This window comes from Eleutherodactylus coqui, chromosome 6 (assembly GCF_035609145.1).
Source record: "Eleutherodactylus coqui strain aEleCoq1 chromosome 6, aEleCoq1.hap1, whole genome shotgun sequence".
Taxonomy (NCBI): domain Eukaryota; kingdom Metazoa; phylum Chordata; class Amphibia; order Anura; family Eleutherodactylidae; genus Eleutherodactylus; species Eleutherodactylus coqui.
The window spans coordinates 30,851,988-30,973,883 of NC_089842.1; the positions used below are offsets into that span (position 1 = coordinate 30,851,988).

A 121,896-nucleotide genomic window follows, 5' to 3' on the forward strand; every position below is an offset into this window, starting at 1 on the left:
TTCAAGGCAATCCCTAAAAGAGACATCTGGACGAGAGCACATGTTCTAAAACCTCTATGTACTATCAGCATTGATAGTGCCTTTCAGGATGTGTGAGCTGCCCCTATGCCATAGGCACTAATACAACCCCATACCATACAGCTGGCACTCAATTCAATCACAGCACTCACTTTGCTGGATCCAAAGCCCCGTCACCAGAAAGAAACTGAGATGTCAGCGCGGAGGACGCTGCAGCTTGCCGCAGTGCCGCCGGAGACTATCATGAGGCATCAGGATGCCGCGGACCAGGCGAGTATTGATTTTTTTTTTAATGCAGGCTAGCTAGGGCTTATTTTTTGGGGAGGGCTTATATTTCAACCCTCCCCCGTAAAGCTTAAGTGTCCAGGCAGCTATACATGTAAAAAATAGAGATGAGCGAGCACCAAAATGCTCGGGTGCTCGTTACTCGGGACGAAATTATCGCGATGCTCGAGGGTTCGTTTCGAGTAACGAACCCCATTGAAGTCAATGGGCGACCCGAGCATTTTTGTATTTCGCCGATGCTCGCTAAGGTTTTCATGTGTGAAAATCTGGGCAATTCAAGAAAGTGATGGGAACGACACAGCAACGGATAGGGCAGGCGAGGGGCTACATGTTGGGCTGCATCTCAAGTTCACAGGTCCCACTATTAAGCCACAATACCGGCAAGAGTGCCCCCCCCTCCCAACAACTTTTACTTCTGAAAAGCCCTCATTAGCAAGGCATACCTTAGCTAAGCACCACACTACCTCCAACAAAGCACAATCACTGCCTGCATGACACTCCGCTGCCACTTCTCCTGGGTTACATGCTGCCCAACCCCCCCGCACGACCCAGTGTCCACAGCGCACACCAAATTGTCCCTGCGCAGCCTTCAGCTGCCCTCATGCCACACCACACTCATGTCTATTTATAAGTGCGTCTGCCATGAGGAGGAACCGCAGGCACACACTGCAGAGGGTTGGCACGGCTAGGCAGCGACCCTCTTTAAAAGGGGCGGGGCGATAGCCCACAATGCTGTATAGAAGCAATGAGAAATATAATCCTGTGCCACCGCCATCAGGAGCTGTACACGTGGGCATAGCAATGGGGAACCTATGTGCCACACACTATTCATTCTGTCAAGGTGTCTGCATGCCCCAGTCAGACCGGGCTTTTTAATTCATAGACACAGGCAGGTACAACTCCCTATTGTGAAGTCCCTGTGGACCGACAGCATGGGTGGCTCCCTGGAACCCACCGGCGGTACATAAAAATATCCCATTGCAGTGCCCATCACAGCTGAGGTAGTAATGTCGTGCTTAATGCAGGTGGGCTTCGGCCCACACTGCATGCCCCAGTCAGACTGGGGTTCTTTACAAGTGGAAACAGATGCATTTATAATTCCCTGTGGACCCACAGCATGGGTGGGTGCCAGGAAGCCACCGGCGGTACATAGAAATATCCCATTGCATTGCCCAACACAGCGGATGTAACGTCAGCTGTAATGCAGGTGGGCTAAAAATTCATTTGATTACACTGTAGGCGAGGGCCCACAAAAATTGCTGTACCAACAGTACTAATGTACATCCAAAAAATTGGCCATGGCCAACCAAGAGGGCAGGTGAAACCCATTAATCGCTTTGGTTAATGTGGCTTAAGTGGTAACTAGGCCTGGAGGCAGCCCAGTTTAACGAAAAATTGGTTCAAGTTAAAGTTTCAACGCTTTTAAGAGCATTGAAACATATAAAAATTGTTTAGAAAAATTATATGAGTGAGCCTTGTGGCCCTAAGAAAAATTGCCCGTTCAGCGTGATTACGTGAGGTTTCAGGAGGAGGAGCAGGAGGAGGAGGAGGAATATTAGACACAGATTGATGAAGCAGAAATGTCCCAGTTTTGGATGGTGATAGAGAACGATGCTTCCATCCACGGGTGCAGCCTACGTATTGCTTACGTATCGCTGCTGTCCGCTGGTGGAGAAGAGAAGTCTGGGGAAATCCAGGCTTTGTTCATCTTGATGAGTGTTAGCCTGTCGGCACTGTCGGTTGACAGGCGGGTACGCTTATCTGTGATGATTCCCCCAGCCGCACTAAACACCCTCTCCGACAAGACGCTAGCCGCAGGACAAGCAAGCACCTCCAGGGCATACAGCGCTAGTTCAGGCCACGTGTCCAGCTTCGACACCCAGTAGTTGTAGGGGGCAGAGGCGTCACGGAGGACGGTCGTGCGATCGGCTACGTACTCCCTCACCATCCTTTTACAGTGCTCCCGCCGACTAAGCCTTCATCCTAACATGAAGTCAGCCATGTGTGCCAGGGTACCTGTACGCAACACATGGCTGTCCGCACTAGGAAGATCACTTTCAGGATCCTCCTCCTCCTCCTCCTCCTCAGGCCATACACGCTGAAATGATGACAGGCAAGCAGCATGGGTACAGTCAGCAGTGGGCCAAGCTGTCTCTTCCCCCTCCTCCTCATCCTCCTCATGCTCCTCCTCCTCCTCCTGAACGCGCTGAGATATAGACAGGAGGGTGCTCTGACTATCCAGCGACATACTGTCTTCCCCCATCTCTGTTTCCGAGCACAAAGCGGCTGCCTTTATGGTTTGCAGGGAACTTCTCAAGATGCATAGCAGAGGAATGGTGACGCTAATGATTGCAGCATCGCCGCTCACCACCTGGGTAGACTGCTCAAAGTTTCCAAGGACCTGGCAGATGGCTGCCAACCAGGCCCACTCTTCTGAAAAGAATTGAGGAGGCTGACTCCCACTGTGCCGCCCATGTTGGAGTTGGTATTCCACTATAGCTCTACGCTGCTCATAGAGCCTAGCCAACATGTGGAGCGTAGAGTTCCACCATGTGGGCACGTCGCACAGCAGTCGGTGCACTGGCAGATTAAACCGATGTTGCAGGGTGCGCAGGGTGGCAGCGTCCGTGTGGGACTTGCGGAAATGTGCGCAGAGCCGGCACACCTTTACGAGCAGGTCTGACAAGCGTGGGTAGCTTTTCAGAAAGCGCTGAACCACCAAATTAAAGACGTGGGCCAGGCATGGCACGTGCGTGAGGCTGCCGAGCTGCAGAGCCGCCACCAGGTTACGGCCGTTGTCACACACAACCATGCCCGGTTGGAGGCTCAGCGGCGCAAGCCAACGGTGATTTGATTTCCCAGGCAGGAAAGAAATTGGCGCAAGGCTGCACTCAACCGTAGCTGGTTGCGTCTGATTTTTTTAGGTTCTCCGCGCAGCACACACGTACCCAGAGCCCTAAGGGCAAGCACCCACTGGCGTTTGCGTTTTCCGCGGGAAAAAAACGCAGCGTTTTTGCCGCGTTTTCGCGGCTTTTCCATTAATTTCCATTGACTTTCATGGGTGCATTAGGAGAAAAATAAGGACACATATGCAACTGACAGTTCCTATGTTAAAAACGCAAACGCAACACAAAAAAAACGCCAGTGGACAGGAACACATGTTATCTCTATGCCTGTGCAGGAAAAACGCAAAACGCAGGTAAAAAAACGCCAGTGGGTGCTCGCCCTTAGGACTGACAGAGGCAGGGCAAATATACTTTTTTCCCTTTTGTTTAAAAGGATAGGCCCACTGCGTCTATTCACTGAATAATAAGTTTAATAACTGACACTGTGTTGCGGCCCTGCAAAAGTGTCACAGAACTTTACTGTTGCAGAGTTATTAACTGTGGCAGAGCAGGTATTTCCCAGGCAGGAAAGAAATTGGCGCAAGGCTGCACTCAACCGTAGCTGGTTGCGTCTGATTTTTTTACGTTCTCCACGCAGCACACACGTACCCAGAGCCCTTAGGACTGACAGAGGCAGGGCAAATATACTTTTTTCCCTTTTGTTAAAAAAGAAAAGGCCCACTGCATCTATTCAATGACTAATAACTGTGTTGTGGCCCTGCCTACACAATTCTGTGCCTGTAGTATCAATGCAGGGTGCAATGCTCTGCACCGCCGATTTTGAGAAAAAAAAAAAAAAAAGCAACACAGCTAACAGCAGCCTGCACAGTACTCCACACAGTTAAATGTGGCCCTAGAAAGGACCGTTGAGGTTCTTGAAGGCTACACTCACTCCTAACACTCTCCCTGCCTAAGCACCACTTCTGTCCCTAATGCCAGGTGCAATGCTCTGCACTGCCGATTTTGAGAAAAAAAAAAAATTTCTCCACTGCTAACAGCAGCCTGCACACACGTAGATGTGGCCCTAAGAAGGACCGTTGGGGTTCTTGAAGCCTACACGCACTACAAACACTCTCCCTACAGCAGCTCCAGCACGATACCACTGTCCCTCAGCTAACTCACACGCCATCTGAGGCGAGCCGCGGGAGGGGCCGACTTTTATACTCGGGTGACACCTGATCTCGCCAGCCACTCACAGCAGGGGGGTGGTATAGGGCTTGAACGTCACAGGGGGAAGTTGTAATGCCTTCCCTGTCTTTCAATTGGCCAGAAAAGCGCGCTAACGTCTCAGAGAGGAAACTGAAAGTAACCGGAACACCGCGTGGTACTCGTTACGAGTAACGAGCATCCCGAACACCCTAATATTCGCACGAATATCAAGCTCGGACGAGTACGTTCGCTCATCTCTAGTAAAAAAGTTAAATATTTTGAGGCAAAAATTTATATAATACCCTATCTTATTTTCGGGAAACGGGTATATAACCTTGTAGATGTGATACCTTTTATGACTAAGAAAAAGAAATGATGTTATAGCGGTATATATATATATATATATATATATATATATATATGTTTCTTATGATGTTTTGCTATGCCTGGCGAAGAGGCCTAAGTAGCCTTGAAAGCTTGCTGCCGATATAACATCATTTCTTTTAGTCATTTAAAGGTATCACATCTACAAGATTATTTTGTTTCTCTTACTGAGAACAATAATAATTAGGTTTTTTTGGCACACTCAGGGTCATAACTTTTTTATGTTTTTGTCAAAGAACAGAAGTTGTATGATGCTTGTTTTTCTTTTGCAGCCATAGCATTGACTTGGCATGTCCTCGTAGATATCTACCAATAGTAGACCAGGGGCTTTTGTCAGTCCCCACCTGCTAAGGCAATCCATCAGAATGTCATGAGGTTACAGATAGGTGGACAGAGGGAGCTTAAGGGCTCATGTCCACGGGCAAAATGTGATTTAAAATCCGCAGCGGATCTCCCGCGCGCGGATCCGCACCCCATAGGGATGCATTGACCACCCGCGGGTAGATAAATACCCGCGGATCGTCAATAAAAGGCATTTAAAAAAAAATGGAGCATGAAAAAATCTGGACCATGCTCCATTTTCATGCGGGTCTCCCGCGGGGACGGCTCCCGCGGGCTTCTATTGAAGCCTATGGAAGCCGTCCGGATCCGCGGGAGACCTAAAATAGGAATTAAAAGCATTTACTCACCCGCAGCGGGCCGCGAAGCTCTGCTCTTCCTCACGGCCACATCTCCCCTGCTTCGGCTCGGCGGATGTGCCCGGCGCATGCGCGCGGCACGTCGATGACGTGCCGGCGACGTGCCGCCGGCGTCAGGAATTCATCCGCCGGCCGAAAATGAAGATCCGGCCGTGAGGAACAGCTGACCTTCGCCGCCCGCTACGGATAGGTAAATGCTTTTAAATTTCTATTTTCAGCGCTCATGTCCGCGGGGCAGGAGGGACCCGCTGCAGATTCTACATGTAGAATCTGCAGCGGATCTGATTTTCCCCGTGGACATGAGGCCTTATTCCTCTGTCAAACACCTTATGTGCCGTACCTTACAGGGCCCACACATTCACTGCATCCTAATAGTATGGCAGTTGCTAGTAACACCTCACTAACTGCCAAGAACTCTTAGGGCTCAGTCACTCGGCCGTTCATACTCCATTCGTACTGCATTCATCAAAAAAAAAATCGCACCTACAAAAGATAGAACATATGGGTGGCAATGGACATGGTTACGTGCTTTTTTATGTGCGTAAAAACGCCCGTGTGACTGAGCCCTTAGGCTGCAGGGTGGAAAAAGGTTAAACCTGGGCTGAGCTGTGAGAGACCTACATGTGCATGTAAACTATAGGCAAGTCCTGTAGCTTTTAACTCATTCCTTTCACAAATTTACAGAGAAGCTGGAACTGAGCCCGAAGGGCTGTAAGGGGAGGCAGACATGACAGGGTTAACGAGGAGGGAAAGGGTTAAGGATTTTAAAGTAAAGGCATGATGGGGAAAAGGGAGGGGGGATGAGGGGGATTCTGAAGTAAAAAAGCGCGCGAAAACAGGGGGAGGAGCCAGTCCGGGAGCAGAGGAAGAAGAAGAAGGACCTGGAGCTAAATAGAGAAGAGTGAAGACCGAAGAAACCTAAAGAAAAGTTGAAAAGAGCGTCTGGGAGAAGATTGTTAAAAGAGGAACCGGAGGGAGAAGGCCTGAGGGAGAAGATTGGAAGGAAGAGCCCGAAGAGGACTGTTACCTGAGGAAGAGGGAGGCTTGGATGGAAAGGATCCGGGCGGCGGCAGAGGAAAGAGGCATCGGGTGGCTTGAGAGGCTGGCACTGGACGGAGAGGAAGCAGCAGCGGTTGGTCTGGTGAGAGAGCGGGGGCCGTGTGGGGCGCGTGCATCGGAGAGGCTTAGCCCCGAGCACGCCCTGTGTGCAGGCGATGCACAAGGAGGCCAGCAATGGTCCCTCCGGTCAGGCTTTCCCCCACAACGGCAAACGGGGGGGGGGGGGGGGCTGGGAGGGAAGGATTGGAAGGTGGCTACCGCAGGCCCAGAGCTGTAGGTGAGGAGCAGTGTGGGCACCGTGGGGGAGCAAGGCAAGGGGCCAGAGAGGAGGGTGAAGAGCGGCGGGCAGAACAAAGGGGGGGGGGGCAGCGAGAGGCTGATCCAGGAGGAGATAACAGCGATGTCTTTCTAAGTTCCAGCGAGGCGGCTGTGCGCACTGCAGAGAGGCGGCAGTCTGTGGAGGAGACAGCGGGATTGAGCAAAAAGTGGACGAATCCAAGGACGAGACATCAGGAAGACGGATCGGCGGCTGGTGGGCTCAAAGCACCTATGCAGCCCGGTAAGTCATCAACTTTATCAAGTACCTTTAATGTAGTTAGCGGGTCTTTGCCCGCCGGGGGGAAATGTAAGGGAAGGGGATTTTGGCGACGGAGTGTCGGGGACCCGTGGGGGTAATAGCGATGTGAGGGCACTGGTAGGATGCATGCTAGAATTTTTATGGAGACAGGAAATAGGGCCTGCTCCTATGCCTGTTTCAGTGTATAATATACCGGCTAGTGCGTCATCCGGACACGAGAACTCAGTAGTGGGAGGCTCCGCCGGGGGAACTGGGGCAGAACAGGCAATGGGGATAGTGGGTGTTGGCCCAGGACTGTTGCCATTAGCGGCATGGACCTGCTCGTTGCCAGCTTCATCCAGTAGGGTTAGTACTCTGGGCGGAAGCTCGGCAGGGGCAGAGGAGGCGGCATTCGAGTGAAAGTAGCGGTGCAAACAGAGAAGGATGGAGATGGGGTTAGGTTAGATGACAGGGAAAAAGTTTGAGGAGCCCTTGGGGGCCTACTTAAAGAAGGAGGTTAAATAAATAAATAAATAAAAATAATAATATGGAGGGAGGAATATGTGGGAATATTGTCCCTCCTACCTCTGGAAATGTTCAATTTAGATAAAGGGAAAAGAACGGAGTTCAGGAAAGAGAAAGAGGATAAGCGTAGATGGCGTCTGATTCTTCAGACGTTTACCAACCGGTTGCAGGCGTTTGCCAATTTTGCAAGGGTAATTGGTGAAACGGCGCTGGAAAAACTGCTCTGGGCTCTTTTGTTACTTGGATTTGATAGGTGAGGCGTATCGGGTGTATGGAAGGCAAACCTGGCGGCGATATGACGAGCAGTTCAAGCAGCGAAAAGCAATAAGGCCTTCAATCCGATGGGACCAGAAGGACCTAGGCTTATGGTTAAGGGTCATGGCGCCAGTGCGTTACGGGCAGTCTTTTCATGGGGGAGCCAGGCCATCGGGCCCGGCCTTACCTCTCAGGAAAGAAGCCAAAGTGGAAAGTCAGGGAGTAATAGAATTGGTTGGTGTTGGCAATTCAATGAGGGCCAATGCAAATCTGGGGCAGGTTGCAAATTCAAGCATATCTGCTCCCATTGCAGTGCAGGGTCGCACGGAGCATCTAAATGCTTCAAGAAGGGAAAAGGAAAACCCCAGGGGGGGTTGAAAAGAGGGTCGACGCCAGTGAGACTGGCAGGGACGATCCCGTTTCTAAATAGATTCCATGATCGGGAAAAAAGCCAAGTTATTATGGGAAGGTTTTCGGAACATTTTTTCTTATTCCACCTCCGTTACATAAGGTTCCCTTTTTCGACAAAGAACTTGCTGTCGACTTTGAGGAATTAGAAAGTGGTATCAGAAAAACTGGCCAAGGAAGGTAGTTTGGGCAGAATGGCAGGTCCTTTCCAGGAGCCTCCTTTGCCGGAATTTGTGGTGCCCCACTGGGGTAATCCCGAAGAGGGACCTGAACAAGTATCAGTTATTCACCGTCTATCTTATCCAAAAGGGGCGTCAATAAACGATGGTATAGACCCCGAGCTTTGTTCGGTGGTGTACACTCTGTTTGACGCGGTGGTACATTGGGTTAGTAAGTATGGACAGGGGGCTTTGTTAGCGAAGGCTGACATTGAGTCAGCATTTCGCCGATTGTCAGTGGCTCCGGACAGTATTCGATTATTAGGCTGCTTTTGAGAGGGGAAATACTTGGATGACAGGTGCCTGCCTATGGGATGCTAAATCGCATGCGCATATTTTGAAGCCTTCAGCACATTTTGGAATGGGTAGTGAGGGACGCAGCAGATGTGCAGTCAGTCATTCACTACCTTGATGATTTCCTGTGTTACGACCCAGGGAGTCGCCAATGAGTGCGACTTTGTTGGGAACGTTACAGTGAGTCGCACATCACTTCGGGGTGCCATTGGCTCCTGATAAGACAGAGGGACTCACGACTTGTTTACAATTTTGGGGAATCACCATTGACACTACGGCAATGGTGTGTCAGTTACCAGAGGACAAGTTGCAGGATTTAAAAATGAGGTGGAGAGGGCCCGTGGTTTGCAAAGAATCACTTGAAGGAATTCCAGTCATTAGTGGGTAAGCGAAACTTTGCTTGCAGGATAATTCCTATGGGGCGAGTTTTTGTGTCAAAGAATGGCGTCGGCTACAGCAGGGGTTCGGGCCCCGCATCACTTTATAAGGCTTGGGAGAAGCCTCAAGGGGGACTTCGCAGTTTGGTCTTCATTTCTGAAGGAATATAATGGGAGGTCGATTATTTTATCGTAAGTAAGTGAGATCGTCGACTGAGAGTTTTTCACGGATGCGGCAGGGAGCGTGGGTTTCGGTGCATATTGCCAAGGGCAATGGTGCGCTGGGGTATGGCCAGAGAATTGGAAGACAGAGGGTTTGACAAAAAAATCTGGTGCTATTGGAATGGTTTCCAATAGTAGTGGCTATTGGGGTATGGGGCACTCGTCTTCAGAACAAGAAGGTGAGCTTCCATTGCGACAATATGGGGGTGGTGCAGGTCACTAATTCCTTGACCGCATCCCCCCCCCCAGTGGTGAATCTGTGATGCCACTTGGTATATGGAGGGTTTGACCTTAAATATCTGGCTAGTGGCGGTGCACGTCACAGGGGTGAAAAAACTCAATTGCGGATGCTCCCTCTCGGTTTCAGTGGGAGCAATGCAGGACGTAGGCCCCCGGAGGCTGAAGAACAAGGGATGACGTGGCCATCTCGGCTTTGGAGTGTGGCAAGCGAGCAGTGGGGCGCCCGATTGAGAGGTCACTGGCTCGGGGATGAGGGCTGCTTATATTGCGGCATGGCAGGAGTGAGAGCATTGGTTGGGACAATTCAGAATCGGCGAGTTAGAAAAGGATAAGGTGGGGGCGCTGTTGAATTGGTTGGGGAAGGTAGAGCGGGAAAAAGACTTCAGTTTCGCAGGCAAACTAAGAGGGTTGGGGGATATAACTAAGAATTTTCAAGTCAAGCAAGCGGAAAAAGGGATTAAGAAAGGGAGAGGGAGGATTGATTCACGTACACCAATCTTATTTGAGCTATTGGAAAAAATGGGTTGGGTTTAGACAGATTTGTGAAAAGGTATTTGAGAGGTTATTATTTAAGTTGGCTTTTTCGTTAGCCTTTTTTGGGACGTTAAAGGTGGGGGGGGGAGTTAGTTTCGCCCAGTAAAGTAGTTGGGGTTGGTTTACAAGTAGGAGATGCTAGGAAGGTTGGGGGAAAGTTAGAATTGGTGATTCGCCGATCTAAAACAGATCAGGCGGGTCGGGGACAAATAGTCAAGTTGGGTGGGGTTCAGAGGGCAGTAATGGGCCCTGTGATTTCGTGGGCAGATTATAATAGGGTAGCTATGGGGAGAGCAGGCCCTTTGCTCCAGCATGAGAATGGACAGTTTTATCACAATTTCAGTTTGCAGTGGTCTTGAGAAGGCGCTGACAAAGTTAGGTTGGACTGTTCACAACTTGGTACGCATTCGTTGAGAGTTGGGGCTGCTACAGAAGCGATGGTGCAAGAGTTGTCAGGTGAGTCGGTTTAAAAGCTAGGTAGATGGCAATCAGGGCAGTACTAATTGTATGTGCCTGCTGAGCTCCTTAGGGAGTATGTTGAAGTGTTAAAAGGGGTATTGTTCAATATTTTTCCTTTATTACAGGTCTATAATCGGCGTTAGTGTGGATCAGGGGGCACTCATATGTTTACTGGGGGGCGGAGAGAGCTAGCGTTAGGTGGGATGGGAGGCAGTTGAGGTTCACAAGGTGCGAGGCAGTGTTGCGAGGGATGGGGATAAGGGGGATGTCTTGGTGCAAAGTGCTGCACAAATTAGATAGAATGGTTAGCTTGGACAGGGTCCCGGATATCATTGTTTTACACGCTGGGGGTAAGGATTTGGGGAAGAGGCCTTTCTGGGACCTGCCCAGAGATATCAGGTATGATATCTTGAGACTGTTAGCATCGCATCAAAAAATGGATATGGTCGGGTACGAAACTGTTCCCAGGAAAATTTGGAAGTTTGTTTGTTCGGTGAAAGGTTTGGATAAGGCGGGAATAAAACTCAATAGAGAGGTCTCGCGTTTTGTTAGCAGAAACGAGGGAGTGCAATGCGGCACAAAAACTTGGAGGCTGGCACGGGGAACTACTGGAGACCTGATGGAGTCCACCGGAAGGAGATCGGGTTGGATTTGTCCTTGGAGGCTATACAGGAGGGAATAGAGCGCGCCTTAGTTTTGTGGAGGGCGGCGCAGGCTTGAGGTTTCAAGCCATGCTGGCTGTGGCGGTTAGGAAGGGGTCATTGGAGTCAACATAAAACTGTGGTGGGGGAGAAGGCAGGGGCGGGATAGTTACCTCCCCCCCCCCCCCCGGTTCTGATTAAGTAGTTGGTGGGTCTGTCGCCTCTTGGCTTTGACAGGGGGGTTCTCTGCAAAGATGGTTGATGTGGCTAGCCTGGGTATGGCTACATAGCCTCAGGGTCGGGAGGTAGGCGACTTGAGGCAAAGTGGTGAGTCTCCCGAGTCAGGTGATTAGAGACGGGAGCCGTGGTTTTGGAAAATAGGGTCTCCCGAGTCGGGCTTTATGAGACGGGAGACAGTTACACCTATTTTTCCTTGGTTGGTGAGGCGACAGATAGTTTCCTTTTGGGGCTCCAAGGATCTCTCCTAAAATAGTTTCAGAATAGGGTTGAACGTATATTTATGTGTATTGTTATGTTTATAATAAATTGGCTGCAGTGGCCAAAAAATTAATCCAAAGGAGAAATTGTCAGTGGTTATTTAAGATAAGATGGTGGGTTCAAAAGGTTGCAGCAGACGACTCCGTTATACCAGGTCATGTGCAGTGGGTGAGTAATTCCCCAAACCACTGTAAATATACAGCACAGTGATGATGACGGCTAAGGATACAGAAAAGAGCTTGCTTCAACAACTGGGACCAGAGATAGAAACATATAGTTCCAATTCTGGCCATTCAACTACTTTGATGCCACAGTCAATAGGAACCACTGCATTTTAAGGAGTTTGACAGAGGGACTTTCACATTCATCATTGTTCCCACAATGGGATTGCTGGATGACGGTGGGTTATCGTAGCAATTAGAGGCCAAATGAAGGTAATCAACTCTGCTATCTTTGCATACCTATGAGACTCTGCCAGTGGTATAATACACTGCAATACTATGCTGGATAATGAGATGTCTCTACTGAGAACAGTCTAATTTTAATAAGATGTCTCTATTGACTCCTTCCTCTAATAATAATGAGAGGTGTCTGATAACTTACCCTCTAATAATGATAACAAATAATCTTTATTTATATAGCGCTAACATATTCTGCAGTGCTTACAAAACAGGGGAGAACAGATACAAAAAACAAAGATACAAAAAGCACTGTTACATGTAGTAATTGATTGATGTAAACAGTAGGTGTGAGGGGCTCCAACAAGCTTACATACTACAGATAATGGGGGGAAACAAAAGGTAAAAGGGGTTGGAGATGTGCATGATATGGCGAGGTGGAGAGTGAGGGATGCTATACACATAGACAATGGTCATACCTAAGCTATGTGGTGGCTGAATTGGTATGACTGCAGAGGGCAGTTGATTGTGGCTAGCAGGGATTGTAATCAGTGGGACAAGGAGAATGTTATCAGGTGGGGTAAAGAGGGATTGGTTTAGAGGATATGGTATGTCTCCCTGAAGGGGTGCTTTTCTTAGAGCACACCTGAAGTTGTGTGAGTGCCCGGATAGTTTGGGGTAGTGCATTCCATAGGACTGGTGCTGCTCTGGAGAAGTCTTGGAGGCAGGAAAAAGAGGTTTGAATTAAAGGGACACAATCTCAATTCGTTAATGGAGCGAAGGGCGCTGGCTGGGTGGTGGATTGAAATGAGGGAGGCAATGTAGGGTGGCTTGGTGCTATGGAGAGCTTTATGGATGAAGGTAGTAAGTTTGAATTGTATTGTGTATTTGACAGGCAGTCAGTGCAGTGACTGGCACAGGGCAGAGGCGTCCGAGTAGCGGCTGGACAGGAAGATGAGCCTGGCTGCCGCATTCAGAATGGATTAGAGGGGATATTGGCTGGAGCTGGGGAGGCCGATTAGCAACAAGTTTCAATAATCGAGCCAAGAGTGGATAAGAACAACAGTGAGCATTTTTAGCGAGTCCACGGTGAGAAAGGGGCAAATTCTTGCAATGTTCTTGAGGTGCAGCTGACATCCAGAGATTGGATATAGGGGGTAAAGGACAGATCAGGGTTGAAAATAACCCCAAGGCAGTGGTCATGCTGTCTGGGAGTTATGGTGGCACAACACACTGAGATGTCAGGATGCGGTTGGTTAGTAGAGGGCGGAAACACCAGGAGGTCTGTTTTTGAGAGGTTCAGTTTTAGGTAGAGAGAGGACATGGTGTTAAAGACAGCAGACAGACAGCTGGTGGTGTTCTGGATGACTGGTGCAGTGATGTCATGGGAAAAGGTGTATAGCTGGGTGTCATCAGTAGAGAGATGGTACTAATAGCCAAATCTCCTGATGGTTTGTCCAATAGGGGCTGTGTAGATGGAGAAGAGGAGGGGGCCGAGGACCGAGCCTTGGGGGACCCCAACATCAAGGGGAAGAGGAGGGGAGGTAGAGCCAGCATAGGAGACGCTGAAGGACTGGTCAGATAGGTAGGAGTAGAACCAGAAGAGAGCAGTGTCCTTAAGGCCTCATGTCCACGGGTAAAAGAAGAATTAAAATCCGCAGCGGATTTTAACTCTTCTCCTGCCCGCGGATCCGCGCCCCATAGGGATGCATTGACCACCCGCGGGTAGAGAAATACCCGCGGATGGTCAATAAAAGTGATTTTTAAAAAAATTGAGCATGAAAAAATCTGGACCATGCTCCATTTCCGTGCGGGTCTCCCGCGGGCTTCTATTGAAGCCTATGGAAGCCGTCCTGATCCGCGGCAGACCAAAATAGGAATTTACTCACCTGCTCCGGATCTTCCCTTCTTCGCGGCTTCATCTTCTCTCCGTCGTGGCCGGATCTTTTTTCTTCGGGACGGCGCATGCGCGGGGCACGTAACTGACGTGCCCTGCGCATCCGCCGAGCCGAAGAAAGAAGATCCGGCCTCGACGGAGAGAAGATGAAGCCGCGGCGAACGGAAGATCCGGAGCGTGCGAGAGGTGAGTAAATTCTTATTTTTATGTCTCATGTCCGCGGGGCAGGAGGGACCCGCTACGGATTCTCAATGGAGCAAAGCATACTGTGGAGGAGCTTGTGGTCAACAGTGTCGAATAATGCAGAGAGATCGAGGAGGATCTGTAGGGCGTAGTCTCCTCTCGATTTGGCCATCAGGAGATTGTTTGACACTTTAGTCAGGGCGGTCTCTGTTGAGTGTAGGGGGTGGAAGTCAGACTGTAGGGGGTCAAGAAGAGAGTTTTCTGATAGATAGCTTATAAGGCAGGAGAAAACCATAACTAAATGACTTTCTATACTCTAATGACAATGAATGACTTGACTGACTGTTCTCTAGTGCTAATGACACGACTGTGATGACCGCACCCTCTAATGATGAAGGTGGAGACATCAGAGTCATGTCATTATCACTAGAGAACAGAGTCAGTCCATTATTTAATGATAATGCAATGACAATAAAAGCCGTTTTACACACAACGATTATCACTCAAAATTCACTCAAAAGTTATCTTTTGAGTGATAAGTGTGTGTAAATGTGCGCCCATCATGCACTTATTGTGCACTTTTCGTCCATCGCTGACCTGAGGTCCACATGAAATCCTTGTCCCTCAGGGACTGGGGGCATCCTAATCCTAAATGTACGCTCACTTATCATATAATAAACCTATCTTATAATAACCAATACTTACAACTTCTTGCTGAAAACGTGGGTTGGCCACAGCTTTATTAACATTTTAAAACATATATTATAACCTTTAATTTAACCTAATTTCCTCAGTCTAAATTCCTAACGCTTTCCCATGCCGTAAACTGTTGAACTTTTTATTATGCCGTAACGGCCACAGGACGTTCGTAAGATCCTTGTTACCTAGGGCTTGCAAACCCTCCTCTAAGCCGTAGCCCGCATGGGAAGCTCCTGGCACGCGGTATGCGCCGTATTCCTATGGCGCATCCCGCCCCACCACGCCAACCCTAGCCAACGCCATCTCCACACCGTCCTGAAGTCCTGACAAAAAAGTGTCCAAACCGACATCATTAAGGTGCACTCCATCATCCCTAAGTGCTCCTTTTTCCTTGTCCTCGAGTTCCCAATGGCGAACTGCCACTCCACCCAACGATTGCACGAATCTGGACATCCTCAGGTTTATCAATCTTCTTACTCGTTCAATCGCATCCCCGTCTCTGGCACCCCTCCAGCATCTCCTGGCCACGATATCCGACCATACAAGAACACAATCCTGGAAACAGTCTCGAAAACGCATCATGTCTTGTTTCATTAGCACTAGTTATTCGTTCATTTTAGTTCTTCCTAAGTCGTTCCCCCCGGCGTGAACGACCAGTATAACTCTCCGGGGGGTCCACCTGCTGATTTTTAGCACGAATTGTAAAATCCTGGGCCATTGAAGCCCCCGCACGCCAATCCAGTTTACCAGCGCGCCACTCAGACCCAGATTCCTTCCCATAGGTCGAGTGGCCGCTCTTCTCTCCGCCCAATAGATAAACGAGTGGCCGATGATCCAAACATGCCATGGGTCAGACGCTGAAACAAGATATACATAGCAAATACCCGCAAATTGTAAGAAAACACCTACGTAACACTAAGCTTTTCCGTACACATCAATCCTTCTCCAAAACGACTTCTACCGTACGGTACGGTCGTACGTACGACTTGTACGCTTGCGATTTCCATCGCCCCAACCGTTTCAAACCGTCCTCCGTCATACCGTGAGCTTCCGCCGTCGTTGCGGCCCCATTCCTAAAAGAATGTGTCCCGAATTCTACCGGCTCCAAACCGCACTTCTTTAATGCCGAACGTAAAACCGCCGAAAATTGGAAACGCGTGAGCGGGGAACCAGATGCATGCACTAAAAATTGCCCGCTCTGGGGGCGCTTTTTTATGAACTCGCTAGTTACCTCCACCGGACACCATTGTGCCCCTAATTGGTTAATGGTGAGCCAGTCACCTCTCCCATAAATATCCGTTTTCGACTTTCTTATACCTATCCGTATGGCCGATCCCGTAGCGATAACGTCGTTGGCCCGTAGGCCACCCGACTTGACTTTACTTGCCGGGACCATCTCTCCGATACGTAGGGCCGCGAAAAATGCTAATGAAAAAGCCGTTCTAAACAACAGTGTTTCGTATTCATCCGCACAAACCGCCTCCAAAACTGACAACAGGCTTGTCAATACTGAAAATGTGATTGGATGGCGCGTGTCCGTCTGGACCTTTTCTTTTTTCCACCCCCGAATTATCTGTTGGAACACGAAATCCTTAGTCACATCTAGCTTCCCGTGTAATTTTAACAAAAAAGCCACTCCCGCTAGATGCATTTTGGCCGCTCCTACCGACAACCGTTTTCTACGCAACTCCGTCAGCATATCCAAGGTCGCCGACCTTGCCCTTTCACCTCCTACCACTTTTCCACCAGCAAACTTTAACCATGATAACCAAACTGAATTGTAATTTCTCCACGTCGTAGCAGCCACCGATGACTCCACCAGCTTCAACAACTCTCCTCTGCCAGATTCCATAAGGAAGGCGGGCAGCGTAGCCCCTCGGCATCCGCCTGCGGGTACCGTTCCCTGAACAGCTCCATCTGTGAACGAGAGAGTGCGTCAGCTGCTCTGTTGTCAAAACCCGGGACATGTTTTGCACGCAAATACATATTGCCCTGTAAGCATCTTAGCACCACATGCCTCAACAAAGCCAAGACCGGCGGGGAGGCCGACGATTGTTTGTTTATCGTCTGTACCACCGCCGCATTATCCGACCAAAAGCATACTCTCCGATCTCGTAACTCTGCTCCCCATAACTCAATTGCTACCACCACCGGGACAAATTCCAGCAGCGTTACGTTCTTCGTCCACCGTTTTTCTCTCCATGACCTTGGCCAGGACTCCCTGCACCAATGGCTGTTGAAAATCACGCCAAAACCGCCCGAACCAGCCGCATCGGCAAACAAGCTGATGTCGGTTCCTTCCACATCTTCCCTAGGGCATACCACCTGCCCGTTGAAAGAATGCAGGAACACCGTCCATACATGCAAATCTGCCTTTATTCCCGCTGTCACACGTATGAAATGGTGTGGTTCGCGGACCCCCACAGTCGCCAATGATAATCTCCTGGCAAACGGCCGCCCCATGGGGATCACTTTGCAGGCGAAATTTAAAAGACCCAACAAAACTTGAACCTGTCGCAGCGTCGCCTTTTTACACTTAGCCACTTCGCCTACCGTTTGCCGCAACCTAGCCACTTTGTCCGCCGGCAACCTGAAAACCATATCCACCGAATCGATTTCTATCCCTAAAAACGTTAGGCATGTAACTGGGCCCATCGTCTTTTCTTCGGACAATGGGACCCCTGCTAATCGCATTAACCTCTTAAAATTCGTCATTAGGAACCCGCAATCACCCGATGTCTTTGAGCCGACGAACAAAAAATCGTCCAAATAATGGATCACCGATGTGATACCCGTCTCATACTTTAACATCCACTCAAGGAAGGAACTAAATAACTCGAAAAAATAGCATGAGTTCGAGCATCCCATCGGCAAGCACATGTCGACGAAAAACTGGTCCTCAATTCTACAACCCAAAAGATGAAAGCACTCCGGATGAACCGGAAGCAAACGGAACGCTGATTCGATATCAGTTTTTGCCAACTGCGCAAATCTACCCGCCGACCTTACTAACCGAACCGCACAATCGAACGACGTGTAGGCTACCGCTGCCTCCTCTTTTGAGATGCCATCATTGACCGATCTCCCAGTCGGAAAAGATAAATGATGTATCAATCGGAACTTCCCGGTTTCCTTCTTAGGTACCAGACCCAAAGGAGACACTCGCAAGTTCTCGAAAGGAGGATCACTGAAAGGGCCGGCCATCCGGCCCAACTCCACTTCTTTTTGAACCTTCTCTTTTACCAATTCGATATCGTCCCTTGCCGATTTCAAATTGGGGCATAACATAGTGGCAGGCTGATGCGCATACGGAATTCTGAAGCCTTCCCGAAATCCTGACCTAAGGATTTCTGCTTCCTGTTTCCTGTGGTACATGTTTAACCACGGATCCAGGTACTGACTTCTCACTGGAGTTCGCATTTCCGCCGGTGCTACCCACCGCAGGTACTGACCTCTGTTTCCGGAAACAGCGGATCGCCGAATGTTGCCCCCCGCATACCGAGCATTCGTGCCGGAACTTGCAGGTGGCGTAAAATCGACAATGGCCCTCATTGTACAACCAACAGGAGCCATTCGGCCTAGGAGATGCCGCGGGTGGTTGAGATGCCCCTCCCGCGGCTCCCCGGGGAAAGGAAGTCCTGGCTGGACGCTGCGCTAGGATCAGCTGAATCCATACATCAGTGGCCTTAGAGGCCCAACTCGTATGAGTTCCCGACACCCGACGCCGAAAATCTTCATCATAGCGCCACCACGCTGCACCTCCGTGCAACCGGTATGCGCTATAAATGGTATTTAGATATACCATCATCTCCGTCGCTTTGCGCGGCTGATACTGACACGTCACATGAACCAAAACCACAAAAGCCTGCAACCAATTTCCAAAAGTTTTTGCAATCTTCGGTTTTTTGTCAGCACCTTGCTCTGTTGACCGCTCTTTGTCAACCATCACGTGGTCCGCAGAAAGCAAGGACCATATATCAATATACAAGCCATTTTTAATCTTTTCAACCACATCATCGGGCAGACCCACCCCTAAAGGGGCAACACCACAAAACAATGAATCGGCATATTGCAAACTATCCGTTGGAACACTTTCTGTACCCGCTGCTGAGCAAGCACCGATATTACCCGCAGGCGGGCCTGCGCCCCCTGGAGCCACACAGGACACTGAAAGCCCCTTTTCTGGATCAACCTTGCTCAACAGCGACCTCAGAACCGACACTAAATCATCTTTCTCCGCACCCGCTGCGGGATCCGACACACTTTTAAAAACATTGTATAGGGTGGACTCACCAACTGGACGGACCTCCGGCGTTGCCAAGGGTGATGCCCTCGCTGTACCGCTCCCTTGGTTCCGTCCTAGATCATACGCAGGCTGCCGACCACTCGACTGCCGAGCCCTCCTTGCGTTATCCGACTGGGACGTGCCAGGCTGGTCCGGCCCTGAATGATCCTGCGCAAGCTCCTGCCACCTGCGGCGTTCCCGGACCTTCTGATAAAGGGATGACTGCGGGTCCGCCCTCCGTGGCTGCTCCTTTCGCAAGCAATATTCGTCCTGGTCGCTGCTAGGCACTTCTTCGCTTGACTCGCGCGCCCTGCTGCTAGTACTGCGCCCTACGCTTGCCTTCTCTAGCTGCGCTTGGAACTCTCTATCCTGCCTCTCCTGTCTGGCTCGCTCTTTCTGCCTCTGCCTGGCCCCCTGGCCCTGTTTCTTAGAGCTCCGGCGTGGGGCCTGGCTATGTGTGGGAAGATAAACTACGGGATCTGCTGGAGGGGGGCTGTAGTGGGGGTTAACATAGCAGTGCCTGTATTCACTGGTATGGGCTGGTGGGCGCTGGTACAAGGTGAAGGAGGGTGGGTGGGGGGGCGGGGGGGGGGGGGGGCTGGCGGGCCTGAAATGTGTCCATGTACTGAGGGGGATGGGGCAGTTGAATAGGCCATGTGTCTGTGTGTACCCTCCCCGTTCCCCCCTGGGGGCTGTGTGGGCTCCTAAATGGCCTGTTTCCCTCTGTGTGGCGTGCTGTCCCTGTACCCCGGGCTGCAAATGGAGGGTAACGTGACCTGCCTCCCCCCTCCCTGCTGCTGTCGGACCCGCTGGTGCTAACCGGGCTGTGTGTCAGGGGGGGGGGGGTTGCGTGGGCCCCTGTTACCCATTCTCCCCCTCTCGCTACCTATCCCCCCTCCCCCCTGCCAAGCGGGCTCCTTCTTTGTCGCGCCCCCGGCGCTGCCTGTGCCGCCACGTGCGCTGTGCCGCCATCTTGCGAGGACGTGCGGCCGGACCGCGCGCTCCCCTGCTCCTCTCCACTGCTCATCCCGCGCTCACCTCGCACGAGTCCTGTAGTCCTGCGCCCGGCTGCGCGATGCTGCATCTGTTCGGAGCCCGATGTAACTGCCGAACGCCGTCCTCCGAGCTCCGGACCCTCCATGGTTAGAGTCCTCTGTGCCTCCGCTGCCCGTCTCCCACCGTACCTCTCGGTACCGGCGCCGACTTCCGGTTTGCTCCTCCGTCCCTCCTCGGGCCTGCGCTGCCCTGGCTGACTCTTCCTCCTCCCCTCTTCGGCGCCGGGCTCGGACTAAGTCTCGCGGGGGGCTGTTTTCGCCGGCGCGGTCTCCCTCGCGGTGCCTCTTGCGTGCTGGCTGGCTCCTTTCCCGATCTCTGCTGCGGTCTCCCTCGCGGTGCCTCTTGCGTGCTGGCTGGCTCCTTTCCAGATCTCTGCTGCGGTCTCCCTCGCGGCGCCTCTTGCGTGCTGGCTGGCTCCTCTCCCGATCTCCGCTGCTGTCCTTCTTCTCCGACTGGCTCTCTGGCTTTGGCGATCGTCCTGCAGCTTGCCAGCACCTCTTCAAGCCATCCGGTGCCGTCTTGCATCACTGCTTCCTGGATCATGGCCCGTAAGTCGTCCATTTTCTCCTCTTCTTCCGCTGCTTCTATCTTCCACCCGACTCTTCTGACCTTCTTATCTTCTGACGGCTTCTTTTTTGCACGACTCCTGTCGTCTGTGCTCTGAGTCTTGCTTTGTTCTTTTGTTCTCTGCTGCTGCTCCTACTTTCTTCTTCTGCTCGTCTGCTTTTCTCCTACGTCCTTCTTCTTCCCCTTCTAGGCAGTTTGTGGATTTTCCCGTTCCTCTTCTTTCTACTTCCTGTTCTAGCTCCTCCCTCACCACTACCTTTGCTCGCTAATGTATAACCCCTCACCCTCCTGCCCCCAGTCCCACGCCGCATCGTTACCCACTTTGCGGCATACAAATAATAAGACGGACCGCATGCTGTGTTCTCCGTGGGCAGCGCTGATAACATTCTTTAACAGCTGTTAACAGCCGTTCTCCCCCTGGAGAACAATAGCAATGTATTTAGAGAACAGACCACCTGCTGTTCTCTAAGTACATGAAATGAAGTACTAAAGGGCTGATTAGCCCATTAGTAGCTAATGCAAAATGATCGCTCAGAACTGTCCGTTTCTGACGAATTTTGAGTCATCTGTGTGTGTAAATGCACCTTGAGGGCTCAGTCACACGGGCACATCGGCACCCGTAAACCGGCGCCGATGCGCCCGTGTGACTGACAGTTAGAAGACGGGCGTACCTGAAGACGGACGTCTCTCTCCAGCGCTGATGAAAGAACACATGACCGGCAATGGAGCCGGTCACATGTTCTTCCTCCCGGAGCTGCAGAGAGACGTCCGTCTTCAGGTACGGCCGTCTGCTGGCTGCAGTAACAGTATGATAACTATGGCTGATATGCTTTCTCATGTTACAAGCATGAGGCATCCCAGTTCAGAGCAGCTCACAGAAATTGCGTTAATTTAACTGATAATTCATATGTGGCCAAAATAAATCAAAACACAATGGTGGAAACCAAATTTTATTACACAACATGGACAAGGAGAAGACACGGCTCCGTGTACATTATAACATTGTACACTTATAACATGTATTGGTTCTTTAAAAGGACTGATATATGGACACTGATTGGTTACGAAGCTGTCACCATGCAATCACGTCCGCTAACCAGAAGCAGAACTCCGGGCCCCAGCGTAATAGATCTCCCACCTACTTGCGCCATTTATAATTCTGTTATGTGGCGGGGGCTTTTGGCCCCATCCGGACTGCATCCCCTATAGCTGCACTAAATGGAGACCCAGGCAAAGTCTTCCTGTTTCAGGTGTCACATGATCTCTACCTGGTGCTGCTAATTGGCTGAGAAGGATCATGTGGTCAGTTCATGGCTGTAAAGATGGAGTCCGCCAGATAACATTTGCCAGCCTCTACTGTTATACAACAGCGATGAGTTCACACAAGACTAAACCCTCCTAATATGTGGGTACATTAACCAGAGGAATAGCAAAACCCCTTTAATGTGCGTTGCAAAAGTTGAGGTTGCCAGATGCGAAGAGCTTCTGAGTTCGAGTCCCCATGACAACACCGACTGACCCTTTGCTCTGGCAATCTATGTTATCAAGTTCATTAGAACTCATTGTAACCAATCAGAATTATTTCCTTTACCTGAGCTGTAAAAAGTACGAAAATAAAGCCAGCGGCAGAATAATGCTCTTAATTCTGTACACTTAGGGCGGCTTCACACGGACATATTTATACGCGCAAATTTTGGACTACGCACTGAATAGAGCTCATTGATCTCAATAGGTTCGTTCAAATGTATGATTTTTTTAATGGTATTTTGGCCGCGCAAAAAAAGATAGAACATGATCTATTTCCTGCATATTTGCACACCAAACGTCCCCATGGAAGTCAACGGAGATATGCAAGGAGATGCGTGAAGCACTGCGTAATTGCGCTGGAAGAAGACCACATCTGGAACTCATTAGCCATTTCAATTGGTGCGTTTATTTACTGCGAATGAACTTGCCCTGCGGAAAAGATACAGTAAAATGCGCGGATACGTGCGCAAAAACCTCGTTTATAGTGCAAAAATGTTGCTCTAAGCTGCGCAATTGTGCTTATATACGTGTGATGCCCTTAAAGGGGCAATTCTATGCAAAACAGAGATTGAGGGCGCCCACCCACTGGCGTTTTTTTTTGCTTTGCGTTGCGATTTTTAACATAGGAACTGTCAGTTGCATATGTGTCCTTATTTTTCTCCTAATGCACCCATGAAAGTCAATGGAAATTAATGGAAAAGCCGCGAAAACGCCACAAAAACGCGGCAAAAAACGCCGCGAAAAACGCATGAAAATCGCAAACGCCAGTGGGTGGGCGCCCTAAAGGAGCATTTTATCCACAGGGTAACTTGCCAATCAGTAGGGTCCAACTGGTGAGACCCCCACCTATCCAGAGAAATCACCCCTGGCACGTCCCTGAGGTTTGATAGCGATGGCTGCGCCATTCACTTCAAAAGGGATTCCCAGGTATTGCCAAGCGCTTGAACTCTACTATCTCCAGCATTCCCATTGAAGTGAATGGCGCGGTGGCATGCGTGCCCAGGCACCACTGTCAAACATAAGGGGTGCACTAGGGGCAAATTCTCTGAATTGGTAGGTGACCCAACAGTCAGACCCTTACTGGCCAGCAAGTTATTCCTGTCGTGTGGTTTGCTGAGATGGGAATACCCCTCTAAGGGACCTTTCACACTGGACGGAATTACGCCGCAGCTCGCCGCCAAATCCGAAGCTGCAGAATTTCACACCAAAATCCGCACTGTAACTGCAGATTTTGACGCAGAACTTTAAGGCATTTTCAATTCTGCATCAAAATCCACCGGAGCCTGCGGGGTCCGAGGTCACATGACGCTGGTGCAAACAGCGCGTTACACCTGTTATGTTTGATGGCTTCTTCAGACGACTGTATTTGTGCGTGTTTTTTGCGCGTGTATACGCATGCAATGTGCAGAGAATAGAAGCCATTGATGTCAATGAAATGCTCTGAAAGCTCGCGCAAAAAATAGGTATTTTCCAGCATATTTGCGCACCAAGGGCTGCATAGAAGTCTATGGGAGGTGAGCGAATACGCACTGAATATGCACGCAAAAGTGCAATACACCGCGCAATTCCACAATAAAAATGAACATCCGGACCTCATTAGACTAAATAGTCTTTTAAATCACAGAAACGGCATATCACCGCATGTGAACTGACACCGCATGCGTAAAAGGTACAGTACTATGCGCTGATACGCGCTTGAATCTATCTCATCAAGCCGCGTTGACTGCGCAAATATGTTGCGCTGAGATGAGCATATTTGCGCATACGCTCATCTGAAGCCGCCCTAAAGGAGGATTCCGGTTTTAGCAAATAAATTTTATTTTTTCTAAAGTGATACAATTTACCGATATACTTTCCTTATCAGTTCCTCGTGTTTTCCAAGATCTCTGCTTGCTGTCATTCAAGAGGAATCTCAATCCCTTGGCTCATTACATCCGATCCTCAGAGCGCAGTCAGGCAGCTGCGTGTCTATCCCTGGACCACCGCTGATTTTTATTCCCGGGGAGCAAACAATAAATGTTCCTATTGAATGACAGCAAGCAGAGATCTTGAAAACTGTGAGGGAATAATAGGCCAAAAAATGCGTCTATTTTGGTACTTGCTACAAAGACTTCTCAGGGGTTAAGAAATGGCTTTCATAAGGAGAAGTGCCGCCAGCAGCAGGAGGGCCGGAGCGAGGGGGTCTTTCCCACTGGAGCATGTAAAAGTGATTTCAGTTGTCTGTGCTCCATATTGAAATTCTCGGTCCTTGTCGCACCATCCCGGCGTGCCGCAGCCACTCACTGAGGTTGTAGAAGAAGTTTTTCCTGTATAAAGAAAAAAAGGGTAACGCCACATTATCACGGAGGTTCAGGCGGATCGTGAACTTAAAGGGGTTTCTTATATTTGTATCAATCATGCTTAAAGGGAATGTATCATCTACACCATGCTGCCTAAAGTATGGGGGCGCACGTAGAAGGCGATGTTAGGCCACCATTGGCATCAGAGACTTCAGTCACCCTCCTCAGCCGCTTTTCACCAAATTCCCATAATGTGTGGAGGCAGAGGCGTTACTTGAAGCTGCTGAGCCCCAGGGCAAAATCTGGAACTGGGCCCCCAACTATATGACAGTATTGGTTTGCAATATGGGGAAGAGAGACCTTATGTGCCCCCTAGGGCTACTGGGCCCATGTGCGACCGCACCCCCTGCGCCCCCTATACCTACACCCCTGTATGGAGGGATTTGCCTCCGTTCCTCGAGGAGAGCTTCGCATAGTGATGTGTGGGATGATGGGCGTGTTGGGTGTGCACAGATAAGGCGTTGTAGTTCTTCCCAAAATGGTATTAAGATCCGGACGTTGGGCCAGCCAAGGAAGTTTGCAGACGTTCTGCTCCTCAAACCAAGCCTAAAACCCTGTGTGCCGTATGGCACGGAGCTCTACCAGAGAAATGCCACAGGGCAGGTAATGCCACATTGTCCGGGATATCTCTGTTCCCATTGGCGTTAAGGTGGACTTCACTATAACCAATGGTCCCAGTCCTTCCCAACAGAACCCCCCCAACACCATAACAGAATCTCCTCCAAACTTCACTGTTGAGGCGATGTAGTCGTATATAGTGATATGGAGTATGCTGGTATACCCTGGCCCAGGATATACTAACATGGTTGATATCACTATATACAGGATGTATAACTTATACCAGCTCTACATATATAGTTATATACAGGAGACAGTTAGGGTGGTTTCACATCTGCATTGGGGATTCTGCTATTCGGGAGCAAGAAAGGAGAATCCCCACGGCCGAACGGCTCCGTCTCTGGATGGAACTGAACAGCACCAGACGGACTCCGTTGACTATAATGGGGTTTGTCCGCTATCCGTCCAGCTGCCTGGCTGCAAGCAACGCTTTTTCATCTGGTATTTTGAGCCCGATCTGTGACAGAATCTCCAGATGAATTATGTACAATGAGGTTCTGCAGCAGCTGAGTTGATGTCTTATGTTCTACTAAGGTCTGTTCTGTGAGGTTCTGCAGTAGCTAAGCTGTGTATTGTGACGTTTTGCAGCTAAGGTGTGTACAATGGTTGGGGTGTGTAATTTGATGTTCTGCAGCAGCTGAGGCGTATAATGAGATTCTGTAGTAGGGGCGAAGCCTATTATGACGTTCTGCAGTAGCTGAGGCGTATTATGAGACTCTGTAGCAGGGGAGAAGCCTATTATGATATTCTGCAGCAGCTGAGGCATATTATGAGATTCTGTAGTAGGGGAGACCCCAATTATGATGTTCTGCAGCAGCTGAGGCGTATTATGAGACTCTGTAGTAGGGGAGAAGCCTATTATGATGTTCTGCAGCAGCTGAGGCATATTATGAGACTCTGTAGTAGGGGAGAAGCCTATTATGATGTTCTGCAGCAGCTGGGGCGTATTATGAGACTCTGTAGTAGGAGAGAAGCTTATTATGATGTTCTGCAGCAGCTGAGGTGTATTATGGGACTGCAGTAGGGGAGAAGCCTATTACGATGTTCAGCAGCAGCTGAGGCATATTATCAGACACTGTAGTATAGGAGAAGTCTATTATGATGTTCTGCAGCAGCTGTGGCGTATTATGAGATTATGTAGTAGGGGAGGAGCCTACTATGATGTTCTGCAGCAGCTGAGGCATATTATCAGACACCGTAGTATAGGAGAAGCCTATTATGATGTTCAGCAGCAGCTGAGGCGTATTATGAGATTATGTAGCAGGGGAGAAGCCTATTATGATGTTCTGCAGCAGCTGAGGGGTATTATGAAACTATGTAGTAGGGGAGAAGCCTATTATGATGTTCTGCATCAGCTGAGGTGTATTATGAGACTCTGTAGTAGGAGAGGAGTCTATTATGATGTTCTGCAGCAGCTGAAGTGTATTATTGGACTCTGTAGTACAGGAGAAGCCTATTATGATGTTCTGCCACAGCTGAGGCGTATTATGAGATTCTGTAGCAGGGGAGAAGCCTATTATGACGTTCTGCAGCAGCTAAGGTGTATTATGAGACTATGTAGTAGGGGAGACCCCAATTATGATGTTCTGCATCAGCTGAGGTGCATTATAAGATTATGAAGTAGGGGAGAAGCCTATTATGATGTTCTGCAGAAGCTGAGGCGTATTCTGAGACTCTGTAGTAGGGGAGAAGCTTATTATGATCTTCTGCAGCAGCTGAGGCGTATTATTAGACTCTGTAGTAGGGGAGGAGCCAATTATGATGTTCTGCAGCAGCTGAGGCATATTATCAGACACTGTAGTATAGGAGAAGCCTATTATGATGTTCTGCATCAGCTGAGGCGTATTATGAGATTCTGTAGTAGGGGAGACGCCTATTGTGATGTTCTGCAGCAGCTGGGGCATGTTATGTGATTCTGTACTAGGGGAGAATCCTATTATTATGTTCTGCAGCAGCTGACGCGTATTATGAGTCTCTGTGGTAGGGGGAAGCCTATTATGATGTTCTGCAGCAGCTGACGCATGTTATGAGTCTCTGTGGTAGGGGGAAGCCTATTATGATGTTCTGTAGCAGCTGAGGCGTATTATTGACTCTGTGGTAGGGGAGAAGCCTATTATGATGTTCTGCAGCAGCTGAGGTGTATTATAAGATTCTGTAGTAGGGAAAAAGCCTCTAATAATGTTCTGCAGCAGCTGAGGCATTTTATAAGACTCTATAGTAGGGGAGAAGCCTATAATGATGTTCTGCAGCAGCTGAGGTGTGAAGCTCTGGGACCTTGTACCTGCTTTGATGGTGCTGGTTATGGACACACACTTGTTCTCCTCCCCGGTGCACTCCACTGTTTTACACGCGGTCTCCGTCTCGTGGCTGCACACCTTACAGGACAGACCGTTCTTCTCCGGTTTTATTGTTGGGACTGAAGAAGAACAGAAGGTTTTGTGACTGCAGGGTTCATTCTGAACAGAAGGTACAGCCATAAAGGTGAGGTCAGTGCCCGCATCACCAGCCCTCGCTATTATACCAATGACATGGGTGTAGGTGCCAGTCTACTGGGCATCTCCAAAGCCCCTGCCTGCAGTCATGGATCTGCGTTCACCCCAGAGAATGCCGAAAATGTCTAAACAATGTATTACATCCGGATTATCGCGGGGCGGTCTGCCAACTGGAACAGAAAAAGGATTTACGCTAATTGGGCCCACAAAGCGGCATTTCTGTGTGGCTTGGGGCAATTTCTGCAGAGAGGCAGTAAAATGCCTTCCAAATTACTTCTTAAATGTAGGTGAGTAGCGCCCGCAGTGCCTCCATACGTACCCACCTTATAGTACCTTGGCACAAGCCCCACAGCCCATGAAGTTCATCACTTGGGACAATTCCATCAAATCTGGCACTGTTAGGGGGTCTTCCCTGAGTGGCCATAAATATCTAATGACCTCCGGGGCAGAGTATGAATATATATATATACACACAACTACACGGTTATTACAAATGATCTTCCTGATTTGAGACCCTCATATCTCCCGTTTAACGACATTCAGATACCAAAATTTGCTATCAATGGAAACCATAAAGCACAAGGGGACGTCTTACTGTTGCACAGTTTGCTGAGTGAGGTCTAAGAAGCTTTATTCTGCCGTATTCGTCACTAGGGGGATATAAGACTAAATGGCTGCCAGTGAAGACAGGAGAGCGTTTTTGTCCTCGATTTCCACGCCTGACAGTCTGTTATTAGGGCGCAACATCATTTTCGGACAAAGTTGGTGAAGATCCTCCCAGCGGGCGCACGATTCGTAAGTGCTACTCCAATTTTAAGGAAAAAGGTTGTATCTGTAAGCGAATCTGAATGTCATTAAACGGCAGTTATGGGATTTCAATTCTGGAAGATTATTTGTAATATCCTTGTATTGCACAATTAACCCCTGCGGATTTCTATAGATTTCCTTTCAGGAACTGCAGACTGGTCAGTTTTCTCTTCTGCTATCTCTCAGCAGTCATTTCTAGGTGGTCTGTTCCTTTAAGAGATCCTTACACTTTGGAGTCGGAGGGACACAGGAATTGGTGAAGCAGCAATTAGCGCCAACTTTCCTTCCCCCTTCGTAGGTGGTCTGAGTTCCAGTATAAGAGCACATACTCGTCTTCCCGCAGTATTGTTTGTACCATGTTACTTCCTTGCCACCTATAAGTAAAAGAAGAAGAAGAAAAAACACATTTACACTATTTTACAGAATTAGAGGAGGCTGCAAATATGTAACGGAAGGTCCTGGAACCCGATGTACAGTTTGCACCAGGCCACCCAGCTACCATTTGTTATACTGTGGTTCTGTTGTCTTATAAAGCAGAGGGGCCTTTAAGACGGCTGGCTCTGCACCCTTTATAACCACTCCCCTGAGGAGCTAAGAGGCACTTAGTACATCCAGGGCCCAGTGCCTGAGAGATGCTACATAAACATCCCACCCAACAGTCCTGGATTCAGCCAGGCAGTCCTAAATTTGAGAGGCTGTCCATCTCCATCTCTGGAGGCCTGCTGCATCTTTTGCCTCCCACTTCCGAGCCCCACTACCAGAAATGCTCTTCATCAGCCATTGCAGCAACCACCATGCACCTCGGACTCTGGCACCAGCCAATGACAGTGTGCCACTCCATACACAAGCTGAGACGTTCCCTGGCTCCTGTCTAGGTACAGTGTGTCCAGAGCTGGGGGAGTTGTCAGCTTACGTATAAAACAGCAGGCTGTCAGTGGCTGGCGCCAGAGTGTGATGTACGTAACGGTCACTGCAACAGCTGAAATCCGGGTCACTAAGGGAACAACACAGAGGGGGCACTAGGACTGTAGAGGGGAACTGAGAGGTTCACTGAGGATGGGGAAAGTGTACAGAGACAAGTTATGGATGGAAAGAATACCATGGCAATCTGGGCATGAATAGAGAAGAAAAACACACAATGCCAAGCAGAGGAGATCTCTGGAGGTAACTGCACTGTAATCACTATCACTGTATGTAGCTGGTATCTGGCCGTTACTTAGAGGTATACTATTATTGTGAGGGCTTCACTGAGGGGCATTATTACTGTGATGGGACACTAAGGGCGTGGCTTAGTATAAAAGAGGTGTGGTCTATTGTAAAAATTGTCACAGTGCTAAATGTGCCCTGAAGTTTTTTCATTTTTCATAGTCCAAAAGTTGGGAGGTATGTATAAAATGACACCAGTACTATAAAATGCTCATAATAGATCATCCTTGGCCACATGGTGCTCGGGGCCCCAGAGCTCCAAGTAATGTCTAGCATTGAGCCATGTTATATGCATCACGCTATATATGGCCACTGGATAAATGAGCTCTGCATACGTGTAAAGGAAGCCAGACACATTACATATAAGTAGGGTGATGGCTGAATGAGCAACAGTCTGGTGAGCGATCATGACGTAGATACAACCGTACGCACTCTAGTCCATACTGGCCGTACATGTTCAGTGACACTGAGCGAAGGACAAACGATCTTTCGTTATAGGGACGTAGGGATTATGGTCAAGCTCTCATGGAGCGATTGTGTAACGGCGGATGGCATGGTATACACTAGAAGGAAATTATAAACCCGTCTGACTTTGGATAAAGAGATGGGTGGAGCAAACCCAAACTGGTGCCTGAAGCAGGAAGTATGAGTAAAGATGAAATGGAGGCGCTCCCAACCCAGAGATCGCCTCACCCCGATTGGAGGGCGTAAAATAATAATGTAGAATGCTGGGTAAAAGAGCCTGGTGCCCGGCGCAACCATCCAATGAAAAGTCCTTTTAGCAAATTAATAAAGTTATGTAATCTTTAGTAATAAAGTACCAGCAATAAAACGTGTTTCGATAAGATCAGATAAGCTGGGAGATGGACAGCGTGACACTGCTCAGGGGATGATTATACAGGCCCCAATTATGGAAATGGAACTTAAGTACAGCTTAACTGATGAAGAGGCTCTCGGCTTCGAAACACATATTACTGCTAGTGTTATATTAACTGTTGATGCTGTGTGAGAGGGTGAGACAGCCTCCAATATGTGTACATTGTTCTTGTTACTGTATATAGTCCTCTGCTATGTTTTATTATTTGTCCACAAGAGGCCGCTGTTCTGCAAAAGGATTATGGTCAAGCTGGGTGGTGACAGGACCATGGTAGCCTGTGCTTGAAGCACCCGTTGCCTGGTTACAGCGTACACACAGGAGGAAAGAAAAATAAAAAGTGTGCGTACACTGTGAGGGGACAGTTGGTCTATCGAGCCATCTGAGTGGCGCTACGGAAGAGAGAAGGAGATCGTGTCCTGAGCGAGGGGAGTGTCCTGGAGGGACCGAAGCAGATTTAGATTCTCATCAGATGTCAGTCGGATGGGAGAAGACTTATTGCCGGGGATGTTGCTGAATAACCGGAGCGAGACGGGATATTGTGTGGGTAAGGGCGAGCACCCACTGGCGTTTTTTTACCTGCGTTTTGCGTTTTTCCTGCACAGGCATAGAGATAAAGTGTGCTCATGTCCACTGGCGTTTTTAAAATCACCCCGCCCCGCAAAATTGCATCGCAGCTGTCCTTACACTCTGGCTCCTTTTTTTAATCTAACTTCTCCCATGGTTTTCAATGCTCCCGGAAAAAACGCAACGCAACGCAATTCGCACGCGCCGCGTGGCGTTTTTGCAGACAACATTACTGAAGACTGTGGAAGGGCGGGCATTCTTCACAGGTGCTGTAGGGTGTGTTGGTATAGAAACGCTATGCAACGTTTTAGGATGAGACATTCTCCGCGTTTTGCGCAAAAAAAACGCAGCGAAAAACGCGCGAAAAACGCAAACGCGTAGATGCGAAATCGCTGCGTTTTTCACGCACTAACAACGCAAACGCCAGTGGGTGCTCGCCCTAATACTGGATGCCGCTGAGGAAGTGAGTAATGTCTCTCTGCGGTACCGCTCGCTTTTCTGGAGGGGCCCCTCATCCGTCTGGACTCTTTGGCTGATCATACAGCAGACAGGTCTACGTGCGCGCAAGACACCATATTTTGGCGCCAAGTTACTCGGGACTGCATTTTGGCCTGCAGTTAGACTAGGTAGGGTTATGGACCGTGTCAAGCCACACTTCAGCGGGATCGGCATAGTGGCTGGCAGGCCACATTTCAGCCGTCAGTAAGAAGCTTCTGGGGACCATTCACCTGGCTATAGAGTCGCTGTTCTTTATACATGTCCCCTCTTGTATTGGCTTTGGGGGGATAGAGTCAGTGTTGTTAAGTTTGTAAGCTATTGTGCTGCACCGCCGATACTCAGATCACTCTCCCTTCCTTTTGTTCCTTAGTAGCGGTATTCACTTTTTAAATGTCCCGATTAGAGTGTGGGGGTCCCAAATGGCCCTCGTCCTTGATGAGATCACATGGTGCCATTCAGTTGCCACGGTTGCCAGGAGCCTACTGAAGGCTGTTGCACATTGCCTATGAAGCCATGCCAATGGCGTAGTTTGACAGAATGCATGTCAGATTGCAGGATAATGTAACACTATGATATGACATTATGCTGCAGGCACGATCCCCTATGAGGAGTAAAAAAAAAAAAGTCAGAATAAGGGAAAAAAAGTTAATTCTTAAAAAAAAACAACTTTTTCCCATAATCAAAATTGAAGAAAAAAAAAACACATTTGGTATCGCCGTATCCATAAAAGTCTGATCTATCAAAGGTACAAATTTGTTTTTTATGCTGAACGGTGAACATTATCAGAAAAAAATACACAATGTCAGAATTGAGCTTTTTTTGATCATCCCATCACCAAGAATTTTTTTTTAAACAAACTATTAAAAAGTCATCTGTACTCCCATAGAAACTACAGGACATCCCACCAAAACAAGCCCTCACACAACTATGTCGATGGAAAGATACAAAGGTTATGGCTGTCAGAGAATGGCGGCAGAAAATATTTTACGCTTTTCCAAAGATACGTTATTTAAAAAAAAAAAAAAAGTAGTAGAGCAAAAAAAAAAACTATATGAATGTTAACTCATGGTAATCGTACTGGCCCACAGAATGAAGCTTCAGTGTCGTTTTTGCTGCAATGTGTATGCTGTAGAAACAAGCCCCTCCCCCCCCCCCACACACACACAATTAAAAATAAGAATTCATCCCGCAAAACAATCCAAGTCATCGGACAGCTATGTTTACAAGAGTTATCATTTTTTGAAAGTGGGAAGAAAAACCCAAAAATGGAAAAAGGGCCCGATCAGTCCAAATTTGCAGGCGAGACATTTACAGCAATATGCAGAACGCGCAAAGTGGCTGTAACTTCTTAGTGGCGCGGCCTCTTCTGGTTTTTTCACTTTTTCACAATAAACCCACGTTTTTTTTCTTTTGGAAATTTTTTTTGTGGAATCACTGTATTCAAGAACCCCTAACTTTTTTGTTTTTTGCAAGGACTTATTTTTTGTGTAAGGAACTGTAAATCTTATTCGGGCTTATTTTCACGAGCGTATATAGGCCGGCATTTTCACGGTCGGCCGATAATACACTTCCATCTGAGCAGTTCCCCCTTCCCTCCCCCTCATGCTCTTTACCTGTCACCTCCCCTCCAGCTCTTTGCAATGGGAGTGGGCAGGATGGGGCGGAGCTAAACTCCCGCCCCCTCCCTACAGCCAGCAATGGGAGTGGGTGGGGCAGAGCGGTGCTTGGCTCTGCTCCCATCCTGCCCCTCCCACTGCAAACGCCGGAGTGGAGGAGAGAGGCAGAGAGCCAGGGAGGGGGAGGAACTGCTCAGATGGAAGCGTATATCACATATATACTCTTGTGAAAATAATCCCTTAATGCCATTTTAGGGAGCATATGACTTTTTTTATCTTTTCTATTGCGTTATTTTGGGAGGCAAAATGCACAAAAACAACCATTTTCACTCTTTTTATTTAAATAGTGTTTGTCATGCAGGATAAAAAGTGTTACATTTATTGTACAGGTTGTTACTGATGCAACGATACGCAAAACATGTGGCTTTTTTATTAAAGGAAAACGGTGTGCAGAAAAGGTTTTGTTTTTTCCTTTTTATACATGTTTTCAGACTCTGACTTTTTAAGCATTTCCCTTTGATTTTAAGATCGCTGAAATAATACACTGCAGTGATTCTCTACTGCAGTGTATCACTATTTCTGCCTATGACAGGCCATCCCAGACCAGGACATCATTGACTGGCGTGTGGTTGCCAAAGCAACCCCATGTGCTCCCTGCAATTTCATGGTGGAGGGCAATGACATCAAAGTAGTATCACCCTTCTTCTGTTAACCCCTTACTTGCCAAGATCACTGTTGATCACAGTATGTAGGAGGTTAACAGCAGGGATCAATGTTCTCACCAATCCCCGCTGTTTCAGCAGGAGATTGACCATCAATCATAGTTTTCTCTTCCTGTGGATTGCAAAGGCTTAGCTCCTTAGCCCACATCACCCATATGACGCAATTATACGGCTTTTCGTGGGAACTGCTTGCCACCCAGGATGTATATATTTGACCTGGGGTGGGAAGAGGCTAATAAATCTTATCCACATGCTGCAGAAAATTGTGTAAATTGAGATGTGATGATTTTAGCTTCGCTGTTCATCAGTTCTTTCCAAAGATTACCTGCATTGAAGTGAAGGTCAGTCCTGAGGAATGCTCTTATATGGCTCACCTGTACTGTCAATCTCTAAGGTTGCAACACAAGAATCAAAGCCAGGGAGACAGGTGACTGCGGGTCCTTGACAGGGTTTGCTGCCTTCTACGGTACATTCCGTACACGATAGAGAAAAGGCTGAAATATAGAAATGATGACAATCAGTAGAATAGTAACTCAGAGATCAGTGTCGGTTTTCATTCTCGAGTCGGTGATTTACGATTAGAAATAAGGATTACGTCTCCTCCTATAATAGTTTGTTTCATGTTTGTGGCAATACCATGCCAGACCACATGGTGCGCTGTTTTGCTGAAACATAACCATAGACAGTGCCCTCTCATACCCTGCTAACATCAGTTTTGCTGCAACAATACCGGTACCCATACCTAAACCGTGCTGCGTACAGCTGCAAAACAAGTTTACATACAGGATCTAACTAGAGATGAGCGAGTATACTCGCTAAGGGCAATTGCTCGAGCGAGCATTGCCCTCAGCGAGTACCTGCCCGCTCGGGAGCAAAGATTCGGCTGCCGGGCGGGGAGCTGCGGGGGAGAGCGGGGAGGAACGGAGGGGAGATCTCTCTCCCTCTCTCCCCCCCGCTACCCCCTGCTGACTGCCGCAACTCACCTGTCACCCGCGCCGGCAGCCGAACCTTCTCTGCCGAGCGGGGAGATACTCGCTAAGGACAATGCTCGATCGAGTAATTGTCCTTAGCGAATATACTCGCTCATCGCTAGATCTAACCCCTTGGCATAGGCTTTCCAAACATAACTCATTACCTGGACTACATGAACATTCGATTTTCACCTGATGCGATAGTCAGTAAAAAAAAAAGTTTAGGAATCCAATGATCTACAATGTTTTCCTTCCCATCTGCGATGTTTTTACTGATACTGATTGTAGAAAGGTAGCAGCCTCTACATTTCTATGATGTGCGATTTTTTTAAATCTCCCATATTTCCCTATGGAGCCTGCGTTTTATCAAATGCGCGTTGCGATGTGATTTTAACATTACAAAGTCCCATTGAGTTTTGCAATAAATCTTGCGAGCTTATCGCGGGCGGCAGCGATGCAATGTGAGATTATGGTCTAAAGAAAGATCATCGCTGACGCTCAAAAATCACAGTGAGCAAAGAAGCGATTAGGCCACAATTTTCTCGCTTCAAAATTGCGATTGCACGTGTGAAACTAGCCTTGGGCTGTTCATGTTTTGTGTTGCATTTTTGAACCACAATTAAAACTTCTACCAGCTGTACATATATAATTATATACAGGAGATACCCAGGTTATATCAGCATGCTCCATATCACTATATACAGGAGATGTATAACGTATACCAGCTGTACATATATAATTATATACAGGAGATACCCAGGTTATATCAGCATGCTCCATATCACTATTAACAGGAGATGTCTAGCTTATACCAGTAGTACATATATAATTATATACAGGAGATACCCAGGTTATATCAGCATGCTCCATATCACTATATACAGGAGATGTATAACTGATACCAGCTGTACATATATAATTATATACAGGAGATACCCAGGTTATACCAGCATGCTCCATATCACTATATACAGGAGATGTGTAACGTATACCAGCTGTACACATATAATTACTGTACATACAGGAGATACCCAGGTTATATCAGCATGCTCCATATCACTATATACAGGAGATGTATAATGTATACCAGCTGTACATATATAATTATATACAGTATACACCCAGGTTATACCAGTATGCTCCATATCACTATATACAAGGAGATGTATAACTTCTACCAGCTGTATATATATAAGTATGTACAGGAGATACCCAGGTTATATCAGCATGCTCCATATCACTATATACAGGAGATGTATAATGTATACCAGCTGTACATATATAATTATATACAGTATACACCCAGGTTATACCAGTATGCTCCATATCACTATATACAAGGAGATGTATAACTTCTACCAGCTGTATATATATAAGTATGTACAGGAGATACCCAGGTTATATCAGCATGCTCCATATCACTATATACAGGAGATGTATAACTGATACCAGCTGTACATATATAATTATATACAGTATATACCCAGGTTATACCAGCACGCTCCATATCACTATATACAGGAGATGTATAACTGATACCAGCTGTACATATATAATTATATACAGTATATACCCAGGTTAGGGTGACTACCCACTACAGTTCTTTTTCACTGCGAAATTCGCAGCGTTTTTTTTTCTCCAGGGGTCTATGGGACTTGTTAATGTTAAAATCGCGATCGCGATGTTAAAATCACAATGGGCCCCCTAGCTAAGGGGTCAGGTTGCAATTGCGACCCCTAGTGGTACGCCAGTGCCACTGAGTAATGTGAACATCTAAGGGAGACTGCGTCATCATATACATATATTGTACTGCATGTTATTATATGTCAATAATCATATGTAATATAATAAATGAAGCATGATAATTGAGGGCCATGTTACAGACTTTGTATCGGGACTCAGAAGCTTCAAGTTACACCTTTGGATTTGCACCCAGCCTGCCTAGAAACAGATAAAACTAAAAAAAAGGAAAAGGTAGAGAAGGATCAAGAAGACTATTTACTATGGAAATGTTAATCACTGCCTACAGTATAACTAAACTATTATTATTGGCCTTATCCCTTTTAGACAAACTCTTCTTTAAGGCCCAGCAATATCGCACAGCGATATCGCAGCATTAAAAGAAACTCAAGTGTGCAGGGCCATAAGTAAGGATCAGATCTGGTTACTAGCTGCTATGTCCGGGGAAGGTTTCTAGTGTGAGCTCACTTCAGGCCACTACAGGAGAAATGTGGTATTACATGGTGCTCATTCAAATGAATGGCTGCCCATATATGGATGCACTGAATCATTCAGAGCATGAGCCGCTCTTAGCTGGGGAGGCCTCTTGTAAGATGTCGATATACTGTAATAGGACTCATGTCCACAGGCAGTGTTTGGTACTACAGCTCAGCCAGTCTCATTGAAAACATTGTTAAAGTGTAACTGTCGTTTATTTTTTTTTAAATGTACAGAATAGGCGATTCTAAGCATTTTTGTAATGTGTTATTAGCTTATTCTGCACATTTTTTTCAATAAAAACCCCAAACCCTCTTTTACTATGCAACTATATAAAGATATTGCTAGGAAGTTGCTAGGGAAATCCATCTTCATCTAACATGATAGCAGAAGAGGGCGCTCCAGCTGTACCTGCACTGTTCTTTCTAGTGTGCACACAGCTGTTCCCATATAAAACTGTATTAATAAATGATTGTTTTATATTGTAATGATTTTTAACCCTACTTTGTCCTCCTGCACCACGCTACTCTGTTTCCCTGCAGTGGCATTATTCCTCTTAGGTCTCAGCGGCCCCATACCCCAGCGCTGTGAAGGAGAAGCTATTCTGTGCTGCAGACAGCTTCTCCGCTTCACAGTGCTCGATCCCCACCAGACTAAATGCACTGTCTGTATCTCAGTGCATCGGGTGTACAGTACAGCATGTCAAAACCTGTACTTGGACATAGAGAGTACATCCGATCCAGTGCAGAACTAGCGCTGTGAAAGGGAGATGCTGTATGCAGCACAGAATGGCTTCTCCTTCACAGCACCAGGGCTTATTCACATGAGCGTATGTTGGCTGCTGTTTTCACGGTAGTGATATACACTACCATCTGATGCATTGAATTCCAATGCATCAGATCACACAGGCGTATTCCCGTGGCGTAAAAGCGTCCGGCCGGCCAATATAGTGCTGGGCCCTTTAACGCCGGCTACAAAGATAGTCCGCCCTCTCCCATTGCAAACAGCCGGAGGGGAGGAGAGAGGAGGTGAGCTGGCTTAGCAGAGTTAAGCTGTCTCTCCCTGCCCAACGTCAATGCAGCCTCGGCGTATATGTGCCGGGCCTGGGCCGTCTGATCTAATGTTTGTGTGCCCGTTCACGTGTTTTTTCGGCACCGGTGGACACACGTAAAAGCGCCTAGAGCCGTGTGAAACTGCCCTCAGGGACAGAGTTACTGAGATCTTATAGGAATAACACCAGCGCAGGAGGAACAAAGCAACGGGGAACAGGAGGACAAAATAGGGTTAAAAATAAAGAAAATATAAGACACATATTTAGTGTTATATGGGAACAGCTGTGCCCACACTAGAGAGAACGGTGCAGGTACAGATGGAGCGCCCTCTTCTGCTATGCTGTTAGGTGAAAGTGGATTTCCCTTGCAACTTCCTAGCAACGTCTTCATCTACCTGCAAAGCAGAAGAGGGGTGTCGAAGGAAAAATGTACAGAATAGTACAAAAAAAGATATTTAAATCACAGTTACACTTTAGATATTTTTTAAAATTGCCATTACATTGATAATGACCTGGACATTTTTGGGTATATTTACTAGATTTGGTGTTTTAGACACTGGTGTAGCTAAAGTTGGTGCTGCTGTGAAGTGCACCAAATGTATTAAGAGGCATGAGTACCAAAACCTATGCTAGCTACAAACTGCCATAGATGTCAGCTATAATTTAGGCCAGGTTCAGGCATAGTAAATCTGATGGGCCACACATGGCCACGCCCACTAATGCTAAATTTTTAAAAAGTGACAAAGCCCATTGGATACTTTTAAAAAGTTGCAATTTTGGCACTTGTACCAAAATTGTGACTCAAGAGGGTTAATACCTAACCGTCCTTGTCTTTGCTCAGCTCATGCCATACCCCAGTGGTGCTCTGTTTTAGGATCTCACGCCTTTACTCTGCTTGCATAGGTTATATGCATAGCATTCCGTAACGGATCGCTTTCCACTGTTAATAGGGGCCTGGCAGCGCGGGCACAGAATTCCTCTACTGGAGTTACTTGCCAGGGTTTCTAAATTTAATCCACACTCTACGGCGGCGACATGAATAAGGAGGAGCGGCTCGGAGTTAACTAGTGAAAGACTCTGAGCAATCAAGAGCATCGCAATGTGTCAGATTTTCCTACAATTTCAGCCAAATATGGAGTCAGGCACTTTTTTTTCTTCTTGAGGAGAGAAACTTTCTAGCTGCGGTACGAGGATCCAGCAAAGCGGTAACATCTGGAAACTTTCAACAAAGAAGTATAGAAATGTCCCATGAAATGCAATCAGAGATCGTTACAACAAAGCCGATTTATTAGCATTTTATGAAAAAAATTCTAAGAAAAAAATGTAAATGTAGAAATATTTTTACAACTTATTTTCCAAGTTGTTAATTAGAAACAGAAACAATGGTAGTGTTCCAGAATCTGCACAGCAGAAGATGGAAGAGAATGGATACTGTCAAGAATTAAGATAAAAGAAAAAAATTACATTTTCCTTTTTCTACAGTTTTTTTTGGAGTTTTTACCACTTAAAATCCTACCTAAACATCAGAGTTAAAAGTTGTCTAAAGTGACTTACTTGTGGTTACCAGGGAGGACAGGATGAAGGGCAGCAGGAGCACAGTGCTCTCCATGATTCCAGCAGGAGTATCTGAGAACAGCTGCGCAACCTACAGCGAGAAGACTGCTATTTTTTTCTACAATCCAGGGCGTTGTTTCTCCAGTGACTCAGTTGTGTCGCACACGTCTCAGGAAAATTAAAGAAGTACAAGTAACATAGTATGTTAGGCTGAAAAAAGACAGATGTCCTTCTAGCTCAGCCTATTACCCCCTCCACCCCACCCAATGTTGATCGAGGAGAAGGCAAATAAAAAACAATGAGGGAGAAGCCAATTTTCCTCATTTAAGGGAAAAAGTTCCTTCCTCATTTGAAGTCTGGCAATCAGGATAATCCTGGGAACACCAACCCTTCGGAAGTCATCAATGATATATCATGTAATATTGTAATGCTCACGAAAGGCATCCAGGCCCCTCTTGTACTCTGTTATAGAATTCGCCATGACCACATCCTCAGACAGAGAGTTCCACAGTCTTACTGCTCTTACAGTAAAGAACCCCCTTCTGTGTTGGTGTAGAAATGTTCTTTACTCTAGACGTAAAGGATGCCCCCTATGGTCACAGTCCTGGGTATAATAGATGATGGGAGAGATCCCTTTAGTGTCCCCTGATATATTTATACATAGTTATTAGAGGGCCCCCTATTACAGTCACAGTCCTGGGTATGATAGATGATGGGAGAGATCTCTGTAGTGTCCCCTGTATTAGGACCGGCGGCTCTTGGGGTCTCCGTGTCTGCATCACCGGTCCTATCACCCGAGCTGATCGGGTGCGGCAGAGGGGAGCTCCTATCTTGGTGACCTCCCCTGGCCGTCGGGGCGCATGCTCCTGTGCTCAGGGGGCGACGCCTGGGTAATCGAGTTGCTAGGGATGTGGCGGATGCCGTCCTTGTTGCCATGACATCCTGATTAGCATGATCTGCATTTGCTGCTGGATGTCTGAGTCTCCGCACTCACTGCCTTATGTCTGGGTCTGGCTGCTGACAGGCTCCCCGCCCCAATCAGCTGCTGGGGCGGGAGTTCTGACAGCATTTAAACGCGCCTGTTTCCTTCCAGCATTGCCAGTGTATGTTTGTCCCCAGGCTATACCCGCATATTTGGATTGCGCTCCCGGCTCTTGACCCTTGGACTTTGGACCTGACCTTGCTTTTCCTGACCCCTTTGTACCGCGTACCCTCCTGTTGCTGACTCGGGCTGTCTGACTCTCCTCTGTGTTCGTTTGTTTCCAGTGTTTGTCTGTATCAGTCCCGGTGCCCCGCTTCCCTAGTAAGTGTAGGGACCGTCGCCCAATTTTCATCCTGGGGCTTAGCCCAGGGGGCAAGTAGGTAGGGACAGGGGTAGTGGGTTGTTTTCAGGGAATCCCGTACCCGGACCCCAGATCCCTGACACCCTGATATATTTATACATAGCTATTAGAGCACCCCCTATTACAGTCACAGTCCTGGGTATAATAGATGATGGGAGAGATCTCTGTTATGTTCCCTGATATATTTATATATAGTTATTAGAGCGCCCCCTATTACAGTCACACTCCTGGGTATAATAGATGATGGGAGAAATCTCTGTAGTTTCCCCTAATATATTTATACATAGCTATTAGAGCGCCCCCTATTACATTCACACTCCTGGGTATAATAGATGATGGGAGAGATCTCTGTAGTGTCCCCTGATATATTTATACATAAATATTAGAGCGCCCCCTATTACAATCACACTTCTGGGTATAATAGATGATGGGAGAGATCTCTGTACTGATCCTTGATATATTTATACATAAATATTAGAGCGCCCCCTATTACAGTCACAGTCCTGGGTATAATAGATGATGGGAGAGATCTCTGTACTGAACCCTGATATATTTATACATAGTTATTAGAGCGCCCCCTATTACAATCACACTTCTGGGTATAATAGATGATGGGAGAGATCTCTGTACTGATCCTTGATATATTTATACATAAATATTAGAGCGCCCCCTATTACAGTCACAGTCCATGGTATAATAGATGATGGGAGAGATCTCTGTACTGATCCCTGATATATGTATACATAAATATTAGAGCGCCCGCTATTACAGTCACAGTCCGTGGTATCATAGATGATGGGAGAGATCTCTGTGCTGAACCCTGATATATTTATACATAGTTATTAGAGCGCCCCTTGTTACAGTCACAGTCCATGGTATAATAGATGAGGGGAGAGATCTCTGTACTGATCCCTGATATATTTATACATAAATATTAGAGCACCCCCTATTACAGTCACAGTCCATGGTATAATAGATGATGGGAGAGATCTCTGTGCTGAACCCTGATATATTTATACATAGTTATTAGAGCGCCCCCTATTACAGTCACACTCCTGGGTATAATAGATGATGGGAGAGATCTCTGTACTGATCCCTGATATATTTATACATAGTTATTAGAGCGCCCCCTATTACAGTCACACTCCTGGGTATAATAGATGATGGGAGAGATCTCTGTACTGATCCCTGATATATTTATACATAAATATTAGAGCGCCCCCTATTACAGTCACAGTCCATGGTATAATAGATGATGGGAGAGATCTCTGTACTGATCCCTGATATATTTATACATAATTTTTAGGTCGCCCTTCAGCAGTCTTTTTTCTAAACTAAATTATCCCAACTTTCTGGGTATTGTAGTCCGCCCATTCCATTTGCCATTTGAGTCTCCTCACTTAGTTTATAGTATATAGTTGCTCTCCCTAAGGAGAAAAGAGCGTTTCTGACCCCTGTCCCAGGCCTCTCACTAGCAAAAGCCAGACTCCTACTGTACACTGATGATGGGCAATAACCCGGAAACAGCTGTATGTACATGGGGTCTGGCTTTGCTTTTGATTCCCAGTCATTGTAACAAGACTTGTATAAAAAGTCCAACTTTGACTCGAAGGAATGCTGCCTTTCAATAGGTGGCACTGTGGAGGATTTATTCCATCTCCCTTATTTGCATATTACCCAGAGGAGCGTGCGTGGCCATTTGAGTCTCCTCACTTAGTTTATAGTATATAGTTGCTCTCCCTAAGGAGAAAAGAGCGTTTCTGACCCCTGTCCCAGGCCTCTCACTAGCAAAAGCCAGACTCCTACTGTACACTGATGATGGGCAATAACCCGGAAACAGCTGTATGTACATGGGGTCTGGCTTTGCTTTTGATTCCCAGTCATTGTAACAAGACTTGTATAAAAAGTCCAACTTTGACTCGAAGGAATGCTGCCTTTCAATAGGTGGCACTGTGGAGGATTTATTCCATCTCCCTTATTTGCATATGTAGGTTGAAACAGCCATTAATTGAAATAAAAACAGCTGTGTAAAAGGTGAGGTTGTGGAAGACAGTTTCATACCACAGATTATACGCCATGGCAAGACTGACCACAGCAACAAGACACAAGGTCCTTATACTGCATCAGCAAGGTCTGTCCCAGGCAAAGGTTTCAAAGCATATTTCTGGGCTGGCAGCACCTTACATCATCTACATCACAGTCACCTTTATTTTCTGTTACTACCATATTTCTGTAGCTCATTTCCAAACCTTCTTCCAGGGGTGCTCCATCCTAATTTTCTTTGCACCAATCCTTCTCTGCGCAGTGCATGCTCCCTACACTGTTCTATAGAAGTCAACAGGTAAAGGATGAAGGTCATCTGCTCCCCCCTGCACAGTGACTTATGCAAATATCACAGAGCATGCTCACTAAATTCTTCTATAGAGGTCTATAGATGTTGGCACAGCTCACCTCTTCTCCTTTCCTGCACAATGACCTCTGTATGTATGGCAGAGCTTGCTCACTACACATTATTCTATTGAAGGCAATGAGTCATTTCTAGTAAACAGGTTCCTATGGCCTATGAGGCTGCTGCAAGCCTCTCTGAATGCTGTTAATGGCAGCTCAGACAATTGGTCAACCCCGCAATACTGTGCAGACAAAAGACTAAAAAATGTACAATCAGAAAATAAGAACACATGAGGAAAAAAAGAATAGAAGACATTTAGGAGTAACAAACGAGCCCATATCAACCAATCACAACACAGCTTTATTTCCATTTTAATGGGGGTGAAAAGCTAAAAAATGTTTGTTTGTTTTTAATTTATAGTTTTTTGTTTTTTTTATTAGTATATTTATCCTAAAATAAAGTGCAGGAATGTGGTCCTCATTTTGTTTCAGACATTTTGATATATAATTTGTATAGTTTTGAATTATAAGGTGCATATGGTGACGGTTTTGGTTGGCATTGGCGGTGGGTCATTTTCTTTTTTATATATATACATTTTTATTTTATTACATTTTTTTAACTTATTTTTGTAATTATTTTTTTTACCATCTATGTCCCCCATGATTTTAATTTTTTTTTATTTCATACTTTTCCGCTGTAGCTGGGGCATCCATAGGAGCAGCATCTATAGGAACCCCACCCAAAGGGAAAAAAGACATCCCCCTGCTAGGACCCTGCAGCTCTGCTGTGACAGAGGGCACCCGGTGGTCACGTGATCGCCAGGTCACATAGTAGAAGAAATACTTCCACTTTCACTCTTTAGTACACAGCGCTCATATGTAGCCTGGGAAGAAGAAGGCAGAAGCGGTTAAACACTCCTCCCTTCTCTTCCTGGTCCCTTGCTGTATCTGACAGCCGAGGACCTGAGCTGTTCCTGCTTCATTGCAGGAGCAGAGGCTTTAATCCTACTATTTATTTTTGCTATCAGCTGTGATTAAAGCCTACGACTAAATTATTTTTGCTGCAGTTTTTTTCCGTGACATATAGGGCTATTTCTTATATATCTTTTCCCCTGTTTTTGTTTTCTGTTTTTTAGTTTTATTGTGGGTGAAAAGTGAAAAAAGTGATTTTTTTTTAACATTTTTACTTATTTTTTTTTTATTCATACATTTATGCGAAAATAAAGTATGGGAACGGGTTCCTCATACATATCTAATATATATGGTTTTGGATTACAGGGCGCATATAGCGACGGTTTTGGTTGGCTTCGGCTTTAGTTTTTTTTCTTTCTTATCTATATATTGTTCTTTTATTCTATAATTTATTGTTTACTTATGTATGTAACTATGTTTTTTACTATTTATGCTCCCCATGATGTTATATAAGACCTCTAGGGGACATTCACATGTTTGTTTGTTTTTTAATTTGATACTTTTTCACTGAAGCTGGTGCATTCATAGGAGCCCCAGTTGCAAGGAAAATGTCCCCTGTAGTGACAATAGTCACTGGCAGAGCTGATCAGGGTCTGGTATGACTCTGCAGCTCTGCTGTAGCAGGGAATCCCGGTGGTCACGTGACCCTTAGGCTCCTGTGGTGGAAGAAACACTTCCGCTTTCAATTTTAGTAGACAGCGCTCATTTGGCAATGTGTACTGAAGAAAGGAGAAGGCAGAAAGGGTTAAAACCCACTTCTCCCTCCTCCTCTGGGTTATCAGCTGTGACTAACAGCTGCCAACCTCTCCTGCTTTTGATTGATTATCGAAGCAGGAGGCTTTAATCCCCGCCATAATTTTACATAGGCTGGGCTTAAAGCCTGGGACCAAGCGCCGTATATTTACATTGCCTGGTCCTAAATGGGTTAAGGGGTTCAAAGGGTTGTACCTGAATATTTAGTTATTTCCTACCCACAGGATTAAGGATAATTTGCTGATCGTGAGGTTCTCATTACCGAGACCCTCACCAATCTCAAGAACGTGGGTCTCATGTCCTCTGTCCTCCTCATGTGGGGTTACTGCACTCCCACAGTGAGCAGCAGACACAATGGAGTGCTAGTCACGCAATTGCACCAGCGGTCCATTCAATTTAGCTGGGACTGTTGAGTACCTAAGCAGCACGCTAACTCAGATATTTCCATCACTCCCATTGAAATGAATGGAGTGCTGACCATGCGTGCTTGGGCAGTGCTCCATTCAACATGACATCACTGCAGGATGTTCTTCAGATCGGTGAGGGTCTCACCAAGTTATCCTGTATCCTGTGAATAGAGAATAACTTGATAATTTAGTACAACCCCTTTGAGAATTTCTCTTCTGTTACTGTTTTAAATACTATCTACAAGATTACTTGGCTTTACTTTTTATAACCACAGGTATAATGCTTCTGTAGTGACTAGTGCAATACTGAACCGTCCAACAGCCAATTATGTAATAAGTCAGCTCTGCCTGTACCTATTGTCACTACAGATGGCTTTATTTACCCCACAGTGTTCCACTCACTTTTCACTTCTAGTCTTCTGGACACTTGAAATAGAACTATCTCCAAGGGAATCTTGTCTATGATGAATGGCCCCTTTACTGCTCTTTAGCACCATTCTGATAGGCTACCCAGGTGGAGAGCCTCCCTTGATATAAGATTGTACTATATATTCAAAGATTCATCCCTGTCATCCTTCTAGGCCCTCCAGCTCACTAATTCCCTCTTTCTTGGATGGTCTACGATACCACCAACTCCCATGATAAAATCCACCAGTTTGAAGTCTCAATACACACTGCTTCTGAGGCCTTTAGGGGACCTTATCTTACACTCCTTGCTTCGGCCCATCCCCTTGTCCAGGTTTACATTTTACTTTTGGACGTTGTAACCCCTAAAGACCCTCCACCTTTCTGGGAGAGGGAACTCGCAATGATCATAGAAGCAAGCCATTCCTTCTATCCTATGCTCATGGGGCTCAAGAAAAGATTAACATATTGTTAACTCGGGGGTAACTTCTCTATATACCTTTCCGTCTCTGAGGACTGTTGAAGATGCTAAATGTATGATGGAACAGTCTTCATGACTGCTCAGATTGCCCTACTTTCTATCTTGCCCGACACCTTCTCAGCCCTTAATATATATTGCATCACTTCCTGGCTGCAGCATTTGGTGACTCAAACTCTAAAGGTGCTTCAGGGGTCACCAAAACAAGAGAATGGAAGAGGTAATGGTTGAAGATTTTGTCGACCCCAGCAAACGTCTTGTACTGTGATAACACTGGATGACTACTCAGTGGGTCCCAAAGTTTCAGAGTTTGAGTTGGAGTCATCTTGAAGCCCTGTTTCCCACTTTCTTTTTTTCCTCCTCTTTTCCTATTTTACTTTTTTTTCTCTCTCCTTGCACCTTACTATATCCTCAGGGGGCACAGTCACCAACCAACATTTCTCACAGGGTGCAGAATCACCAACCAACATTCAGGGGATGCATTTAAGCCCTACAACCGATTAGCCCAGTAATGCCTGCTTATGTAAATTAGTATACCCTCCACCCACTCAACTGCACATTTTATAGGAGAAATGCATTAAAAACAGGACATTGGAAGATATGCCTAATATGTAGTGATGTGTCAGATGGAAAACCTTGATTTTGCTATTGTGCACTCTGTACTGTCTTCACATCTGAACATCAGTATTTAGCATCAATAAGGGCTCATTCACACGGCATTTTTTCCCATCTGTGTGACATCAAATGGGCTTCTTGCATTTTTCTTGCAAAAAAAAGATGGATCAGGGAGTCCGGGGAGATCTCTTATGTATCCACCAGGTGCCCCACTCCAGCGCTGAGTCCCTGTAAAGTCACCGTGCACCAGCAGCTACACTCTTTCTGCGTTCACAGCTCCCATAGAGATAAATGGGAGATGCGCTTTCAAAAAGAGTCAAACTACTGCTGCATGCTGGCTTTGCGAAAATACAGCACTGGAATGGGGCACGCGGATAAGTATGAAAAATATCTTCCCAGACTGCCTGATCCATCATCTTTGAGCCCCATAATGTTCTTTACTCCCTTCTGTGCTCAATGTGAACAGGGAGTATCCAAGTGAAAAATGAATGGCGTATGGATGTAAAACACAGCATGTACACAACAACCGAAGGAAGACAATATGCACACACATGCAGTGAAATCGGTCCTGTGGTATAATGGTATTTGTAAAGTGTCCCCCGGCTTTCCCTGTTAACTTTCTACTGTTCTGGACTAGGGGAAAGTTAGGTTGAACTCCTCCATATTATCTCCCTCACATCTGCAGAGGTCTCCGGTTTACTTTTGGTCCCAGGTAGTCCTTGATCATAATGGCAATAAAGTTAGCCAGTAACAAGTGGATGTTAACTACCCCCTGCCAGCGAAGTTTGACACCCTGGTAATTCTGGTAGATGTTTCAGTTTCGTGGCCAGCTAGTGTCTGTATTAAAAGAGAATGGGTCACCCAAACCCACCAGCTCAGCATCAGGTACATTTTTAGAACTGGGAGGACACTGTAGACCTGGCGCAGTTACTTCCATCTTTGTTGGACCTCCAGAACCTCCAGAATTGCTTATAAGCGTAGCCAATCATCTCTCCCTATCATGTTTAGTACCATTGGGGCATATCCTGGGTAAATATGGCCAAAATATTAAATTGGATTTCCTACAGATGGTCCACACATTTACTCAACCCACCTTTGATGTCAGAAGAAGGTTCGAGGGGTGTGGTTCTGCGGAGGCTTTAAAAACTAAGTGAGTTTGTTACCCAAGTTTCAGATTCATGGGGTGACACCGTGTGTCAGCTGATCATCTTTCTGTGATGCCCCTCACATATCAGGAATATTGGAAGCAATATAGACTGGAATTTTCTCTTATTTTGTCTCTTTTTTTTATACTGTTTGCATGTACTTGCATGTGCTTTATCTGTTATGTAAATCATCTCTTGTATAGTTTCATCCAAGCTCTGCTACCTCTTTTGTAGAATAAAGATTTAAACTTTGCTAGCCTTCCTTGAACGCTTTAAGAGATCCATATTTTGGAAGATTGTGTTAATAATTCCTAGTCCGGGTTCCAGCTTACTTGGGAACAAAAGCTGGAGGTGGCAGCGAGTGTGTGTAGGTATTGTAGAGCGCTGGAGGCGTTACTCCATATCAGGGGGTGAGTTGAGCTTTCATTCTGTATGCGTTCAAAAGACTGGGATAGCTGGGTACAAATCCACCTGTATTCTAACGACTCTGCGCTTGAAATCCCGCTAGAGTGATCGATCGAGGCTCTGCCATGACAAGTGGTCATAGCAGTGAGAACGCTGGGATCAGTCGATCCATCATACGTCTGTTTTTCACAGTCTGAAATGGCATACGTCCATGGGAATGAACCCTATCAAGAAGGGTGAAAGCAACTTCTAGAAAATGTAACCATAATGTCCTCTACCAAAATCGCCCATAAATCTGACGATGTTCATAGTCTCATATCTATCGAATATGTATCTATCCATCTTTCTCATATCTATCTGTCTATCTCTCCCTCTCTCATATCTATCTATCTATCTATCTATCTATCTATCTATCTATCTATCTCCTATCTATCTATCTATCTATCTATCTATCTATCTATCTATCTTCTATCTCATATCTATTTATCTATCTCTCTCTCATATATATCCGTCTCATATCTCTATCTATCTATCTATCTATCTATCTATCTATCTATCTATCTATCTATCTATCTATCTATCTATCTATCTATCTATCCATCTTTCACATTTATCTCTCTATCTCTCTCAAATTGATAGATAAATATGAGAGGTCCATCTCTCTCTCTCTCTCTCTCTCGCTCTCTCTATCTCTATCTTTCTCTCTCTCTCTCTCAAATTGATAGATAGATATGAGATAGAGATAAAAATGAGAGAGATCTATTTATATATCTCTCTTTCTCATATCTAACTATTTCATATCTAGCTATCTAGCTCATATCTATCTTCTATCTATTTATCTATCTATCTCTCCTATTTCCATCTCATAGATATGAGATAGATAGAGAGATAGATAGATAGATAGATAGATAGATAGATAGATAGATATGAGGTAGATATGAGACAGATAAATATGAGAGAGATAGATGTATTAGATAGGTAGATCTCATATGTATCTCTATCTCATATCTATTTGAGAGAGAGATAAATATGAGATAGATAGAAGATAGATATGAGATAGATAGATAGATGGATATGAGATAGATATAAGAGAGATACATAGATATGAGATAGATAGATATTAGCTAGATAACTAGATGTGTGATAGATAGATATGAGGTAGATAGATAGATAGATAGATAGATAGATAGATAGATAGATAGATATGAGATAGAGATAATTATGAGAGAGATCTATCTATCTCATATATATCTATCTCTTATATTTATCTCTCTATCTCTCTCCATTAGATAGATATGAGATAGAGATAAATATGAGATCTATCTATCTATCTCATATTTATCTGTCTCATGTCTATCTATCTATCTATCTATCTATCTATCTATCTATCTATCTCCTATCTATCTATCTATCTACCTATCTCATATCTATTTATCTGTCTCTCTATCTCATATTTATCTCTCATATCTATCTATTTCCTATATTTATCTATCTATCTCCTATCTATCTGTCTCATCTATCTATCTATTTATCTATCTCATACCTATTTATCTGTCTCTCTATCTCATATTTATCTCTCATATCTATCTATCTCCTATTTATCTATCTATCTATCTGTCTCATCTATCTTTCTATCTATCTATCTATCTATCTATCTATCTATCTATCTATCTATCTATCTATCTATTTATCTATCTCATATCTATCAATCTATCTACTTCCAAGTCAGTCTACCCTTCATTTAAACTCTTCTTAACTGGAATGGATTAATAACATGAAGCGAGTGTTAGCAAGGCTTATATATATATATATATATTTATTATCCGTCGTTTTATGTGGTCAGCATACTCCTGATAGCTTGGCACATAGCGTAAATGGTCAGTGTGATCGCAGGAGGCCATATGTTATGGATACTTTTGTAGAAAGCTAATTTATCTGGATATGTTGAGATGTTGACCTGGTTGGACTTTTGAATCAGGTGGTAGAAGGCAGCTGAGCCAATCACCAAGTTGTTCTATTATGTCCCAGTCATACGTGGTCATCATTTCCTTGAAGCTGATGGACATTTCTTCCTGCTATGGTATATCTCTCAAATGGTTTGAAACCTATTACAACAGATGGCTATTTAATTCCCGGTCAGGATCTTCATTCTTCTCTCTATTGACTTCAAACTTTTTGAGAACCCTTTGTATGTGAAGTTCATATACCCAGATAATTTGTGAGATGTAACATTTGCATTGTTTACCATTTCATCTACATTCCCAGATATTTTTGGGAATTCTGATAGGTTTTTTGTTTTTGTGAATTGTTCTGTATGTGCTGGAGATACAATACGTTTATACTATAGGCTCATTTTTTACAAGTTGTATGGCTCACAGTACTTAGTTTTATTAGTTTGCCCTTGTTTTACATTATGCTATATTTTTTTTGTCTCCATTCAAATCCAAAGCAAAGACATTACTGCTGCTGCTTCTCTCTGGTTCATCCAGATAACTATGCAACAGCCCAGCTTTAACTGTTTCACTCTGAAGTGAGCTCCCATAGTCCACTACTCTATAATACGGTGATAGGAAAAGAGTGGATAGTTTTTCGGGTGTAAATAGAGAATAAATTGTAATTTATCTGAAAGCCAGTAATAAGCAAAGCAAAGTATTTGTAGAGCTAGGGCTCTTACCCACTGGTGATAGATTTTTCTGCGATGCGAGAGTGCGTGAAAATGCATGATTATGAAACCAATGATTTTCAATAGTTTCATTCTCATTTGGGATATGTTCACTCAAGCCTCGCTGCAATACAAAAAAGCCGGGCCGGGGTCCCATTGGAATCAATGGGAGAAGATTGTGCAACAGCCTTGGAATCCCCCATAGTGAGGAGAGAGAGGGGGCGAAACTACAGGGGATATCTTACATATTTCCCCATAATTGGAGAGATAGGGGGCACAACTAAACGGCAAAGGGGTGGGGCTAGAGATGGGCGGGGCTAGAGGGATTCTCATAGTGATTCTTCTCTAGCAAAGAGAGGGGGCAGGGTTAGTGGTGAATCCTACTAGCCCTGACCCATCTATAGCCCCACCCCTGCTCTCGGGGAAACCCTAGAAAGCATTTTAGCCGCGCCCCCCCCTATGTCTCCAAATATGGGGAGATATGTAAGAGATCCCCTGTAGCTCCACCCCCTCTCTCTCTTTGCTATGGGGTATTCGAAATTGATTTCTTCTCCCATTGATTTCAATGGGCCCCAGCCCCAATGAAAGCAATGGGCGATATTGCAGTTTTTTTTTGTATCGCAGCAGAGCTTCAGTAAACACATCGCAAATGGGAATGAAACCATTGAAAATCATTGGTTTCATAATCATGTGTTTTGACTCACTCTCGCATCGCTAGAAAGCCTATCGCCAGTGGGAAAGAGCCCTTAGGGCGCACTCACGTAAGTCGTCCGCGTATTACAAAGTTCTGAAAGCTCATTGATTTCTATTGAGCCGCTCACAGCTGCGGGTTTTTATCATGTACATACTGCAAGTGTGAAAAAAAGTGGTGCATGTCTTATTTTGGCGCGTATTACACATCAGCATAGGCTACGAAGATTTTATATACGCAGCTGTTTACTGCGTATTTTACGTACATGAAAAAAATGCACGTAATACGCAGAACACATACGCCCGTGTGAGTGAGCCCTTACTCCCAGCACTTCTGTGTCAGTAGTTTTGCACGGTTGTTCTTGAGATCGGCAGGCAACATCACGTGGCAGTAGTAATCATGGAGAACAGTGGGGCAGTAAGGACGAGCAGTAGTAGACTCCTGTGGACGCTGTCGCTGTCATCCGAGCATGAACTGCTGTATCTCACATTCAAGTGATTTATGCTTTTATCCTTCAGATTCTCACACATCTCCTCAGTGGTGCAGCCTCGGATGGCAAAAATACGGCCAAAGTCTCCTGCGGAGAAAAGATAGTGGTTACAAAGTGAAAGAAAAAATAGTCCTGCGCTACTAAGTGCTAGACGGTGTAGTAACAGGAAGGACTTACTGCACGGGGCGGGGCTTGGGCGCCACCGGGCCTCTCCAATCAAGCTTTGCAGATTATAAAGTACTTCAAAATATTAGGAGTGGTTTCCAGCCATGTATTCCATATGATAAGAGTACAAATAATAAAAAAATATATATATATATTTACAAATATACGCACCAAAAACAAAAAACATATAAATAAAAAGTGGGATAGCCTGGCAACGCGTTTCGGATAGCCACTTTTTCAAGACTGATTTGGTAGGAAAGGGACTTACTTTTATAGAAATCCCCTTAGAGAGTAAAAATGATAAAAAAAATTATAAAATAAAGCACCTACTGACCTGTGGCTCAAAATATATCATCTGTCCACTGGAGTACACATGTGGCCTAAAATATCAGAGTAGGAGGGTCCATCCTAAGAATTAGAGGGAACAGTCGCCGGTGGAAAATGGTTTAATGAAGTATGGAGTTTTAAGACACTTTGCTACTTATCACACTAAAGACGTCTCCGAAATGCGCCTGGCACCCCTGGAATCCGGAAGGAGAATTTAACAATTTATGAAAAAAAGAAATGTATAGGATCTTCCATTTAGATGCTCTACATCCAGGAAGTCTAAGGCTGTCTGTCCACGGGTGGGTTTTCATTGCGTTTCCCGTTTCCAGCCACGGGGAATGCAGTGAACGCTTTCCATAGCGTTGCTATGGAAAGCGCTTTCCCCCTGTCCACGAGCGGAGAATCATGGCGATTCTCCGCTCATGGGCAGCAATTCGCAGCATGCTGCGAATTTACCGCGATTCTCCACGGTAAACCTATCTGTCAGATAGGCTGATGGCGGAGATCCGCCTGCTGGCTCCTGCTCCTGGGCTGCGGTATCCTGCGGCGGATATCCGCCGCAGGATACTGCAACGCCCGTGGATAGGTAGCCTAACTGAAGTATTGGAAAGTTTCTGAGCAAATGTGCCGTTTATGCTAAGCAATTTGCAATTCCTGATTTCCTATGAGATTTTACAAGTATATATATATATATATATATGTTTGTGTGTGTGTATATATATGAAGGTATGTATATATATATATATATATATATATATATATAATGTATTAAAGATGAGCGAGCATTGCCTCTATCGAGTACCTGCCCGCTCGAGATGAAAGGTTCAGGTGCCGGCGGCAGGCAGGGAGCTGCGGGGGGAGAGCGGAGCGGAACGGAGGGGAGATCTCTCTCTCCCTCTCTCCCCCCCGCTCCGTCCTGCTGACAGCCGCTACTCACCGCTCCCCTGCGCCGGCACCCGAACCTTTCATCTCGAGCGGGGAGATACTCGCTAAAGGCAATGTTCGCTCAAGCAATTGCCTTTACCGAGTATACTCACTCATCTCTAATATGTATACATTCTTCTAATGTAAGTCTTTCTATGGAGATCTACATGTTTTTATATATAGGTTGCTGTCTCCTATAACATATATTTTAAAATCCCCTTATACATATTTATAAAAAACATTTGATCTTAACTGACCTCAACATATATAGTTTATAGTCTTCCTGCTCTGGCTTATAATACTCCTGTTACTCTCTTCCTCCTCCCTCCCTACTTTAATAGAGATTCCAGTTTTATAAACCTGATTATATATCAAATATACAAAGTATCTCCTGCTCCCTATTCTCTCTTATTCTCTCTATATATTCACCTATAATACCATCATTTTAAATGGATACTCATGTATTGTAATCACTTTGAAGTACCTATATTTGATTTTAATTAATCATTAAGCCCTGAGTATTTATTTATGTTCCTTCTGCATGTCCATAACTTCATATGCGCTGCCCTCTGTTCTCCTTTGAGACTGACAGATATAGCTGCTAGATCCAGATGGATGTCATTCAATTCATAGCAGCGACGTAATGCTATTCAGGAAGACCTGTACTACTAGAACCTGCTGACCCGCATATGGAACACGTGACGCCTATGATATTATCAGGGGGCGGTTCATGCTAAGAATGCTAGCAATATTCATATGGAACACATGCGGAACGCAACGTCACCCCGACGTGGTTTATGACATCACTTAAAGGCGCCTAAGTTAGAGATGCATCATAAGGACCCGATGCGCTTTAATACTACTATAGTCCTTTCCTACCAAATCAGGCTTGAAAAATGGGGGCTACTGATACCCAGAAACCCGTTGCCAGGCTATCCCACTTTGTATCTGTATGTTTTGTGGTGTTTATATTTGTCTATATATATATATATATATATACAGTATATATATATATATATATATATATATATATATATATATATATATTTATTTATTATTTGTACTCTTATCATATGGAACACATGACTGGAAATCACTCCTAATATTTTGAAGTAACTTCTAATCTGCATACCTTGATTGGGGGGATCCAAGTCCTCCTTTGAAGTAAGTCCTTCCTTTACTACACCTTTTAGCACTCCGTAGCGCAGGAATATATTTTCTTTCACTTTTTGACTACTACACTTTCTTTGACCAAGGTCGTCTGACCCTGGATATTTCCACTGCCGTTCTCCCTCCCATTACTAAAGGCCAACTGGGGCCATCATTGAAAGGCTGTAATCGGTTCATCGAGCGCCGGCTTTGATTGGCTGGGGAGGTGCTCCGGAACCAATCACAGCCCATTCAAGCCCTGTCACCAATAAGAAATGCTCCATCGCCATTGAGGTCTACACGGAAGCTTGCTGGAGCGCCACAGCCCAGCAGGGGGGACCCAAATAAAAATAAGACCCCGTGCATCTTTTGGGGGCAAAAATGAATATAAGACAGGGTCTTATTTTTTGGGAAACACAATATTATATTTTATTTTCTTTACTGTGGAGAGAAAAGGGCGACAATACATGTTGTGTCTTCTTGGACCTTCTTCAGTACGTCCAAACTATGTGTCCTAAAGCAATGCAAGCAAAGGATAGAAGAACATATTGAAAATCCTCCTATTCTTTCCCCTTTCACCCTTGTCCTTCCGAACAAGCTGCATCTTCTCATAATACATCCGGAATATTAGAGAGATGGAGAACCTGCATCTGGGGTGGAGGATTCTCACTGATCTGGTCAAAAACTTCTAAGTTTGTATTACTGGTCATCCTCACTGCTCTCTAAATGTACACCAGCATCAGGTAACAACGATACTGAGGCTGAAAACACATTGCCATATACGCATATATGCCAGGGCAGTACTGATCTAGCAGCTCCTGAACCAGGGAGATTTTCTTTCCCTCGCTGGCAGATCAAAAAAGAGGCCCGATGATCCCCGAACCATGTGTTCACTACGTCCAGGAAAGATGGGGCATCTTGTATATTTTATCGTCCGTGGTATTCACAGCTGAGAAATCTCAGTAGTGAAAACGAAAACGAATTCCTATTGAGATCAGTGGTTTCGTTTTGTCCTGGTATATGGCCGGGATAAACATGGCCGTATAAGGGGGGAAAAACACGCTCATATGTTTAAGCCCTCAGAGATGTTAACTATGTAGTCATGGTTATACATAAATTGAAATATATAAAATGAGGCAAAAGTCTGGACACACCAGTTTAGCTGGTATAATAAGGGAGCTTTCACACAGGAAGGAATATTCCTCAACGGGGTCATGGGATATGCCCTTCTGCATAAGGTTTAGCCCCAAAATTTGCAGGGCTAATGTGCAGGTTTTAGTGCAGAATTTAAAATAGCAGAATTCGGCTGGGAATTTTGCATCAAAATCCAGATTTTAGGGCAGAATTTAGGATATTTTGCAGTAAAGACGGAATATTCAGTCTCTTGTCAAAGGTCCTCAATGCAAAAATTGACTTCCATTATGTGAAAAGGGAGGCTGCATTTTTTTTTTTTTTGGTGGAGAAGACTTTTTCGCGGTCATTTCATTTAGTTCCCTTTTTAAATGGGAAGGGGTCATGTGATATATCAGCCTTGGCTAGAATTTACTCAGTAACACGGTAGAAGTGTCAGTTTTGCTCTTTCTGTACTTGTTTAGGGGGTAGGCGAGGGCAAAGTCAGTAAACTGTGTCTGCCACCCATATATAATGTATGCATCTATGAGTGTAACTGTTCTTCCTGTTATCTTAAAAAAAAACTCACCTTTTTTAGCATATAGTTGCCTTGAGATACATTTTGTCTCCCCGATGGTGCAATTCACCATGACGTTACAATCACAGGCTTTGTAGGTTTGAGAATAGCAGGAGTTACACCTCCGCCCACTGTGTTTGACTTTTTCATCCTTAGAGACAGGTTTAATTGTTGGTACTTAAAGTAAAAGAAAAAGTCAACAATTCTGTCATCATCTTTAGAAATCAGGAATGCTAAAACATTGCAAAACCAAAAAAGTTTGGAAGTTTGGTACCGAGTAATCTTGTAGATATGAGACCTTTCAGTGGCAAACAAAAATACATGATGTTATAGCAAGCTTTCCAACTTACTTAGACCTCCTGCACACAAGCCGGTCAGACACTGCATGCGTGATTCTCGCAGCGGAGTTTGACCTGGTGACCGGACAGTGGCCCCTGTGTATCTGTACGGCGGTGTCTTCTGCATTGCGGATGTGCCGTCCGTCACTCTGTCGCGCATGCGCACTAGGCGCCAGTGCTTGGCGATGACGCGAATCCCGTGCTCACAGCGGAAGTGCCGTAGGACAAATGGCTTCAATCGACTTCAATTGTGCATGGCCCGCACAATATCGCAGAATGCTGCGATTTCTCCCCTGCAAGCAGAAAATTGCAATCGATTTCTGCTCATGGGCAGGAAATCACGTTTTCTCATGGCATGCTGTGGGCTGGATTTATTGCAGAATCCAGAGGCGGAGTCCTACTCCAGATTTCGCAGTGCAAATCCGCCCATGTGCAAGAGACCTTAGGACTCTTCATATATACATATATAGTATACACACACACCCATGCATATAAAAAAGGCACAGACATGGTGTGATTAATTTGCACTTTAAACAATCCCAGAACAGGATGAGAAGAGGAGTAATTAATTAGTCCACTGTGAAGGATGTGAAAGCTTTATGGTCTCTATATTGTGTTAGGGGGTCACCAGGCCAGCGTGTTACCCCTGCTATAGATTTCTCATATTCTCCACTGATGTATGAAGCAGTTTGAGATATTGATGCCTGCCTTGAGAGTGTCAAAGATGGTTATACATTTTTACTCCCAAATTATTCTATGATGTTGAGATTTGAAGTTGCCTTTTAATGTAGTAGCTTTCATATGTTCTATGTTGTGTCCTTGGCTAGAAAATTAAGTAGACCAATTACCGTATATACCGGCGTATAAGACGACTTTTGAACCCCGAAAAATCTGCTCTGCAGTCGGGGGTCGTCTTATGCGCCGGTAATACAAAAAAAAAAAAAGTGTAAAAAAAAATAAATTCATTACTCACCTCCCACGGCGTTCTGTCGCGCTCCGGCAGGATGTCGCTCGCCCCGGCAGGCTGTCGCTCGCTCCTCGTCCCCGGCGCAGCATAGCTTTCTGAATGCGGGGCTTGAAATCCCCGCTTCCAGAAAGCTAATACACACGCCGGCAGCCATGACAGCATTGAATGGCTGTGATTGGCTAAAGCACATGTGGCTTCAGCCAATCACACTATTCAATGACATCATTGAATGGCTGTGATTGGCTGAAGGCGCACGTGTTAGCAATCACACCCATTCAATGATGTCATTGAATAGTGTGATTGGCTGAAGCCACGTGTGCTTTAGCCAATCACAGCCATTCAATGATGTCATGGCTGCTGGCGTGTGTATTAGCTTTCTGGAAGCGGGGATTTCAAGCCCCGCATTCAGAAAGCTATGCTGCGCCGGGGACGAGGAGCGAGCGACAGCCTGCCGGAGCGAGCGACAGCCTGCCGGAGCGAGCGACAGCCTGCCGGAGCGAGCGACATCCTGCCGGAGCGCGACAGAACGCCGTGGGAGGTGAGTAATGAATTTATTTTTTTTTCTCCACTGTATACCGGCGTATAAGGTGACAGTTAGGGGGTCGTCTTATACGCCCCGTCGCCTTATACGCCGGTATATACGGTAGGTATTTACTCATTTACTCATTCTGTTCTGGTATTGATTTAATTGCAAATTGCAAACTGAATGCATGCATTGGAATCCAAAGCTTCTGATGGTCGCACTTTTTTAACGCAGCAAAATTAGCCAGGTAAAAACGTCTGTATGATAGATGCCTAAGCCCGAGGAATAACCCTAAGACGTTTGAAAGCTCTCGATAACATCATGTCTTTTTGTTAGCCATTAAAAGGTATCATATCTACAAGATTACTTTGTTTCTCTTACTGAGAATTCACATAAACATTGCAACTCTCATGTTGACCACAAGATGTCAGCAGAACAGTTTATACTTTGAAGAAGAATATTGCATTACAGCCTACAGTAAAACTGAGCTTTATTACCTCATTATCACTAGTAAAACAATTAGTACTATTCCTACTGTTCTTGTTACCTGCGCCTGTTAGTCCAGGTCTACGTGAAAACTTTACTTTGTGCAAAAGTTGTGATAAAATTACCGCAATGTGATTTCAATGCATCTCTATAGAAAAAAAATCTTGCCTATAATTAATGCAACGGAGGACAATGTGCGGCTACAAACGGACCTGGACAAGCTGGGGGCTTGGGCAGAAAAATGGCAAATGAAGTTCAATGTTGAAAAATGTAAGACTATGCACATGGGCAGGAGAAACGGATGTCACCAATATACACTAAATGGGGTACCACTAGGGAAAAGTGATTTGGAAAAGGATCTGGGGGTATTAGTGGATAATAGACTAAACTGGAGTAACCAATGCCAGTCAGCTGCTGCAAAGGCAAATAAAGTCTGGGGGTGCATTAAAAGAGGTATAGGGGCGAAGGATGAGAACATTATCCTCCCACTATATAAGGCACTTGTCAGGCCTCACATGGAATACTGCGTACAGTTCTGGTCACCGGTGCTCAGGAAACATGTTGCAGTACTGGAGGGGGTTCAAAGAAGGGCAACTAAACTAATACATGGAATGACGGGACTGGAATACTCAGAGAGGCTATCCAAATTGGGACTATTTACTCTAGAAAAAAGATGGCTAAGGGGCGACCAAATAACCATGTATAAGTACATGAGGGGACAACACATGGATCTATCCCGCGATCTGTTTACACCCAGGACCACAACGGTAACAAGAGGACATCCGCTACGATTAGAGGAAAGTAGGTTTCATCACCAACATAGAAGGGGTTCTTTACTGTAAGAGCAGTTAGACTGTGGAACTCTCTACCGGAGGAAGTGGTGATGGCAAAATCCATAGAGGAGTTTAAAAGGGGACTTGATGTCTTTCTGGAGAAGAAGGACATTATAGGATATAAATATTAGGTTCAGTGTCAATCCGGGTTTACAGGCAGGTAGGAACTATTCGGGGTTGATCCAGGGAACAGTCTGATTGCCATTAGGGAGTCGGGAAGGAATTTTTTCCCCAAAAGGGCTAATTGGCTTCTGGCCCTGGGGTTTTTTGCCTTCCTCTGGATCAACACAGGAGGATAGACAGGCTGGACTAGATGGACATTGTCTTCATTCAGCCTTACATACTATGTTACTATGTTCCCCTATGTGTGAATATTAAGATCCAATGTCCACGAGCAAATTTGATTTGCAGAATCCATGCGGGTAACCCCCAAGGGAGATTCGTAATTCAAGCCACCCGTAGAGATTCATGGGCGTCCGCATATGGATTAAAACATGCAGATTTGTTTTCCTGACCTTTTGGTCTGGAAACAAATCGCAGCATGCTCCATTTTAGTGCAGTTCCCACATGGACGGCTAAATAGGGTGGGGGTGATACAGGAGATTCAAGGGAGGGGGGAGATGAGGTATGGGGGAACAGGCAGTACGGGAATTACATGTGGATATCAGTTATTAGAAGGCAAAGAGAGTGCAGAGGTATCTAAGAAACAGCTAGACAGAAAAATAAGTGTAGCTGCCGCATTTAGTATGGGTTGGAGAGGGGAGAGTCTAGTGCGGGGAAGGCCAATGAATAGCGAGTTGCAGTAGTCAAGTGGGGCCTTAGTGGGGATATGAAGTGTGAGATAGGTGGTCTGTTCACAAATCATTCCTTGTTGTCACGGGGAAAAGGGGTGATTGATCAGAGGGGCAAAAAAGGAATGATTATTGACTTTCAGACTGAGGGCTGTGGTGTTTCTCAAACAGCGCAGTTTGTGAACCGTTCACATGCTGCAGTGGTGAAAGTATATCGCTAGCGGACAAATGGAACCAATGGTAAAAACCTACAAAGAAACTGCGGAGCACCATGTGACATTGATGTGGCAGGTGACGTCGGCAGGAAGGTGCACAAGGGCTGACCGATAGGCTACAATGGAGCAGCTCACCATGAAAATGGATCAGGTGGCTACCAGATGTGTGTCTAAAACAACTGTTTAGTGAACCCTACTGTGTACGGGCCTCCGAAGCAGATGGATGGTCACTGCAGCTATGCTAACAAAGGTGCATCAGAAGAAAAGGTTTCAATCTGCACAGCAGTATTAGAAATGGGACACATTTTATCAATGTCATAAAGTTTGCAAATAACAAATTCTACCAAGTGAACAGAACAGCCGAACACGGACCTTCTCTAGGGAACAGCTGTTTATTGTGCTTTAGAAAAATTTTGTCTTGGAAGAAGGAGGGCAGAATGTGCTCCTCGTGGAAACTTAAGAGCTGTAGCTCTACATTTCCATATTGACATATTTTTTCACTTGGGGGGGGAAGTAGGAGGAGGAAACATGGTGGAAGCAGAAGAAAAAGAGCAGCAGTACCACTAACAGGACCTTGAAGGTACAGTATGGTCTTTGTTCTAAATCTATGTCCAGTCACGTGTAAGTAAAAACTGTCACTGTCTTGATTGCCCCAACCAATCACTGTGCAGCTTTAATTTCTCTTAGTGCTTTTGCAGAATGAAAGCATCACTGTGATTGGTTCTTTGGGAAGACATTTTTTCTTTTAGACAGTGTCATAAATATGCTCCAATGTATGGGGTGAACAGAACAGCCGAACACGGACCTTCTCTAGGGAACAGCTGTTTATTGTGCTTTAGAAAAATTTTGTCTTGGAAGAAGGAGGGCAGAATGTGCTCCTCGTGGAAACTTAAGAGCTGTAGCTCTACATTTCCATATTGACATATTTTTTCACTTGGGGGGGGAAGTAGGAGGAGGAAACATGGTGGAAGCAGAAGAAAAAGAGCAGCAGTACCACTAACAGGACCTTGAAGGTACAGTATGGTCTTTGTTCTAAATCTATGTCCAGTCACGTGTAAGTAAAAACTGTCACTGTCTTGATTGCCCCAACCAATCACTGTGCAGCTTTAATTTCTCTTAGTGCTTTTGCAGAATGAAAGCATCACTGTGATTGGTTCTTTGGGAAGACATTTTTTCTTTTAGACAGTGTCATAAATATGCTCCAATGTATGGGGTTATTGAAAAGTATGGGCCCGTATTAAAGCTGATTTCTTCATACATGAAGTGACCTACAACAGCCGGAATGACCTGAAAAGACAGAAGAACTCTTCCACATTTTACTGGCACCTTATAGATGGTTGTTGCGGTCGGTGTTGGGGGTGCAACAGATGTCAAGTTGGTAGTCCAGATGCATTCCAACATATCTTCTGTTATCGATTCCACTGTAGCAGATATGTTATCTAAGGTCACCAATGGCGCCCACATTGAGCATCTGGAAGGTGCAATAAAATCTTGAAGTTATTTTATCTTTTCAGGTCATTCTGGCTCTTGGATGTCACTTCATGTATGAAGAAATCAGTTTTGCTCCTGCACCGTTCTTTTTGAATCACCTTGTAATTCAAGAAAATATGTAAATTGCAAATTAAAAATTAGATTTTGTATGGCGTGTGCGAGGAAATATCACTTTAAATAAAATGTTTAAATTGTAGTTTTTAAACTGAACTTTATATTGAGGGAAAAACATTGAAAATACAGATTTTGGGCTACTCTGCCTATAAATATCTTAATTACTTGGGAAATACCAAATATATTTTGATGAAATAAAGCCTAGAATGTGACTTCATTATTTAGCTACATGACAAAGAAAGCTGGATGGAAGTCAGACCTGCAGGTCTTGAGTTACAGGTGAACAGACAGAAGTTTTATAATAGGCAGAGATACATTCTGTATATGGCACTGGTATTAATTCCTATACCACTTACTGATGGGCTCGGGGGGAGTACATTTGTCAGTGTTGCAGCAGGTTGCATTGGTCTTCAGGATACCTTTGTCAAACCTCACAGATCCCCGCTTTTGCTGCGAGCAGTTACCGCAGAATCTCATGAAGACACGAATATCGGTTGCTTCTGTGAAAACATCAAAGTAATCAGTGATGCCATCAGTGATATCTATCTACAGTTGTAATGATTATTTTTCAGTTCCCATTTCAAATCAGGTTTATTTGCCAGATTTACTAACTTTCAGCTGTTTGCATAAAAATAAACAAGAACAATATAAAAAGCTCAGACACAACTAATATAACAAGCAGTTTCTCCAAATTCACCACAAAGTGCCACTTTTAATGATTACTGCAGTCTCAGAATTAGTCACTCCCTTCATGACAAGTGTCTTCAGTGCTTAGCAGAGCATCTTTTAGGCCATCTGCACACGGGCGATCTGGATTCCGCATGCAGGAGCCTGCGCAGAATCCGTGTCTGGCCGCGGCCGGTGACCCCGTGTACCTTCGCTTTCTGTATTGCATACTAGCGTACCTGTCGCGCGTTGCTGCGAAGACAGACAGACATTTGTTTTTATATATATAGATAACAACCAATCACAGTGTAGCTTTCATGTTACCTCAGCAGTATAACAAATAGCAACCAATCACAGCGCAGCTTTCATGTGACCTGAGCAGTATAACAAATAGCAACCAATCACAGCATAGCTTTCATGTAACTGAATGACTGCCGTGACGGAGAGAAGAGTCAGACGTCTCTTCTAGTTAAGTATAATTTTTTTTTTTTACTTTTTTTTTACAGCTGGGGTGGATTTTCAGTTAAGGGCTTATATTTGAAGCCCTTCCTCGAAAATCATCGCTGCGGGGGTTGCCTACAACCCCACTACTTTCAATGGAGCAGCAGTGCCGACCCCATTGAAAGCAATGGTATAGCATCATGGACGTCTGCCACAGCTGTCACAGCTATGACAGAGGACTCCTTCATCCCTGTGGTCCCCGCGGGGATAAAGGGATTCTCTTCCATAGCTGTCACAGATGTCACAGCTGTGGCAGATTTCCGTGATGTACTCCCTATGAGCGATATTGCAGTGTTTTCTCTGCGCTGCGAGGCACTTGATCTTGCATCGCTAGAAGGCATATCGCTAGTGGTAAGGCACCCTAACTCAAAGAGTTATGACCACCTGCCTCCTCAGGAATCTGGTGGTGACCAGTAATAGCTCCTCTTTTTGTCACATCCAGGTAATATAGCCAACAATTCTTTATCTTTGGACTTGCACAGTGCTTCCAACTGTACCTCTAGGAACATTCAGTGCCTTTACTACCTGTTTGTATCCTTTTACTTGTTTGTACAAAACAATGATCTCTTAACTTTTTGGATCCCTCTCCTGCCATATTCTCAACAAGCAATCAAATGTCCCAGTAAACAAAGCCCTAACCACTCCAGGTATTTGATGTCTTTAAGGCCCGGCTTCACATGAGCATAATGTGCTGCATGCCGCCCACATGAGACATATGTGTGGTGTGCAGCAAATATGCAATGACACTGTACTGGCTGCGTTCTGTGATTGCCATGCGCTATCTGGGTGTATATGCATGGGTAATACGCATCAAGATAGAACACGCTGTGATCTTTATTGTGCACATATTTCGCACAATATGTGTGAGTGGAAACATGGGAGCCTATGGCAGATTAATACAGTGTATTGCCCAGTGTAATACACTGTAACCACATGTTCATGAGAAGGAGCCATTATCTGAAGCCACCTGATATAACTAATGAAACCCTTGAAGAGTAGAATTGGGTGTGCTTGAGACAGTACCTAATTTACAATTGGGCACTCTTAGGGTTCTTTCCCACGACCGTGAAAACGGCGGGCCGATATACGCTGCAATCTGATGCATTGGATTCTAATGCACCAGATCACATGGCCGTATTCCTGAGACATAGAAGCGCCCAGCTGACCAATATAGTTATCTTTTGGGCCAGAATATGTCGGCCACTGCATGGGCTCCTATGGGAGCCAATGACAGCGGCTGGAGAAGGGAGGTGGAAAGGAGTTTAGCAGCGTGACTGCTAAACTCCATCCCTCTTTTCTCCTCCCCTCTGGCTGATTGCAATGGGAGGGGGCAGGGCAAGGGCGGAGCTAAACTTACGCCCCCTCCCCGCAGCCAGCAATAGGAGGAGGTGGGACGCACTGGCGCTTAGCTCTGCTCCCACCCCCTCCCATTGCAATCAGACAGAGGGGAGAGAGGAGGTGAGCCGGTGAGGGAAGGGGCAACAGCATGGCGGCCTCGACGTATATGCATCGAGGCCCATGCCGTCTGAACGGATTCACAAACGTTAAATTTGTGTGTCTGTTCACGAGTTTTTACACCTCACATCGTAGCGTTTATCGGCCGGACATGAAAATGGCAGCTGATACATGCTTCTGGGAATAAAGCCTTAGGGCTTAAACACATGAACGTGTTTTTCTCCCCCCCCCCCCACTGTCAGCGTAAAGATCGTTCTCCTCTGCCACAGCTGTAACAGCTGTGGCAGAGAAGAACGATGTTAGCCCATTGCATTCAATGGAGCCGGCAATACAGCCGGCTCTATTGAAAGCAATGGGTTGCCGGCGTACGCGGGATGAATTGTCGGGAAGGGCTTAAATATATAAGCCCTTCCCTACAATTCATCCAGAAATGTGTAAAAATAAAAAATATATATATACTTACCTGGTCCCGGCAGAACGATGTTAGCCCATTGAATTCAATGGAGCCGGCAATACAGCCGACTCCATTGAAAGCAATGGGCTGCCGGCGATCGCGGGATGAATTGTCGGGAAGGGGTTAAATATATAAGCCCTTCCCTGCAATTCATCCAGAAATGTGTAAAAATAAAAAATATATATATACTTACCTGGTCCTGGCAGACGGAGTTCAGCGCGGCAGGCTGCAGTTCTCCTGAACTGCTCTGAACAGCTGTGAGTAGTATTCAGCAGCCGGGGATTTAAAATCCCCGCCTGCTGAATGAGATGCCTCTGATTGGTCACAGCCTGACCAATCAGAGGCATCCCTCACTCACACCCATTCATGAATTCATGAATGGGTGAGTGAGGGCTGCCTCTGATTGGCTCAGTGCAGGGACAGCTGAGAGCTTGTGAACTTGAAGCCAGGTGAAGCGGTGAACTTGAAGCCAGGTCTATTCTAGTGACCACCTTATACTCTGCTTCACCCACACCCTGTTAAATCTTAATCATCGCTTCAGCTAGAGAAACTAGTTGGGAGTTGTCTAAAGTCAGCTTCTGTGCAGCTTCAGTGAAGGATAAAGGAAAGGAGAGAGCTAGAGATGAGCGAGTGCCTGTCATTCATTCGGCAACAGCTGCCTGTGATTGGCGGAGCACCTCAGCCAATCACAATTTAAATCCCCGCCTGCTGATAGATCAGCACTACAGAGCCGGGGACAGCGCAGAAAAGACGCGGCTGAGCCCCGGCAGCTGAAGAGAGGTGAGTATGTATTTTTTTTGTTTGTTTTTTATACTATGTTTACTGGTTTTTCAGGGAAGGGCTTATATTTAAAGCCCTTCCCTGAAATCCAATGACAGGGAGCTGGCAGCAGAATCCTCTACCGCAGCTGTCATATATGATAGCTGCAGTAGGGAACTGAAGAATTCCTCTGCTGCATCTGTCACAGATGTGGCAGGTGCAGCAGCAGGGAGTTCTTTTTACTAGCGGGGATGAAGAAAACATCTGCCGGCAGTGGCAGAGAGGTATGTTTTTTTATTTATATTTTACACTAAAATTATTGTACTCATTTTACACTGTTCATTAAATGCTAAAGTGTATGCCAAATACTATTTGGCATACACTTTAACAAAAAATAAACATGTGGAGAGGAGAGTGTGAAATTTTCTCGAGCACCGCGTGGTGCTCGATCGAGTAACGAGTACTTTCGAGTATGCTAAGAGAGCATTGAAGTCAGTTTCTATTCAAATCAATATTGCTGTAATCTTCATCATGTTCAATTCACTGCTTATTGCTATATCTACCTGTACTATCAAGTGCTGCATTTGGAAGTTTTGTAAATCCAACTGTTACAAATATCAGCTTAGTAAATCTGCGTACTCCCAGATTACTACCACAAGCTACCTGACTCGTCTCAGTTATACAATCGGCATTCCATCCCAAGAGTCCAGGTTGGAGTGTTGGCATCACCCGTGACAAAACAGGCCTTTCTGTTAAGCGTACCATGGTACATTCTTTGGGTCACTGTACAACCCCCGAGCAGAGCACCTTGATTGCCACTATTGGGAGGCATCGCAGAGCCACCCGTGACAACCTGTCCACAAACCCTGTGGTTCCCCTCACTTGGTGCGCTAGGCTCGGCCGTTGCAAGATCCTAAACCTTGGCGTCCTACGAACAGGATAGTTCCTTCTGTGCAATATAGCTACAAAATTCTGCAAGTAGAAAAGTCTTTATTTTAAAATGTAAGTTGTCGGAAACAATCCTACTGGCGACCGGCCAGCCATTGAGGACCCTGCAATAGTTGCTGCCGCTGTCCCAGTTGTTGTAGCACCTGCTAATACAACCCCCATAACTACCAGCAACTCTAGTTTTGTACCGCTAACCATGCCATATTGTCTAGGAGTGCCATGGCTATCTAAGTATAGTATCGAGCACCATACCCTCAGAGAGGATAAATACCCTTAGATCCCCTTAGAGGGAAGATGGGAGCTGTGTTCCGTCTATATCCGCTGGCAACAGAACAAAAAATTGAAATCCTCATGGGTCAGTTAGAGGGTGCCACTGCCATTGAAGTCAAAACATGGTAGTGTGAGCACAGAAAGACCGTAGAGAACATTTTAGATGTGCTGCAAACTATTTTTGACATGCATACCACGTCTAAAATTTAAAAAAAAACGTTTCTTTAATAAAAGACAGAGGTTTGGGGAAACTTTAAGGTAATACACGTTGTCCCTACAGGACAACATGAAGGCTCATTAACGGAGACTCTCAAGTGCCAGCTAAAGATGTTGCCGGTGCAGCACCCCGATAGTACATTTCTCCAGTTTAAATAACTGGCAATCACTATTCTGGGTAAGGAGGCTCATACCGCTGAAGGGGAGAAGCCTATAGCGGGGATGAACCTTTTGGGTGATGAAAGTTTGTCCGTCCTCATAAGCGTGAGGTTTACAGACAGGCTGAGTAATCCAATGATGATATGTCTGCCCCGCTGCTGGAGATGCAAAAGCAAATGACCGAACTGACACGCAGTGTTGTCGAACTGTGTAAGAAGTTTTGTGAGCTTGAAAGCCCATGTCCGGTGCCTCAGCCATTATTACCCAAGTGCTGGTTACCACTGGGATTGCCTTGACCGGCTGGAGGTTGTCCACGCTCCTCACGGTTGTTTTGTGAACACTGCCGCCTATAGGGACATGAAATAAATACATGCTTCTGTTTAAACGAGCATCCCCTGGGAAGAAGGATCATACCCCACGAGGACAAACACTAGGTCCACACACACCGAAAGGGATCTCTAAGTATGTAGGCCCATGTCCGCAAGTCACACTGTATGTGGACGATATGCCCTTGCCTGCTTTAATTGATTCCGGATCACAAGTAACTACAATCCGGAGATATGACTTCAAAAAATACTGGTCCCCCGAAGTCCCCAGCTGTCCAACTAAGCAATTAATTAATGTTATGGCACGCAAATTCCTTCCCGTACCTATAGTAGGATACTGAGAGCCAACTATTAGAGCTGGGAGAACAGAGCTACTAGTATCAAGGGATACTAGTAGTGGATGTACCAGATAGGAATGCACCAATTATCACGCTGGGTATGAACATCCTCAGAAATTGTTATGCAGAAAAGGGTAGAGCCCGCGTGAAAGATATCAGACCAGTTCTAGTCCCTCTGGAATCTGAATTTGTCCTTTGGTGCCAGACACGTACAGGTCTGCATGGTCGTGCATATGAGGCTACAGTGGAGCCCATACCTATAGATGGACATCCATTTCTGATGGCTGTCCAGAGCCTGGCTACCATAAGGAGATGGGAAGGTGCTGATCTGTCTCATTAATATTGGAAATGTCCCTGTGCAATTAAGAAAATATACTGTTGTGGCACAGGTGTCCTTGCATGCTCCTGATCACATCCTAGAAAATGAGACTTACAGTGTTCTACAAGGGGCTCAGTCTGTACCGTCAGGTTCCACTAAGACTCCCTCATGGCTCCCTGACTTACATATCGGAGATTCACAGACATCCCCTGATCAGGTGCAGGGAGTAAAAGACATAGCCATGGAAAAGACAGACACTTTCAGCCAACATAGCCTTGATTCGGGCAGGGTCAAGGACCTCTGTCATTCCCACCAACGGTCATGCACCAATCAAGGAGAGGTACAGACCTATACAACCTTCCTCCTAACAACAAGTCAAAAATATGATCAAAGAAATGAGGGCTAATCACATTATCAGGGAGAGTCATAGTCCCTGGGCCGCTCTCATAGTCCTGGTGAAAAAGAACGTTGGAGGCATACGCTTCTGTGTGGATTTCAGGAAGCTCAGTAGTGTCACCCATAAAGATGCCTACCCTCTACCTCGTATTGAGGAGTCACTGAATGCCCTAGGTTCTGCCGTGTATTTCTCCACTCTGGATCTGACCAGTGGATATTGGCAGGTGCCTATGAGTGAGGCAGATCGAGAGGAAACTGCTTTCACCACACCCATAGGGTTGTTTGAATTTAATTGCATGCCCTTCAGCCTCTACAAAGTCCCAGGTACTTTCCAGCGGTTTATGGAAAGGTCTTTAGGACATAGAAATTTTTAATCAGTCCTATTGTACTTAGATGACATTATTAGATATTCAAAGAGCTACAAGGAGCATATTGAACTCCCCAGGGAAGTGTTTCAGACCCTCATTGACCATGGTCTAAAAATGAAACCATCTAAGTGTCACTTGCTGCAGACAAAAGTGCGCTATCTCAGTCACATTGTGAGTGCCGAGGGGCTGTATCCAGACCCTGATAAAGTAGATGCTGTTAAAAACTGGCCTACTCCAAAGACACTTAAAGATATACAAAGTTTCCTAGGGTTTGTGGAATATCATAGGCGCTTTATCCCCAAGTATGTGCAGATTGCAGCCCCATTGAAAGACGTTTTGCACGGGCGCCCAAAAGAGGCCTTCAAATGTCCAGTAGCCATTAATTGGGAAAAAGAGCAAGAGCGGGCCTTTCAGGTACTTAAAGAGAGGCTAACAACGATCCCCATCCTTGCTTACCCTGATGATGTGTTCGCCTTTAATCTTTATACAGAGACCAGCTTTAAAGAGAGGGTGGATGCATATGCCAGCCGCTCATTAAAAGGCGCTGCGAGAAATGACCAGAATTACAGTTTCTTCAAATTAGTACTTCTCGCATTAGTCTGGACCATCACAGAGAAGTTTGAAGACTACCGAGCTGCCGCAACCTTTATCGCTTAGATGGATAACATTCCAGTTGCCCACTTAGCCAAACTCAGCCAAACCAGGAGCGTTAGAACAGAGATGGTTTTCCCGTTTAGCTAACTTCACCTTCCAAGTCAAATACTGCACTGGAAAAAGCAACACAAACGCTGATGCTCTCTCCAGACTACCTACATCGGTAGACAATTCCCCTGAAGACGACACATGGGAGGACATTGAAATGCCAGACTTTACTTTATATCAAGCCCAACAAAATTGCCAAGCTGTTTCTTCTACTCCAAACTTTTCATCAGAAAATACGGACACTCTGAAAAAAGGGTTCTTGCTCCAACAAGATAGAATTACAGGAACATTTACTAACTGGAGACATCCCAAAAGGCATTCTACGTAAATCTATGGATCCTCAGTTGCAACGACTATGGAGACAGAGAAAAAGATTATTCCTAAAAAGAAACATCATCTACAGAAGGTCTATTGACCCCGCATCTGGAAATTGCCAACACTAAATAGTAATTCCCCGCAGAGAAAAAGGACTCTACTGCATCTCCCATCCTGAAGGAAAAAATGAAGTCGTTCACCACAATCCCCTCAAAATTTGCCTGGCAGATACTTTTGGGGGTCAAATGCTATACCTGCAGATACCTGTGGGGGGCAGATCCTATACCTGCAAATACCGGTCGGGCTCATATGCTATACCTGCAGATACTTGTATGGGTCTGATGCTATACCTTCAGGTTTTTGTCTGGGTCTAACACTATACCCGCAGATACTTGTCGAGATCAGATGCTCTACCTGCAGATAACTATCGATGTTATATGCTTTATCTGCAGATATCTGTCGGTGTTAGATGCTATACCTGACAATAGTTGTGGGGGTTAGATGTTATACCTACAGATACTTGTCGGGGTCAGATGTAAGCTGCAGGGTCACATGCAATATCTACAGATAGTTGTCGAAGTCAGACGCTTTACCTAAATATACTTGTCAAGGCAAGATTTACTGCACAGATACTTGTGCAAGTCAGATGCTACACCTCCAGATACTTGTCAGGGTCAGATGCTACACTTGCAGATACTTGTGGCAGTCTGATTCTATACAAGCAGATACTTGTCAGGGTCAGATTCTATACCTGTAGATACTTGTCAGGGTCAGACGCTATACCTGCAGATACTTGTCAGGGTCAGACGCTATACCTGCAGATACTTGTCAGGGTCAGACGCTATACCTGCAGATACTTGTCAGGGTCAGACGCTATACCTGCAGATACTTGTGGCAGTCAGATTCTATACCTGCAGATACTTGTCAGGGTCAGATGCTATACCTGCAGATACCTGTGGGGGTAAGATCTATACCTGTAGATACTTGTCAGGGTCAGACGCTATACCTGCAGATACTTGTCAGGGTCAGATTCTATACCTGCAGATACTTGTCAGGGTCAGACGCTATACCTGCAGATACTTGTCAGGGTCAGACGCTATACCTGCAGATACTTGTCAGGGTCAGACGCTATACCTGCAGATACTTGTCAGGGTCAGACGCTATACCTGCAGATACTTGTGGCAGTCAGATTCTATTCCTGCAGATACTTGTCATGGTCAGATGCTATACCTGCAGATACCTGTGGGGGTAAGATCTATACCTGCAGATACCTGTGGGGGTAAGATCTATACCTGCAGATACCTGTGGGGGTAAGATCTATACCTGCAGATACTCGTCAGGGTCAGACGCTATACCTGCAGATACTTGTCTGGGTCAGATGCTATACCTGCACATATCTGTCAGGTTCACACACTATACCTGTAGATACTTGTGGCGGTCAGACACTATGCCTGCAGATACTTGTCAGGGTCAGCTGCTATACCTGCAGATAGCTGTCGGGATCAGATGTTATACCTGCAGATACTTGTTTGAGTCAGTCGCTATACCTCCAGATACTTGTCTTTGTCAGTCGCTATACCTGCAAATACTTATTTGGGTCAGATTTAAGCAGCAGATACTTGTCGGAGTCAGTCGCTATACCCCCAGATACCTACAGTATACTGGAATTAATCATGTGGTTTTTGATATCCTTCTGTTCTTTGATAACTATGGTTTCTAATTGAATCTTGCATGTTGTTGTCGGCCTCAGATCCGCAGCCTGATGTCTTCACCTTCAGGAAATCACCGCTGGCTCATTAGTACAAACCTCGCTAATGTGTGTTCTTTTTTTTTTCAACGTTTCCCGTTTCTTAATGATTTCCAGATGTGACAACCACTTAGATTATAGCGGAGACTTTCCATGCCAGGTGCATCTTATACTGTGGGTATAATGAGGGCATCACATGGCAAGAAGAAATGTGAGAATTCATGTTTTATCTATATATATAAAAATGCCTGTCTGTCTGTCCTTTATGCACTACTACACCATTCACCTTCCATGAAACCTTGGGAAGTTGTTGAGTACATATCATAGCACATTTATCCTACGATAGGTGGCGCGCGTTCGGGCATCGTCGACAGTTATGCTCCCCCGGATGTAGAACGTTGAATTTCCATCTCAAGCACGAAAAAAAAAGGCATTACGAGCAACGGGATGCGTGTTCAACTACAAAATGATGCAACCGCCGAACGTTTCGCAAAACAATTGCTGGATATTGGCAATGCTGAGGTAACATGAAAGCTGCGCTGATTGCTCCTGTTCCACAGCTGTGGCAGGGGAACTCTTCATCCCTGTGGGGAGTCCCCTTGTCACTGAATACTGTGGCAATGCTGTTAAAGTGCTCAGTGATGAGGGGACTCCCCACGGAGATGCAGAAATCCCTGGCAGTGGATCGTGATCTTCTCTGTATGTTGTCAGTGGGGCCACTGCTGCTGCCGCCAGCCCCATTGACCACAAGGTGAAACCCCTGGATGTGATGGCATTCAGGGGTTTCACATCCAAGGAATCCCCTACTGCAGCTGTCACAGCCACAGCAGGGGATAACGATGGGACTGCACTTTATGTTTGAATTTAGCCATCATGTGACCACACAAGCGGGAATTTAAAACCGCGCCTGCCTCTTCGGTCATGCGATTTCTTTACATGCGTTTTTTTTCTGAGGTGCAGTCTAAAAGGTTATATGAATAGCCCTTTATTGCCACAAAAAACAAAACAAAACACACACACACACAATGCCAGCATTTCAGTTTTCTGGTTATCTCATCTTCCAAAGAAAGTAGAATGAAAAGCGATCCAAAGATTTATGTGCCTCAAAATGGTACAAGTAAAAACTACAGTTCCGCAAAAAGAAAAAAATCCCCCATAGAAGTCCATCAATGGAAAAAATGAGTCAAAATTTGGTAACACAAAGCAAAATGTTTTTGACTTTTCTCATGCAAGCTGATTTCTCGCGGTTAGAGGTCGGCACCGCCCCTTTAACTTACCACCGATTAGGATTCGTTCAGTAACCGAGACACATTCTTCAGTGGGCACCGAACACTTCCGAAAAGTCCCCTGACAGGTCTTCATGTTTTCTCCCACACAATGCACACATGATATATTCATATCTAGAACCGACAGAAAAACCATACAGCTGAGAACAATATCACAGCTTGCACAAAGCACATTAACCCTTCTGCTGCCAGGGCCTCTGGACATTGTTATACTGTTATTTCAAAATAACCCAGCTTTCCCATCTCCAGCCAATCCAGCCTCTGGTTATTTAAAAGGATTGTCCAGTCAAAAATGACCATTTTAAAATTAGATACAAATGATTTAAAACAAGCAATACTTACCTTCTAGAGCCTCGGCAATCAAGCGCTGCAGCCCCGCGATTCTTCTGGTCTGTGTTCACAGCAGAAATTGGCCTTACAATCAGATGCCACGGCATCACCATTCTGAACTCCTGGCATCATGGTGCCCACGATGTGAATGCTGATGTCAGGAAAACAGGCGATGAAGCTGCAGTCTCTCATTGGCAGGCAGCGATCACCTGACTTCTGCTGTCAATACAGCATACCATTTAAGGAAATACATCTGTGCTTAGGCTCACTTTCATATAATACCATATGATATATTCTTACATAATATAGTCTTTGATTTTTTAGGTAGCACTTAAAAAAAAAGTCACTCTCCTGAACTTTACTGTTTGTTTAGGATCCCCCTGGCTAGTGTAGCTACCCCCCTGGCTAGTGTTAACTGGCTTAGTTATTTCTTTCCATCTGAAACTCCTGGCCTCTTTTTCCTCAGATGGTCATGTGATCTCAGTTCAGACCAGATCAGATCTACTTGGTGTTATGTGTTCATTTTTGAGTCAATTTCTCAGTCTGTGTGATGCTGCGACACAGGAGTTGTCTGCAGGGGGCATGGTCATTCCTATCACAGTTAGACCAGGCTCACATGGGCAAATTCCAATTGTAGAATCCGCAATTGGCGTCCACACGGAGGACCCGCAGCAATACATAGCCATTCAAAGACATGTACTTTTGCTCTTTCGCTCACACTTGCGGATAAGAATTGCATATTCCGTAAATGGAGGAATTTTGCTGGTTATGGCTTCCATTGAAGTTAATGGAGGCTTTCTGACCCACAGCCAATGCGCAATTAATTTTGCATATGGGCTGCGGGTGCCTGCATCATCACTTAGTGACGGTGCAGGAAATACAAACAATTCAAAAATAAAAAACTGCACTGCGCATGACTGACAGTGAGCCGCTGTGGTCATCCACAATAGGGATTATTCATGTACGTAGGGCTGCTGGCTGGGCTCACAGCCAGAATCCACTGCAGGCCTCCTGCATGTGGAATCCGGTCCGCCTGTGTGAGCTCGGCCTTACTGATGAGGATCACAAAAACTCCTTTCAAATAGCTACACTGTATATAAAAAGTCTAGGGGGGCTGAAGGACCAGCGGTGACGTCCCTGCTGTGGGAGGAGCCAATCTGTGTGTGTGATGTGTGGGGATCATAATGGATGTACCCTGTAGCAGAGTTGTGTGGCCCCAGAAGCACTGTATTTCCTAATAATTACTAGTTCTATATATTTGAGTGAGATTGATCGATTCTTGACGAGTCTGAGAGGGTGCAGCCAGTCCATGAAACATTACACCTTCCCAGGAGGACATGCAAATACATGGAATTAATGTAGGAAAAGAGTGGTTGTAGGCGCAATCCCTTTTCTTAAAGAGGCACGAGACGTGTTCCTAAGCTCGACTCTTCTGTTTTTATTAAGAATTAATACAGCATACGATATAGACACGTTTCGGGGCTGTTACGCCCCTTCCTCAGTATTTTAACTGAGGATACACAGCCAGCATTGGTCTGTTCTCTTTACAGAGGAGTGGAGCACATTTTATGGTACATTAAATAGTACCATTGAAAAATACAACTTGTCCAGCAAAAAACAACAAGCCCTCATACAGCTGCATTAATGGATAAATAAAAGAGGATATTTTGCAAGTGGGGAGGAAAGTCCGAAAAAAGGACCACACCTTTAAGATGTTAATAGTCCAGCCCCATATAGGTTGAAAGAAGTCTTGGAGTGAGTGCAGTGATTGATGTAAAAATAATTTTTATTTATTTGCAGGCCACCAATCCTTCTCTATTTTTATCCCTCTTCTACAAGTGTATTTTCAGCATTTTGTATTATTTTAACTTGGTTATGCAATTCACTTAGTTTTTTTCCTACATTTTATCCTCCCTTATTTTATGTCTTATTTTACATATTTTTATATTTTATACATTATGTTGTTATATACCTACGCTTGGTTATATATATATATATATATATATATATATATATATATATACACATACACACATAGCTGGTCCTTATTTAGAATTTGGTGCCCAGGAGCTAATGTACGTTCCCTTAAAAAAAACGCTACAGCGATCACACTCCCCTGTGCCCAAGCACATTTTCATGCACTCCTGTGGTTTTTCGCTCATAGTTGTGATCCAGTGAGTGCAAGCTGACGTCCGTATGTACGTCACTTCCAGTCTGAACTGCGCGCCAATTCAGAACGTCAGACATTGCCATGGGTGTCTATTTCCCATCTAAGAGTCTGTGTATATATATATATGACAGCATGACACTTTTTGTGAAAGTAGTAACCCCTGGTTATTGTAAACCTCTGGAACGCGTTGCAGTACCTGTTATTTGTTTGCTGTGGCATTTTTGCTATGAATGAACATTCCCTGAAGGGAAGCATTGTGCCTGGCTCACATCTTTAAAGGCTAGACTGCACATAAGGAGGCAATGGAGAAACTTCTTCCATCGCACTCCCTGGAAGTAAGTGCACCATTTCCATCTTCTTCACCATTACACTGTTGGAGGAGGTGGATGTCCCTGAGCGATGTCTGTTGCTTTTTCTCTTTTGCTTGATTTTCTTGCCACTGGATGCAGGTGTCTCTAGTGATCTGCGGGTTGGTGCCCTCCATTTATTGTGAATGTCCATGATGGTCGGGGAACCCCTCCACTCAATGGAGTTTGCTATATAAGCACACCTGACTTGCATGTGGTGGACTGTCCTAGAACCTGGGGTTGGACCACCACACTAGATGAGTTCCTGCTATGAGTCCCACTGTAATGGGTTGTTGTACCTGTACCCATCATTGGAGTCCTGTCCTTTTTTGGATTTTATTGCCCCGTTTTGATAAGGCGGAGATACCATGAATAGTAGTCTGTGGGAGGATGGTTAGTTATTGAAAATGACCCCACTGTCACTTGTTCTATTGCATTAATGATAGTCTTAAAGGAAGCTGTCTCAGAAAGACAACTGCCAGGGCTTGTGGACATAATAGAGGGTACCCTTCCTCTTAATCTGAATACGACCATCTAATACTACATTTCCTTTATGGTAGCTGCTGCAAAGGAAATGTCTGGATACAAAATTCACTTCACCCAGCAAACTTAGCCTTTTGATGCTGGGAGCCAGACCCATAAGGATCAAATGACTGCTACTGCGACTACAGTACTAAACTAGCTGTCTTTGAGGTGACAACCCCTTTAAATTAAAGAGATCTGTTGTTTTAATTAGGTCTCATTTTAAAGCATTCGCACAAAGGTCGTGATGATCCTCTATGCCTTTAAGATAGAATTTCCCCCATCAGTGCACTATAAAAATAACAGTGAAGTCTAAACATAGCATTGTAGTCATGTAGGAAGTCATCGACTTTCTATCATAAGCTCCTACTTGTGGCCAGTGTCACGAGATGGATATACACAGCCTGTACTCTGTGTATGTACATATATATTGCAAAACAGATGTGTTAGAAGATGATATTTGTAGAGTCTATGAAACTGGACCTCACTCAAAACAAAGGGACTGGAGTGCTCCATATATCATGAAGAGCAATTCAACACTGCTAGAAGATATTGACCACTGGAAATCTCCACCACATTTCATGAGAGAGAACACCATTTTAATGGGGCTTAATCTTGAGAGTTGAGACATAAATCTCAAAGCAGCACTGAAAGATGTTCGAATTTTAAAACATGTCTACTTTCTTCCTAAAATACCGTTGCACCAGTCCATGAGTTGTGTCTGGTACTGCCATAACTGTAGACTAGGAATGGCACTGCTTTGAGAAACATTGTCTTCAGTGGAGAACAAATGCCCCTACAAACAGTTAATCAGATCATAGGTAGTATCATGGTTGTCAACAATATGATGGGAACCATTGTAGAAAACCCATATTATTTACTGGGAACCATCTTCTAACTTAATGATATTGGGAAAAGCCAACATTTATGTGTGTCCTTGCCTTCTCAGACCTTTGTGGGTATCTCAAGATTCCCACTGTAAGAAGACCACCCTTTGAGTCTGGACGTTGTTACAGAGGAAAGGAAATAGACTAGTTAAAAGAAAATGTTCTCTAGAACCAGAATGTCTGGAAAGTGGGAGAAGGTTTTATGGGCCAACCACTCTAAATCTTGGAACCAAAAGTAATAGAAGGCTTTATGTCCAACATCAAGCCCATGAAAGACTTCCAACCATGTCTACAACCATCTGTTGAGAATGGTGGAGGATGTGGTCGAGGTTAGGGGACGAATAATAAGAGTCTCCGACTACGGTTTATGTATTGAATCAATTTAAGAAGAATCCTGAAAGTTTACCTTTTACCAACTGAGGGGATTACTTACTGTGTTACAAACGTGTCCTTCCTTAATTGTCTCGAAAATCGACATACAGATGTAGCCAAATTTAATCTGGGACTTAACACGTTAAGATAATTGTTCAGTGGCTTAACTTGTCAAAGTAAGCTATCTCATCACATCCAAGTTCAGCTTGGCTACATCTGTATCCTAAGATGTATGGCACAAGGTGTCAAAGAAACACAATAAAACAGGTAAGTCTGATGGATGCCTGGATGAATGCCATCCATCACCCACAGACTTCCATACTGGATGGTGAGAAATTGTATTGAAGTGGTATCATGACAAATTGCATAACGAAATTCAAGAAAAGTTAGGGGTGGACACAACTGTAGTTATTTGGTGTCTACTTGATAAGCATCAAAGCTCATGCATCTTTTGTGTGAAGCCTTAAGGCGGCATATAGAGCCTCTATGGTGCTGGAGTTGTAGACACTCCATGTGCCCCTGTATTTTGCAGCACCATGTTGTAGAGCTATTTCTATATGTTGGCATCATATGGAACATGTCTTAAGGTGCCCATAGACATTAGATAAGCTGAGCCTACTGATTTTGTAAGGACCAGCTGACTATCTACTGCATTTGGGGTTGTTTTGACTTTCTGTTGATGGCAAAAGTTGGAGGAAAGAAGTATTGGGCACTTTGGATTTTAACATGTCCAATACTTTGTTCCAGCAGGTGATAAGTTCCTACTAGACAATTCTGGCAACTTATATTTATCCCCACCTTGAAAACTCATGACAAGCTGATCATCCATACATTCAGGGAAGTTGGGAAGAATGTAAAGTGTTTATTCAGCTCTATATATGAAGCATACCTCCGTATGAAATCTGAGGCTTTTGGAGGCATACTGATTTCCATGGGTGCTATATTACGTTTCCAAAAAAACTCAGAACTTGTAGGCCATTTTTATGTTTGATGTATAAAAAGTGGCATAAATTATGTCAGAAATGTACGCAAGGTTGGACCTGGCACATATTTCTGAGTAGGGGCATGGGAGATGCTGAGATGTATCTAAGGCATAAAGAGGCATGTGCGTCTTCATGTATTTAGTGGCATCGTGCATCAAAAGAAACTATACTAAGACCAGCATTGGAAATGCTGTATAGTTTTATCCTCTATAGTTTTATCAGAAAAGTTCCAGTACAACTTGTCATTGAAATCCTTGGTCTTTCTATACTTAGGACCACCCACTGGACCACCATCAGTGATTGACAGCTATCTCTGTATAAACAGCCATGCAGGGAATCACTGATAGGACCGCCCACTGGACTCCTATCAGTGATTGACAGCCATCGCTGTATAAACAACCATACAGAGAATCACTGATAGGACCACCCACTGCACTCCCATAAGTGATTGACAGCCATCTCTGTATAAACAGCCATGCAGGGAATCACTAATAGAACCACCCACTGGACTCTCATCAGTGATTGACAGCTATCTCTGTATAAACAGCTATGCAGGAAATCCCTGATAGGACCGCCCACTGGACTCCTAAACATAGAGTAAGAAGGAATTTCAATGAAAAGTTATGCTGGAGCTTTTCTAGGGAAACTATATAACAGTCCGTTCAGCTCCTCCCACTCTATAACTTGTTACCTGCGGATTGGACTAAATATACAAATCACCAAAAATTGTGCCATTTTTTTGGTGTAGTTGTTGGCTTACAGTGCCACGTTTGGGCCTATACCCATCTCTATGAAGGAAATACCCCCTTGTCAGACACAGCTGAAAGAATGACATAAAGTCACTGTGGAACAAAGCCCACTTCACAGCTTTCTTGTGCAACTTGTGCCAGAAAGCTGTCGAATTTTCATATGTAAATAAGCCTTGGTGTATCTGTACAGAATCAATGGGGCTCATTTACTGTTAAAATCAAAATAGTTTTCTGGGGCAAATTGTGCCCGAAAGCCAAAATAGTTTTCTGGGGCAAATTGTGCCCGAAAGCCATCAGATATGCTTTGCGCCATATTTACATCGCTAATCGGAAGGAAACCATTGTAAATCATTGCTTTCCTAATCTGCTTTTCTTAATAATTATCGTATCAGGTGAAAATCGCGCAATGCTCTCTCCCGTGTGAAACCACCCTTAGCCCTCTTTCTCATGGCCTTAGGCATTTTTAAGTGGGCCCGTTCAGACAGCACAGGCCCGGCACATATACACCGAGGCCGCAATGCCGTTGCCTCCCCTTCCCTCCCGCTCGCCGGCTTACCTCCTCTCTCCTTTCCTCCGGCTGATTGCAATGGTAGTGGTCGGAACAGGGGTGGGGCTAAGCATCAGCCCCTCCCCACCCCTTGTCCGCAGCCAGCAACGTCTCGCCTCCTTTCATTGCAAACAGCTGGAGGGGAGGAGAGAGGAGGAGAGAAGACAGAGGGAGTTTAGCAGTCTTCCGTCTTCCCTTCTCCAGCCGCTGTTATTGGCTCCCATAGGAGCCCATGCAGTGGCCGATTTATTCCGGCCCAAAAGATAGTTCCAGGACTATCTTTCCGGCCCAGCGTGAAAGCGCTCGGCGCTATATTGGCCGGCCGGGCGCTTTTATGCTGTGGGAATACGGCCATGTGATCTGTAGATTGGAATCGCACGAAAGTTAGACATGCTGTTTTTTTTTTAATCTTACACTATCATTGCAAGCGAAAAAAGCTTAGTATTAGTAATTCAGCCCCAGTGCTCTAATACATATTAATATCTTTCTGCCCACTCATTGAGTCATCTATGTACTGCTCCTTAATAATAAGTGGTAGTTAAAGCCACAGTCATCATCGGATAAGTAACTGCGCCATTTTACCCATTACCATATATGACATCACTTCATGTACAGTTGTAGCCAACGTTAACTTGACGTTTAACACATTACAATAGCTAAACTACAATGTAGCACAATGCACCAGTCATGTTAACGATTGCTACATCTGTGTCTCCTACTAGAAGGGGGGCTTCATATGGGTGTATTTGGCACATATTCGAGTGTGTACAATTTGCGTGTGCAATACGCAGTGAATAAAATCCATTGATTTCAATGGGTTCATTCACATTTCCGTTTTTTTGTGAGCGCATTTCACATGTGACAAAAAAACAGGGCATGCACTACTTTTGCGCTCACCAAAGGTCCCCATAGAAGCCTGTGGTGAATGCGCAAATGCGCATGCAATAATCTGCAGAAAGAACACATCTGGAACTCATTTGACTAAATAACCCTTAAATTTGGGGCGTGGCTGTGTCCCGCGCACAAAAAACTTGGCTTGCATGCGGAAAAAATACAGTAAAACACGTAAAAAAGACTCTTAATGGCGCAAATATGTTGTGCTGAGGCATACGCAATCACTCATACGAATCTGCATCCACATCATTGGAAATGTAGTTAGTTCAGTTATCCACTCTGGGATGTGATTTTTGTAGTTTCCCAAAAGTTTATGAAAAATTAAAAAATATGGTCATTAGTTTTAATTATTTTACAATAGAAATATGAAAAGTATAAAAATATATCATGTGAATAATGCAATATATATATATATATGGGTGTATATATGTGATACGGATATGATGTACTTATATGCTATATTATATGTATGATATAATAGGAGTACGACACTATATATATATACATATATGCTTCACTAATGAATTACTAAAGGAAACACATTCAATAAAAGCATTTCAAAGAAGAAAAACTCTCCAACTGCTGAGAAGAAGAAAATGCAACTCTAGTGAATGCAGAAATAGGTGAAGTCATAACTCTCCTGGGGTTTCCTGCATCCGTGTGGGTGTAACAGGTCACCTGCCTGAATGATCCTACCTGCAGCCCTGATGCCGGAGAGGATGCAGATGAGCAGCAGCCAGGAGCTTTCCATGACTCTGAACTTCCTTGAGGATGCTGTGATAACAAGTAGTTTACGGTGCCGCCTGTTGAGACTTACTTTATAACAGGGCGTTGGCTTCATAAGATTATGCCATAAAAACACGTAGGGGAGGGGATAGATAAAATGGAAATGGCTGAGAGCAGGACAGTAAAAGCTTCACTATTACATCAGACATGATTGAACTATCAGGGAATGGGATGTGTGGTGACTGCGAGCAACAGCTGGATCATAATGTTATTATGGATGAGGGATCACCAGCCGCTCAACAAAAGGCAGAACGCAAGAATTTAACCTGAATATTGTTACATTTTACAAGCATCAAACATAATCATATTATATTGTTATTACCACATATAATATTAGTTTATGCTCCAATACCGTGTAACTGCATTACATGACTACTGAGTTACATCCTGTATTATACTCCAGAGCTGTACTCACTATTCTGCTGGTGCAGTCACTGTGTACATACATTACTTATCCTGTACTGATCCTGAGTTACATCCAGCATTATACTCCAAAGCTGCACTCACTATTCTGCTGGTGGAGTCACTGTGTACATACATTACTTATCCTGTACTGATCCTGAGTTACATCCTATATTGTACTCCAGAGCTGCACTCACTATTCTGCTGGTGCAGTCACTGTGTACATACATTACTTATCCTGTACTGATCCTGAGTTACATCCAGCATTATACTCCAAAGCTGCACTCACCATTCTGCTGGTGGAGTCACTGTGTACATACATTACTTATCCTGTACTGATCCTGAGTTACATCATGTATTATACTCCAGAGCTGCACTCACTATTCTGCTGGTGGAGGCACCGTGTACATACATTACTGTTAAGAAAATTGTAGATCAATGTATCAGTTAATTATTCTATATTGCATTGTAGACTAGAAATATATAGCATGATACTAGTATAAGTAGTGAAGGGGTTAAATGAAACCCACCTATAGGCCTGCATGTCTTCTGAGGAAGACAGATTAGAGATAAGACAGTTTAATGACCAGGCATGTATGCATGTTTATAGATAGTCTATCCCGTTTCCTGTGTACACTAAGAGACCCCCTCCCTTGCATTCCTTTTCCCTGAATTCATAACGGTTTTATTGTATGTAATAGATACACCTTAGGAGGTGTAACTTATGTTAATTATTTTTGTTTTAGCCTATCATGAATTCTTATTCATCTTGGAGGTATATACTTTTCCTGTGATGTCATTTATGCTTCGAACACCTTAGAATAAATTAGAAATCATCTGATATCGCACAGGCTGGTGTGATTTGTATTTCTCCTGGGCCCAGACTTCTGCACGAGATCTGGGATCATCTTCTCTTTGATAAACACATAAATTCTCCTTACAATTACTTATCCTATGTTACATTCTGTATTATACTCCAGAGCTGCACTTACTATTCTGCTGGTGGAGTCATTGTGTACATACATTATCATAGAATCATATAATGGTATAGTTGGAAGGGACCACCAGGGTCATCGTGTCCAACCCCCTGCTCAGTGCAGGATTCACGTGGTAACCTGTTCTACTCATTGATCACCCTCACTGTCAAATTTTTTTTTTCTAATATCCAATTTGTGTCTCCTCCCTTTCAGTTTTATCCCATTGCTTATTTTCTTTCCTCGTGCAAATGAGAATAGGGCTGATCCCTCTGCACTGTGACAACATTACCTATCCTGTACTGATTCTGAGTTACATCTGGTATTACACTCCAGAGCTGCACTCACTATTCTGCGGCTGGAGTCACTGTGTGCATACATTACTTATCCTGTAGTGATCCTGAGTTACATCCTGTATTATACTCCAGAGCTGTACTCACTATTCTGCTGGTGGAGTCACCGTGTACATACATTACTTATCCTGTAGTGATCCTGAGTTACATCCTGTATTATACTCCAGAGCTGTACTCACTATTCTGCTGGTGGAGTCACTGTGTACATACATTACTTATACTGTACTGATCCTGAGTTACATCCTGTATTATACTCCAGAGCTGCACTGAATATACTCCTGGTGTAGGGAAAAGCACTGCCTGTTCTCTCGCTCACAGAGGAGTGGCCTACAGCCGCTCTGTCAATGTGGCTTAGCACTGCCCCCTTCGACCCAGCAGGGAGGGAGATCGAGGAGAGGTTGGTACTTACCAACACCGGTCCCAAAAGCGCTTACAAGAGCTCTTTTTTCACTCCATCGGTGGGGTGACAGCGGGGAATAAAGGTCACAATTCAGGTGCATGCCAGTGCATGTTGGAACCGCCGAGTGGTGCCATGTTGGCTGAAAAGCCAGGGGGTTCTGCCTTAGATGATTTACTGGGACACGGCTAGTGCACCACCACTACGAAGGTCCAGCTCTTCGGTGGGAGAAGTGAGATTGCCAAGCCTGCCCACCGGAGTGTGTTGACTGTGTCCGCTGGTGGAAACTAAGTTGTCTGACCTACCTGTTGGAAATGGTTAGTGATGGCAGCGAGGTGTGTTGGGGCGTGCTAGGTCATGCAGGGTGTGATTTGGGGACCTGGAAACAAGTCATCCCTGTAGTCTGCCTCCATGTGCCATACATCACAGGTTGGTGACAGCCGGATCCCCAAACTGCCATTCACTGTCCAAACCAAAGGGGAAGTCACTTTAAAGCGGCGTTGCCTTTGGAACCTTCTCTTGTTTTTTAGAAGGAGGAGACTGAGGGTTGGGGGTCTTACAATCAGCAGAACTACAATGCAAAGGCAAATTTACAGTCAGTGGAAGATGTATTAGAGGGTGTGAACCATAAACTTATAGACACAGCTGACCTTAGTTACATGCAACTCATGTGGTCACGCAGGGTGCAAGTCACAAGCTTGTAGGGAGGAGCACCAGGCGGATGTAGGCTGGGGTTGATTGCCTCCCCTTGGATCTGCCCAACCAGATGATCTTCCTCCATGTGGCAGCATCTTATGGAGCTACAAGAATCCTCCTCCTGGCTCTGTGTCCATCCCTTTGATGTTCTGAGGCACCATTGTCAGCAGATCAGCGTCCCCATAGCACAATAGTGTAGTTCTGCTACTGTACTTATGTTATGTGATTGGTTCTGGGGCTGTATTTTAGTTATGAGCTTGGTTCTGGTATTGTATCTATGAGCGAAGCATGTTTCTGGTGCTGTATTTATGTTATGAGCTTAGTTCTGGAATTTGTATCTATGTACTTGCATTGGTTCATGCTGTATTTATGTGCTTGGTTCTGGTATTATATCTATATACTGAGGTTGATGTGTGCTGTATTTATCTTATGAGCTTGGTTCTAGTGTTTTATCTATGTACTAGCCTTGGTTATGGCTAACTAAACTCCTCTTACTCACCAAGGCTGGTAGTTATCCCGCGGCCTCCTGAGATTAGATAAGTTTAATGGAGACGGATGATACCTCTCGGCCTCCCCCATTCCTATCGGCGTAGGCCAGACTACTTGCAGACAGACTGGCTAGACGCAGACTAGTCTCCTGGCAGACTGCTCTCTTCAACAACCACCCAACTCACTCTCTCACTGACTGACTGACTTACTGTGCAAGCATTAATATCAAGCATGGTCAGGTGACCACAGACTCACAACACAAAAAGGATACATTTCCAGACAGAGACAGCTCATGCAGAAATTAACTCTTTCAGTGCTGCAGAGGTGCACTATACATACTTCATGCACACAGAAGTTGTAAACAATACAAAAGCACAAGACAAATATGAAAGACAATCTGAAGTGGCCTATGGCTGCCTGTCCATGGGCGTTGCGGTATCCCGCGGCCGATCTCCGCCGCAGTAGCTGCCGCCTTGGAGCAGGATCCTGTAGATGGATCTCCGCGGTCAGCCTATCCGACAGATAGGCTGACCATGGAGAACCGTGGCAATTCGCAGTATGTTGCGATTTGCCAGCCGCTCGTGGACAGGGGGGCTGCGCTTTCCATAGCAACGCTATGGAAAGCGTGCATGGCGTTCCCCGCGGTCGGATTATCGCCGCGGGGAAAGCAATCTAAAAACGCATGTGGACAGGCAGCCTGTAGGTCTGGGCCGCTACACAAGGAACTATATGCCTGCAACCACATACCTGGACCATTGCATGAGGTGGAGCGTGCAGACATGGAGACAGAAGTGGTAATGGCAATGATACAAATAGCCAAAAATAGAGCACCAGGCATAGATAACATACCAGCAGAGCTATTGCTGCCAGTTCCAGTGGAAACAATCACAGCGCTGTGGCCGGCAGTATGGGCATCCACACAGTGGCCACAGAACTGGAAAAGTTCTGTCTTCATCCCTCTACCAAAGAAAGGCGACTCTCAGAATTGCTCCAACTACCGAACAATAGACCTCATTCCGCATGCAAGCAAGATCCTTCTCAAAATCATACAGAAAAGACTGAGCTCAGTAGTTGAGACAGTGAGGACCTGGCACCCGCAACCATAATGCAAACCTGCGATGGACCATGGAAAAAGCTCGAGAATACCAGAAGAATATCTACATGTGCTTCATCGACTACATCAAGGCCTTTGGCTGCGTCGGCCATGACAAGCTATGGCACGCCCTACAAGAGCTGGCCGTATCGGCACATCTAGTCAAGCTAATAAAATCCTTTTATACCAATCAAGAAGCTGCTGTAAGAACACGGTATGGAGACACAGATTGTTTGGGATCGGCAAAGGTGGCTGACTGCATCCTCTCACACTTCTTGTTTGCGGAAGTGATTATGCGGAATATAGACCTAGACAAATTGGAAATCGGGGCGAAAATAGGTTGCAGAAACATCAACAATCTCCGTTATGTGGATGACACAACTCTGATTGCAGAAACAGAAGCCGGTCTGAAGCAGCTGATATGTAAGATTAAAACTGAAAGCGAAAAAATGGGCCTCGGCCTGATTTTAAAGAAGACTAAAATTGTGACAACTGCAAAAAATGGCCAAATTCAAAACCAAAAAACATGGAGGGAGATCGCCTCTAGGGTTGCCGAGGATTGTGAATGACTAAATGGTTAACAACAACAACAATAAAGTTGTTCAAGCAACACACAAGTGTTGAGGTATGGCCGGACATCTGACTCCTGCCCCAGAGATACGGGAAGCAGCTGCAGCTACCAGACCCCCATCTGACTACCTGTCTAAAGTTTTGTTGCTATCTCACTGCTTTCTGCGCTGCAAGGGTATGGGCAAGCTGCTTATCAGTGCAATATATATATATATATATATATATATATATATATATATATATATATATATATATATATAGTTCATTTATAGGTCTTTTCTTATGCCTAGGGGACACCAAAGCAATTCTACAGACGGTGCCATTTAACCTAAGGCCAGCCCTGCTTATAGGTCATATTTGATGTTCTACAGACCCCTAGAGCTGAGAGCAATACTGCACTATGGAAAAGAGGGGCCCAAGTAGGTGATTAACCCCTTATAAAGTCATTATGACTTTGCTAGGGAGATTGGATACTGTGCCTGATCTCCAGTTCAGACCGAGCAGTGCAGGAGGGCTCCTGCAGCAGCCAGTTGCCTCACAGCCAGAGACACGTCTGATCCAATGCCAACTAGCCACTCTGCCTTTGTCAAATAATTATATATGCGGGGCAACAAACTGTACATGTAGGGCAACAGACTAGTTTACTCTCAATGCATCTCTGGGCACTAAGACAGATGTCAAGCCCACCGTGCTCTTAACCTCAGAGACTCCTCACCCATCTATGGTTTGGGGTACCATGGGGGCCACATTTATCAGATCATGGCATTATGACATTCACAGATATATTACGAGAAAGTAGCAGAAATTACTGCCAGATGGAAATTCACAAGCCATAAATTATTCAGGTCATTATGAAACAACGGCCAAGTCCATCATCATCATCAATTAAGGGTAAGTGATGAATATCACACAATGCACACAAGTACATGAGCCGCCAGATGAGAAGAACAAAGAGGGCCATGCTAGGGCAAAGTGTCACCATGGTAACATAACGTGGAGCATTACGGCAGGCGAGCGGCAGATTACATACAAACAATTGTTTTCTAGAATTGTAATATGTTTTATAAATGAGTGAGAATTCTCCTGCAGGCGCCATCATTTACCATCATTCTATTAGTACATACACAGTAATGTAATGAAGGGATGGATAGATAGATAGATATGACATATATAGATAGATAGACATATATGAAATAGATAGGTAGATAGATGGATAGACAGACAGACAGACAGACAGATAGATAGATAGATAGATAGATAGATAGATAGATAGATAGATAGACCACCTCTAACCATTCATTTCCCACCTAACCTTGGTCGCACTTTGGGGATTTCCCTAGTGATCTGCATTTTGGTGTCTGTTCTATCGGCCTGGTCTTCCCTGAGGGGATTATATCCTCATCCAATTATCTGTCAGATCACTGGGGATTCCAATTTTTATTTTTTGTCAGTCCTGAGTTTTAATCTATCACTAATAACAGTTATTTTTATGGTTGTCTTTTCTGTGAAGGGCTTTCAGTTTATTTATTAGACCCCTCTGCCTCAGTGAGTTTCTTAGATTTTACTTTATGGCAGGTTTTCAATCCACAAGTATTGACACTAGTCTTTGGCTGACAGAAGCCAACTCAGTTTTTTTCTGAAAAGGACTTTAGTCCTCAATCACAATGTACATTGATTAAAAAAGGTTTTAAATAGTTAACAACAATATACTCTGAATATACCAGATGCTAGTGGGAGATACAGGGTCTTCAGAAGTATTTGGAATATCAGATAGTTTCCTCCATCTACGTTCTCCCCTACTACCACTGGTTAGGTGCCCTTTTCCTGAATTTATGGCAAAATGGAAGAAAGAAGTTACCGAAGGTTCACTGAGATTAATTAAATTACTATTATAGAAGGAAAAAGTCACACTTGAGAAAAACTCCCGACTCTTATTAGACACTATTGAGAAGGTTAATCCAGAATTTCAGCAGATAGAAAAAACTCTCCAACAAAATGTTGAGAAGCATATATTATACATTAAGGAGAGGAAACATATGCAATTCTCAAGGGATCTGCAAGACTTTAAGGAGAGCAAAGCCCATAAGGATACTAGATATCGATCCGATACAGAAGCCAGCTCCTCCAAGTGTGAACAATCGGACAGAGATACCATCAAGAGAGATAGACCCATACCTTTTTTACGGAAAGATCGGGCCGGTGTTTTGACCACAATCGAGGGAGACTTTCTCTGGATGGTGGCCTTCTGGGTCAACCCATCGCACACTATTTCCTAAGGGACCACAGGGAGCAAACATAATCCTAGAAGATGATAAAGCTTCTGAAGTCGTTTGCTCATCTGGTGCCTGTACCATTCAAATTGGCAGTGATGATATGTTTTTGCAGGAGAAGTTTAGCGTATTGGGGAGAGGGCTGTCCTGTGACCCGATGGCCAGACATCGCCCTCTTCATTTGCAGGTTGCGATTGAAAAAATATTTTTATATATGATAAAAACAAGGCAGAGGACCAGGGCTTGGAGGTCAGTGGAGGCTTGGAGGTCTAAGAATTCTTGAAGATCTGGATGATGCAGGGCAGAGGCTTATAGGGACAGGCCCTTACACTGATCTTAAACCAAAAAGTACAAGTAATCCTTCTTGGATTCAATACCCCTATATAGATATATTTGAAAAAATGCTGTTTACCGAGCTTAAGAAACTCTCAACCACCAAGAATAATCTTTTGTCCCTTGCGCTCGCATCTTTAAGGGCGCTTGAGTCTGACCCAGAAATAGTGATCAAACCATTGGAGAAGGGAGGGAACATAGTTATTATGAACCGTGAGGATTATATCACAATGTGTACGGATCTTTTGGATGATCAATCTACATACAGAACCTTAGAGTCTGATCCTACAATCCAATTCCTTGGCCCTCTTAGAGACATTTTATCTAAAGCTAGAGAGTTGGGTTGTGTAGGTCCTAGTGAGCATCAATATATGCTACCCATGCATCCTTACAACATTTTATACTTTACCAAAAGTCCACAAAGGGACTAATCCTCTAAGAAGAAGACCTATTATGTGCGGAATAGATCTAACCCAAAATGCCAGCATGTATATTGATAAAATCTTACACCCTTTCAGGGCTTCGCTACCATCATACATCAGAGACACAACAGACGTGCTCCGACACCTTGAATGCATTAACATCAAACCACACTTTCAACTGGCCAGTTTGGACATTGAGGCCCTCTAAAGTTCTATATCACATCAGGGAGGCCCCGGAGCTGTGAGTTTTTATTTGAGGCAGAGAGGTATGCAATATAATTAACACAACCCATTTATTGACGATCTCTTATATACCAGCTCCTCTCTAGAGGCTGCTGGCCTTTTCTGTGTGTTCAGTGTGCGCAGTGTCATGCTTCTGTGTGTCTATGCACGTGGCTGGACATGATGTGTCTGTGCAGCTTTCAGGATGTTCAGTGTGAAAAGTGTCATACTCCTGTGTGTCTTTTCGGCTCTCGGTACATGTAGTGTGAACTGTGTTTTGCTGTGGGTCCTTTATCATCTAGAATGAGGTAAGTCCCTAGGTTTCAGCATGGGGTCATCCCTATCAGGACAATCGACCCGCATTGCAGGCAGGTTTCCTGGGGTTAGTTGTCTCGTTAGTGTAGGGACCCTTGAAGTGGGCTTACTGGTTTAAGTATCTTGGCCAAAATACGAACTAATACCACGTATTGAATCTATTGCACCTGTTTATACATGTGGGTATGCTTGGTGCATGTTTTGAGCATTTATTAGCCGTTAATTTGTGTCTGTTCGCAAGTATGAAGTGTGTTTCGCAGTTCTTCTGTTTGGTCTGATTTTTCCAGTCCATGAGTGTGAATGGCATAACGTTTATGTCTGCTTCTTGGTCATGTCTGCGAGTTTTGAGTTCAGTTCGCAGTTCTGCAGTTCATGTGCCGGTAAGACTCTGCAGAGTGTTCAGTCCTAGTTTGACAATACAGAATACACATGTACACATATAAGGAGATATTTGTTCATGTCCCAGTTTGCCACCTTAACAGTATACACGTGTGTCAGTTTGGAGGAATGAACGGAATGTGCATGTTTCAGGTGGGATTGTGCATGCAGTTTAGGCCCCTCCTCTGTGTTTGTAGTGTGTCTGTCTGTGAGTCCGGTTTGCAGTTTCCATGTTGCATGTTCCTGTGTTTTTGTGTGAACTGGACTTAACAGAATGCACACGTATTGAGGTAGGAGTTAATAGACATAAATGGTACCCAAAAAAATGATTAAAGCAAGGCTAGACAAATAAGAGAAGAAATGATTCAGTTTAGATAACAGTACATAAAAAAGGATAATGAAAGAAGACTACAGGAAGAAGGATATAGAACGATGGAAGCTATTAGGAGAAGAAAGATATAAAGCAAGGGTTATATATATGGAAGGTTAGTGAATAAAGATTGCAGGAAGATATAGAATGGTGGAAGGTATTAAGAGAAGAAAGATATAAAGGGGGGTTATATATTTTGAAGGTTAGTTAATGAAGATTACAGGAAGAAGTATAGTGAAAGATGAACTGTTATACAAAGCAAAGAAAGTAAAGGAAATAGTTTGACAACAGATCTCTGTCTATGTGTTTTGCCTTTGCTCTCTTACTTCTCCTTGTCTGTCATATGTGTACATCTGTATTAGGCCCATATGGAAAAGTCCTGCATGTCATTCTGTCAGTTTGGTTTACGTGTGTTTTTCGTCCCATGTCAAGTCCACCTGTCCACTAGTTGTTGGACACCCGGTTCTTGTTTGTTTGTTCTACCTATCCGTTGGGGATTGGATGCCCGAGCCTGTTCCTGATCCCTTCGTCCATTGCTAGGCAGATGCTGGGGCCTTGATTGTTCGCTTATCAGTAATTTATGTATGTCTGCTCGTGTGACTTGCTCTCTCTCTTGGTGTTTTGTGTGCGCTTTTGCGCAGCATTTTTTTATCATCTAGAATGAGGTAGGTCCCTAGGTTCATGAGTGGGGTCGTCCCTATCGAAATGATCGCCCCATACTGCAGGCTGGTCTTCTGGGGTTAGTTGTCTTGTTAGTGTAGGGACCCGCAAGACAACAGGGACCCTTGAAGTGGGCATGCGTGCTTAAGTATCTTGACCAAAATATGAACTTGTACCTCGTATTGTATCTATTCCATCTGTTTATACATGTGGGTATGCTTGGTGCGTGTTTTGAGTGTTTATCAGTCGTTGATTTGTGTCTGTCTGAAGTCAGTTTCTCACTTCTTCTGTTCATTCTGGTTTCTCCAGTTTGTGAGTGTGAATGGCATAATGTTTATGTCTGTTTCTTAGTCATGTCCGTGAGTTTTGAGTCTAGTTCATGGGCTGGTAAGACTCTGCAGTGTTCATGTCCCGGTTTGACATCATCTGTCTTCAACATCATCACTGCATTCTCTGTGCTGTTACATAGGACTGTAGGTGACATCATTATCTGTCTTCAGCATTATCACTGTGTGCTCTGTGTTGTTACATTGCAATTGTGGTGTACTAGTGTATTACCTGTCGCCAATGATGGAGAAGGGGGGGTTGCATTAGCAGCAGGAGGAGGAGACTCTGAGTTGGAGATCACGTGGGTTCAGCAGCAAGGTAATGTGGGCCGGCATATGCCAGCGTTATTTGAGGCAACCAATGTTACTAGAGAAAAAATTATGGTTAAAAAAACTGGCCTTACTCAAAATCGACCTTAGTAGATGTCAATGCATGGTAGAGGTTTTACTGTGTATACTAAGTCACAATTACTTTCTCTTTAATGGTCAGTACTTCCACCAGCTCAGGGCTACAGCTATGGGGAGCACTTGTGCTCCTTCATATGCTAATTTGTACCTGGGCTGATGGGAGGAACAAGGGGTGTTCTCAGAAAGTTGTTCTCTATGGACTGATAAGCTATAACTCTGATTAAGGTATATTGACAATATCCTATTATTATGGGCAGATAGCCCATCATCCTTCCAGAATTTTGTCCAACATCTAAATAATGATTTGGGCCTGAAGGTCACAATGGAGATTAGTAACACATCTATTGCCTTTCTGGACATCCTAATTTAGTAAGATGCATGAGGGTTCTTTATCTTCCACCCTATACCACAAATCTATGGCTCCTAACAGAAACGGATCCCTAAGGGTCAATTCCTTCCAGTTCAATGAAAATGCTCGACTGACTCTAAATTCATCCCTGAGGGTCACAAATTATGCAATAGGTTCCACCAAAGGGGCTAACATCCTGATATAGTTAACCAAGCATTTTCCCATACATTTAAACAAAGGAGGACTAATCTTCTGGTCCCCCTTAAATGTTAGCCCACTGACATATTAAGGGTAATAAGTACCTTTGAAGATGGTGTGCCCCAGGTGCAAAATATTCTAGACAGATATTGGGCTATACTTAAAGAAGATGATGATATCAAGGACCTCAAGCCCAATTCCCCAGCTATTACATTCCACAGGAGCCAGAATATTAGAGACATATTGGGGAAAAGCCATCTTGTGTCCTGTATTCCGGACGAGATGTGGCTTGGTAAATCAAAAACAAAAGGTACGTACCCTTATTCTGACTGCTCGGCATGCAGGTTCATCTCCAAAGGTGCCACATTCATCAGTGCATAAACTGGAATTATCTATCAGAATAGAGAGTATATTAACTGTCATACCCCATGAATAATTGGAAGCTTGAGCCAGGCCCTTTTCTTGTAGGAGGATCTATTTGGGATTTGAATGGGCTAGATAAACTATCAGGCCAGCCATTAGCCGTCAGTCCACTATCAGGGCTGACGGTTCTTCTGCTTTTTCATTCTATTTAATTGCCTAGATTGTGGGTATTGTCCTCTATGCAGTTCTTATTGAGCTTTGTAGAGTATTAAGGCCCATTTAGACACAACGATTATCGCTCAAAAGATGTAGTTTAAACATTTTTGAGCGATAATCATTGTGTCATTTACTGCGCAACATGATCACCTTGCGCTGCCAGCGGAGGATGTAGAAAACAAGCAGGGTGTCTGCTTCTTCATCCAGCTGTTTTCTGCAAGGAGCACCCGGCTGTTATATAGCCGAGCACTCAGAGGGAAGGATGCAGAAGACAAGCGGGGTGTCCCCGCTTGTCTTCTGCATCCAGATGTTTTTTGCAGGGAGCGCCCCGCTGTTATACAGCTGAGTGCTTCATGCCAGGTATGGAGAACAGAGCTGGACCTCTCTATTCCTCATACCCAGCCTGTCATCAGGAAGCTGCATACAGCTGAAACAATGGTATCAGCTGTATCCTGCTGTGAATACCTGATAAGACTTATTGTTGTCTTTCAGCACACTAAAGGACGAAGATGAGCGATAGCCTAATGAAAACTGCACGATGTAATTGCAGTTACACACAATTATTATTGCTCAAAAGAATGCTTTTGAGCAAATTTTGAGCGATAATCGTGTGTCTAAATGGGCTTTTAATCTTTTAGAAGGTCTTTACTTCAGGTCATACAGTATTTTAGTAGGATCAATTTATCAAATAGCCTCTATTAGCTGACCTGAAGATACTTAGAACATAGGACTATTTAGGTTAATATGGTTCTTGATGAATTGTAGTATCCAAAGAAACATGTGGAACCCAAACTAAACCATGAACCATTATCAGTAATTATTAGCATTGCGATCAGATTAGTAGAATGTATTCTATCAAAGTATTATTTAATCAGAACAGCACTAATCCAGTGGGAACTAGTGTGGTGGTTTTTCGCCTATTTAGCCCTGAGGGGCCACTGAGTTTTCAATCTTCCATCATTTCTATGTATGAAGCGATGTATATAGAGAGGGACTACAGTTAGTCAATTTGGAACACCGCCAAATATCTGGATTTCCCTAGCGATCAGCATTTTGCTGTCTGTTCTGATGTCCTTGTATCCTCTGAGGGGATTATATCTTGATCCAATTATCCGTCAGATTACTGGGGATACCAATTTTTGTTTGTCAGTCCTAGGCCCTGATTTTTAATGTATCACAAATAAAAGTTTTTTTTTCTAGATAAATAGATAGATAGACAGATATGAGATAGATATACAGCACCCCAGAGTTTGGTACTCTAGCACTTGCTGTGCCGACTATATCCTTACAATCAGGTTTTAAGACGATGTTTAATAAGTGTGGAATGTTATGATGTTATTGGTCATATTCCTCATTGTAATGTGTGTTCTGGCAATATGCTCCAGCCAATGATGTGCACAGGTCACCTAGCAACAGTCAAGGGAGTGTTTAGCCAGGTTTAGTAAGAATAGATAGCCTGGGATTGGTAGTTTAGATCCCCATCACAGATTGAGCTAGCTTGGTAGTATAAAAGTAGAGAGTGGGTGGAGTTAAGTCAGTCTTCCAAGTGCAGAGCTAAGCTTCAGCTTGAGAGAGTCCAGGAAGGAACAAGGGGAAAGTCAGTACGGTGGGAAGTTGAACATCTAAAGTGTGATTACTCAAGAGCAAGAACATTTTAGTAACAGAAAAGAGAGAGAAGAGAAGAATAGCAGGAGATCTAAGTCAGTCATTTCTAAGTTCCACGCAGAAAGAAAAGCAAGTTGGTCAGAGTCAAGCACAGCAAGGAAACAGAGCTAAAATGTAACCCATATAGGATAAATGTAAGTCCCCGAGGATCTGAAGAAGTATTTAATGCCTGTAGCTGTAATCGTTTCTACTAAAGTCTGTCAATATGAAATGTAAAGTTTATCTCTCATCTGCTCTTTAAGAATACAACAGTTTCGGTTTACTTTACAACCCGATTCCTGGAGTCACTTCCCACTATCTATTCCATCTTTTGTATCTGTACTGAGTTACCACACTAAGCACTCCAGGCAAGACGGAGGTTGGTTCCCCATTTTTGTTTAGTTCTCCCCTTTTTATATGTATTATTTTGTTTGGAACAGGTTCCTGTTTGTCATCATGACAAAACAACATCTCCTAAACGGCTGCATGGGTATCACCCCACTGGCGTCTCACCATCTTACCCTGCCTGACCCCACGGGTAGCATACAGTGAGAACTGCTGAATTTTTCCCACTGCGTAGCATCATGTCTAGACCACTTATACGACCGTGACTATCATTTTATTTTCCCTCGCTGCTTAACCCCTCCTAAGTCTGACCCGGTCGCCGCAAGAACTTGGCATCACAAACAGGATGAGCTTCCGCGCCTTATTGCCAGTATTCACACAGGATGCGTTTTTGATGCGTTTTTGTGAAGAACAAGACATAAGAGACATGCATGAAAAGGATTCCTCTGTCTACAGTGTGGGACAAGTTCCTTATCAGTTCTCTGAGCTCTACAGAAGAAAATACAAGGTGTCTAACCCTCTGAGTTTAGATGACAAGTACTACAGCATTTTCCTGAAAGGAAATAGGTGTTTCAGTGTTTTGAGAGACTTTGAATTCATGGCAGCACATAAAGAATTAATCATTCACGCCTTTCCTTTTTTTCCCCTTTTTCCTGATAAAACCTCTTGTCTGTAGTAATAAAGGTAGAATTCTTTGGTATACAGCGAACTGACTGTATCTCATTGATTCTTTCCAGCCGGATACACAATAATAATTTGGAACTCGGCAACATATCATTTGGAGTCCCTGGAATATCCCTAACAGTAGCTTTAATCAAAAGCAACAAAGTAAAAAAAAAGTATGTTCTAAAGGGTTTTGTGTTGTACAAAAGGATGTTAACTACTATATTGCCACATTAGTGATTTTCAAAATGAAGGCCAGAAGCCAAGGAAAAGTAACTGTGCCACAAGTGTCCAAAATGGCACCCAAGCATGGGAAATCTATTGCTTAATCATCCTCTCACTGAAGAAGCCTGCAAATCCAGTGTGGGAGTAGAAGACTGCCAAAACTACAGTAAAAGTAAGGGGGCATCCATCCCCCACAGTGGAACACAGAATACAGCAAGCTAAGCACTGCCCCTGGGCGGATCTGCATTCCACTAGCAGCAAATCCTTGCTGGGCAAGTACAGTCCTCTCATCATTTCACTAAACCGCAAAATGTCTTTCCAAGGAGTCCACACAGTTTATCCCCCAAAGGAACCCGGCTGGATCTTTCGGGATGAGCCCAGGATCCTGGCGTTGATGCTCACAAGGCAGGAACAACCAGCTGAGGCCCTCCCGTTTTCCCCGTTGTTTGCCATTATGCTCCCGCTGCTAGAGGTGAAGCGACTGCTGCCATAGATGTAGACAATCTCCTTTGGCCCTGCTGCCCCCACAGAATCCTGCTTCTTCAGGCCTCAGCTCTCCTGCCACCTCCTAGTCTGGGCGGATCGCCCTGCCATCCTTAGCAGATCCCTGCCCAGGTGAGCCCGCTCCTTTAAAGGGGTTGTCCCGAGGCAGCAAGTGGGTCTATACACTTCTGCATGGCCATAATAATGCACTTTGTAATGTACATTGTGCATTAATTATGAGCCATACAGAAGTTATAAAAAGTTTTATACTTACCTGCTCCGTTGCTAGCGTCCTCGTCTCCATGGTGCCGACTAATTTTTGGCCTCCGATGGCCAAATTAGCCGCGCTTGCGCAGTCCGGGTCTTCAGCAGTCTTCTATGGAGCCGCTCGTGCCAGAGAGCGGCTCCGTGTAGCTCCGCCCCGTCACGTGCCGATTCCATCCAATCAGGAGGCTGGAATCGGCAGTGGACCGCACAGAAGAGCTGCGGTCCACGAAGACAGAGGATCCCAGCGGCCATCTTCAGCGGTAAGTATTGAAGTCACCGGAGCGCGGGGATTAAGGTAAGCGCTCCGGTAAACTTTCTTTACTTCCCTGCATCGGGGTTGTCTCGCGCCGAACGGGGGGGGGGGGGTTGAAAAAAAAAAAAACCCGTTTCGGCGCGGGACAACCCCTTTAAGCCTCGTCGCTCTTCCACCACCGACGGATGCTATCAGTTCTACATAATTGCTAGGCCCTGTTGCTGCGCAGCCTGGCCACAATCCCCTTTCAGGCTTACAAAGAAAGGAGGCCCCTCTTAATCCTATGGAGATAGGGAGCAAAGCATAGGTGTAGTGATCCAGTCACTGCAATACGGGGGCCCAGAGGTTTTGCAGCCCCCACTATATACAGAATGCACATTGTCACACTGCTGGCCTTCTGATTAGTGCGGCCAGGATGTGTGGCTATGTGGGAGGAGGGGAGGAGGAGAAGGGGAGGCAGACGCAGTATACGGAGCAGAGCCAAATGATGACATCATCATCCTTCTGCTCCTGCTCCCAGCATCGCACTGTATTTGTGTCCAACAAGACAGGGCACAACAGGGGGGCTGCAGATTGCAGGCCGGGAGACCCCCTCCTTCTCTGTCAGCACAAAAACAATGCGGCCATCTTATGTAGGGCTGCAGCCAAGAGGTACTGCAGAAGGGGCAGCCTGGAGTGAATTAGCAATACTGCTGCAGAACATCTTGTGAGGCTGGGCTGTCCATCTCATGATTGGATTTGACTGATAAAGGTAGTTGCATATTAGTGCAAACAACCGGGCTGCTGCAGAACATCTTGTCAGGCTGAGCTGTGCGTCATGTGGTGGGATTTGGCTGTCAGACTGCAAAACATATCCTGCAGCAGTTGTGGTCTATCATATACAGGAAGCTGCTGCAGAACATCCTTTCTAGCTGAGGTTCTACAGAAACTATGTTTTGCAGGGTAGTGCAAACAATGGGTCTGTCATAAATAGGGAGCTGTTTGTCTAGGGTGCCCTGGCACTGCTGCTGCAGGACATCTTGCAATGCTGAGCTGTCCATCAGGTTGGTGGGCTTTGACTGGCAGTCTGTTAAAGAGATTCTGCAGCAGCTGTGGTCTATCTTATATAGGGATCTGCTGCAGAACAATTTGGCTGAGGTTCTGCAGTAGCTGTGGTTTGCATAGCAGTGAAAATAACCGGTCTATCAGATATAGGAAGCTGCTGCAGAACATCTGGTCAGCTAAGCTGTCCATCATGTAGGTGGCATTTGAATGGCACTTTTTAAAGGAGAGTCTGCATCAGCTGTGGTCTATCAGATATTATAGAATTGCTACAGAACATCTTGTCTGGCTGAGGTTCTACAGCAGCTGTGGTTTGCATAGCAGTGCAAAGAGCTTTCCCTAAAATGACGCTCTATCAGCTCATAAGATTTCCTTCCAGTGTCTGTACAGTTTTAAAGGACTAGTAGGTCTGAGAAGTTGAATGTATCGATCTTTATAGTCAGGAAGAGATAGGGGATAGAACTACTTCTTCTATTTTTCAGTCACCCCAGGGACAAGAAAAGCTGTATTATAATTCTACTTCTTCCGCCAAGAATTTGTTTACAGACACCCCTTCCTATTGGTGTGTCAGTTTCAGTGTGCCATCTCTGTTCTTTAGTCTTTGGGGAGAAGTAGTATGAAAGAGCCCCATAGCTTAGGCCGATGCATCCCAGGTTCAGCCTGACACAGCTACCGGTATATTATCTGACAAGGTACTGGTCATGCCTTTGATTTCTTGCACGCTGACATTTCTAAGTGCTGTCGCCGGAATGCAGTTGATAAACATATTTTTTTCGTTTTCAACATGTGTGTAAATTCTGTGTTCATCCATCCTGGTTTCTTTAAACGCTTCCCATTCTTCCTTCTTTCAGAAATTGTTAATGAATAGAGATGAGCGAGCACACTCGTCCGAGCTTGATGCTCGTTCGCGTATTAAGGTACTCGAGATGCTCATTACTCGAGACAAACACCACGCGGTACTCGAGTCAATTCCATTTCTTTCCCCGCATGTTTAGCGCCATTTTCTAGCCAATAGACATGCAGGGAAGGCATTACCACTTCCTGCTGTGACGTGCCAGCCCTCTCCCCTTCCACAGTAGTGAGTGGCTGGGCCGATCAGGTGACCACCGAATACTTAAACTGGTCCCGCCCACGGCTCGCCTCAGACACACACTGGCAGAAGTTAGGGAAAGTGCTGCTGCTGATATAGGGAAAGTGTTAGCGTAGGATCCTGTCTTCAAGAACCCCAGCGGTCCTTCTTAGGGCCACATCTGACCGTGTGCATTACTGTTGTGGCTGGCTGGGAGCAGTAGTGCACCAATTTTCTTTTTCATCTCGGGCTGTGCAGGCCATTTCAGCTATAGCGTTCTCAGTCTGCAGTGCATTATGCAGAGTTTAGGGACAGAGCTGCCTATATAGGGAAAGTTATACAGTCCTCCTGATCCTCTGTACAGGAACCCCAATGGTCCTTCTTAGGGCTACATCTGACCGTGTGCATTATACTTGTGGCTGGCTGGGAGCAGTAGTGCATCAATGTTTGTATTATGCATCTAGGCCTGTTCCCAGCCTTTCAGTAATAGCGCTCTCAGCCTGCAGTGCCGTACAACCAGCTCTCAACGTGAAACTGCTCTGTAACATTTCCTAGCCTACTGCAAATGACTTCAGATATACCGTTCTGTGTCTTTAATGCATAATACAGAGTGTTGGGGCACAGCCACTTCTATAGGGAAAGTTATGCAGTCCTCCTGATCCTCTGTGCCAGAACCCCAACGGTCCTTTTTAGGGCTACATCTGGCCGTGAGCATTATAGTTGTGGCTTGCTGGGAGTTGTAGTGCACCAATTTTTGTATTACGTATCTAGGCCTGTTCCCAGCCTTTCAGGAATAGCGTTCTCAGCTTGCAGTGTCGTACAACCAGCTCTCACCGTGAAACTGCACTCTAACATTCCCTAGCCTACTGCAAACTAGTTCAGTTATACCTTTCTGTGTCTGTAGTGCATTAGACAGAGGTCTCACCGCTAAACAGTACTGTAATATTACCTGGGCCACTGCAAAGTATTTCAGCTCTGCCGCTGTGCAAAGCGTCTCACAATACCCTTTCCATGGTGGGGTTGAGATAGCCGCAGTTACCAGCACTATCCAGTGGCTTTAGAGTTTTCTCCCACTCCATACAGCTTCTATTATCTACAAGTCTCTGTGAGCAGTAAATTACCCCTAGGTATCAGCGCGAGACAGCGGGTTAATATTTTCAAGTCACAGCATAGAGCCTCCACTATCTACAAGTCTCTGTGTGCGGTGAATTAAGCCACAGTTGTCAGTGCTGTACAGTGGGGTAATTTATTTGGGCCCTGCTCTATTCTTAATCCTCCATGATGAGGCGTAGGGGTAAGGGTTGAGGACGCGGACGTCCAAGTGAGGGTATGGGCACAGGCCAATTTTCTGGGCGTAGTGAATCACAGCCGACTGCTGCGGAATTAGGAGAGAGGCAAGTTTCTGGGGTTCCCAGCTTCATATCACAATTTACGGGTCCGCGTGGTAGACCTTTATTACAAACAGAGCAGTGTGAGCAGGTCCTGTCGTGGATGGCAGAAAATGCGTCCAGCAATGTATCGACCACCCAGTCTTCTACGCAGTCCACTACTCCAGGCCTAGGGACTGCAACTCTGAATCCTCTGGCTGCTCCTTCTTCCTCTCAGCCTCCTCACTCCATGAAAATGACACATTCTGATGAGCAGGCAGACTCCCAGGAACTGTTCTCTGGTCCCTGCCTTGAGTGGGAAAAAAACGGTTCCTCTCTCACCTGAGGAGTTTGTCGTGACCGATGCCCAACCTTTGTAAAGTTCTAGGAGTCCGAGTGATGAGGCTGGGGATTTCCGGCAACTGTCTCAAGAGTTTTTTGTGGATGAGGATGATGAGACACAGTTGTCTGTCAGTGAGGTAGTAGTAAGGGCAGTAAGTCCGAGGGAGGAGCGCACATAGGATTCGGAGGAAGAGCAGCTGAATGATGAGGTGACTGACCCCACCTGGTTTGCTAAGCCTACTGAGGACAGGGCTTCAGAGGAGGAGGCAAGTGCAGCAGCTGGACAGGTTGGAAGAGGCAGTGGAGTGGCCAGGCGTAGAGGTAGGGCCAGAGCAAAGAATCCCCCAACTGTTTCCCAAAGCACCACCTTGCTGCAAGCCTCCGTGCAGAGGGCTAGGTGTTCAAAGATGTGGATGTTTTTTAGTGAGAGCACAGACGACCGACGAACAGTGGTGTGTGACCTGTGTCGCACCAAGATCAGCCGGGGAGCCACCACTACCAGTCTCACCACCACCAGCATGCGCAGGCATATGATGGCCAAGTACCCCACAAGGTGGGACGAAGGACATTCACTGCCTCCAGGTCAGACTACTGCCACTTCCCCTGTGCCCCAACCTGCCACACAGATCCAATCCCCCTCCCATGACACAGGCACGAGCGCCTCCCGGCCTGCACCCACACCCTCACCTCCACCGTCCTCCACTCCATCCAGCAATGTCTCTCAGGGCAGTGTCATCCCTCAGATGAGGGATGACAGTATGTCGCTTGATAGCCAGAAAACCCTCATGTCTATATCTCAGCGCGTTTTGGAGGAGGAGGAAGGGGAGGGGGGGAGGAGGGGGAAGAGACAGCAGGCCACACTGCAGAGGGTACCCATGTTGCTTGCCTCTCATCTGTTCAGCGTGTATGGGCTGAAGAGGAGGAGGAGGATCCTGAAATTCATCTTCCTAGTGAGGACAGCGATGTGTTGCATACTGGGACCCTGGCACACATGGTTGACTTCATGTTAGGCTGCCTTTCCCGTGACCCTTGCGTTAGATGCATTCTGGCCAACACGGATTACTGGGTGTACACCCTTCTCATCCCACGGTATAAGGAGAACCTTTCCCCTCTCATTCCCGAAGAGGAAAGGGTTACGAGAATGATGCAATACCACAGGGCCCTCGTGGAAAAAGTGATGCCAAAGTTCCCATCTGACAGCGCTAGTGGCAGAAGACGCAGTTCCAAAGGCCAAGTAGCATGGGAGGCGTGGGGATAAGGCAGCATGTCCAGCGCAGTCAGGGGAACACTCTCCAAGGCCTTTGCCAGCTTTATGTCTCCTCAGCATGACTGTGTCACCACTCCCCAGTCAAAGCTGAGTCGGAGGGAGCACTGTAAAAAGATGGTGAGGGAGTACGTAGCCGATCGTACCACCGTCCTCCGTGATGCGTCTGCTCCATACAACTATTGGGTGTCAAAAGTGGACACGTGGCACGAACTTGCGCTTTACGCCGTAGAGGTGCTGGCCTACGCTGCCGCTAGCGTCTTGTCAGAGAGGGTGGCTTAGTGCAGTTCAGGGAATCATCACAGATAAGCATACCTGCCTGTCAACTCCCAGTGCCGACATGCTTACACTCATAAAGATGAATAAAGGCTGGATTTCTCCAGACTTCTCTTCTTCACCGGCGGAAAGCAGCGGAACCTAATGATTCTTTTCGATGCAACAATGCATCCTCTATCACCACAAAAAAAGGGGGAATTAGCTTTGTCAATCACTCTCGGATATTATTACTCCTCCTCCTAGAACATCATGTCATCACGCCAAACTGCCAATTTTTCTGCAGCCCAAAAGGCTCTGTTTAAAATTTTTTTACAATTTTTCAAAGTTTCAAAAGTATTGATACTTTACAGAGACCAATTTTTTTTACAGGGCTGCCTCCAGGCTCTGATACAAATTAAGCAACAGCGAGCTGTATCTTTAAAAAATGTTTATGGCTTTCACCTGCCCTCGCGGTTGAGCAATTTTTCAGGGGTACACTTATACTCTTGGTACACTAATTTTTCTGGCCCTCACCTTTACTGTTATCTAACTAATTTTTCCGGCCTTCGCCTACACTCTTGATACACCAATGTTTCAGGGGTTCGCCTATACTCTTGGTACAGAAATGTTACGTTACAGGGGTCTGCCTATACTTTTACTACAGAAATGTTACAGGGTCTGCCTATACTTTTGCTACAGAAATGTTCCAGGGGTCTTCCTATACTTTTGCTACAGAAATGTTACAGGGGTCTGCCTATGCTTTTACTACAGAAATGTTACAGGGGTCTGCCTATACTTTTGCTACAGAAATGTTACAGGGGTCTGCCTATACTTTTACTACAGAAATGTTACTGGGGTCCACCTATACTCTTGCAACTGAAATTTTACAGGGGTTCACCTATACTTTTGGTACAGAAATGTTAGAGGGGTCTGCCTATACTTTTGTTACAAAAATGTTACTGGGGTCCGCCTATACTTTTGTTACAGAAATGTTACTGGGGTCTGCCTATACTTTTTCTACAGAAATGTTACTGGGGTCCACCTATACTCTTGCTATAGAAATGTTAATGGGGTTCGCCTATACTCTTGTTACGGAAATGTTACTGGGGTCCGCCTATACTCTTGCAATGAAAATGTTACTGGGGTTCGCCTATACTCTTGCTACAGAAATGTTACAGGGGTTTGCCTATACTTTTACTACAGAAATGTTACTGGGGTCTGCCTATGCTGTTACTACAGAAATGTTACTCGGCTCTGTCTATACTGTTACTACAGAAATGTTACTGGAGTCTGCCTATACCTTTACTACAGAAATGTTACTGGGGTCCACCTATACTTTGGCTACAGAATTGTTACTGGGGTCTGCCTATACTTTTTCTACTGAATGGTTTGCGAGGTTCGCTTATACTCTCGCTACAGAAATGTTACTGGGGTCTGCCTATACTCTTGCTACGAAAATGTTACAGCAGTCTGCCTATGCTGTGGGTGCACATAAACTTACCATTGCATAGTTTTACCTGCCTGGCACAAATACACTGACTGACTAGGGCAGAAATGTGGGCTGAGGCCGAGGTCCTTGGCAAGTTTAAACTCTGCCATGTTTGGGCACTCTGATGTCTTCTTTTGTAATACCATCTTTGTGCACATAGACAGCATAGGCAAGCCCAAGAAACTCAAAGACTTCCCATTGCGGTGTTGAGCTATCTGACACCTACACAGAATGAATTATGTGGGAATACATGGATTTTCCATTGCTATATAGCTCGCGGCACCTTGGGTCACACAAGGTGGAGGCTGGGACCAAGCCTGACCCTGGGCCCACTCACGTGCTTCCCACACAGAGCATTGCTGCATTGTGGAGAGGTGTAGAGGTGCTGGCACCTGAGTCCCCTTTATACCCACGTTTGCGGCTCCTGACAATTTTGTGACGGAGATGGCATGGGATTGGAATAATGATCTACGTCAATTTATCATCAATTCTCAACAGCATTGTGGGCTATCGCCCACACATTCAAAGAGGGTCGCTGCCTAGCCATGCCAACCCTCTGCAGTGTGTGTCTCCGGTTCCTCCTCATCCATTACGCACCTATAAATAGACATGAGGGTGGTGTGGCTGTGAAGTGAGTGTGTGGCATGAGGGCAGCTGAACGCTGCGCAGGGAAACTTTTGTGTGCGCTGTGGTCGCAGGGTCGTGCGGGAGGTTGGACAGCAATGCCAGCATGTAACCCAGGAGAAGAGGCAGCGGTGTCACCAACAGGCAGTGATTGTCCTTGGTTGCAGGTAGCGTGGTACTTAGCTAAGATGTACCAGCGTGTGTGCCTTGCTAATGAGGGTTTGTCTGCCCTGTTGGTAAGAATTAGGTCCAAGATAGTGGATCCCCTTGTTTTGTCTTCTACTTTCTGGAAGATGAAGTTGTCCACAAGAGCGGATAAGAATTTGTTGGATCCATTTCTTTTACCTGAGAGAGAAAGAAGTCAGTTGGATACATAGACAGATGTTAAATAAATAGAAATAGATATAGATAGATATTCTAATATTAAATCCAGCTCTACTTCTCAAAGTAAATATATAACATGCTTCAAGCCACTACTATGGACCTGTCATTTGCCTATTGTGGTATGGAGAATTGACATTACTGCAGTAAATATTTCTACCACTAGATGGCAGCTTTTAGTAGTGTATAATGTGTGACTGAAGTATTCTGGTGTAAATTAAACATTTTTGACACAAATCAATTTAGACAACGTTACTATTAATTTGCACCAAAAAGAACAAATGTTCCACCTCTCACTCTACTTTTGAAAAGAGGGCGTGGCTTGCTGCTTGGCCAGAATTCAGAGACATGTATGACTTGACTCTTTGAGAAGTCACAAAATTTTTTGCAATCCCACTCCATAGTTAGGTGGTGTACAAAGTGACTCCACATCTCTAGACATATTTAAAGATGAAACACATTTATCAACATTGTGCAGCATTTGATACATTTGTCAGATTTTAACCCATTAAGAATGTGTCCCTTTTTTTCATTTTCATTTTTTCCTCTCCGGTTTTAAAGAATCATATCTATTTTATTTACTCATTGGTGTAGAAGTCTAAGGGCTTGTTTTTTGCGGGACGAGTTGTATCTTTCAGTGGTACTGTTTAATGCTCCATATAATGTACTGAAAAACGTTTAAAAACTTCCAAGTGAAGTGAAATGGAAAAAAAAACAAAGTTCTGCCATTTTTGGGAAGGTCCTGTTTTTACGGTGTGCACACTGCAGCAAACATGACCTGATAACTTTAATCTATGGTTACCACAATACAGAATTTATATAGTTTTGTTTGTTTTTACTGTACTGCTTTTAATCCCTTCTCACTGCAGGGCATACATTTACATTCTGCAGCCTTAGGGCGCCCACCCACTGGCGATTTTTTTCCCTGCGAAATTCGCAGCATTTTTTTCTCTGCAGGGGTCTATGGGACTTGTAATGTTAAAATCGCGATCGCGCAAAATCGCGATTTCGCGGTAAATTGCGACTTTGCGCGATCGCGATTTTAACATTACAAGTCCCATAGACCCCTGCAGAGAAAAAAATGCTGCGAATTTCGCAGGGAAAAAAATCGCCAGTGGGTGGGCGCCCTTAGGGTATGGGAGATCACGCGTCAATCTCATATCATACATCACGGGCACCGGCTGTTTATTACAGTTAACACCTGCTGGCGAAAGCTCTGATCAGCCACATAGCTGGTCAAAGCTGTTAATCCTTTAGCGGCATTTAAGTCCCCCAAACAATGTTCTGGGGTCACATACGGCCCCCACGATGAGATCGCAGCCTCATGGCAGCTGGGGGCCTTCTGAAAGACCCCTGGTATGTCTTGGCAGAATGCCTATCAAGCCGTCCCCGTGGGGTGGCTTGATAGACTGTTTGCCTAATCGCAGTGTGATGTAATGCTATGGCATTACATCATACTGCATGAGCGATTAAAGCATCACAAGTTGTTGTCCCACCTGGGGACTAAAAAAAAAGTAATAAAAGTTTAATCACCCCCCTTTTGCCATATTTATAATAAAAGAATCTAAATCATAAAGTATTGGTGCATCCGTAAAAAACCCGATCTATCAAAGTAATGCATTATTTACCCCGCACAATAATTGTTGTCAGAAAAAAAAAAGAACGCCGGAAATGCACTTTTTCAGTCACCCTTTCTCCAAAAAAAATGCAGTAAAAAGCAGTCAAAAAGTTGTATGTATTCCAAAACGCTACTAACGGAAACTGCAGGACATCCTACAAAAAATGAGCGTTTACACATGTCGACGGAAAAATAAAAAAGTTATTGCGTCCAGAAGATGGCAGCAGAAAATAATAAAAAATATATAAATGTCTTTGAAAAAATATTAAAGTAGTACAGCAAAAAAAAACTACATAAGGTTGGTATGGTAGTAATTGTACTGACCCGTAGAATAAAGTTAGCATCTTATTTTTGTTGCAGATTATGCACTGTAGAAACAAGACGCACTAAAAGATGGCGGAACTTTCTTTTTAAAAAATTTTTTACCCCACTTCGAATTTTTTTTAAAGCTTTTCAGTACATTATATGGTACATTAAGTAGTACCATTGAAAAAACAACTCCTTCATACAGCGACGTCGATGGATAAATAAAGGAGCTATGATTTCTTAAAAAGGGGGAGGAAAAAACGAAAAAGGGGGAATATAAGGGCCGCGTCCTTAAGGGGTTAAAATATAATATATCTTTGGAAAAATATTACGTTATTTTCTGCCTCTATCATCCGAACACCATATATTTTTTATTTTCAGTCGACATAGTTGTGCGGGGGCTCATTTTTTGCGGGATGTCCTTTAGTTTCTATTGGTACCATATTGGAACACATTTGACTTTTTGATCGCTGCTTATTACATTTTTTCTTGGAGACAAGGTGACCAATAAAGCGCAATTCTGGCATTTCAGACTTCTATAGACACAGTGGTAGCAACAATGTTCCTGTGTGTTTTCATTTAGATTTTTTTAATTATAAATATGTAAAAAGTGGGTGTTAAAAAACTTTTTTTTACCGTTTTATATTTATTCGTGAATATAATTAGTAAAACTTTCTTAAACTAATTGTTACATTTTTTAATGTTCCTATTGGGGAAATGAACCTGCGGTGGTTTGATCGCTCACGCAGTATGATGTCATATTATAGTATCATATAATACTGCAATCTGACATGCAATCTATCAAACCACACCACAGCCATGGCTTCATAGGCCATCTGCAATGGCAGCTCTGTGAACTCGTGGGAGCTATTATGGACCCCTGAATATCACTCGGGCATTAAATGCAGCTGTCAGTATTGACAGTGGCATTTAATTGACATCAGCCATATCAGAATTGATAGGGGCCTTACACTAGAACCGCCATGGGGACAGATCTGTCCCCTTTCAAATTTGTTCTTCCTGACGTTTGTTTAATTTTTGATGCAGTGGACTAGTTTTTTGTAATTTTTCATCCTTTAGATTCTTCATCAATTTCCCAAAAATGTTGGGTCAGGGGGGCGAACCACCATAGATACACTTTTGTTCTCTTGACTTAATATTGCATTGTTTGGGATTTAATCTTGGTTTTAACCACATTTGTGGTTAGATTTCATTTTTTTTTTTTCGATTTTATGATAACATTTGGTCTTAAATACCACTAATTAGAAGAACGAGCAAGGGGCAAGGTAGGAAGCACTAACATGATTAACAACTCCTGTTAGCTTATCTTTGTAAATCGGAGCGATGTCTTGTTGTTTAGATATGCCTTCCCCCCCCCCCCCCTTCCCCTGTAATAACCATTAACCTGTAGGTACTGGGTGAACACTATTTTGTTACGTTAGAATTCCAGTAATTCTTTCTACGTGTTTTGCTCTGCTAAGTTTCCTTTTTGTTTTAGATTTAGTCACAAGAGGCCTCGACTTTTTCCTGTCTTATTTCCCTGACGGACCATGGTGGTATCTTAACATCTAGTTTCCCCATAAAACATGCCTATCTCCATCTCATCAATAAATGTTTAGGGGCTGAATAGCCCACACCCCCTATAAACAAAGTTTGTGCTGGTGCAAGGCCATGGGACTCCGGGTAGACGTATTCTTTGCACAGGAAACACACTTCCTGAAAGACAGACACTCCAAGTGTATGCAAATTTCCAAGCGTCAAACCCAGAAAAAAAGGAAGGAGGAGTCTTGATAGCCATAAGTCATTCAGTAGCTTTCTCCCAAAGGAATCTGTATGTAGACCCAATTGGACGCTTCATGATGTTGGTCTGCGAGTTAAATGCTGCGATATACACATTAGTAAATGTCTATTTTCCCCCTAAAAGACAAGCTAGGTTCTGCGCACATATTCTGAAAGAAATAGCCAAGATCCGCACTCTGGTATCGGAGGGGACTTTAACTCCGTCATAGACCAACGCCTAGACTCTACCACCAGCACCAGAACTCCGTTGCCTATCGCTCCGATCTTACACAGAGGGGAGCTGTATGATGCATGGAGAAGCCTCCATGGTTCAGAAAGGGACTACACCTTTCTTTCCCTACCCCACCCTTCTTACTCTATGATTGATATATTGTTGCTGCCAAGGGGGGTCTAGTGGGGGCCTCCCAGATCCAGATCGGAACCATGGTCAGACAATGACCCCATATCACCTGATGCTCCAGGACAAATTTAACCAGGCCCCATCCTTCCCATGGAGGCTTAATAAGTATATCGTTAGTCACCCTGAATATGACCAAACCCTTGAAAAATAGCTACAGTTGTTTTTTTTCAGTTAATGCAGGCTCGGTCCCCAATATTTTCTCAGTGTGGAATGCACACAAAGCCTCTTTGAGAGGCCTCTGCATAAAATACAGTGCCAGAGCTAAAAAAAGAGAAAGAGGAAGAATTAACTCTCCAGACAGACCAAATTAAACTCAGATTCCCTAAATAAGATTAAACCCAACCCCACAGAGAACAGAGGAACTATTTAAAATGCACACCAAGCTCCAAAGCCTACTGGCTGCTAAAATGACATTGCGTTCCAGAAGTTAAAAAAGTAATTCTACGCCCATGACAATTGAACGGGTGCTATGCTAGCAAAACAACTTAAGAGCTCAGAGCCAAGGACAGGATTAGATTGCTCTTAGGTGCAGACGGCCAAAAAATCATCCATCCCCAAAAGATTGTCAAGGTGTTAACAAATTCTTACTCCTCCCTCTTCATCAACATATAACAAATATACACCACCCCTGAGAGGAGGAAATCTTAGGTTTCATGCAACCGTCCAATGGTTATTATAGGAGGTAAGCTTCTCTTATGGCCCCACATCTGGTGTCGGTATTAAACGGAGCAATGGATGACGGCTTTTTCCCAGCTGAGATGCTGGAGACCTTGATTGTTACCATACCTAAACCAGGGAAGAAGAATACCTCCTCTACTAATATCCACCCCATCTCCCTGCTGAACACCGATGTTAAGATATATGCAAAAGTACTGAGCGACCCAACTGTTTGCCATCCTTCCTACATTAGTGGCAGTGGACCAGGTGGCGTTTGTTCAGCAGAGACAGGCCCTTGATGGTACCTGGAGATTTCTGGATCTGGTTGAAATCGCTAAGAGAGGTGAGATACCCGCTCTGCTCCTGGCCTTGTCTGTTGAGAAAGCCTTCGATCAGATACACTGGGGATACCTGAGCTCAACTCTAGAGAAATTTGGGTTCTCAGGGCCCATCAAATCGTCAATCCTTTCTCTGTATTTGGCACCATTTGCTAGAGTCTTTTCCTCGGTTTGTGTTTCCCCATCATTTTCCATCTCTAATGGCACTGGACAAGATTGCCCCCTATCGCCCTTAATATTCGCGCTCCTTATGGAGCCACTAGCAGAGCAGATTAAATGCAACAAGGACATGCAAGAGATTAAAATAGCTTCTTAGGAGCATAAGATAGGTCTCTATGTGGATGATGGGATTCTGGCAGTCACAAACCCCATTACTTCTCTCACACAGGCCCAAACCACCCTTGTCTGTTTCGGTACAGTCTCATACTATAAAGTGAACAACACAAAATCCCAGATGCTAAATGTTGGACTAGACACAAAGAGCAAAGACTAAGTGAACTATAACAAATTCCTTCCCATACGCCTAGAACGAAAACTCAATACCCTATCTAGGTATTAGCATTGCATGCCCTAGTTCCCTCACCTTTGGAAAAAATATTATCTACCACTCCTTAAATATATCTCCCAAATACAAAACAACTTTCACCAGCCATTTATTTCCCAGGCCGGGAGAATAGCAGCAGTCGAGATGATGATTCTGCAGTGCATCCTGTACATCTTTAGAAAAGTAGCGATCCCCATTCCAAATACCTTTCTGACTAAGCTCTATACTATAATTAATAAATTAATCTAGAGGGGAGGCCATGCCAGAATCAAATTCTCTTCCCTAGCAAAACCACATGAACTAGGCGTTATGGAGCCCCGGACATTAAAAGATACTTTGCTGCTGCTATACTAGACTAGATCAAACAGTGGTGGGTGGCTCCAACGGAGAAAAACTGGGCCTCCATAGAGGCTGCAGCCCTAGGCACCCCCCTGATATCCCTTACTGAGTTGAACCCCCCTCCCCCCCTGCTCCGCCACCACACGCCCTCCCGAGCCTTCAAATCTCGACATACATAAGGAAGCAACTGGTCTTCAAGTCTCCTGAGTTGGTTCTGGCCTTAGTCCTCCCTTTGCGCTTTCTCTATTATTTAGTTGCGGACTTTGATTTTGGGATTTGGGAAACAGTAGGCATTCAAAAAATAGGAGAACTGATGGACTTCCCCACGGTAAGCTAATCGTTCCAGCTACCAAGCAAACTAGCTTTTGCCCACCTGAGGTTGAAATATGCCTTCTAGATGTGCTGAAACCAGTGTTCCCCAAGGTGGCTTTCATCTTCTTCTCACTCTCTGCGAGCACTGCTAGAAGGATCTCCACATTTTAGGAGGACACCTTTGCTTTGAACTCTCAAAACAAATGCCCACAGATTAAGTTGTGGGAACTGAACATCAAGCAGCAATTCAGCATAAAAGCTTGGAAGCAAGCCCTCGCTTGGACTAAGAAAGTCTTGCACGGGGTCGCACATTGAAGAATCCTCACAGAAAATATTTCTGCGCTGGTACCTGACAAGACTAGCTACAATGAATGAAGATATCTCTGAGGTGTGCTGGAGAGGGTGTGGGGAGAGGGACATGTGTGGTGTGCATTCCCAGATATCTGCTCCTTCTGGAATGTAGTGTTCAACCTGTTACCGTGCGGCGGCTGCGGGTCCTCCCGGGGTGGGGGGCGCAGGGTCCCGTGGTCGGGGCGCGTCCCCCCGTTGTGGTCCAGCTGCCGGGGGCTGGTCGTCAATGTGCTGACGGGTCTGGGCGGCGCCGTGCGTGAGCGCACCTGTAGACAGCCCCATGCATTAGCACCTTTTAAATTGGTGCCGTGGGAGTAAGTGTCTCCCTCTCTCCGCCTCTGGGCGGAGGCTTGTGTTTTTAAGGCTGGCAGTGACCTGCATTCACTGCCTGTTATTTGGTTTCCTTCAGCGTGCTAGCATCCTGCCTCTGTTGGTCTCCAGCATTGTCAGCTTGTTCTGTCATATCTGCCAGGTTTTCCCATCTGCCTTGGTCTGCTTGTATTTTTCTGTTGGTTGTATCATCTGCCCATCCTGTCGGTATTCTACCTTGTTACATCTTGGTATGCCAGTGTCCTCTCTCGGTCCCTAGTAAGAGTAGGGACCGCCCAGTTGCCAGGAGTGGAGGCAAGTAGGCAGGGACAGGGGATTGCGGGTACGTTCTAGGGCAACCCGGGCCGGCGTACCAGTGGGTAGGATACGGTAACACAACCTCATTCATTCTGTGACACATCAGTTTGTGTCCCTAGACAGGCTGTCCCCTTTTTACTCAATTCTTACTTCTCACATTATTCTGGCAGTCGACTGTGGCTCCATCAACCACAGAGGTCATAAACTTGGTCAATCAAACATTTCACCTGGAGATTTACGCCTGCAGGTACATCAAGAATCCTTCCTGCCTGGCCTCATGGGCACCATGGATAGACTTTATGACCTCCAACGCCACTTAGGTGTGGTTCTCAAGGTTAGTGGACGGATAGACCGCTAGGGACCCCATGCGCTGGGTCCGCTAAACACAAGCTTGGCAGGGCTTTGCTGCACCCACCATAAGATAAAGCAATGCTACCCTCCTCTTTGTAAAATGCTGTTAAGACATCTGACAAAAAAATGTATGTGAACCTAAACTGCATACTCAGCCCTGGAAATGTACCTTGTTTTAAGTGTAAGGATTTAATATTAACCCTTTTCAATCCAATTTCCCTGCTAGCTGCACACTCTCCAGCACTTATTTGACTCGGAAAGTGGATTGTAGATTCCTAGGAATTCCTCATAATGAACTGCCATAATGATTTTGTTAGCAATTATTTGAGAATTAAATGGGAGTTAATATGTGCGACTATGTTACACTATATCAGTGATGGCAAACTTTTTAGAGACTGAGCGCCCAAACTACAACCCAAAACCCACTTATTTATAGCAAAGTGCCAACATGTCAGGGGGCGGGGCTTATCACAACATATGATTTTTACCTCCGTCATTATAAAAAGGACAGGGCCATTTCAAAATATGCAGGGAGGAACACCCTGTGTTTTTTTCTCTACTGGAGTACCATTGGTGTAGCTTTTGACTGGAAATTAGCTGCATACCCACAGCTGATTTCATACTTTGCAGCATTCCCCCTCACCTCCTCCATAGGCTTCCCATTGTCAGCACTCCCCGGCTTCCGGTGCCCAATAGTGTGTAGTGGCCTCACCAGACCAACAGCGCTGCACCTAACCAGGTCACTGGGAACCAAAAGCCGGGGAACGCTGACAGCAGGAAGTCTTATAGTATGAAATCAGCTGTGGGTATGTGGTTGATTTCCAGACAAAATATGCACCAATGGTACAGACTTTGACTGCTTTTTGTATGTGGAAATGCTGCGGAATTCGCCACGGAAATTTCTGCTGCAGTTATTCCGCAGCATTTCTGCCATGTGCAAACATACCCTAAGTCTGCTGAGGTATGCTGCCACGTGCAGAGTGGTCTCACTAGTAATAGTGTCCCCCACCGTGGCTTCACTAGTAATAGTGTCCCCACAGTGGCCTCACTAGTAATAGTGTCCCCCACACTGACATCACTAGTAATAGTGTCCCCTACAGTGATTTCACTAGTAATAGTGTCCCCCACAATGGCTTCACTAGTAATAGTGTCCCCCACAGTGGTCTCACTAGTAATAGTGTCCCCCACAGTGACTTCACTAGTAATAGTGTCCCCCACAGTGACTTCACTAGTAATAGTGTCCCCCACAGTGGCCTCACTAGTAATAGTGTCCCCCACAGTGGCCTCACTAGTAATAGTGTCCCCCACAGTGGCCTCACTAGTAATAGTGTCCCCACAGTGGCTTCACTAGTAATAGTGTCCCCCACAATGGCTTCACTAGTAATAGTGTCCCCCACAGTGGCTTCACTAGTAATAGTGTCCCCCACAGTGGCTTCACTAGTAATAGTGTCCCCCACAGTGACTTCACTAGTAATAGTGTCCCCCACAGTGGCCTCACTAGTAATAGTGTCCCCCACAGAGACCTCACAAGTAATAGTGTGTCCCACAGTGGCCTCACTAGTAATAGTGTCCCCCACTCTAGACCCCTCGGACAAAACCTATTTTGCAGTGGAGCACCCATCCCAAAAGGCATAACCCCACTATTTCCACAAGGACAGGTCCAAGGTCAGAAGGGAACCAGAGTACAGTAAACCAGGGACAAATAGAAACTGACAATAAATCAAAAATGAGAACACAGAATGCAAAACAAACGGAAACACATGAGCCAGACAACAGACAGGAGCACTGAGCAAGCTTACTTGATCAGGAAATATAATTAGCAACTTCCAGCCAGGAAGAGCTGGGTTATATAGGGAGTAGGAAGAAACTGATTGGCTGACAGAACTCTCAATCACCAGCCACTACATCAGCTAACAGCTGCAGATCTAATTAACCCTAGCTAGACAGGACCAAAGATATTAACCGTACCTACTCAAGATAAAACCCACAGTGGCAAAGGCGTGCTGGCAGTGACATGACGACTGGCTTGTTTCGAGCCTGCATGATGGACATTGATGCCATGGGTCTAGGACCAGCAGAATCACGTTGAGGGTTCTGTTTTGACTGGCAGCAGTGCTCTCACTATGATGGGCAGTCTTTAACCCACATAAGTCTTTGACTCCTCAATTTTTCAGCCACCTGCCTTAATTATCCCCACATCTACACAATCTACCTATTCATGCCCAGACAATAATAATGCCATGTGCCCCACATAGTAATAGTATCCCTTTTTTGTACTCCCTGTAAGCACCACACAGTAAGTGCCACTTTTAGTGCTCCTACACAGTAATGGTGTCACTTTTTATTCCCCCATTCAGAAATAATGCCCTCTTGGCCCCATTTAGTAGTATTAAAACCCCTCCTGGCCTGTGTTTAGTAATAATAGTTTAGTAGCCTCATCCTGGCCCCTTCTTACTAATTATGCACCTCCTGGCCCCCTTTTACTAATAATGCCCACTGGTCCACTTTTAGTAATAATGCAACTCCTGGCCCGCTTTTAGTAATAATGCCCCTCGAGGCCTCCTGTTAGTTATAATGCCCCCTCCTAGACCACTTTTAACAATGAACAACCTACTGGACTGCTTTTACTAATAATGCCCCACTTGGCCCCCTTTTAGTGATAATGTCCTTACTTCCTGGCCCTCTTTTAGTAAGAATGCCCCCCTGGACCCTGTTTAACAACAATGCCCCTTCTAGTCCCCATTTAGTAATAATGCTCCTCCTAGCCACCTTTTAGTAAAAATTTTCCCTCCAGGTCCCTGTTAGTAATAAAACCCCTTCTGGACCTTTTTAGAAATGAGTCTGGAATGGAGTTGCTCCTGGCAGGTCCTGCCATTAGCAACTCCACTAGACACTTCACTAAGGGCTGATTAGAATGGAGTTGCTCGTAATCGTGAAGCCACACCCCATCCTGTGACGTCATGCTGCTTCTGCACATGTCCCACACTGCCTTTGCATTGCGCTGTCACATGTACACTACGTCCAGTTATAGCACAACACGGAAGGTAGCATTGGACCTGCAAGGTGTGGACTGCAGAGGCCGGGAGCCAAGAGGAGAGACAGCTGAGTGGATGAGGTGTGGTTTTTTCCACTTCTGCAGCCAAAAAAATGTAGATCTGCCCCTGCACCAGCACCCAACCAATCAGGATTCTTCCCAATGGATTCAATGGCTAGTCTGCCCTTGGTTGTATTCTCTGACCCCCTTGGACCTTAATTAAGTGCATTTTGGAGATGGAAACCCACCCTGCTGTGATTTCAGAACGCCACACAGGTATAACCCCTGGAGTCATGGTTTGGGGGGCAACCAGTTATGAAAGCATGACTGAATTGGTGGTTGTTGAAGATAAAATGACTGCCCAAGAGTATGTTGACAAAGGGGTATGTCCTGCTGTCATACCCTTTATGACCACCATCCAAAATGGTATCTTCCAACAAATAATGCTCATCCACATATAGCAGCCATGACAAGACACATCTTGCAAAGTGTAATGACCATGGATTGGCCAGAAGGGTCCCCAGATTTATCCCTAATACAGCATGTGTGAGACGCCATAGGTTATGTATTAGGTCATATGGCCACCGACCACATACTATACAACAACTGACTGGAGAAGTCATGCAGACCCCAACAAGATATCCCAACACTTTCAATGCCTACAGGGATCCAAGAGTGCACAGGTGCTCATGGTGGGCACTTCTTACTGCAACTTGTACTGAACAGTAATAAACTTTGTCTGATTTATTGCAATTAACTACAATTTATTCTGGGTGACTCTGTACATCATGAAATTCCACCCAATCCTTCTGGGTGTATCTGTGTGTAATTGTTTCAATTTCACTAGTGTATCTCTTAAGATAGCAAAACATCTCCTCCAAATTTCCTCTTCATGACTGTAGAATAAAAGGAAAGATTTCTCGTTGCCTCTAAAGAAGTGGGCACAGAGGAAAAATCTGGGACTGATCTGATTCAAATATCAATTAAAACCCTACTTGGATGATCCCAACATTATGGATGATATATTAAGTGTGAAAATAAATGAAGCTGCCAATTTGGAACTAGAGAGAGAGAACAAAAATTAAAGAAGTGCTCCTTCAGCAAAATCACCAAAGTTAATGAAATGCAGGCTAGAATTACAACAATCCAACAAGGAGTGTCCACAGTAGATTCATCTGTTGCCCAAGTCACTCCGCCTATGCTGAAAACAAAACAAGTCTGAATTCCAGGGTCAAGGGTGACCAGGGAGGAGGTTGTGAAAGAACTGAGGACTGAGATAGCAGAAATGAAAAAGCTAACTCATGACTTCCCAACCACCAAGGTTTGCCGAATCCCAAGGAATTCCAAGAAGTAATCAAATATGTTAGGCATGTAAGGTATCAAACCAATGTAATGCTTCTTGCTATTGTTACAAGTGTGGCAAAGAAGGACATTATGATAGAGGATGTCCTGCACCGAGATTTATACAGTTAAAAGACAGAAGGTTACTTGTGAGGGACAACCACTAACTTTTCTTAAGCCCCATTTCCAACCAAAGCAAGTGTCATCTTCAAGTATAGAAACCAAAGAAAATGTGTTATTAGCAAATCATGAATAGTAAATGCACAAGTAACCTATACAGCCGTGGCTCACTCACAATTTTGAATACGGCCATCAATAAAGAATGGTATCTAAACATCTGCCAGGAACAACTTCCTCCGACCACCAAGAAACAATTTGGTGATGGGCAATGCTTTTTCCAGCATGATGGAGCACCAAGTCACAAGACAAAAGTGATAACTAAGTGGCTCCATGACCAAAGCATTGAAATCTTGGAAAACATGGAAACTCCAACCGAGAACCTGTGATCAATTCTCATAAAGTAGGTGATCAAAGAAAAACACAGAAATTGTGATAAACTCCAAGAACTTATTAGGAAGAATGGGTTGCCATCAGTCAGGATTTGGCCCATATAATCTGAAACCAGCATGCCAGGGCAAAGTGCAGAAGTCTCGAAAAATATGGGTCAACTCTGTAAATATTAAGTTTTTGCCTCAACTTGATGTATTTGTCAATAGAAGTTTAAAAACTTATGAAATACTTATAATTGTATTTCAGTAACCATAGAAACACCTGACAGGGCCGCAGTGGAATTTGGCCAGTGACTCTGCGTAATTGTCCAGATTCTTCATATTCTGTACTGCGAATGTATTGTCTGGTCCGCCAGCGCACATGCACAGTACAGATTATGCCGCGCTGTCATTGGTTGATGACGCGGATTCCGCAACCTTTCCGCAATGAAGAATTCGTAACGGGCCTCAAGTCACACGGCTTCCATTGACTTCCATGGAAGCCATGTGCACGATATCCGCCTAAAAATAGAGCATGCTGCGAATTTTCCCCTGCGAGCGGAAATTCACAATTGATTTCAACTCATGGGCAGGAAAAAACGCTTTTCCCTAGCATGCTATGGCAGGTATCTGCTGCGGAATCTGGAGGTGGGCGCCCGCTCCGGAGTCCGCAGTGCAAATCCTGCCGTGTGCAGGCGGCCTAAGAGTTCTAAAAAGAAACAAACTTTTTGAAAACCAAAATTTGTATCAGTCTCAAAACTTTTGCCAATGAATGTAGAAATATGAATATTTAAGTCAAAGAAAAGTCAATTTAATAGAGAAAAAAATGTGTCATCCTAAATATTGTTCCTGTTTAGGGCTCAATCAGACGGGCGTTTTTATGTGCGTATGTTACCTGCATTTACGATCCGCATGTATTTAGAATCAATGCTTTTAAATGGCAGCGGTCATATGCCCGATATTTACCTGTGCACAAAAATGCACAGCGGTAAATATAGGGCAGCGGATTTTAAAACGCAGGTAACTGCGTTTTTTGGATGACACATTCAGGGGTTTTACCTTGCGCTCAATGGCGCCGGCGGCAGCAGCGCTGCCCCAATTGAGAACATACAGTGAAGATCACCTATCAGCCGGCGTCTGTATCCCCGGCACAATGCTGTCCCCGGCGGTGCGGCCAGCTGCTGCACTCTTCTCCCCGCTGTCTTCTCCCTTGCTTGCTTTTGAAATCCCTGCCGTCAGCGCTGTGATTGGATCGAGCGCCGGCCAAACACAGCCGGTGCTCGATAAACCAATCACAGGCATTCAGAATGACATCACTGAATGACTGTGATTGGTTTATCGAGCACTGTGGCTGTGATTGGCCAGCGCTCGATCCAATCACAGCGCTGACGGCAGGGATTTTAAAAGCAAGCCAGGGAGAAGACAGTGGGAAGAAGACTGCAGCAGCTGGCCACACCGCCGGGGACACAGATGCCGGCTGATAGGTGAGTATTGCTTTTATCATATCTATCTATCTATCTATCTATCTATCTATCTATCTATCTATCTATCTATCTATCTATCTATCTATCTATCTATCTATCAATCTATCTATCTATCTATCTATCTATCTGCTATCTATCTATCTATCTATCTATCTATCTATCTCTTATCTATCTATCTATCATCAGAGAAATTAGAAATTAATAGATTCTTATTATATAAATATATGTTATATCAATATATATATATATATATATATATATATATATATATATATATATATATTTACAGGATAATTACATTTTCCTTATGTGAAACATTCATAATACACGTTTAATTTAAAAAACAATTACTAATAAAATCATGACAGATCATTTTTATGTGTTTTTGTAATTCCAAGGAATTCATAATGCGCTTTCCCACCCAAAATAAATAAGAGCTGTGTGGGTGGCAGGGAAGTTGGATTGGAAAGGGTTCTGGATTAGAAGACCACCTTGGATTTGTTTCACCTGGAAAAGGAGTCATGCAGCATGTATGGACATTGCATTCTTTATTTCAAATTTTTGTATGTAGTTTCAAGTATTTGTGATACTCCATAAAGTATTTCGCTTTTACACTTCATGCTTTTATTTGGTGCTATATTTGTATGTACATAGGGAAGATATAACCATATACTGCCGTTTTTTGTTTGTGATTTACGCCACAAAAAAGCACATCTTCAGAATTGCAGAATTGCTGATTTTTTTGGTCTCCCCGTTGCCAAGAAAAAAATCAATAAAAAGCTATCAAGAGGTCGCATGTATTCCAAAATGGTACCAGTAGAAACTACAGGATGTTCAGCAAAAAACGAGTCTGCACACAGCTACATTGATGGAAAAATTAAAATATTATGGCCGTCAGAAGATGGCCGCAAAAATATATATAAAATATCTTCCATCCTACCTCATCGGGCTCAAGGACAACTCTATCTGTGTACTGGAGGACACATTATATGCCACAACAGTTTTCTTTAAAGCTTTAAGTCTCAGGAGCTCAGCGGCGAAGAAAGATTTGGCCAGCGACCTAGTCAGGCCTACCACAGCCTTCCATCCGCGGCCTAGATTTACAGGCCCAACACCCAGCGACAGAGGGAGATGCTCACCCTCAGAGGAGATCGACAAGAAAGGAGCCGCGCACACCATTCCTGTAGGTAAGGTGAGCGCCCATAGACTTCTGTGAAGCCCAGCTGCACATTCTTTCCTGACGCTTGTTTACGCCGGTGGCGCCCGGCTTCAGAGAACTCACTGCTTCAGAGGGTCTGCTTAGCAGCTATCGCAAACAACCCTGCCAGGCCAAGAAGCGCAGCTCAGTGGGAAGACCAAAGTACTCAGAGTTCCACCCAGCCTGACAGGCCCCATTACTGATACAGCAGCAAGTGTTTACCTCGAGCTGCAGTAAGGGCTTCTTGTGCTGATCCTGTAGTCTCTGCCATTTCCTGAATGCCCGTGGAGTTGGTCCAGTCCTCAGAACTGGCGGCCCACACGGCCGGGAGCAGGGCCTAGTCAGCGCAGGACACTGGGGCCTTTGCAGTCTGGCAAAGCCCACGAAGCTGGGGCCTAGATTTACAAAGCATCCCTGTGCAAGATATTGCAAGAACGCCAGCGAGATTTGACCCCGTGAGATGACTGGTGTGATCCTCCCAGGACACCAGAAAAGCCAGGTGAGGTGGTGATTCGGGGAGGTGGAGAGAATCCCCTGTCACGCCTTTCTCCTGAGATCTGTGGTACTACAGGTTCTTTGGAGCTTTCCTGCTCAGGTGTGGGGGATTGTGCTGGCTGGGCATGTGGGTGTCTCTAGTCACCAATCACTCTAGGTTAGTACACATATAAGCTGTCTTCCCAGGTGTGGGTGTGTTCTCTGTTCTCCTTCTCTCTCTGTGTTGTGTGAGCAGGTTCTATCTGTGGGGCCTGTTTACTCACCGATCCATC

General features: G+C 45.0%; 2 protein-coding genes across 3 annotated transcripts; both read right to left on the reverse strand.

Moving 5' to 3' along the window:
- Positions 1-21,724: 21,724 nt before the first annotated feature.
- LOC136632001 (phospholipase A2 inhibitor and Ly6/PLAUR domain-containing protein-like) lies at positions 21,725-40,020 on the reverse strand. The gene is made up of 5 exons (XM_066606531.1): positions 39,850-40,020; positions 34,431-34,550; positions 28,801-28,947; positions 27,556-27,690; positions 21,725-24,623 (listed from the first exon to the last, which is right to left on the reverse strand). Exons 1-5 carry the CDS (start codon positions 39,902-39,904, stop codon positions 24,439-24,441), a joined length of 642 nt encoding a protein of 213 aa, XP_066462628.1. The 5' UTR covers positions 39,905-40,020; the 3' UTR covers positions 21,725-24,438.
- A 12,105-nt stretch (positions 40,021-52,125) lies between these two features.
- Positions 52,126-121,416, reverse strand: LOC136632002 (phospholipase A2 inhibitor and Ly6/PLAUR domain-containing protein-like). 2 transcript variants are annotated; one of them, XM_066606534.1, is made up of 5 exons: positions 121,352-121,416; positions 73,830-73,952; positions 62,970-63,113; positions 56,868-57,032; positions 52,126-52,690 (listed from the first exon to the last, which is right to left on the reverse strand). In XM_066606534.1, exons 1-5 carry the CDS (start codon positions 121,398-121,400, stop codon positions 52,494-52,496), a joined length of 678 nt encoding a protein of 225 aa, XP_066462631.1. In that variant the 5' UTR covers positions 121,401-121,416; the 3' UTR covers positions 52,126-52,493. The 2 variants fall into 2 exon arrangements, with proteins under 2 accessions (XP_066462631.1, XP_066462629.1); XM_066606532.1 differs by lacking the exon at positions 121,352-121,416 and adding an exon at positions 82,336-82,480.
- Positions 121,417-121,896: the final 480 nt, after the last annotated feature.

Excerpts from the sequence above, each read along its gene's own strand:
- LOC136632001 (XM_066606531.1), bottom strand. The coding sequence starts at position 39,904 with ATGGAGAGCACTGTGCTCCTGCTGCCCTTCATCCTGTCCTCCCTGGTA. Across the intron at positions 34,551-39,849 it reads GTCCTCCCTGGTAACCACAA|CCTTTTCTCTATCGTGTACG; the intron begins GTAAGTCACTTT and ends TCTATATTTCAG. Across the intron at positions 28,948-34,430 it reads CTTAGAGATTGACAGTACAG|GTGGCAAGGAAGTAACATGG; the intron begins GTGAGCCATATA and ends TTTTACTTATAG.
- LOC136632002 (XM_066606532.1), bottom strand. The coding sequence starts at position 82,480 with ATGAAGCCAACGCCCTGTTATAAAGTAAGTCTCAACAGGCGGCACCGT. Across the intron at positions 57,033-62,969 it reads TACTCCCCCCGAGCCCATCA|TACCAACAATTAAACCTGTC; the intron begins GTAAGTGGTATA and ends TTTTACTTTAAG. Across the intron at positions 52,691-56,867 it reads GCAACTATATGCTAAAAAAG|GAGACTTTGGCCGTATTTTT; the intron begins GTGAGTTTTTTT and ends TTTTCTCCGCAG.